Source organism: Bufo bufo, chromosome 1, assembly GCF_905171765.1.
Source record: "Bufo bufo chromosome 1, aBufBuf1.1, whole genome shotgun sequence".
Classification (NCBI taxonomy): domain Eukaryota; kingdom Metazoa; phylum Chordata; class Amphibia; order Anura; family Bufonidae; genus Bufo; species Bufo bufo.
The window spans coordinates 792,519,685-792,630,670 of record NC_053389.1 but is presented as its reverse complement, the minus strand read 5'-3'; the positions used below and the strand labels follow the sequence as shown (position 1 = coordinate 792,630,670).

Sequence of the window (110,986 nt, the reverse complement as noted above, 5' to 3'; positions counted from 1 at the left end):
TCCTAGGCAACCTGTTAGTGAATGACTCAGTGTCATACACTAACAGGCAATGCATTGTAGAGGGCATAAGACCGCCAAAAGTCCCAGAGTGGGACAGAAGTAAAGTTAAAAAAAAAAAAGTAAAAATAAGTGTTTTCAATAAAAAAAATAAAGTTTCAAGTTAAAAAGAAAAAAAAAACGCCCCTATTCCCCTGATTTTAAAAAACACATATTAGGTATCGCCGCGTCTGTAACGACCGGCTCTATAAATCTATGACATGATCCATGCAGTGCGATAGACACCATAAAAAATAAAAACTGTGTAAAAAAAAAAGGCATTTTTGTCACCTTACATCACAAAAAATGCAACACCAAGCGATCAAAAAGGCGTATGCCCCCAAAAATAGTAGCAATCTAACCGTCACCTCATCCAGCAAAAAATGAGCCCCTACATGAGACAATCGCTCAAAAAAAAAAAAAAAATATGGCTCTCAGACTATGGAGACAGTAAAACATGATTTTTTTGTTTCAAAAATGCTTTTATTGTGTTAAATGTAAAAAAAAAAAAAAAAGTATACATATTAGGCTACTTTCACACTAGCGTTCGGGTGTCCGCTCGTGCGCACCGTTTGAAGGGGCTCACGAGCGGCCCCGAACGCATCCGTCTGGCCCCAATGCATTCTCAGTGGAGGCGGATCCACTGAGAATGCATCTGCCTGCCAGCGTTTAGCCTCCGCTCCGCTCAGTGAGCGGACACCTGAACGCTGCTTGCAGCGTTCGGGTGTCCGCCTGGCCGTGCGGAGGCAAGCGGATCCGTCCACACTTACAATGTAAGTCAATGGGGACGGATCCGCTTGAAGATGACACTATATGGCTCAATCTTCAAGCGGATCCGTTCCCCATTGACTTTCAATGTAAAGTCTGAACGGATCCGCTCAGACAACTTTCACACTTAGAAAATTTTCTACGTTTTAATGCAGACGGATCCGTTCTGAACGGATGCGAACGTCTGCATTATCGGAGCGGATCCGTCTGATGAAACATCAGACGGATCCGCTCCGAACGCAAGTGTGAAAGTAGCCTTAGGTATCGCTGCGTCCGTAAAAACCTGCTCTATAAAAATACCACATGACCTAACCCCTCAGGTGAACACCGTAAAAAAAAAAAAACGGTGTCAAAATTGTATCAATTAAACCATAATCTCATCCCGCAAAAATGATATCCTACCTAAGAGAAATCGCCCAAAAAAATAAATATGGCTCTCAGACTATGGTGACACTAAAACATGATTTTTTATTTGTTTCAAAAATGATATTAGTGTATAAAAGTTAAGTAAATAAAAAAAGTAGACATATTAGGTATCGCCGTGTCCGTAACAACCTTCTCTATAAAAATATCACATGATTTAACCCTTCAGGTAAACACCGTAAAAAAAATACAATAAAAAAAACGGTGTCAAAAAGCCATTTTGTTACCTTACATCACAAAAAGTGTAATAGCAAGCGATCAAAAAGTCATATGCACCCCAAAATTGTACCAATCAAACCGTCATCTCATACTGAAAAAAATGAGCCCCTAAATAAGACATTCGCCCCAAAAATATAAAAAAAACTATGGCTTTCAGAATATGGAGACACTAAAAAATATATTTTTTTTTAAATGCTTTATTATGTAAAACTGAAACAAACAACCAAAAAAAGTCATATTTGGTATTGTAGCGTGCGTAACAACCTGCTCTATAAAAATAGCTCATGATCTAACTTGTCAGATGAACGTTGTAAATAACAAAAAATGTGCCAAAACAGCAATTTTTTTGTTACCTTGCCTCACAAAAAGTGTAATATAGAGCAACCAAAAATCATCTGTACCCTAAAATAGTATCAACAAAACTGCCACCTTATCTCATAGTTTCCAAAATGTTGTCAATTTTTTGTAGTTTCTACTGTATGGGTGCATCAGGGGGGTCTTCAAATGTGACATGGCAAGTTAAAATTATCCCAGTAAAATCTGCCCTCCAAAAACCATATGGCGTTCCTTTCCTTCTGCTCCCTGCCGTGTGGCCAAACAGCAGTTTTTGACCACATATGGGGTGTTTCTGGAAACTACAGATTCAGGGCAATAAATATTGAGTTTAGTTTAGCTGTTAATCCTGGCTTTGTTAGCGGAAAAAAATGATTAAAATGGAAAATCTGCAAAAAAAGTGAAATTCTGAAATTTCATATCCATTTTCATTTAATTCTTGTGGAACACCTAAAGGGTTAACAAACTTTGTAAAATCAGTTTTGAATACCTTGAGGGGTGTAGTTTCTAAAATGGGGTCACTTTTTTGGAGTTTCTACTCTAGGGGTGCATCAGGGTGGCTTCAAATGGGACATGGTGTCAAAAAAACAGTCAATCAAAATCTGCCTTCCAAAAACCGTATGGCGTTCCTTTCCTTCTGCGCCCTGCCGTGTGCCCGTACAGCAGTTTACGACCACATATGGGATGTTTCTGTAAACTACAGAATCAGGGCAATAAATATTGAGTTTAGTTTGGCTGTTAATCCTTGCTTTGTTAGGGTACTTTCACGCTAGCGGCAGGACGGATCCAACAGGCTGTTCACCCTGTCGGAACCGTCCTGACGCTATTTCGCCGTGCCGCCGCTCCATCCCCATTGACTATGCAATCAGTACATTGTGCAATCAGTACATTGCACGGGGTGAATATTACTTATCTTCAGGCAGGCTCGGTGCCATGTATGAGGTGCTCAACAACAAGTGACCTGTGACACAGAGATAAGAGCCCTGAAGGCGGGAAGGAGTTTTTGTTTACAACCTATCCTCATACAGTATATTTGGCCTCAACATAAAAATCATTATCAGTCTCCACCAGATTAGGTTCAGACCCCGACTCTGCTATTCCTATTTACTTACAACCAGGGCACAAGCGACAATGGGTTCACTAGTGTGAAAATCCTATCAGAGGTTGTCTTAGATGTGGGGACTGTAGCTTCTGCGACTCCATTAAACCTGGCAGAAGCTTTACTAGTACCAGTACTCAGAAGTCATATGATATACATGACTTTATTACCTGCCGCACCATGGGGGTGGTCTACTTGATTACCTGCCTTTGCGGCTTAGGGTACTTTCACACTAGCGTTGTTTGAATCCGCCGGGCAATTCCGTCGCCGGAACTGCCTGCCGGATCCGGAAAAATGTGTAAAAACGGATTACACTTGAATCCTGATCACAATGAAAAAATGCATTGGAAAAAATGGATCCGCCATTTATGGACTTTAACTTTTTTTCACATTTTTCGGGTTTAACATACAAAAGCCGGATCCGGTTTGACAGAACACACGGCGCCGGATCCGGCATTAATGCAAGTCAATGGGAAAATGGCGTTCAGTCAATGTTCAGGATTTTTGGCCGGAGGTAAAAATACAACATGGTACAGTTTTCTGAAAAGGCTGATCAGTAAAAAAGACTAAACTGAAGACATCCTGATGCATCGTGAACGGATTTCTCTCCATTCAGAATGCATTAGGATAAAAATGATCAGTTCTTTTCCAGATTTGAGCTCCTAGGACGGAACTCAGCGCTGGAAAAGAAAAACGCTAGTGTGAAAGTACCCTAAGTATGTAGGTAAGACAGGTAGAGAACTACGCCGCCGGGTAGGCGAACACCATGGGCACGTTCTGAATAACAGAGAGACCCCGGTGGCCAGACACGTTAACACTGTCCATAATGGACGTACGATGGTGCTCAAATTTACGGGGATAGAACGAGTTCGCAAACCATTACGTGGGGGTGATTGGGATAGACGTATCTTGCAACGAGAATGTTGGTGGATTTTCGAGCTTGATACGTCTAGTCCCTGTGGCCTCAATGAGCAATTTAATTTTGGCTGCTTTATCTACACTCACCTAAAGAATTATTAGGAACACCATACTAATACGGTGTTGGACCCCTTTTGCCTTCAGAACTGCCTTAATTCTACGTGGCATTGATTCCACAAGGTGCTGATAGCATTCTTTAGAAATGTTGGACCATATTGATAGGATAGCATCTTGCAGTTGATGGAGATTTGAGGGATGCACATCCAGGGCACGAAGCTCCCGTTCCACCACATCCCAAAGATGCTCTATTGGGTTGAGATCTGGTGACTGTGGGGCCATTTTAGTACAGTGAACTCATTGTCATGTTCAAGAAACCAATTTGAAATGATTCGAGCTTTGTGACATGGTGCATTATCCTGCTGGAAGTAGCCATCAGAGGATGGATACATGTTCTTATTCTGTTTACGCCAAATTCGGACTCTACCATTTGAATGTCTCAACAGAAATCGAGACTCATCAGACCAGGCAACATTTTTCCAGTCTTCAACAGTCCAATTTTGGTGAGCTCGTGCAAATTGTAGCCTCTTTTTCCTATTTGTAGTGGAGATGAGTGGTACCCGGTGGGGTCTTCTGCTGTTGTAGCCCATCCGCCTCAAGGTTGTGCGTGTTGTGACTTCACAAATGCTTTGCTGCATACCTCGGTTGTAACGAGTGGTTATTTCAGTCAACGTTGCTCTTCTATCAGCTTGAATCAGTCGGCCCATTCTCCTCTGACCTCTAGCATCCACAAGGCATTGTTGCCCACAGGACTGCCGCATACTGGATGTTTTTCCCTTTTCACACCATTCTTTGTAAACCCTAGAAATGGTTGTGCGTGAAAATCCCAGTAACTGAGCAGATTGTGAAATACTCAGACCGGCCCGTCTGGCACCAACAACCATGACACGCTCAAAATTGCTTAAATCACCTTTCTTTCCCATTCTGACATTCAGTTGGAGTTCAGGAGATTGTGTTGACCAGGACCACCCCCCTAAATGCATTGAAGCAACTGCCATGTGATTGGTTGACTAGATAATTGCATTAATGAGAAATAGAACAGGTGTTCCTAATAATTCTTTAGGTGAGTGTAGATCCCCTGCACTTCCCTCGAATTAGTCTTGTGCTTTTGTATATGACCGTAGTGAGAATCAGGCCAAAATATCCATTGGTATTCATGTTGTGTCCATTTGGACAGGATTCTATTAAGGATTCCCTATTATCTAGTCCCTTTTTAATTGGGCAATTGCTGTAGGTATGTGTGATATACCATGGTAAAAACTGTGTCATGCCCCCTTATGTCATTTTCTATTACCAGTGGTGTACTGACCTTCAAGGACCTGCGTACTGGGGGTATCTTTCAGGACCTGCCGCGTACTGGGGGTATCTTTCAGGACCTGCCAGCCCTTGTCCCCGCCCTCTGGGCGTGACCAGCGGACCCACATGACGCTCCCCATGTGTGCAATTAAGCGGCGACGCACGTGTGGTGCATGATGACGTCAGCAACTTCAGTTTAAAAGGACGTGCGCCGCGGCGCATGGTTGCTATGATGCCACATGCATTATGGGACGCCATGTGTTGAGGGAAGTGTCATATTCAAATATATATGTATATATGCCCTGACATATATGCATATATATGGGCCCGTCCATGTAGGATGTGTATGTATACATGGAGATGTATGTATGCCCCCTTGGCAGCATACAGTACAGACCAAAAGTTTGGACACACCTTCTCATTCAAAGAGTTTTCTTTATTTTCATGACTATGAAGGCATCAAAACTATGAATCAACACATGTGGAATTATATAGATAACAAACAAGTGTGAAACAACTGAAAATATGTCATATTCTAGGTTCTTCAAAGTAGCCACCTTTTGCTTTGATTACTGCTTTGCACACTCTTGGCATTCTCTTGATGAGCTTTAAGAGGTAGTCCCCTGAAATGGTTTTCACTTCACAGGTGTGCCCTGTCAGGTTTAATAAGTGGGATTTCTTGCCTTATAAATGGGGTTGGGACCATCAGTTGCGTTGAGGAGAAGTCAGGTGGATACACAGCTGATAGTCCTACTGAATAGACTGTTAGAATTTGTATTATGGCAAGAAAAAAGCAGCTAACAGTCTATTCAGTAGGACTATCAGCTGTGTATCCACCTGACTTCTCCTCAACGCAACTGATGGTCCCAACCCCATTTATAAGGCAAGAAATCCCACTTATTAAACCTGACAGGGCACACCTGTGAAGTGAAAACCATTTCAGGGGACTACCTCTTAAAGCTCATCAAGAGAATGCCAAGAGTGTGCAAAGCAGTAATCAAAGCAAAAGGTGGCTACTTTGAAGAACCTAGAATATGACATATTTTCAGTTGTTCACACTTGTTTGTTATGTATATAATTCCACATGTGTTAATTCCTAGTTTTGATGCCTTCATAGTCATGAAAATAAAGAAAACTCTTTGAATGAGAAGGTGTGTCCAAACTTTTGGTCTGTACTGTACATCTCTATGTATATAGAGTATATTATATGGGTGGGTTTCATGGGTATGGGTACATATGTCTATGGATGTGTCCCAAACATCTATGGATATATATGTACCCCTATGTATATAATATATATATATATATATATATATATATATATATAAATGTGGTATAGGTGGGCTTATTGTGCCTGCCCCTTATATGTATGTCATGTCCATTCATATATGTTTATAGATGTGCCTCAAGCATCTATAAACATATATGGCCATAATTCTTGTGCCCAATCTCCCCTGCTCCACCTCGGGAATGCGCATGCTGGGGGGGGTGGAGGAGACCGACAGCTGGACAATTATGTCCAGCGTCGGCCTCTTCAAAGGACAGAGGATCAATAAGATCCTCTGCCCTTTGTCACCATCTCCAGCAGTGCCGGAGATGGTGTGCCTAACAGGGGCATGGGAACAAAGAGTTCCCATGCCCCTGTGGGTGGCTGACCTCTGGTGCTGTAATTACAGCGCCGGAGGTGTGCATCCGCTCCACAGGCGGGAGGATCAAAGGATCCCCCCGCCTGGAAGCACGCTCCGGGATGCGCGGGCCGGCGCGGTGACGTCATATGACTGCGCTGGCCCACGTGCTCAGGCCGGCGGCGCGCATGCGCGCTGCGGCACTGGTGGGACGAGAGAGAGCGCCGCCGAGCTTAAATAGTCCGGCGACGCTACGCTCAGGAAGCAGGTAAGACCACCAGGAGCAGAAAGGATCATCCCCTGGACAATGAGCTTAATACCGGCTGAGTATCCTGGATCCCCCTATACCACCAATGATTAACCCTTATTATTAACCCTCCCTATACCACCAACGATATATTATTACCTTCCCTATACCACCAACGATATTATATTATTAACCCTTTGGTATTACCCTCCCTATACCACCAACGATATATTATTAACCCTTTGGCATTCCCCTGCCCTATACCACCAACGATCCCCTGCCATATTAACCCTTACCTTCCCCTGCATTTATACCCCTAATCCCGGATTCCCCTACATTAACCCTTACACCACCCACGTAGCCTAATTCCCCTGTGTTCCCCCAAACATTGTTCCTCATTCCCCTATAGACTCTGCTACCCTGGTTTTACCCCTGTTCTACCCTTATACCTCCCCTGGTCATCCCATCTTCTACCCCTGGTACCCCTTGATACCCCTTCACGGCTGCCCTGCATACCCCAGCAACAGCAGTGTCTGTATTAACCCTTTGTTATTCCCCGTAGGGATAGTATAGTGACAGGATTGGGTGGGCTGCTGTTAACGTGTATGAAAGTGTTAGTTATAGTTAGATTGTGGGGGTGAGTATTACAGTGGGATTGTGTCTAGTGTAGTTAATACCATATTAGTGTGTTGTTATAGTGTGTTTACTTTATTCCTGTGTGCTGCTATAAATATATATATCTATTCCATTGATATAGATATATATAATTATAAGCAAATATTAGACTGCGACGTATAGTCTGTTAATAAATACCTTTTATTTAATCACCGTGTGTAGTCTTTTGTAGCAATAGCCGAAGGTAGTTCAGTGTAGAGTAAGGTAACCAGTAGTGTTTGTTGTTTATTTAGGCATAAATAGGTGGAGTCATCACTAGACGACTCACTCCTATTTATGAATATTAATTATTGAGATTTGCATAAATATCAATAATTAATAGTCCCTCTAACACCATGTATCGCTAAAGGCCTTGATCCCATGTAACAGTACCCTCATCTTGTAAGGGGTAATATATCTGGAGGTGCGACCATACATTTTCCAGGACGGCTACATCGGGGACTAACCAACCCATATAGATGTAAGTGAGTGGTTTATTGGATGCCCTGAATGGTGATAATGGGCGATCCAATTACCCCTAATTTTAAGTGTACATATAGGTTAATAAATAAATATATATATTCTCTTTTGTTTTTGTTTTGTAGGTAGCACTAGCCCCGTGTCCCCTGATGAATCTGGGGCTATATAAATAAAAGAAACGCGTAGGGACACATATATCTATTCATCTGAGCACTTATGTTTAGGTTTCCTAGCACTCTTTAACTATCAGTGGTAGGGCTCTACCCTTCTGCCCTTTCTGCAACATTATATACACACACGGACCAGACGGTGAGAAATCGGTGTGGTCACAGATGGTGGAATACAGCAGAATCCCCACCTTTCATCTGTGGGGATGGGAACAACCTGATTGGGTGTGAGATTCAAGCAAGGTCCTACCTGTACACGTTCTCCGGCAAGAAGTGTACACCTTTATGAATGCTGGTTTATCCTTCTTAGGTATAAACACACTTTCATGGTAGGGAATTGTTTGTGGTACTGGCCCCCTAAGGGGCGGTGTCTATGAATAGAATTGTGGGCCTTTTGAATTTTAAAGGTATAACATTAAAAGTTACATTTTACTACTGCCCTTTTTATTGTTTTGGTTCTATTTACTTACTACCAGGGCACAAGCGACAATGGGTTCACTAGTGTCCTATAATATGTCTGCCCAGCCTTCCTACCAGGGTACACCATCATATTGGTTTAGGTCACTGTTAAAGGCTAAGGACAAGTTTGCATCATTTTTTTAATCAAATTGCATGTATTTCGAGCTTCCAAGATTGTTTTAAATAACTCCGTCCACCCAGCAAACCTGTTCACAGAAGTATACTGACTTGCTCTCTGGCTTCTTGGGTCTGCCGCTGTCTTCAACGCGCTTCAGTCCTACATGCAAGCTTCCAGCACAGACGGGGTCACATGCCACTTGGACACATCACTGCTGCAGCCAGTCATTGGCTTCAGCGGTGTACGTGACCGTCGTTTGTGCTCGAAGGGGAGAGAAGAGGGCAGCGGATCAAAGGAGCATCGGAGAGCGGGTTTATATGCTTGCCTTCACAGAACCCGTTGGGTGGGGGAGTTATTAAAACGCTCTTAAAAGCTAGACAACCCCTTTGATTAGAAATGTCACAGTAATTTGCACGTATAAACACTACCTAGTGGTCAGACAAGCTCTCTAACAGCTCTGCCCCGCTCTCACCTCTTATGGCCAAAACACCCTGGTCGTTAAGGGGTTAATGCAAAATACACCTAAACCAAACACTAAGAGGCTCATTTATGAACTTACGTGCGCCTGTTTTCTGGTCTAAAAAAGTCGCAGATGGCGTTTTGCAAATGCGGTCTGCAATACGGCAACGGGCAGCACACACGTGTGCAGGAGGCCTTAAGGTGTAAACCACATATATTATTATAGATAGAGTTCATAAATGTGGTGCAGGCACACAAAGCAAAGCCAGACTTAAAACTGACATAAAAACAACCGCCTAAATGTAGAAAACATTACTTTTAGTAAAGAAATTCAGACAAAATAGTGTGCTGTCCGCATCCGTTGCTCCGTTCCGTGGCCCCGAATAAATTTTAGATCATGTCCTATTCTTGTCCGTTTAGCGGACAAGAATAGGCATTTCTATAATGGGCCGTCTGTTCCGTTCCACAAATTGCGGAAGGCACACGGGCGACATCCGTGTTTTGCGGATCCGCAATTTGCGGACCACAAAACACGGCACGTTCTTGTGAAAGAGGCCTAAGGCTTCGTGGCACTGTCTATAGTTCAGTCTGCAAACCACGGATCTGCAAAATACAGATACCTTCCATGTGCGATCTACATTTCTCTCGCTCCCATCGATATAAAGGTCTATTCTTGTCCACAATAGGGACCAGAAGAAGACATACGCTATAATTTGTGGAACAGCCACATGGATCCACAAAAAATACAGATGTGTGCATGGCCCCACAGAACTGAGTGGGTCAGTGAGCTATCCGCAAAAAAAAAATGCAGGAGGCCTTAGGCTATTTTTCCACTGCCTTTTTCGTACATAAATCTGCAACATAATCTGCATGTGTCGGCACAGACTTCGCTGCAGATATTGCAAGTGATGAAATCTTCTGCACAGTTCTTTAAGGCCGGGTGTCCATCCTGCTCTTGTATTGCTTTTTAATACCACACCGATTTTGCAGGTAACACGTTAAATCACAAGGGATCTTTTATGAACATTTTTATGCCAGTTTTTGGAGTAAAAAAAAAAGTAGCAAAACCCTTTTTTGCGACTTGGCCATGTCTGGAATTCCCATAGAAATGAGTGTAGCAGCCACACGCTTGCCTGACCAGCCGCTCTGTTCATTTCAGGGGGCTGCGGGGGGTACAGGGCTCCCATTTTTGTGATCGTGGGGCTCCCAGCGGTAGCACCCCCACCGATCTATTAGTTATCCCATGGATCGGGGATAACTTAATGTAACCGGAATAATTTAAATTACCCTTTTCTGTGGATTGTTGGACGAGGTGAAAAAAGGTCTATATAGGTTGCACCATCTAGTGGCAGTGTGATGTAATTACATGGCCTTTTATTATAATTACTAGGGATGAGTGAATGGACTTCGGATAAAACATCCGAAGTCGATTCGCATAAAACTTTGTTCTAATACTGTATGCAGCAGGAGCTCCGTACAGTATTAGAATGTATTGGCTCCGATGACCCAAAGTTATTGCTTCACGAGACTTCATGCAATACCTTCATAAATGTATTTCTACTGTAAAAAAAACATTTCCCAAACTCTGTTTGGTTCCAAGGTACCACCATTAACCCTATTACTTCCGCTCTGTGGTCTCCCGCTGGCCCGCAATGCGCTCGGAATAATCACCTTTTTAGCAGGGGGCTTCCGGACACTCCATGGCACGTCCATGGTCCCACACTGCACTGACCTCCTGTTGTACGCACGCCGTGACCTGACGCGCTGTGTGACATCAGGCCCAGAGCAGCGCGGAACGATGGAGTGTCGGCGGCGCCCCTGCTGGAAACGTAAGTTGGTGACACCGAGTGGGTAGTGGCGCGATTAAGGCCGGGCGCTCGGAGTTCACAGTGTCATAGCAATAAAAGACGCTGTGCACTCCGGGTGTCAGGAGAAGGGCAGGCTGGGCTTTCACGGACCGTGCGTCTGTGGTCTAACTAAAATGTGTCCCGGCCTTAGGGGAGATATGGCACAAGGGGAGCAGAGACTATGACACAAGGGGGAGAGAGACGATGGCACAAGGGGGAGTGGAGCTGATGGCACTGGGTGGGGAGAGCTGAAGGCACTGGGTTGGGGAAGAGCTGATGGCTCTGGGGTGGGGGAGAGCTGATGGCACGGAGTGGGGAGAGCTGAAGGCACTGGGGAAGTGGAGCTGATGGCACTGGGGAAGTAGAGCTGATGGCACTGGGGAAGTGGAGCTGATGGCACTGGGGAAGTGGAGCTGATGGCACTGAGGTGCGCGAGAGCTGATGGCACTGGGCTAGGGGTGAGCTGATGGCACTGGGGTGGGAAAGAGCTGAAGGCATTGGGGGAAAAGAGCTGATGGCACGGGGGGAAAGCTAATGGCACTGGGGGATAGTGCAGCTTATGGCACTGGGGGAACGGAGCTGATGGCACTGGGGGGAACGAAGGGTGTTGGGGACTGATGGTAGGGGGTCTGATGAGTTTTTATAAAGGAAAACAGTCTATTAATTAATTTTTTCTTATTAGAGTACTCGAATTAATCGTAAAAATAATCGGTAGAATACTCGATCTCTAAAATAATCGTTAGCTGCAGCCCTAGTCGTAACCATAGAAACGAGCAGTGTATAAGGTGATGGAAAATTCAATCCAGCCAGCAAAGGAGGCAATATGGACAATCACAGTACGTTTGTGAGTGCCTTGTATTCACTTTCACTACATGATAAATGCAATTTGCTGAAGTGACACAACCCCTTTAACCCCTTAGGGACGCATGACGTACCGGTACGGCATGTTTCCCGAGTCCTTAAGGACCCATGACGTACTGGTACGTCATGGGTTTAAACCGCGATTGCGGCGTGGCGGGGGTTAATCGGAACAGGATGCCCGCTGAAATCATTCAGCGGGCATCCTGTCACAACGCCGGGAGGGTCATGTGACCCCCCCCCCCCGTATCGGCGATCGCCGCAAACCGCAGGTCAATTCAGACCTGCGGTTTGCTGCTTTTTACCTGGTGCGGCGGCTGTGGTCGGCGGTGCCATCGGGTCCCCATGCGGCTGTAGGGGGGACCCGATGGCATGGAAGGCAGCGCGATGTCTAAGGAAGAGTCCGTATCGATCGTCTCTATAAACATATCACATGTTTAAACAAACCCCTCAGATGAACACCGTAAAAAATTAAAAATAAAAACTTTGCTAAATAAACCATTTTTTGTCACCTTAAATCACAAAAAGTACAACAGCAAGCGATCAAAAAGGCGTTTGACCACCAAAATAGTACCAATCTAACCGTCACCTCATCCCGCAAAAAATGAGCCCCTACCTGAGATAATCGCCCAAAAACTGAAAGAATTATGGCTCTCAGACTATGGAAACACTAAAACATGATTTTTTTTTGCTTCAAAAATAAAATCATTGTGCAAAACTTACATAAATAAAAAAAAAGTATACATATTAGGTATCGCCGCATCCGTGACAACCTGGTCTATAAAAATATCACATGATCTAACCTGTCAGATGAATGTTGTAAATATCAAAAAATAAAAACGATGCCAAAACAGTTTTTTCTTCTTATCTTGCCTCACAAAAAGTGTAATATAGAGCAACCAAAAATCATATGTACCCGAAACTAGTACCAACAATACTGCCACCCTATCCCGTAGTTTCTAAAATGGGGCCACTTTTTTGGAGTTTCTACTCTAGGGGTGCATCAGGGGGGCTTCAAATGGGACATGGTGTCAAAAAAAACAGTCCAGCAAAACCTGCCTTCCAAAAACCGTATGGCATTCCTTTCCTTCTGCGCCCTGCCGTGTGCCCATACAGCTGTTTACAACCACATATGGGGTGTTTCTGTAAACTACTGAATCAGGGCCATAAATATTGAGTTTTGTTTGGCTGTTAACCCTTGCTTTGTTACTGGGAAAAATGGATTAAAATGGAAAATCTGCCAATAAATTGAAATTCTGAAATTTCATCTCCATTTGCCAATAACTCTTGTGGAACACCTAAAGGGTTAACGACGTTTGTAAAATCTGTTTTGAATACCTTGAGGGGTGTAGTTTCTTAGATGGGGTCACTTTTATGGAGTTTCTACTCTAGGGGTGCATCAGGGGACTTCAAATGGGACATGGCGTCAAAAAAACCTGCCTTCCAAAAACCGTATGGCATTTCTTTCCTTCTGTGCCCTGCCGTGTGCCCGTACAGCGGTTTACGACCACATATGGGGTGTTTCTGTAAACTACAGAATCAGGGCCATAAATATTGAGTTCAGTTTGGCTGTTAACCCTTGCTTTGTAACTGAAAAAAAATTATTAAAATGGAAAAAAAATGAAATTTTGAAATTGTATCTCTATTTTCCATTAATTCTTGTGGAACACCTAAAGGGTTAACAAAGTTTGTAAAATCTTTCTAAAAAGTTTCTATTATGTAAGCCTCGCAAAGTGACTTCAGACCTGAACTGGTCCCTAAAAATTGGGTTTTTTAAAATTTCTGAAAAATTTCAAGATTTGCTTCTAAACTTCTAAGCCTTGTAACATCCCCAAAAAATAAAATATCATTCCCAAAATGATCCAAACATGAAGTAGACATATGGGGAATGTAAAGTAATAACTCTTTTTGGAGGTATTACTATGTATTATAGAAGTAGAGAAATTGAAACATGGAAATTTGCAATTTTTTACAAATTTTTGGTAAATTTGGTATTTTTTTTATAAATAAAAATGAATTTTTTTTACTTCATTTTACCAGTGTCATAAAGTACAATATGTGACGAAAAAACAATCTCAGAATGGCCTGGATAAGTCAAAGCGTTTTAAAGTTATCAGCACTTAAAGTGACACTGGTCAGATTTGCAAAAAATGGCCAAGTCTTTAAGGTGAAATAGGGCTGAGTCCTTAAGGGGTTAAAGAGGACCTTTCATTACAATAAAAAATCTAAACTAAGTATACTGACATGGAGAGCGGCGCCCAAGGATCTCCCTGCACTTAATATTATCCCTGGGCGCCGCACCGTTCTCCCGGTATAGGCTCCGGTATCTTCAGATTTTCGCTCAACTGGGAGGGGCCTGCTCTTGTTCTCCTGGGCGTCTCCTTCTCCCAGGCTGGAGAAAAAAAACTCTAGTTTAGATTTTTTATCGTAATGAAAGGTCCTCTTTAAAGGCTATGTACACCTCGGAGTGAATTTTTTTATGATTGCATTTTATACTCATTTTTGGCTAAAAATAATTTTATTAATTGGCCTTTATTAAAAATATTGAGCTGTTCTGTCACAAAGGGTTAACTGTGTTTCTAGCTGTTTGACTGGTACTTTCACTTTTGTCATCTATAACCCTTATCTCTAAATTACTAAGGCCTCTTTCAGACGGGCGTTGCGGGAAAATGTGTGGGTGCGTTGCGGGAACACGCGCGATTTTTCTGCGCGAGTGCAAAACATTGTAATGCGTTTTGTACTCGCGTGAGAAAAATCGCGCATTTTTGGTACCCAAACCCGAACTTCTTCACAGAAGTTCGGGCTTGGGATTGGTGTTTCTGTAGATTGTATTATTTTCCCTTATAACATGGTTATAAGGGAAAAATAATAGCATTTCTGAATACAGAATGCATAGTAAAATAGCGCTGGAGGGTTAAAAATAATAAAAAATAATTAAACTCACCTTAGTCCACTTGATCGCGCTGCCGGCATCTCCTTCTGTCTCCTTCTTTGCTGATTGTAGGAACATGACATGTGATGACGTCACTCCGGTCATCACATGATCCATCACATGATCTTTTACCATGGTGATGGATCATGTGATGGACCATGTGATGACCGGAGTGACGTCACCACAGGTCCTGTTCCTACAATCAGCAAAGAAGGAGACAGAAGGAGATGCCGGCAGCGCGATCAAGTGGACTAAGGTGAGTTTAATTATTTTTATTTATATCCGCACTTGCTTGCTGATGCTTGCGATTTTCACGCAACCCCATTCATTTCTATGGGGCCTGCGTTACGTGAAAAACGCACAAAGAGGAGCATGCTGCGCTTTATCACGCAACGCACAAGTGATGCGTGAAAATCACAGCTCATGTGAACAGCCCCATAGAAATGAATGGGTTGGATTCAGTGCGGGTGCAATGCGTTCAACTCACGCATTGCATCCGCGCGAATACTCGCCCGTGTGAAAGGGGCCTAAGAGTTCATAAACACTTATTAAAGGGGTTCTCCAGGAATTAAGAAAATACCTAAATATTACTTTATTTAAATATATTCCCAAATACCTTTTGTAGAGGGAAGGAGAATTATGCAAATATATGTACATATGTCTTTCAATATATACACATGTACACTCACCTAAAGAATTATTAGGAACACCTGTTCTATTCTCATTAATGCAATTATCTAGTCAACCAATCACATGGCAGTTGCTCAATGCATTTAGGGGGGTGCTCCTGGTCAAGACAATCTCCTGAACTCCAAACTGAATGTCAGAATGGGAAAGAAAGGTGATTTAAGCAATTTTGAGCGTGGCATGGTTGTTGGTGCCAGACGGGCCGGTCTGAGTATTTCACAATCTGCTCAGTTACTGGGATTTTCACGCACAACCATTTCTAGGGTTTACAAAGAATTTTGTAAAAAGGGAAAAACATCCAGTATGCGGCAGTCCTGTGGGCAAAAATGCCTTGTGGATGCTAGAGGTCAGAGGAGAATGGGCCGACTGATTCAAGCTGATAGAAGAGCAACGTTGACTGAAATAACCACTTGTTACAACCGAGGTATGCAGCAAAGCATTTGTGAAGCCACAACACGCACAACCTTGAGGCGGGTGGGCTACAACAGCAGAAGACACCACCGGGTACCACTCATCTCCACTACAAATAGGAAAAAGAGGCTACAATTTGCACGAGCTCACCAAAATTGGACTGTTGAAGACTGGAAAAATGTTGCTTGGTCTGATAAATCTAGATTTCTGTTGAGACATTGAAATGGTAGAGTCCGAATTTGGCGTAAACAGAATGAGAACATGTATCCATCCTCTGATGGCTACTTCCAGCAGGATAATGCACCATGTCACAAAGCTCGAATCATTTCAAATTGGTATCTTGAACATGACAATGAGTTCACTGTACTAAAATGGCCCCCACAGTCACCAGATCTCAACCCAATAGAGCATCTTTGGGATGTGGTGGAATGGCAGCTTCGTGCCCTGGATGTGCATCCCTCAAATCTCCATCAACTGCAAGATGCTATCCTATCAATATGGGCCAACATTTCTAAAGAATGCTATCAGCACCTTGTGGAATCGATGCCACGTAGAATTAAGGCAGTTCTAAAGGCAAAAGGGGGTCCAACACCGTATTAGTATGGTGTTCCTAATAATTCTTTAGGTGAGTGTATATTGGCCCTGTATGGTCAGTATGGGCCCAGGTATGTGTAAATATATATATATATACACTGCTCAAAAAAATAAAGGGAACACTTAAACAACACAATGTAACTCCAAGTCAATCACACTTCTGTGAAATCAAACTGTCCACTTAGGAAGCAACACTGAGTGACAATCAATTCCACATGTTGTTGCGCAAATGGGATAGACAACAGGTGGAAATTATAGGCAATTTTGCAAGACCCCCCCAATAAAGGAGTGGTTCTGCAGGTGGTAACCACAGACACTTCTCAGTTCCTATGCTTCCTGGCTGATGTTTTGGTCACTTTTGAATGCTGGCGATGCTTTCACTCTAGTGGTAGCATGAGACGGAGTCTACAACCCACACAAGTGGCTCAGGTAGTGCAGCTTATCCAGGATGGCACATCAATGCGAGCTGTGGCAAGAAGGTTTGCTGTGTCTGTCAGCGTAGTGTCCAGAGCATGGAGGCGCTACCAGGAGACAGGCCAGTACATCAGAAGACGTGGAGGAGGCCGTAGGAGGGCAACAACCCAGCAGCAGGACCGCTACCTCCGCCTTTGTGCAAGGAGGAACAGGAGGAGCACTGCCAGAGCCTTGTAAAATTACCTCCAGCAGGCCACAAATGTGCATGTGTCTGCTCAAACAGACTCCATGAGGGTGATATTAGGGCCCGACGTCCACAGGTGGGGGTTGTGCTTACAGCCCAACACCGTGCAGGACGTTTGGCATTTGCCAGAGAACACCAAGATTGGAAAATTCGCGACTGGCGCCCTGTGCTCTTCACAGATGAAAGCAGGTTCACACTGAGCACATGTGACAGACGTGACAGAGTCTGGAGACGCCGTGGAGAACGTTCTGCTGCCTGCAACATCCTCCAGCATGACCGGTTTGGCATTGGGTCAGTAATGGTGTGGGGGTGGCATTTCTTTTGGAGGGGCCGCACAGCCCTCCATGTGCTTGCCAGAGGTAGCCTGACTGCCATTAGGTACCGAGATGATCCTCAGACCCCTTGTGAGACCATATGCTGGTGCGGTTGGCCCTGGGTTCCTCCTAATGCAAGACAATGCTAGACCTCATGTGGCTGGAGTGTGTCAGCAGTTCCTGCAAGATGAAGGCATTGGTGCTATGGACTGGCCCGCCCGTTCCCCAGACCTGAATCCAATTGAGCACATCTGGGACATCATGTCTCGATCTATCCACCAACGTCACGTTGCACCACAGACTGTCCAGAAGTTGGCAGATGCTTTAGTCCAGGTCTGGGAGGAGATCCCTCAGGAGACCGTCCGCCACCTCATCAGGAGCATGCACAGGCGTTGTAGGGAGGTCATACAGGCACGGGAGGCCACACACACTACTGAGCCTCATTTTGACTTGTTTAAGGACATTACATCAAAGGTGGATCAGCCTGTAGTGTGTTTTTCACTTTAATTTTGAGTGTGACTCCAAATCCAGACCTCCATGGGTTTAAAAAATTTGATTTCCATTGTTTTTTATTTTGTGATTTTGTTGTCAGCACATTCAACTATGTAAAGAACAAAGTATTTTAGAAGAATATTTAATTAATTCCGATCTAGAATGTTATTTTTGTGTTCCCTTTATTTTTTGAGCAGTGTATATATATATATATATATATATATATATATAGAGAGAGAGAGAGAGAGAGAGAGAGATGTGTGTATGCCCCTTACATTGCACACATCTGTATATAAATATATATATATGGGCTTATATTATAATTGGGGATGTCTATATATAGATGTACTGTATGTATGCCCCAGTTATTACATACATCTGTAAATATGTATCTGCTATGGCTGTCCCCAGGTATATGTTGTGTAGATGTATATATATGTATATGGATGTGCCCGATTATCTATATGCATATATATATATACTTATATAATCCTAAATGTGGCCAGTATACATCCCCCCATCATGGGTGCCCACTTCCCCAGCCAAATCTTCCTGCAGGCACATTCCAACGTGCCTGCATGGCCTGAACAATCATGTCCAGGTGCGGCCACATCAAAAGACAGGGGATCGATAAGATCCGCTGTCTTTTGTTAAACATTTCCAGCAGGGCTGGACATGTTTAGCATAACAGAGATAGGGGAAAAAAGTTCCCCTCCCTCTGTTTGTAGAATACCTCTGGTGCGGTAATTATTGTTGAAATCTCCCCCCCCCCCCCCCCGCCTCAAAGCGTGTGCCAGACGCGCGGGCTGGTGCGGTGATGTCATATTCACGCACCAGCCCACGTGGACCTGGCTGCAGGCATGCGTGCTCACGTCTGCAATGCGGGAGCTAGCGCCGCAGGGTTTAAATACCCAGACGGTGCTGCGCTAGTTAGGTTAGCCCAGCATGTCCCAGAAGAGAGCGCAACCGGTACTCCGAAGTTAACTCCTGCAGCCCCCCTGAGATGCAAGAATCATCCCCTGGATGACGAGCATCCAAGCGAGGATCATCCCTGGACAACGAGCATTTAAGTATCATTTAACCCCCGCTCTGCCACCCTATACCACCAACGATACCCCACCTGCATTAACCCTTTGTTTATTAACCCCTGCTATACCACCAACGCTTCTACCCCTGCAATCTTACCCTTGCTGCCCTGTCCCATACCCCAGCCTTGCTCCTTTGCCCTGATTTACCCCTGCATACCCAGGTCTAGCATTTAACCCTGCTGCTTGATAAACCCCTTGCTGGGCTGATCCTGATAAGTCCCTGAACCCCAGTACTCTGCCTGATTACCCCAGGAATTAACCTGTCCACCCCTGCATCAGTCAGCATTATATTGTGGTTAACCCTTTGTCTCCCATACGTATAGTGTATAGGCAGGTTGGGTGGGCTGCTGCTAAATATACGTGTGTGAGTGTAATGTTTAGGTAGTGTTTGGGGTGGAATTGTGTATTATATTGTACTGTGTAGTGTAGTGTAGTTAGGTGTAATATTATATTGCTGTGTTGTAGTGTGTTTAATATACACTCCCTGTCCCAAAAGAAAGTTGCCACCAAAAAGATTTCGTTGGACCGCCTTTAGCTTTAATTACGACACGCATTCGCTGTGGCATTGTTCCGATAAGCTTCTGCAATGTCACAAGATTTATTTCCATCCAGTGTTGCATAAATTTTTCAACAAGATCTTGCATTGATGATGGTAAAGTCTGACCGCTGCTGCGCAAAGCCATCTCTAGCACATCCCAAAGATTCTCAATGGGGTTAAGGTCTGGACACTGTGGTGGCCAATCCATGTGTGAAGATGATGTCTCATGCTCCCTGAACCACTCTTTCACAATTTGAGCCCGATGAACCCTGGCATTGTCATCTTGGAATATGCCTGTGCCATCAGGGAAGAAAAAATCCATTGATGGAATAACCTGGTCATTCAGTATGTTCAGGTAGTCAGCTGACCTCATTCTTGGAGAACATACTGTTGCTGAACCTAGACCTGACCAACTGCAGCAACCCCAGATCATAGCACTGCCCCCACAGGCTTGTACAGTAGGCACTAGGCATGATGGGTGCATCACTTCATCTGCCTCTCTTCTTACCCTGATGCGCCCATCACTCTGGAACAGGGTAAATCTGGACTCATCAGACCACATCACCTTCTTCCATTGCTCCAGAGTCCAATCTTTATACTCCCGAGCAAATTGAAGCCTTTTCTTCTGGTTTGCCTCACTGATTAGTGGTTTTCTTACGGCCACACAGCTGTTCAGTCCCGATCCCTTGAGTTCCCTTCGCATTGTGCGTGTGGAAATGCTCTTACTTTCACTATTAAACATAGCCCTCAGTTCTACTGTTGTTTTTCTTCGATTTGATTTCACCAAACGTTTAAGTGATCGCCGATCACGATCATTCAGGATTTCTTTCCCGCCACATTTCTTCCTCGAATACGATGGGTCCCCACTATCCTTCCAGTTTTTAAAAATGCGTTGGACAGTTCTTAACCCAATTTTAGTAGTTTCTGCAATCTCCTTAGATGTTTTCTCTGCTTGATGCATGCCAATGATTTGACCCTTCTCAAACAGACTTACATCTTTTCCACGACCACGAGATGTGTCTTTCGACATGGTTGTTTAAGAAATGAGAAGCAACTCATTGCACCAGTTGGGGTTAAATAACTTGTTGCCGGCTGAAAGATAATCGCCCATGCAGTAATTATCCAATAGGAGGCTCATAACTATTTGCTTAGTTAAATCCAGGTGGCGACCTTTTTTTTTTGGACAGTGTATATTACTGTGTGCGACTATAAATATATATATTTATATGTCCTTAGATATAAATATATATAATTATAGCAATAAGTAGACTGTATAGCTTGTTTTGTTTAATAAATATACTTTATTATTTATAGGACAGTGTATAGTCTTTTATAGTCGCCGCTGTAGTATAGCAGTAAGTCGCACGTAGTTCAGTGTAGAGTAAAGGCAACAGAGGTAGCTAGTTAGCTAGACAATTAGTTAATTAGCTAGTTTATTATTGATAGCATAAAAAGGCGGAGTCATCACTAGATGATTCACGTCTATTTATATATATTAATTATTGAGATTACCCAAAATATCAATAATTAACCACCTCAGCCCCCAGTGCTTAAACACCCTGAAAGACCAGGCCACTTTTTACACTTCTGACCTACACTACTTTCACCGTTTATTGCTCGGTCATGCAACTTACCACCCAAATGAATTTTACCTCCTTTTCTTCTCACTAATAGAGCTTTCATTTGGTGGTATTTCATTGCTGCTGACATTTTTACTTTTTTGTTATTAATCGAAATTTAACGATTTTTTTGCAAAAAAATGACATTTTTCACTTTCAGTTGTAAAATTTTGCAAAAAAAAACGACATCCATATAGAAATTTTGCTCTAAATTTATAGTTCTACATGTCTTTGATAAAAAAAAAATGTTTGGGTAAAAAAAAAATGGTTTGGGTAAAAGTTATAGCGTTTACAAACTATGGTACAAAAATGTGAATTTCCGCTTTTTGAAGCAGCTCTGACTTTCTGAGCACCTGTCATGTTTCCTGAGGTTCTACAATGCCCAGACAGTACAAACACCCCACAAATGACCCCATTTCTGAAAGTACACACCCTAAGGTATTCGCTGATGGGCATAGTGAGTTCATAGAACTTTTTATTTTTTGTCACAAGTTAGCGGAAAATGATGTTTTTTTTTTCCTTACAAAGTCTCATATTCCACTAACTTGTGACAAAAAATAAAAAGTTCTATGAACTCACTATGCCCATCAGCGAATACCTTGGGGTCTCTTCTTTCCAAAATGGGGTCACTTGTGGGGTAGTTATACTGCCCTGGCATTCTAGGGGCCCAAATGTGTGGTAAGGAGTTTGAAATCAAATTCTGTAAAAAATGACCTGTGAAATCCGAAAGGTGCTCTTTGGAATATGGGCCCCTTTGCCCACCTAGGCTGCAAAAAAGTGTCACACATCTGGTATCTCCGTACTCAGGAGAAGGTGGGGAATGTGTTTTGGGGTGTCATTTTATATATACCCATGCTGGGTGAGAGAAATATCTTGGCAAAAGACAACTTTTCCCATTTTTTTATACAAAGTTGTCATTTGACCAAGATATTTATCTCACCCAGCATGGGTCTATGTAAAAAGACACCCCAAAACACATTCCTCAACTTCTCCTGAGTACGGGGATACCAGATGTGTGACACTTTTTTGCAGCCTAGGTGGGCAAAGGGGCCCATATTCCAAAGAGCACCTTTCGGATTTCACTCCTCATTTTTTCCTGAATTTGATTTCAAACTCCTTACCACACATTTGGGCCCCTAGAATACCAGGGCAGTATAACTACCCCACAAGTGACCCCATTTTGGAAAGAAGACACCCAAGGTATTCCGTGAGGGGCATGGCGAGTTCCTAGAATTTTTTATTTTTTGTCACAAGTTAGTGGAAAATGATGATTTTTTTTTTTTTTTTTCATACAAAGTCTCATATTCCACAAACTTGTGACAAAAAATAAAAACTTCCATGAACTCACTATGCCCATCAGCGAATACCTTGGGGTCTCTTCTTTCCAAAATGGGGTCACTTGTGGGGTAGTTATACTGCCCTGGCATTCTAGGGGCCCAAATGTGTGGTAAGTAGGTAAATGACCTGTGAAATCCGAAAGGTGCTCTTTGGAATGTGGGCCCCTTTGCCCACCTAGGCTGCAAAAAAGTGTCACACATCTGGTATCTCTGTATTCAGGAGAAGTTGAGGAATGTGTTTTGGGGTGTCTTTTTACATATACCCATGCTGGGTGAGATAAATATCTTGGTCAAATGCCAACTTTGTATAAAAAAATGGGAAAAGTTGTCTTTTGCCAAGATATTTCTCTCACCCAGCATGGGTATATGTAAAATGACACCCCAAAACACATTCCCCAACTTCTCCCGATTACGGAGATACCAGATGTGTGACACTTTTTTGCAGCCGAGGTGGGCAAAGGGGGCCCATATTCAAAAGAGCACCTTTCGGATTTCACAGGTCATTTTTACAGAATTTGATTTCAAACTCCTTACCACACATTTGGGCCCCTAGAATGCCAGGGCAGTATAACTACCCCACAAGTGACCCCATTTTGGAAAGAAGAGACCCCAAGGTATTCGCTGATGGGCAAAGTGAGTTCATGGAAGTTTTTATTTTTTGTCACAAGTTAGTGGAATATGAGACTTTGTATGAAAAAAAAAAAAAATAAAAAAATAAGCATTTTCCACTAACTTGTGACAAAAAATAAAAAATTCTAGGAACTCGCCATGCTCCTCACGGAATACCTTGGGGTCTCTTCTTTCCAAAATGGGGTCACTTGTGGGGTAGTTATACTGCCCTGGCATTTTCCAGGGGCCCTAATGTGTGGTAAGTAGGTAAATGACCTGTGAAATCCTAAAGGTGCTCTTTGGAATATGGGCCCCTTTGCCCACCTAGGCTGCAAAAAAGTGTCACACATGTGGTATCGCCGTATTCAGGAGAAGTTGGGGAATGTGTTTTGGGGTGTCATTTTACATATACCCATGCTGGGTGAGAGAAATATCTTGGCAAAAGACAACTTTTCCCATTTTTTTATACAAAGTTGGCATTTGACCAAGATATTTCTCTCACCCAGCATGGGTATATGTAAAATGACACCCCAAAACACATTCCCCAACTTCTCCTGAGTACGGCGATACCAGATGTGTGACACTTTTTTGCAGCCTAGATGCGCAAAGGTGCCCAAATTCCTTTTAGGAAGGCATTTTTAGACATTTGGATACCAGACTTCTTCTCACGCTTTGGGGCCCCTAGAATGCCAGGGCAGTATAAATACCCCACATGTGACCCCATTTTGGAAAGAAGACACCCCAAGGTATTCAATGAGGGGCATGGCGAGTTCATAGAAATTTTTTTTTTTTGGCACAAGTTAGCGGAAATTGATATTTTTAATTTTTTTCTCACAAAGTCTCCCGTTCCGCTAACTTGGGACAAAAATTTCAATCTTTCATGGACTCAATATGCCCCTCACGGAATACCTGGGGGTGTCTTCTTTCCGAAATGGGGTCACATGTGGGTATTATACTGCCCTGGCATTCTAGGGGCCCTAAAGCGTGAGAAGAAGTCTGGAATATAAATGTCTAAAAAATTTTACGCATTTGGATTCCGTGAGGGGTATGGTGAGTTCATGTGAGATTTTATTTTTTGACACAAGTTAGTGGAATATGAGACTTTGTAAGAAAAAAAAAATAAAATTCCGCTAACTTGGGCCAAAAAAATATCTGAATGGAGCCTTACAGAGGGGTGATCAATGACAGGGGGGTGATCAATGACAGGGGGGTGATCAATGACAGGGGGGTGATCAGGGAGTCTATATGGGGTGATAACCACAGTCATTGATCACGCCCGTGTAAGGCTTCATTCAGACGTCCGGATGCGTTTTGCGGATCCGATCCATCTATCAGTGCATCCGTAAAAATCATGCGGACATCTGAATGGAGCTTTACAGGGGGGTAATCAATGACAGGGGGGTGATCAATGACAGGGGGGGTGATCAGGGAGTCTATATGGGGTGATCACCACAGTCATTGATCATGCCCCTGTAAGGCTTCATTCAGACGTCCGGATGCGTTTTGCGGATCCGATCCATCTATCAGTGCATCCGTAAAAATCATGCGGACATCTGAATGGAGCTTTACAGGGGGGTAATCAATGACAGGGGGGTGATCAATGACAGGGGGGTGATCAGGGAGTCTATATGGGGTGATCACCACAGTCATTGATCATGCCCCTGTAAGGCTTCATTCAGACGTCCGGATGCGTTTTGCGGATCCGATCCATCTATCAGTGCATCCGTAAAAATCATGCGGACATCTGAATGGAGCTTTACAGGGGGGTAATCAATGACAGGGGGGTGATCACCACAGTCATTGATCATGCCCCTGTAAGGCTTCATTCAGACGACCGGATGCGTTTTGCGGATCCGATCCATGTATCAGTGCATCCGTAAAAATCATGCGGACATCTGAATGGAGCTTTACAGGGGGGTAATCAATGACAGGGGGGTGATCAGGGAGTCTATATGGGGTGATCACCACAGTCATTGATCACGCCCCTGTAAGGCTTCATTCAGACGTCCGGATGCGTTTTGCGGATCCGATCCATCTATCAGTGGATCCGTAAAAATCATGCGGACGTCTGAATGGAGCTTTACAGGGGGTTGATCAATGACAGGGGGGTAATCAATGACAGGGGGGTGATCAGGGAGTCTATATGGGGTGATCAGGGGTGATCAGGGGTGATTAGGGGTGATCAGGGGCTAATAAGGGGTTAATAAGTGACGGGGGGGGGGGTGTAGTGTAGTGTAGTGGTGCTTGGTGCTACTTTACTGAGCTACCTGTGTCCTCTGGTGGTCGATCCAAACAAAGGGGACCACCAGAGGACCAGGTAGCAGGTATATTAGACGCTGTTATCAAAACAGCGTCTAATATACCTGTTAGGGGTTAAAAAAAACACATCTCCAGCCTGCCAGCGAACGATCGCCGCTGGCAGGCTGGAGATCAACTCTCTTACCGTCCGTTCCTGTGAGCGCGCGCGCCTGTGTGCGCGCGTTCACAGGAAGTCTCGCGTCTCGCGAGATGACGCGTATATGCGTGACTGTGCGCAGCGCTGCCACCTCCGGAACGCGATCCTGCGTTAGGCGGTCCGGAGGTGGTTAAAGGGGTTCTCCAGGCTTTTAATATTGATGACCTATCCTCAGGATAGGTCATCAATATCAGATCGGCAGGGGTCCGACACCCCCGCCGATCAGCTGTTTGAAGAGGAGGTCCGCGCCCTGCCTCCTCTTCACTGTTTAGTTTCTCGCCGTCACCTCTGAAGCGGTGAGTAGGTGTAATTACACCTAACCGTCCCATTTATTTCAATGGGACGGATCATTCCCATACACTTGTATAGGAGCGATCCATCCCATTGAAATGAATGGGACGGCTTGGATGTAATTACACCTGCTCACCGCTGCAGAGGCGACAGCGAGAAGGTAAACAGTGAAGAGGAGGCAGCGCTGGCACGGCACGCACCTCCTCTTCAAACAGCTGATCAGCGGGGGGGGGGGCCGGATCCGGAGGATAGGTCATCAATATTAAAAGCCCGGAGAACCCCTTTAACCACCTCAGCTCCCCTAGCTTAAACACCCTTAATGACCAGACCACTTTTTACACTTCTGACCTACACTACTTTCACCGTTTATTGCTCGGTCATACAACTTACCACCCAAATGAATTTTACCTCCTTTTCTTCTCACTAATAGAGCTTTCATTTGGTGGTATTTCATTGCTGCTGACATTTTTACTTTTTTTGTTATTAATCGAAATTAACCAAAATTTTTACAAAAAAAAGACATTTTTCACTTTCTGTTGTAAAATTTTTCAAACAAAACTACATTTCTATATAATTTTTTCTCTAAATTTATTGTTCTACATGTCTTTAATAAAAAAAATGCAATAAATGTATATTTATTGGTTTGCGCAAAAGTTATAGCGTTTACAAACTATGGTACAAAAATGTGAATTTCCGCTTTTTGAAGCAGCTCTGACTTTCTGAGCACCTGTCATCTGTTTCCTGAGGTTCTACAATGCCCAGACAGTACAAACACCCCACAAATGACCCCATTTCGGAAAGTACACACCCTAAGGTATTCGCTGATGGGCATAGTGAGTTCATGGAAGTTTTTATTTTTTGTCACAAGTTAGCGGAAAATGATTTATTTATTTAATTATTTATTTCTTACAAAGTCTCATATTCCACTAACTTGTGACAAAAAATAAAATTTTACATGAACTCACGGAATACATTGGGGTGTCTTCTTTCCAAAATGGGGTCACTTGTGGGGTATTCATACTGCCCTGGCCTTTTAGGGCCCTAAAGCATGAGAAGTAGTTTGGAATCCAAATGCGTAAAAAATGCCCTGTGAAATCGTAAAGATTCTCATTGGAATTTGAGCCCCTTTGCGCACCTAGGCTGCAAAAAAGTGTCACACATGTGGTATCGCCGTACTCAGGAGAAGTAGGGCAATGTGTTTTGTGGTGTCTTTTTACATATACCCATGCTGGGTGAGATAAATATCTCTGTAAAAGACAACTTTTCCCATTTTTTTATACAAAGTTGTCATTTTACAGAGATATTTCTCTCACCCAGCATGGGTATATGTAAACATACACCCCAAAACACATTGCCCTACTTCTCCTGAGTACGGCGATACCACATGTGTGACACTTTTTTGCAGCCTAGGTGCGCAAAGGGGCCCAAATTCCAATGAGAATCTTTACGATTTCACAGGTCATTTTTTACAGAATTTGATTTCAAACTCCTTACCACACATTTGGGCCCCTAGAATGCCAGGGCAGTATAACTACCCCACAAGTGACCCCATTTTGGAAAGAAGAGACCCCAAGGTATTCGCTGATGGGCATAGTGAGTTCATGGAAGTTTTTATTTTTTGTCACAAGTTAGTGGAATATGAGACTTTGTATGAAAAAAAAAAAAAAAAAAAAAATCATCATTTTCCACTAACTTGTGACAAAAAATAAAAAATTCTAGGAACTAACCATGCCCCTCACGGAATACCTTGGGGTGTCTTCTTTCCAAAATGGGGTCACTTGTGGGGTATTCATACTGCCCTGGCCTTTTAGGGCCCTAAAGCATGAGAAGTAGTTTGGAATCCAAATGCGTAAAAAATGCCCTGTGAAATCGTAAAGATTCTCATTGGAATTTGAGCCCCTTTGCGCACCTAGGCTGCAAAAAAGTGTCACACATGTGGTATCGCCGTACTCAGGAGAAGTAGGGCAATGTGTTTTGTGGTGTCTTTTTACATATACCCATGCTGGGTGAGATAAATATCTCTGTAAAATACAACTTTTCCCATTTTTTTATACAAAGTTGTCATTTTACAGAGATATTTCTCTCACCCAGCATGGGTATATGTAAACATACACCCCAAAACACATTGCCCTACTTCTCCTGAGTACGGCGATACCACATGTGTGACACTTTTTTGCAGCCTAGGTGCGCAAAGGGGCCCAAATTCCAATGAGAATCTTTACGATTTCACAGGGTATTTTTTACGCATTTGGATTCCAGACTTCTTCTCACGCTTTAGGGCCCCTAAAATGCCAGGGCAGTATAAATACCCCACAAGTGACCCCATTTTGGAAAGAAGACACCCCAAGGTATTCCGTGAGGGGCATGGCGAGTTCCTAGAGGATTTTGTGTTTTGGCACAAGTTAGCTGGAAATTATTATTATTTTTCTTTTCTTACAAAGTCTCATATTCCACTAACTTGTGACAAAAAATAAAATTCATGAACTCTCCATGCCCCTCATGGAATACCTTGGGGTGTCTTCTTTCCAAAATGGGGTCACATGTGGGGTATTTATACTGCCCTGGTATTTTAGGGGCCCTAAAGCGTGAGAAGAAGTCTGGAATATAAATGTCTAAAAAATTTTACGCATTTGGATTCCGTGAGGGGTATGGTGAGTTCATGTGAGATTTTATTTTTTGTCACAAGTTAGTGGAATATGAGACTTTGTAAGAAAAAAAAAATAATAATAATATTTCCACTAACTTGTGCAAAAAAAAAAAAAAAATCTTCTATGAACTCGCCATGCCCCTCAAAAGTGATCTTTGTAGCGCCGCAGCGATTTTACGGTGTTTTTGCAGTGATCAGAAAAGAAAATTCTGTCACTGCGGTGGGGCGGACTGAACGCAAGTGCGCGCACAAGATCAGGCCTGATCGGGCGATCACTGTGTTTTTTGTAGAGCCTATAGAACATGTCCTATTCTTTTCCGCAATTGCAGGCATTTTCTATATAGTTCTGGCAATGTGCCGATCCGCAAAATGCGGAAAGCACATTGCCGGTGTCCGTGTTTTGCGGATACGCGGTGTCCGTGTTTTGCGGATCCGCAAAACACATACGGACGTCTGAATGGAGCCTTACAGGGGGGTGATCAATGACAGGGGGGTGATCAGGGAGTCTATATGGGGTGATCACCCCCTGTCATTGATCACCCCCCTGTAAGGCTCCATTCAGACGTCCGTATGTGTTTTGCAGATCAATGACGGGGGTGATCAGAGAGTCTAATATGGGGTGATCAGGGGTTAATAAAGGGTTAATAAGTGACAGGGGGGGTGTAGTGGTGTTTGGTGCTACTTAGAGAGCTGCCTGTGTCCTCTGGTGGTCGATCCAAGCAAAAGGGACCACCAGAGGACCAGGTAGCAGGTATATTAGACGCTGTTAACAAAACAGCGTCTAATATACCTTTTTGGGGTTAAAAAAATCGGATCTACAGCCTCCCAGCAAATGATCGCCGCTGGCAGGCTGTAGATCCACTCGTTTACCTCCCGATCCTGTGAACGCACGCGCCTGTGTGCGCGCGTTCATAGGAAATCTTGCGTCTCGCGTGATGACGCACCGAAGCGTCAAGGAAGAACAAATCGACCGCCTCCGGAACGCAATCCTGCGTTAGGCGGTCCGGAGGCAGTTAATATTTCCCTTTACACCTTTCATTAGATATATTGGCTCGTTTTATCTACGGAGCAATCATTAGGAGAAATAAAATGGCTGCCGTCCTATTAGTACACAGAAAACCCATCCTAATCACACAGGAGGACAAGTTACTTCAGAGCACTGAGGTGAGGTGAAAAGACCGACGTAAAAAGCTGGTCTTTGTAAATGACCCCCCCCCACCACCACATCAGGGTCATTTATTAGGACCATCATTTTTTTTGGTGGCCTTTTTATTACTTTTTACGCTGCCGTTGCTGCCAGAAGATGCGCCTAATTAATATTGGGGCGTGCACCTCATCATACATTAGGCGGATCTTTGGTAGACCTTGTGCCTGTCAGCAAACCTTCATCAGGCACTCGCTGGCGTAGTTTTTGTCATCTTTTACGCCTTTTTCCTGCCATAAAATTATTACATTTGCCGGGGCCCACCACTCCTATGTGTTAAATGCGCCATAAAAATGCCCATGCGATAAATATTGTCTCACAGGCATTTAAAACGGGGTCATGCGACGAATCTGCTCGCAAATGACCCCCAATGTGAAAAGTGCCTTAGGTCTGGCCATGTCCTGAGGTCACCGACATGAAGGTGTAATGAAACGCTATCTCATAGAAGAAGACTCCCTCATCTACTGCACATCCGCCATTTTATACCGCTATCAGTTGAGTTATAGGTGCTCATCCTGACAGGAACAGCAGGGAGTTGAAGTTCCACAGCTCTAGTCACGATGAAGTGACACGTACCAGACGCCGCCTCCTCCTCCTTCCCTCAGACTATAAGCCAACCACCAGCGGCCATTTACAGAGCGTGTCGTCGTGTGACGCGCACAAAATGGCGGCTGCCGCGGTTCCCGCCATAACATGTCGCGGACGCTGCTTCGGGTGTTCAGGGAGCTGAGTGGCTCCCAGCAGCCCGGTGAGGTGGGGGCCGCAGAGTGTGGTCCGCATGGACCTCCAGTGCTGATCCTTGGGCCCCCTGACTGCCGGATGAGCGGGCTTATGTTTATGGTGGCGGCTCTTGCGGCAGAGGAGGAAGGAACGGTGCTGTATCTATGCCCGGAGCCGCTGCAGACTGTGCCCAAAGCGGGCAGAGCGGCCCGGGACCCACTTATACTTAAGGTGCCCGTGAAGGGACGGGGTGGGGTGGGTCTCTGAGTAAGAAACATGATGGCACGGTATCAGCAAATGTTTTGCCCATAGCAACCAATTAGCGTGCAGCTTTCATTTTTCCTATGCGGAGGTGGAGATGAAAGCTGAATTCTGATTGGTTGCTATGGATTACTAAAACATTCTAGTCAGATCATCATATGAGGTGGTCCGTTGTAGTTACAGACTTAAAGGGGTAGTCCATTTCAGACAAAACCTTCTACATAGGCATGGTAGCAGAACCTACATACGCTTATGTAGTGCACACGTTTTATAGAAAATAAAGCATCAAGGTCCATCTACATGGTATGCTTTGACATGGGTTCCAAAACAAGGAAGAGTCCTCAGTAGTGTTGAGCGAACTTCTGTTTAAGTTCGGCGTCTAAAGTTCGGCTTCCGGTTAGCGGAGAATCCCGATATGGATTCCGAATTCCGTTGTGGTCCGTGGTAGCGGAATCAATAATTGGCCATTATTGATTCCGCTACCACGGACCACAACAGAATCCGGAATCCAAATCGGGATTCTCCGCTAACCGGAAGCCGAACTTTAGACGCCGAACTTAAAACAGAAGTTCGCTCAACACTAGTCCTCCGGGCTTACGTACACTGTGTGGTCAAGTCTCCGTTTGTTACCATGAAATTGTGGCCAAAATGAACAAGATTTGACTGTACCGTTTGGACAGAGCCTAATTTACATGAGTCCGTCATGGATGTAGTTAATAAAGGAGTGGTTCTCACATGGACGATCCCCCATTATAAGACTTGAGGACATGAGGTGTCCACCCAGCACCGTATATATCAAATAACGGAACGGCGTTGTCCATAGCGTGGCTACAAGATACCCTGTGAGGCTTATCTTAGGAGGAATGGATTTGAACATCCTCTCATTTACCTCAAGGGTCCTGGAAATGTCTTGTCTCTGGATCTTCTAGCACTATAGTGCTAAGATTTGTATTGCTGGGGACTTTTTTCGTCGGCATGGCCTTCAGCGAAGTTGTGTGTAGATGTGTCTATCTACGTTTGGTATACTGAAGGAATTGTAGAAACAAATAATGTACCCTCCAAAAATATTTTTAAAAAAATCTCCTTGAATGCCCCCTTTCCACAGCTCACTCTTCCCCTCTCTTAGTAGGAACTCACAGCACTATCAATATACTCAGGGAATCCAAACATTGATCTTTTTTTTTCTCTCTTTGCAGAAAATCCGCTTTGTGTACCCCCCTTCCTTGAAGGATCTTCTTCAGTTCTTCTCCTCACTTCATCTAACATCTCCTGCTCCTTCCCTCATCCTGGTGGATAGACTGGAGCGATACCTCCCACCCACATGTAGCCTCCACGATGGAGCTCTTATCTCTACCCTGATGTTGGACTCTGTATCCCACTCCCGCTGTGGCCTCCTAGTGTCTGCGGCCCCAAACTCCATTGGTACTGACGAGGCGTTTGTGGCCGTTGAACGGTACTTCCCAAACCAGTGCCTTGTGTATCATGAGCTCTCATCCGGGGTTAAGGAGCAAGTGTTTAAAATTAGCTTCATGTCTCCGAGACCACAGTGGAACCTGCGTGTCGAGGAAGATGGGAGTATACAAGTCAGTTCTTGTGTCGCCATAGGGGAGCAGTGCCCTACAACACAGGACTAACGTAACCCAAGTGATTGTTTTATTTTATTTTAGGTTTTGTTTTGTTTTTTACATTTTTGTATATAATAAAAATAAATTCTGGAAACACTAGACATCGAGGTGTCCTCTGGTGTGCAGTGATAATCTATTGAAGTGACCTTGATCGAAGAGATGATTGACTTCAAGAGGTAGAAATTACTAATAGCAGCCATTACAAGCGGGGGGGAAATGGGCAAACCTAAGGATCCAGGTGGCTTTGAGAAGGGCCAAATTGTGATTGCTGATGATTGGGTCAGAGCATCCTCAAAATGGCAGGGGTTGTTGGGTGTTCCAGGTGTGCAGTGGTCAGTACCTTCCAAAAATGATCTAAGGAGGAACAACTGGTGAATTGGCGGCAGCATCATGGTCGGCCAAGGTGGGAGCAAAGCCTATCTCGTGTGGTCAGATCCTGCAGAATAGTTACTGTAGCCCATATTGCTGAAAAAATAATACTGGACACCTTCAAAGACCATGACTCGAGACAAGGGAGACTTACACAATATTAGGCAGAAAGTTTTAAAGGGATTTTCTGAGACTTTTATACAGTATCTGATCAGTGGGGGACCGACATCCGGGACCCCCGCTGATCAGCTGTTTGCAGCCTTCTCACAGCTTACCAAGCACAGTGCTGTACATTGTATAGTGTCTGTGCTTGGTATCGCAGCTCAGCCACATTTATTTCAATGGGGCTGAGCTGCTTCTACGTCATATGAACGGGACATCACTGGCCCAGGAAAAGCTGAGACAAGGCCACCACGCTACTTCAAGCATTGGTGCCTTCTCAAACAGCTGAACGGCAGGGGGTCCCGGCTGTCAGACCCCCACCGATCAGATACAGATGACCTATCCTGAGGATAGGTCATCAGTGTAAAAGTTTTGGAAAACCCCTTCAATGTTATGGCTGGGCTGTTCTGTGGCATATCGTTGGGGGGGGGTATAATCCCATGAGCTCCCTCTACTGTTGGCTGCAGGTATCTAGAATTATCATTCCCCTCCATGTCTATGCAGGGGTTATCAAAGAAATAACTCAGCACATGAGAATAACTGGTGGACATTCACTTTGTTATGTTTACATCTGAATGGTTGCCATGGTAATTTATCTGTATTCATGACCCCATAGTGTTATTTTGATTAAATGCTGACATCACAATGTTATTCCTTGTGACATCATTATATAAAGCCATCCTAGGAGTCTAGCACCCTATCATGGTAACTCAGAAAATGAAGCTACTCCTAGTCATCGTTTCTCTGCACTTTCTTCATCTGTGCGGCCTCCTAGGTAAGTGTGCTTTATAATAGGGTTGAAGCTATACATATGGCGTCATTAAGGGGGCGTTAGTAGTAGTGAGGAGAGTAGGGATTATATTCCAGTGTATGGGGTTTAGTACTATGGATTACAAGTATACTGTGGGGGTTATAGTACTGCATATGGGTTTTAATTACTGAAAGTGATAAATGTAGTGTTATAGTTTAGGGCAGGGATCTCAAAGGCTTCCAGAACAGACCCCAGAATTAATACAGATCTCCAGACTAGATCCCAGGATTAATACAGATCTCCAGACTAGATCCCAGGATTAATACAGATCTCCAGACTAGACCCCAGGATTAATACAAATCCCCAGACCAGACCCCAGGATTAATACAAATCCCCAGACCAGACCCCAGAATTAATACAGATCCCCAGACCCCAGGATTAATATAGATCCCAGACCCTAGAATTAATACAGTTCCCCAGACCCCAGGATTAATACAGATCCCCAGACCCCAGGATTAATACAGATCCCCAGACCCCAGAATTAATACAGATCCCCAGACCCCAGAATTAATACAGATCCCCAGACCCCAGGATTAATACAGATCCCCAGACCAGACCCCAGAATTAATACAGATCTCCAGACTAGATCCCAGGATTAATACAGATCTCCAGACTAGATCCCAGGATTAATACAGATCTCCAGACTAGACCCCAGGATTAATACAAATCCCCAGACCAGACCCCAGGATTAATACAAATCCCCAGACCAGACCCCAGAATTAATACAGATCCCCAGACCCCAGGATTAATATAGATCCCAGACCCTAGAATTAATACAGTTCCCCAGACCCCAGGATTAATACAGATCCCCAGACCCCAGGATTAATACAGTTCCCCAGACCCCAGGATTAATACAGATCCCCAGACCCCAGGATTAATACAGATCCCCAGACCCCAGAATTAATACAGATCCCCAGACCCCAGAATTAATACAGATCCCCAGACCCCAGAATTAATACAGATCCCCAGACCCCAGGATTAATACAGATCCCCAGACCAGACCTCAGAACTAATACAGATCCCCAGACCAGACCTCAGAACTAATACAGATCCCCAGACCAGACCCTAAAATCAATATAGAACCCATAAATCATACATACATCGAGACTAGACCTTCAAATTAATACAGACCCCAGAATTCATATACACCTCCAAACAGACCTACAAATGAATACAGACAGACTCCAGACCCCAGAATAAATGCAGACTGCAGTGCAGCACTGTCCCGGCACCAGTGCTGCACAGTGTCAGACCATGGTGTGCGCCTACGCACTACTTCCTGAAGCTGTACACTGCCAGGACATAGGGCGGCACTGGTACCCACTGAAAAGGACCAGGGAGCGTTTAGTAATGCCAGCACATGCTATATTCCTGCTCCTTGGGCACCTTGCCTCCTGGGCGGCCCATGGGCTGCGTGCTTGAGAGCTCTGGTCTAGGAAATGGGGTTCAGTATTGTGTATTGTGGGGGTTATAGTCTATGGAGTTTAGTACTGGCTATCATAGTTTTATGTCCTGTCTCTGCAGGTGACACCCTGGATTCATCCAATGATACCGTCGAGTTTCGTAGACCTGATCTGGGATTCAAGCTTCCATGGTGGTTTGGATTAGGTAGGCACAGGATTTTTTTCTACTTTCTCTGCTACCTCCACTGCTTCCCTGTATCACCCCAGATAAGGTGTAATTCATGTGTCTCTTCCTTGCAGTTCTGGGGCTGCTCGTCCTCCCCGTCATCATCTATCTGCTCTACAAGTGCTTCCATCCCCGATCCGTCATGGATCAGTTCCTGTAAGTGTCCATAAAGGAGCAGTAGATGGAGACTTACCTGACACCACCCATGTATAAATGACATGAGAGTGGCAGATGTCTCTGTATCAGGGACTATGGGTGACAGCTGGCTATGTATCAGGGACTATGGGTGACAGCTGGCTATGTATCAGGGACTATGGATGACAGCTGGCTATGTATCAGGGACTATGGGTGACAGCTGGCTATGTATCAGGGACTATGGGTGACAGCTGGCTATGTATCAGGGACTATGGGTGACAGCTGGCTATGTATCAGGGACTATGGGTGACAGCTGGCTATGTATCAGGGACTATGGGTGACAGCTGGCTATGTATCAGGGACTATGGGTGACAGCTGGCTATGTATCAGGGACTATGGGTGACAGCTGGCTATGTATCAGGGACTATGAGTGACAGCTGGCTATGTATCAGGGACTATGGGTGACAGCTGGCTATGTATCAGGGACTATGGGTGACAGCTGGCTATGTATCAGGGACTATGGGTGACAGCTGGCTATGTAGCAGGGACTATGGGTGACAGCTGGCTATGTATCAGGGACTATGGATGACAGCTGGCTATGTATCAGGGACTATGGGTGACAGCTGGCTATGTATCAGGGACTATGGGTGACAGCTGGCTATGTATCAGGGACTATGGGTGACAGCTGGCTATGTAGCAGGGACTATGGGTGACAGCTGGCTATGTATCAGGGACTATGGATGACAGCTGGCTATGTATCAGGGACTATGGGTGACAGCTGGCTATGTATCAGGGACTATGGGTGACAGCTGGCTATGTATCAGGGACTATGGGTGACAGCTGGCTATGTAGCAGGGACTATGGGTGACAGCTGGCTATGTATCAGGGACTATGGGTGACAGCTGGCTATGTAGCAGGGACTATGGGTGACAGCTGGCTATGTATCAGGGACTATGGATGACAGCTGGCTATGTATCAGGGACTATGGGTGACAGCTGGCTATGTATCAGGGACTATGGGTGACAGCTGGCTATGTAGCAGGGACTATGGGTGACAGCTGGCTATGTATCACTGACTATGGGTGACAGCTGGCTATGTATCAGGGACTATGGGTGACAGCTGGCTATGTATCAGGGACTATGGGTGACAGCTGGCTATGTATCAGGGACTATGGGTGACAGCTGGCTATGTATCAGGGACTATGGGTGACAGCTGGCTATGTATCAGGGACTATGGGTGACAGCTGGCTATGTAGCAGGGACTATGGGTGACAGCTGGCTATGTATCAGGGACTATGGGTGACAGCTGGCTATGTAGCAGGGACTATGGGTGACAGCTGGCTATGTATCAGGGACTATGGATGACAGCTGGCTATGTATCGTATGTATCAAGGACTGTGATTGAAAAATGGCTATGTATCAAGGACTATGGTTCACTGCGATCTATGTTTCAGGATCTATGAGTGACAGCTGGCTATGTATCTGGGAGTATGTGTGACTGCTGGCTACGTAACAGGGACTATAAATGAGAGCTGTCTACCATATGTATCAGGTACTGTGGGTGACAGCTGTCTATGTATCAGGGACTATGATCATTTATGTATACAGGACTGTGAGTAACAGCCGTCTACCATTATTTAATTCAGGGACTATACTGTTATGGTATCGGTTGGAGAGTGCACACTTTCAGGAGTGTTCCGTGCTATATTGGTCAGAACAGCCATACGGATCCACAAATACACACGTCTTCTCCTGTGATGTCTCACATCATGTTCCTGGCTCTGTTCAGTGATCAGCAAACTGTGGCTCTCAACGTGTTGCAAAGCGTTGTAGCAGGAGACAGCAGGAGTATTTCCTTGCATTTGTCAAGAAAAAAAACAGCAAAACAAATAATGGGATGTAAAATCATGATATATACATATGACAATGATATATACAGACATAAAACATATGATATAGACATAGCCCTGACACAACCTTATGAAAAGTGATCAGGACATCGTTAGATGTTCTTGCATCTTCTCGGCATATTTGTTCTGTGCACCTTCTGTCAGTCTTTGAGGTCTGTGGCTGACCAATAAAGACATTTGTCATTAGCTTCAGAAATTACTGTAATTATAATCAGACATTGTAATCTCTTTTATAGGAAGTCTCAAGGCTTTCACTTAAATGGTGAGCACATACTATTGTACATTTGTGAGGCTTGACTGGGTATAATGGGAAATGGAGCAGTGCAGTACAGGTGTTATACACACAACCATATGGAGAGGTTCAGGGATGAGGAGAAGGAGAAGTTTAGTAATATGGGATGGGGAGAAAGAGAAGTTCCGTAATGAGGGATGAGGAAAAGGAGAGAGTAAGTAATGAGGGATGAGGAGAAGGAGAGGTTTAGTAATGATGGATGAGGAGAAGAATAGGTTAAGTAACGAAGAATGAGGAGAATGAGAGTTTTAGTAATGAGGAAAAGAAGAGGTTTAGTAATGAGGGAGAAGGAGAAGGAGAGGTTTAGTATTGAAGTATAAGGAGAAGGATTATATTAGTAATGAGGGATGAGGGGAAGGAAGGGTTTCGTATTGAGTGATGAGGAGAAAAAGAAGTTTAGTAATGAAGGATGAGGAGGAGAGGTTCAGTAATGAGGGATGAGGAGAAGGAGAGGTTTAGTGATGAGGTATGAGGATAAGGAGAGGTTTAGTTAGGAGGGATGAGGAGAATGAGAGGTTTAGTTTTAAGGTATGAGGAGGAGAGGTTTAATAAGGAGGGATGAGAAGAAGGAGGTATTTAGTATTGAGGAATGAAGAGAAGAAGATGTTTAGTAATGAGGAATGAGGAGAATGAGAGGTTTCGTAAGGAGGGATGAGGAGAAGGAGGTATTTAGTATTTAAGGGATGAGGAGAAGAAGATGTTTAGTAATGAGGGATGAGGAGAAGGAGAGGTTTAGTAAAGAGGAATGAGAATGAGAAAAAGAGGTTTAGTAACAAAGGAGAAGTTTAGTAATGAGGGATGAACAGAAGAAAGGGTTTAGTAATGAGGGATGATGAGGAGAAGAAGAGGTTTAGTAATGAGGGAGGAGGAGAACAAAATGTTTAGCAATGAGGAAGAGGTTTAGTATTGAAGTATGAGGAGAAGGAGAGATTTAATGAGGGAACAAAAGGTTTAGTAATGAGGGATGAGGAGAAGGAGAGGTTTAGAACAGAGGAAAGAGGAGAAGGAGAGGGTTAGAAATGAGGGATGGGAGAAGAAGAGGTTTAGTAATGAGGGATTAGGAGAAGGAGAGGTTTAGAACAGAGGAGAAGGAGAGGGTTAGTAACGAGGGATGAGGAGAAATAGAGGTTTAGTAATGAAGGATGAGGAGAAGGAGAGGCGCAGTAATGTGGGATGAGAATAACAAAAGGTTTAGGAATGAGGATAAGAAGAGGTTTAGTAATGAAGGATGAGGATAAGGAGAGATTTAGTAATGAGGGATGAGAAGAAGAGGTTTAGGGATGATTAGGAGAGGTTTAGTAAGGAGGAATGAGGAGAAGTAGAGGTTTATCAATGAAGGATGAGGAGAAGGAGAGGTGCAGTAATGGGGGATGAGGAGAGCAAGAGCTTTAGTAATGAAGAAGAGGTTTGGTATTGAAGTATGGGGAGAAGGAGAGGTTTAGAATGAAAAGAAGATGTTTAGAATTGAAGTATGAGGAGAAGGAGAGATTTAGTAACAAACAATGAGGTGAAGAAGAGGTTTAGTATTGAAGTATGAGGAGCAGAGGTGTATTAATGAGAGATGAGGAGAAAAAGAGGTTTAGTAATGAGGGAGGAGGAAAAGAAGAGTTTTAGTAATGAGGGATGCGGGGAAGGAGAGGTTTAGTGGCAATCATTTGACGACATAACGATTCCTCTTTTATCTCATTGCAGGCTGATTATATGCCTAGTTTCTACAAGTGTCCTGTTTGTATCAACATCAAGAATACAACGTTGGATCACAGAGAAAAAGTCAAGTTATTAAATTTTCTTTTCAGCCATTAAATAGTTTTATCTGTTTCTGGGAAAGCTGAAAAATCAATATTCTGGCTCCACAAAACCACATTTAGAGTGGGCACGGGGCTTACTGCATCCTGTGTGACTGCAACATAGAATGAATATGCAGTTAGCACCTATGCTCCCTCTAGTCAGGAAACCAAATCCAACACTCTGGGGACTTCAAATAAAACTTCCTCTTTATTGTAGAAAAATTAAAAACAGTCTGAACCGCAATCCAGTAGCAGCATAACTTAGCGTATTCGTTTCAGGTATACAAACCGCTGCCGATCAGCTGTATGAGGAGATAGCGCACGCAGTGCATACGTGCTGTCTCCCTTTTCTCTTCCTGTTTACCGCTGCTTTGCCATAGACAAAAGGGCATCTGTCAGCAGGTTTGTACCTATGACACTGGCCCGACCTGTTACATGTGCACTTGGCAGCTGAAGGCATCTGTGTTGGCCCCATGTTCAAATGTGCCCGCATTGCTGAGAAAAATTAAGTTTTAATATATGCAAATGAGCCTCTAGGAGCAACGGGGGCGTTACCATTACACCTAGAGGCTCTGCTCTCTCTGCAACTGTCGCGTCCTCTGCATTTTGAATGACAGGGCCCAACATTAGGATCTTTTCACTGCCTGGTACTGTCAATCAAAGTGCAGAGGACGCAGAAGTTGCAGGGAGAGCAGAGCCTCTAGGACTAATGGCAGCGTGCCCCTTGCTCCTACAGGCTTATTTGCATATATTAAAACATTTTTTTTCAGCAATGCAGACACATATGAACAGGGGTGGCATCTAATATAAGGGTCTGAGCAGCTGATATGGGGAGTCTAAGCATCCCATATGGGGGGGTCTTAGCAACTGATATGGGGGTCTGTCTGAGCATATAGGGGACCTAGCTTCTCATATAGGGGCCTAAATGACTATCTGATATTGGGGGGCCTAAGCATCTAATATGGGGGGGGGGGGGGGGCTGATCATCTGATATGGGGGGTCTGAGCATCTAATGGCACAAAACAAAGGTCTAAGATGTCCCATGAAAAATATCAAACACATGTAGGTTGGCTCAGAAATAGATTAGTTATTTGCAGTTAGATAGGCCCATCTAAAAAATTGGCCTGATAAGGAAGGGGGATAAACACTCTGGTAATGAAGCGGTTAACATTGACAGCCAATTTTGCATGGGAAAGTATTTCTTTCCTGGACAGAGAACTTAGTGATTGCAATAATAGGGTCCAGGTTGAACCATGTAGGAAGGAAACATCAGAGAACCCAGTTCTTTTGGTGAGCTCATCCCAACCTAGGCATGTTACCGACAACGCTCCTTATGGTGAATGGGTTCTTCTAAGAAGGAACTCTTCCTGTAAGGAAGTTTTTTTTCCAGGGAGTCCTCTGCTTTATATTTAACAGGTCACCAGCCTGAGGTTATTCTTGTAAAATTTTAAATGCTGCATCTCGCAGGCAGGCTCTCCGGACAGGGAGGATTTAATCAAGGATATCTTTCTAGATGTGTCCAACCATTTCTTTCTTATAGTTACAAATGTGGCCACAAAAAATGCGAAACCTGTAAATCATTACAATATTTGTACCATGAGATTGTTCTTTCATTAGTGTGGTGTGTATGGGGTTAAACTGCCACGTGTATTCAACCCACCAGTTCCTTGGGGGGAAACTACAAATGGTATTTTAGGGGGGAACAGTCATTCATTAACATGCTATGACTAAGGATTTGTATATCCAAAACGCGTCAAGCTAACTTGATTAACTATTGGATTCGTGTTTAGACTGTTTTTAAATTTTATACAATAAAGAGGAAGTTTTACTTGAAGTCCCCGGATGGATTTGGTTTCCTGAATTTTCTGCTGATCTTCTGATGTCCATGCACTTGTGCAACCGCGCTTCATCATGGTGAGCTGGTTCACCGCCTTTGTTAAGCCCCCTCAAGTGGTGGCTCTAGGTAACCAACAGGTCATTGTTACAGGCAGTGGTTATGGATCCATTACGCCAACCAACCGGTTTCACTTTGGGCTACACCTAAGGGCATTGTCCTGGCAATCCCCTGGTATTCACCTTTTAAAGACTCACCGTACTTTCACACAATTTCATTTCATTTAATAGAGAATGGTGTAACTAGCAGGCTCGGACTGGCCCACAGGGGTACAGGGGAATCCCCCGGTGGGCCCCTGAGCAAGGTGGGCCCCTAGTCTCCCACCCCCTGCACAAGTGGCACATAACACAGTAGACTTACTGCACTACATACATATATTCAATGTATAGCACATTAACCAGCCTATGTTCATTTAAAAAACGTGTTTATTTATTATATTTAAATGTATCCATACGGTTGGCCCCCAAAATTAATTTTACTGGTGGGCCCTAGGTACCCCAGTCCGACGCTGGTAACTAGCACATTCCTAAATCACTTAATTTAAAAAAATATGTCTACATCCACCTGAAAAAAACCTGTAAAGTCATGGCCGCTAGGGGAGTCATTTCTACCTAAGTTGCAGTCCACTGCCTGCTGTCAGGCAATATCAGTCCCTGGTAACATAGACTCAGAAGAAGATTGAAAGGAAGTTGGGGCATATCAGAACTATCTGAGCTTCTGAGCCTGATACAAGAACTGCTTCTACATTGCTTCTGAACATCACAGGAGCCAGGGAAGTAAAGGAAAAGGGTTTCACACCAGTACTGTGCTGGCAGAAAGGAGACGTCTCCTGCTTCTGAGTGAAATGCATCTAGCTGTGCAGCTTAAACAGAGACTAATATGGTTGAAAAAAACATTAGGGAAGCCCAAACATAACTGTTCCTTCACAGTTCTGATTGTACAAAAAAGCACAGCCATTACTGCAAACTTTTTTTTTAAACTCAAGGTACGCTTTAACCCCTATACAGGTATCTGGACTTTGCTACAGTGAAGCGCAGATTTTCATGCAGTTTTCACTGTATTGCCGCGCCAAAATCAACATGTGGTACTTGCATTGCAAAAATTGAAATGCTGCAAATTTTCAAATCCGCACCGCAGTTCGATTTCTACGTAGAAAATTTCCATGCCATGTACATCAGATTTTGAAAATCTCATGTACTTAGCTGGTACTGTACTGCACACTTATATCACAGAAAACCACTGATCATTTACTATGGGTGACAACTTAGCATTATCCTGCGAGATTTATTGCAGCACAGTAAACCAGTAGAACCACTACGCCGCGTGAGGTGGTGATTCATTCATGTGTGTGACCTATATACAGTACATGGGATGATTCTGCGCCCTATAATTACTCTCAATAATATGGGAGTTATTGCTGAGAGGGGAGTATCAGATGAACGATATATCACAGACATTCTGCACTACACTACTTTCACGGTTTATTGCTCGGTCATACAACTTACCACCCAAATGAATTTTACCTCCTTTTCTTCTCACTAATAGAGCTTTAATTTGGTGGTATTTCATTGCTGCTGACTTTTTTACTTTTTTTCATATTAATCAAAATTTACCCAAATTTTTGCAAAAAAACGAAATTTTTCACTTTCTGTTGTAAAATTTTTCAAATAAAACTACATTTCTATATAAATTTTTCTCTAAATTTATTGTTCTACATGTCTTTGATAAAAAAAAATGCAATAAGTGTATATTTATTGGTTTGCGCAAAAGTTATAGCGTTTACAAACTATGGTACAAAAATGTGAATTTTTCCGCATTTTGAAGCAGCTCTGACTTTCTGAGCACCTGTCATGTTTCCTGAGGTTCTACAGGAACAGTAGAAACACCCCACAAATGACCCCATTTCAGAAAGTAGACACCCTAAGGCAGTGATGGCGAACCTTTTAGAGACCGAGTGCCCAAACCGCAACCCCAAAACCCCCTTACTTATCGCAAAGTGCCAACGCGGCAAGTTAACCAGAATCCTACAGTCCAATATAGTATATCTTTCATGTACTTTATCATGTAGTAGCTATAATAGCCTGCCTACATTCAGTGCGCTGCCTGTTCATGGTGCGTCCTGCGCTGATGAATGGCAGGAAAGGTCTAAGGCATATTGGTACAGTCAGACTTTTTCCAGGCTGTGGGTGCCCACAGAGAGGGCTCCGAGTGCCGCCTCTGGCACCAGTGCCATAGGTTCGCCACCACTGCCCTAAGGTATTCGCTGATGGGCATAGTGAGTTCATGGAAGTTTTTTTTTTTTGTCACAAGTTAGCGGAAAATGATTATTATTATTTTTTCTTACAAAGTCTCATATTCCACTAACTTGTGACAAAAAATGAAATTTTACATGAACTCGCCATGCCCCTCATGAAATACCTTGGGGTGTCTTCTTTCCAAAATGGGGTCACTTGTGGGGTATTTATACTGCCCTGGCATTTTAGTAAAGCGTGAGAAGTAGTTTGGAATCCAAATGCGTAAAAAATGCCCTGTGAAATCGTAAAGATACTCATTGGAATTTGGGCCCCTTTGCGCACCTAGGCTGCAAAAAAGTGTCACACATATGGTATCGCCGTACTCAGGAGAAGTAGGGCAATGTGTTTTGGGGTGTATTTTTACATATACCCATGCTGGGTGAGAGAAATATCTCTGTAAAAGACAACTTTTCCCATTTTTTTTTATACAAAGTTGTCATTTTACAGAAATATTTCTCACATACAGTATGAGTATATGTAAAAATACACCCCAAAACATATTGCCCTGCTTCTCCTGAGTACGGCGATACCACATGTGTGACACTTTGTTGCAGCCAAGATGTGCAAAGGGGCCCAAATTCCAATGAGTACCTTTTAGGAGGGCATTTTTAGGCATTTGGATTCCAGACCTCTTCTCAAGCTTTAGGGCCCCTAAAATGCCAGGGCAGTATAAATACCCCACATGTGACCCCATTTTGGAAAGAAGACACCGCAAAGTATTCCGTAAGAGGCATGGCGAGTTCATAGTATTTATTTATTTTTTTTGGCACAAGTTAGCGGAAATTGTTTTTTTTTAGTTTTTTCTCACAAAGTCTCCCTTTCCGCTAACTTGTGACAAAAAGTTCAATCTTTCATGGACTCAATATGCCCCTCAGCGAATACCTTGGGGTGTCTACTTTCCGAAATGGGGTCATTTGTGGGGTGTGTTTACTTTTCTGGCATTTTGGGCGGGGCTAAATTGTGAGCAACCCTGTAAAACCTAAAGGTACTCGTTGGACCTTCGGCCCCTTTACGCACCTAGGCTGCAAAAAAGTGTCACACATCTGGTATCGCCGTACTCAGGAGAAGTAGGGCAATGTGTTTTGGGGTGCATTTTTACATATACCCATGCTGGGTGAGAGAAATATCTCTGTAAATTGACAACTTTGTATAAAAAAAATTAAAAAAGTTGTCCTTTATTTCTCACACACAGTATGGGTATATGTAAAAATACACCCCAAAACACATTGCCCTACTTCTCCTGAGTACGGCGATACCACATGTGTGACACTTTTTTGCAGCCTAGGTGCGCAAAGAGGCCCAAATTCCAATGAGTATTTTTAGGATTTCACAGGGCATTTTTTACGCATTTGGATTCCAAACTACTTCTCACGCTTTAGGGCCCCTAAAATACCAGGGCAGTATAAATACCCCACAAGTGACCCCATTTTGGAAAGAAGACACCCCAAGGTATTCTGTGAGGGGCATGGCGAGTTCCTAGAATATTTTTTTTTGGGCACAAGTTAGCAGAAAATTATGTTTTTGTTTTTTTTCTCTAAGGCTACTTTCACACTTGCGGCAGGACGGATCCGACAGGCTGTTCACCATGTCGGACCCGTCCTTCCGCTATTTAGCCGGACCGCCGCTCCGTCCCCATTGACTATAATGGGGACGGGGCGGAGCTCCGGCGCAGCACGGCGGTGCACGGCAAAAGCTGCCGGACTAAAAAGTCCTGCATGTCCAACTTTTTAGTCCGGCGGCTTTCGCCGTGCACCGCCGTGCTGCGCCGGAGCTCCGCCCCGCTCCATTATAGTCAATGGGGACGGAGCGGCGGTCCGGCGGCATGGCGAAATAGCGGAAGGACGGATCCGACATAGTGAACAGCCTGTCGGATCCGTCCTGCCGCAAGTGTGAAAGTACCCTTACAAAGTCTCATATTCCACTAACTTGTGACAAAAAAATTTACATGAACTCGCCATGCCCCTCACGAAATACCTTGGGGTGTCTTCTTTCCAAAATGGGGTCACATGTGGGGTATTTATACTGCCCTGGCATTTTAGGGGCCCTAAAGCGTGAGAAGAAGTCTGGAATATAAATGTCTAAAAAATTTTACGCATTTGGATTCCGTGAGGGGTATGGTGAGTTCATGTGAGATTTTATTTTTTGTCACAAGTTAGTGGAATATGAGACTTTGTAAGAAAAAACAAAAAAACAAAAAAAAATATATATATATAAATTTCCGCTAACTTGTGGCAAAAAAAAAAATCTTCTATGAACTCGCCATGCCCCTCAAAAGTGATCTTTATAGCGCCGCAGCGATTTTACTGTGTTTTTGCAGTGATCAGAAAAAAATAATATTCTGTCACTGTGGTGGGGTGGACTGAACGCAAGTGTGCGCACAAGATCAGGCCTGATCGGGCAAACACTGCGTTTTTTGTAGAGCCTATAGAACATGTCCTATTCTTGTCCGCAATTGCTTTACAGTGGGGTGATCAATGACAGGGGGGTGATCAGGGAGTCTATATGGGGTGATCAGGGGTTAATAAGGGGTTAATAAGTGACAGGGGGGGGGGGTGTAGTGTAGTGTGGTGCTTGGTGCTACTTACAGAGCTGCCTGTGTCCTCTGGTGGTCAATCCAAGCAAATGGGACCACCAGAGGACCAGATAGCAGGTATATCAGACGCTGCTAACAAAACAGCGTCTGCTATACCTTTCAGGGGTTAAAAAAATCGCATCTACAGCCTGCCAGCGAATGATCGCCGCTGGCAGGCTGGAGATCAACTCGTTTACCTTCCGATCCTGTGAACGCGCGCTCCTGTGTGCGCGCGTTCACAGGAAATATCGCGTCTCGCGAGATGACGTGCCGATGTGTCCAGGAGGAATAACCCGGCCGCCCGCAGGACCCATCCCTGCGTTAGGCGGTCGGGAGGTGGTTAAAAAAGCTGATCATGTGGGAGCCGGGTGCTGGATCCCCCACCGATCTGGTACTGATGACCTTTTTTTCTTAGTTGTGGAAATCGATTTGCCGCATGTCAGTTGTTTCTGCACACAAATTTGCACAGTGTGCAGCCACCCTTAAAGGGGTTGTCCGGGTTCAGAGCTGAACCCGGACATATCCCCATCTTCATCCCTCTGGCCCCCCTGATATGAGCATAGGAGTATTTCATGCTTCAATGCTCTCCTTTGTCCTGTGCTGCATCGCGCAGGGCAATGGCTTTTTGTTTATATTATTACACTGATGGGCGGGCTTTAGCGCTGCCCTAGCTGTTTTAAAGCCGGCCCATTAGTACCAGTGACGTCACCGGGTTCACTTTTAGGCGGAAGCCTCCACCCAGCAGTCACCATGGAAAGCGCAGTATGTCACCAGATCTCCAGAAAATGCCTTTACTCTGCACGATGCTCATATCAGGGAGGCCGGAGGGGTGACGATGGGGATATGTCTGGGTTCAGCTCTGACCCCGGACAACACCTTTAAGGCTAGGGTCTAAAATTGCAGTGTCACCGTGCAGTCATATCGTTTCTCTGTGGGAAATTAGGTCCAGGTGACCTTCCAGCCATTGTAAAAAAAAATCCAGTCAGCTTAGACTGTGTACCTCTAGTAAGAAACATAGCTGTCATCCCAAATCCAAACCACCATCAGTACCATGCTCCTCCAAATTCACACCCCACCTCAAAAATATCATGTGCACATGGCAACGTCTCCAGTATAAGAAATCTCTTGATATACCTATACCATACCAATATAATGGTCTCCATACTGACCCACTACAGAAATTTAGAGCCAGCCCCCCCGCATTAATTTTATCTTATAGCTCGAGCAGAGAGCGGCTACAAAAAGTTTCTCACACTCTGGAGGACTCCTACAAGGGTGGCACATTTCACCAGTGGGAGTGCTGAAGGGAAATTGAACACTAGCTGCCATGTTTCTCCTCAGACCACAGCTGATTGCTGAGAGTTCCAGCAGCAGGATCTTTGGGGGTCGCTTCTAACAAAAAGAGATTGTCAGACAATCTTTTAATAACTACAAAAAAAAACTTCTCTCTACCCACCACCAGACGATTTATGGACCATTCCTTCTAGGCTTAGGTGGCCATTCTCTCTGTTTGTAAAGATCTAATCCAAGACGTGAAGACATTAGCTTCATGAAGGACCCATTGTCCAACCACTTTCATTAGCCCAGCTTTCTTTACGACAGTGCCCCTCATCCTACAACTACTAAAGCACATTGGTCTTGCACTATCCCACCAGTGACATTCACCTTCACCCAGGACAATTTTTACCATTGTCCCACCCACATAAATGACACAGTATCTTGTATTAAAGTGCTTTTTATTGTAGTTTATGGTCACATTACTTTGGATGTCCATCTTAATGGTCAGTTGGTTAATGACTGCATTATTAGTGCTCATTTATGGTTAATAATCTTCTGGGGGGAAAAAATAATTACCCCTTTGGTCATTACAAAAAGTTTGATATGGAACTTTAGAAAAAACAAGTAGTTAACGCAGGGGTAGGCAACCTCCGGCACTCCAGTTGTTGTCAAACTACAACTCCCATCATGCATAATTGCTCTGTCTTCTCAGAACTCCCATAGAAATGAATGGAGCATGCTGGGAATTGTAGATTCACAACAGCTGGGGTGTCGAAGGTTGCTGACCCCTGAGCTAAAGGGTTTTGTAGTCCATCCACCAGGTAATGGCCTACACTTGGCCACATATTGTACATACAGTATTTTGTAATATGAGACAATGTCTTCATGTACTGGAATGTTCAAAGAAAGTTTTGTGGCTTTTTTGTGATCTAATTTTTTACTTTTTTTATTTAAACAAATTGCACCAACTCTACCTATGAATTTTTCTGCTCTTGCTCTTTCGACATTGTTGTAGACTTTTTCTTACTCTGTGAATAAAAAAAGATTGTCTCATGGAGAGCCAATCTATTGTATAGCAGATAGAACATCCTGTGGCCACTAACATGTACTTGAATGATGGTCACCCAAACTGGAAGTCAGGTGTGAGATAGCCATACATGTGCTTAAATGGTGGTCACCTAAACAGGAAGTCAGGTGTGAGATAGGCAACCTGAACTTCTATACATGTACTTAAATGGTGGTCACCTAAACAGGAAGTCAGGTGTGAGATAGGCAACCTGAACTTCTATACATGTACTTAAATGGTAGTCACCTAAACAGGAAGTCAGGTGTGAGATAGGCAACCTGAACTTCTATACATGTACTTAAATGGTAGTCACCTAAACTGGTAGTCAGGTGTGAGATAGGCAACCTGAACTTCTATACATGTACTTAAATGGTAGTCACCTAAACAGGAAGTCAGGTGTGAGATAGGCAACCTGAACTTCTATACATGTACTTAAATGGTAGTCACCTAAACAGGAAGTCAGGTGTGAAATAGGCAACCTGAACTTCTATACATGTACTTAAATGGTGGTCACCCAAACTGGTAGTCAGGTGTGAGATAGCCAAGCTGAATTTCTATACATGTATTTAAATGGTGGTCAACCAAACAGGAAGTCAGGTGTGAACTAGACAAACCTGAATTTCCAAACCCTGCAAAATAAACTAAAGAAGAACTAATTAGGAAAATAAAGATAGACTCAGCAATTGTGTGCCATACTTTTTTTTACCAGGCATGTTCAGCTCTTACCGTGGACTAGGCCTTTAAGACATCTCGATATGTGGCCAGTTACTCTGAGCACCTTATTAGCTCAGAAAAAGGTTATATTTACATATTAAATAACATCTACTTCACTACTTGGCTTCTGTCATTTTAGAACAACCCAAAATGCACTTTTTTTTCTCAGACCGCACCACGGTCGGTCTTGAAATGTCATAAGCAATTAAAGAAATAACTTCCTTACTGCCTCCAAATCTCCTGACCTGGAATGCGGATGAGAAATCGGTGCTGTCCTCTCAAGGTTACCTTTTGTCTGCCTATGCATTAATTTTCTATTACAGTTTTGGGCCTAAATGACTAATCTCAGGGATTTGTAGAGAGGTTTTGTAAAACTTAAAAGCTATTTCTATTAAATGGGTTCTCCGGGCTACAGAGATATGGTTGACCTATCCTCAGGATAGGTTATCAACATCAGATCGGTGGGGATCTGAAACAGGGCACCCCTACCAATCAGATGTTTTGGGCTGCTGAGGCATCAGAAGCTAACACCAGAAGCAGAAGGCTCCATACACTGTAGCTTCCAGTGCCACTTGAATGGGAGTTGAGCTGCAGTACCCCAGAATGGCCACCACACGGTGTATGGAGCCTTCTGCTACCAGCTTCATACACTTTATAGTACACAGCTGTTGACACCCGGCACCTCCACCAATCTGATATTTAAGACCTATCTGAAGGATAAATCATCAATATCTGTAGCCCGGAGAACCCCTTTAAGTATCACTATGATTAAAATTTTACATTTAAAGGGTAATTCCAGTCAAAATTTACATAATCAGAGACACCCTACAAATTAGTAAATTCAATGATGAAGAAAATGTTAGATTTTTTTTATTTTTATGAACTTGATTCTAAATGTCTCTCCCATTATGCCTCAGAAATTAGCACAAATGTTATATTTCATCATCTAAGCAGAGTTTTCTTGTATTGCCCCTGCTCATTCAACTATCCTGAGAGAATTTCTGGCTTAGAGAAGTAGTTGTCAGGCTTGTTTGGCTATTTATATTGGCCCCCTAAGGACAAGCTAATAAATAGTATAATACTGCCCCCTATGCACAAGAATATAACTACACTATGTGTGGGTTTACAAGGGATCAGTCCTGTCCAGCTATTGTGTGAGGAGGTAAGTTCTAGACAGGATTGGAGACGTTGGATGCCATAGATCTTCCTTTTTCCAAATCAGTTGATGCTGTGCCACATAAAAGATTTGTACAGAAAAGGCTTAACTGTAGCAGCCAGTGTCAGGCAGCTGCTGCCAAAGCTAATACGATCCTGGGTTGCCTCATAGGAGGTATAGATGCCCATGATGAGAACATAGTTCTGCCACTTTGCAAATCACTAGTCAGACCACACATGGAGGACTGTGTACAGTTCTGGGCTCCTGTGAACAAGGCAGACATAGCGGAGCTGGAGAGGGTCCAGAGGAGGGCAACTAAAGTAATAACTGGAATGGGGCAACTACAGTACCCTGAAAGATTATCAAAATTAGGGTTATTCACTTTAGAAAAAAGACGACTGAGGAGAGATCTAATTACTATGTATATTACAGGCTATAGCTACTAGAGAGGGGTCGTTGATCCAGGGAGTTATTCTGATGCCTGATTGGAGTCGGGAAGGAATCTTTATTCCCTAAAATGATGAAAATTGGTTTCTACCTCATGAGTTTTTTTTTGCCTTCCTCTGAATCCACTTTACAGGATAACAGGCTGAACTGGATGGACGGATAACTTTTCTCGGCCTTACAAATTATGCTGCTATAATACTGCTGCCTGAGGATGAGGATATAACTTCTATAATACTGCTTATTATGGAGAAGAATAAAGCTATTGTATTATTGCCCTATAGGATCCAGAATATAGTCATTAACATACTGCCCCCTATGGACACAACTATACATACTATAATACTGTCCCCTATGGACTAGAATATAACTACTATAATACTGCCACCTATGGACTGCAATATTACTACCTATGTACTAGACTGTTACTACTATAATACTGCCAACTATGGACAAAATTATGAACCCACACAGATTGAGACATTTTAATACATGACTGGAATTGCCCTTTAAATAATTAATTATAAGCCAAATGCCTAAGAATTTAAACCAGGAAAAGTGGCACACCCGATCCACTTATCATGTCACGTCCCTAGTACAAATTACCGCTAACCTTTCAGTTATGTCATCCAAAAATTGGGATCCTCCCTTACAATCATGACCATAAATAGGTGTGCATACACAAAAATAAGGGGTATTTTTCTAAATGTCCAGGTGTTTTTATATTAATGATCTCAGAAGAATAGGCATGTTGAATATTAGAGTGCACATTAGTATACACAATTTAGTGGTGACGACCAGAAGCCTTCCTAATGAAGACTGGGCTAAGAAAATCTGGAGGAACACAGGTTCAGAAGATGAACTTTCCAGTTGTTATAGGCTACACCGTCTTCATAAATACGCATGTTGGAGATGGTTCTTCAGAAAGTTCCTTGCGGCAGTCCCGAGGTAATGGGCTTTGGCAGGTCTGAAGGTCAGCTGATTTTGACTCTCCTTCGTAAGACAAAGTCAAAGTTGGCAGAAGTGTTCATGGCATAATATACGTTGGCAGTGTCCGGGATGGTCAACTCTGTAAAGGATTAGAGAGGAAGGATAATATGGCGGAGATCCAACATATTGCTCTGAGCAGAGATAATAGCAAACACTGGTTCAGTCCACACAATCACTACCTCAGTACACCAGAACAAGGAGTTCTGGAAGCGATGCTGTGGCCTCTACAGAGCCCTAATCTCAACATCAACTAGTCTGTCTGGGATTACATTAAGAAACAGAAGGATCTGCACAAGCCTACATCCACAGAAAATCTGTGGTTAGTTCTCCAAGATGTTTGGAACAACCTCCCTGCTAAGTTCCTGTGTGCAAGTGTAGAAGATGCTGATGATGTTCTGGAGGCAGAGAGTGGGCACACCAAATATTGATTGGATTTAGATTTATCCTTTGTTTATTCACTTTGTATTTTGTTAGCTGATAAAAATAAACTATTAACACTTCTATTTTTGAAAGCCTTCTTACATGGCAGCATTTTTCCACACCTGCCTAAAACTTTACTGTACCATCACAGTACAACATCCCAGTATACCACCTCAGTCCACCACCTCAGTAAACAACCTCAGTCCAGCACCTCAGTACAACACCGCAGTAGACCACCTCGGTCCAGCACCTCAGTACAACACCTCAGTAGACAACCTCGGTCCAGCACCTCAGTAAACAACCTCAGTTCACCAGGTCTCGTTGGTCCAGTATGTTTACTAGGACACAAGGATGTAACATCTGATGTGACCATGTCATCCAGTCTATTGAGGCCACAGTGACACAGAGGGTGTAAGGGTATGGCCATATGGTGGTAATTTTCCGCAGCAGAATTTCTAGCATGGATTTTGCCGCAATTCTGTGGATTTTACCCTATGTATGGCACAGGGTGAAATCCACAGCATAAATTGTTATCATTTAAAAACTGCAACACAGGTCATCTACTTTGCTGGACTTGCTAGTGTTCAGATGAAGGATTTTGTCAGTGAGAAAATCCAGCACGTGTCCCACTGCAGAAACTGCTGTGCTGTCCATTCTGGTTCTGTCATGGGTTTTCATACAGACCCGATCTAGGTTTTGCTCCACTGAATGGAGCAAAACTATGAGTAAGCTCACTATGCAGCTTTGCGGAGGGTCCACATGGTAACTGCACCAAGAATAGACCTTTAAATTTTAGGTGCGGTCTCGAAAAACCGGGCTGCAAAAACTCTCGACCACATAAACTGCACAATGCATTTTCAGCACAGATTCGGACAGTTTTTCAGCACCAAATCCTGAGGGTATGTTCACATGGAGTATTTTCTGTGCTTAAAAACCTGATGCCAATTCCACATCAGGTTTTTTTTTGTATGCGTTTTTTTCCTGACGCTTTTTATAATGCAGTTATAGATGTGGATTTGGCGTGGCTATTCATTCCTGCCCATGCTTGATGATGGATCAGGTTCATAAGAATTATGTTGAAGGGGTGGGGGGAGGGTGAATGGAGAATGGCGTTAGATTAGGGGATGTGGTAGGCCAACCTAAAAAGATGTGTTTTTAGGGAGCACCTAAAACTGTGGATGTTGTGAATTAAACTAATTGCTTGGGGTAGACCATTCCAGAGATCTGGTGCAGCTCGGGAGAAGTCTTGGAGACGGGAGTGAGAGGTTCGGATTATGGTGGACATTTGTATTCATTGGCAGAGCGTAGAATATGAAAGGACGGTAGACAGATATGGAGGGAGAGATGTAGGGGGGGTGCAGCACTGTGGAGAGCAACATAAACTGAATCCTGCACTGTATGGGCAGCCAGTGCAATGACTGGCACAGGGCGGAGGAATCAGAGTAGTGACTGGCACAGGGTGAAGGCATCCGAGTAATGACTGGCACAGGGTGGAGGCACCGGAGTAGTGACTGGCACAGGGTGAAGGCATCCGAGTAATGACTGGCACAGGGTGGAGGCACCGGAGTAGCAGTTAGACAGATGAGCTTGGCTGCTGCATTCAGGATAGACTGGAGAGGGTAGAGTCTGGTGACAGGGACACCAATTAATAATGAGTCACAGTAATCGAGACCGGAATGGATCAGGGCAACAATGAGAGTTTTTGTTGTTTCCACAGTGAGAAAGGGGCGGATTCTAGAGATGTTTTTGAGATGCAGGTTTTTCTGGGATTTAAAGTCCAGGAGGCGCTCCTATGAGTGATTGACAACTGTCCCTCTACGACTGTGTATACAGAGAAAGCTGGACCAGAAAAAGCAGAGATGTAAATGTATGAATGATAAGTTATACTGAATCTTTTCCCATAGAACTGTATATCAATCTGCTCACCTCCTCCTGCTCTATAACATGCTGCCTGCAGCTTAAATACCATGTTCAATCTGACAGGTTCCCTTTAAGGCCAGTAGATTGGCGCATGCTGAATACGAAATGGTGGTCTGCAGTGTCAAATGCTGCAGAGAGATCCAGAAGAATGAGCAGAGAGTAGTTACCGTTGCATTTAGCTGTCAGGAGGTCATTTGTCACTTTGTCACCAGATGCTCCAGGAATTTAGAGATGAAGGGGAGATTAGAGACAGGTAGGTAGTTAGTTGCACAGAAAGGGTCAAGAGAATTTTTTTTTTTTAGTAATGGGGTTATGAAAGAGGAAGGGAAGATACCAGAAGACAGAGGTTGAAGATTTTAGTTAGTTAGAATTTTTAACATGCAGATTCCACATTGAAATGTATGGGGAAGATCTGCAGAGTGCACAAAAAAAAAACCTTAATGTGAACATGCCCTAATACTGTGTGGATTTTCTGCCCCCAATGTAGTGTGTCCACTATGTCCAAACTTATCCTTAAAGTGACCACAGCACTGAGCCAAAAAAGTCACTTCCCTTAGGCAAGTCTCAGACTAGCGCTAGAGATCCGGCAGGCTGATCCCTACTGGAACAGCCCGCTGAATCTCTGGTGCTAGTCTGAAACTAGACTTACCCCACCTGGAGAACTAAGTGGGTGTAGTACTCCTTGCTTGGTCAGTGCTAAGGGGAAGTCTGAAATCAGCACCACTTCTAAAAACATTATGATCTAAAATTTCTGAACCAGAAAACAAGACAATAAAAATAAAATAATGAGATGAAAAAAAAATATATAAAATAAGACAAAAAAAATCAAAAAATTAAAGAAATAAAAAATAAAATAAAAAACATAAAAAAATATGGTGACATGCATAAAACCATAAAATAAAATGAAATTTAACTACAATACATATAATAAATTAGACAAAAAATAACACAAAACCTGTCTAAAACATAAAATACAATAAAATAAATACAAAGTAATAAAAATGATATTGAAAAATACTAAATAAATTATAAAAACTAATTAAAAAAATGCATATCCATGCTCACCTTTTCCCTCGGATAGTAGCTGTACCAGCTGGAAATCGTCCGGTTTACACATTTCAATGTTGTGTTTATGTAGAGCTCTCTGGATTACAACACGGGATTTATCCTGGCTGGTGAGCTGAAAAAGAGGCAAAATATTAGAAAATCACATTACATTTTTTTTTGGAAATCAGTAGGGTGAGGGCAAACAAGCGTGCAGGGCATCTTACCAGTATACTCTTGTACAGGTTTCCATGAGTGTTCTCCATGCTGACACGGATAATACAGAGATCGGCAATCTGCTGGTTGTATACAGGGAGGGACGGAGAGATGGGGGAGCGAGGTGACGAAATAGATCGAGGACCGTCTTCTCTTCCCGGAGTGCCGGGGGGAGTGTGAGGTTCCATCAGACCTCCATGGTCCTGCAGGAGCCAAAAATCATGCAGATGTATACTGGTAGTATATGAGATTATAAGGAGATATACTGGGTATACAGGGATGTATGAGGTTATATGGCGGTATACTGGTTATATGGAGATGTATGAGGTTATATGGAGATATACTGGTAATATGGAGATGTATGAGGTTATATGGAGATGTATGAGGTTATATAGAGGTATACTGGTTATATGGGGATGTATGAGGTTATATAGAGGTATACTGGTTATATGGGAATGTATGAGGTTATATGGAGATGTATGAGGTTATATAGAGGTATACTGGTTATATGGGAATGTATGAGGTTATATAGAGGTATACTGGTTATATGCCGATGTATGACGTAATATGGAGGTATACTGGTTATATGGGGATGTATGAGGTTATATGGAGATGTATGAGGTTATATAGAGGTATACTGGTTATATGGGAATGTATGAGGTTATATAGAGGTATACTAGTTATATGCCGATGTATGACGTAATATGGAGGTGTACTGGTTATATGGGGATGTATGAGGTTATATAGAGGTATACTGGTTATATGGGGATGTATGACGTAATATGGAGGTATACTGGTTATATGGGGATGTATGAGGTTATATGGAGGTATACTGGTTATATGGGGATGTATGAGGTTATATGGAGGTATACTGGTTATATGGGGATGTATTCGATTATATTGCGGTATACTGGTTATATGGGGATGTATGAGGTTATATAGAGGTATACTGATTATATGGGGATATATGAGGTTATATAGAGTGTGAGACAGTGACAGGTCTCACGCTGGTTGGAGGCAAGGAAGGGGTGGATAGTGCGGTCCACACCCCTGTTCCACCACAGGTGAGACAAGCTGGAGGTAATCGGGCTGGCATAAGGCACCTCCCAGAGTGTCAGAAAGGGGGGAGTGTGTTACCTGTAGACAGAGGCCTGGAGGCTCTGTCTGTGTGGTCTCAGCTGGGCTAGGCTGAGGGACCACGAGGCTTAGTGACAGCCTGGAATTTGGGGGACGCAGTGACGCCTGCGGTACAAGGGCCACAAGGTCAGAGTCGGGAGGACTGCTGGACCACAATCCCCCAAAGGGACTTGCATTTGCTACAGCCTGGAGGCTGCTGGGCTAGCTGAGAAAGCTGCATGTTATAACCGTGTCTGAACAGCACTCTATAGGTGAGTCAGGGATTCTGCACTATGTTTAGTTAGAGCCCAGCCGGGCAGGTATTTGTTTTGTATTATGTTTGTTTTGCTAAGGTGCCAAATAAAAGCAAAGTTTGGACCTTAAACTTGGTGTCTGGCATAGATATTTGTGTGAATGACCCCCGGAGAAGAGCTAACCCCCTACAATTGGTGTCGGATGCGGGCAGGTGTCCCTTCTGATAAGTAAAAGTGCTGGAAGCCTGCTAGTTTGCAGGGGCTGCTGGAAAACTGCTGGTGTTAATCTGGACATTTTTATTTTATTTTTTCTGTGGTGCAAACAGTGCAGGATTTAAAGGGCCAGAAGCCCAGTACAAGAGACTGATCAGTGGAAATGGCTGCAAAATGGTATAGCCCGTGGGAGAAATCCTGCGAGTTAGTGATCAGGGGAATCCCGCTGGGGGTCAGTCTAGACTCCCGCCAGCAAGTGTCTCGGGTCCTGCCTGAAATTCTGGACTTTGTAACAAGGGGGCCAGAGACAAAAACTACGGTGTCACTGACCTTTGTGACGGACTATGGTTCTGTGCAATGGGAGCTGTTAAAATGTGAGACACTGGAAGTGGAATTTGTACTGGGCAAGGACTTTCCATTGTTTGGGCAGTTGTGGAGCGGAGTTCCTGATAAAAAGCAAAGATATGCTGTTGCCAAGGGCAACCGTCGGGAAGACAAAGAGGTGGAGAGCGGTGCAGTTCTCAGAAGTACATATCTTCTCTGCGACTGTGCACAAGATTCTAAAGGGTGCGGCTGGAATGACCGTCCAGAAAAAGTCTGGATTCAAGGCCAGGGCTTTTTTCAGTAGCAACGGTTGCATCACGGAGTCTGCAGGTGATCGTGGTACCAGGAACCAGGGGCAGTCTTCCAAAGTCCGGAAGAAGGATGAGGATCTCGGTAGAGATGTCCCTGGAATGTCCTCGGCTCCCAAGACTGCCAAACCCGTGGCATCAGGGGGTAAGAACGTTTTTGTTGATTGTGTGGCAGACCCCATTACAGTGAGTCGGCGGCAGTTGCTACCTGCTGGGCCGGTATGGGGTAAGACACCCAGTCAAGAAACTGCTACAAAAATATGTGACAATGTGAAAAAAGCAGTGTCTGAACAGGCGGATAAGCCTGCTGTGATTGCTCCCTCGCAGAAATCTACAGAGGAGAAGGTTTCTGTGTTACCTCAGTTGCCCATGACCAAAGCTAGTTTTGGGATGACAAGGATCCGGGATCCCATGCTAGCCCGGGTAAGAGGTAGCACAATATTGAAACCTGAGACTGGTAAAATATTAAAGGTGCTGGACAGTCGTGCGGATAAGGACTATCCGCTGATTTTCACTGAGCGTGAGACTCCAATGAGAACAGGGACTTATGAATTTGATGTTACAGATACGCTCATGCATGATGGAGTATTGGGCCGTGATATCGGTTTGTTGCTGTGGGGTAAGGTAGACACTTCTGCAGATAGTGACGAAACTCCTGCAGAACCTGTACCTGTCCCTTTAAGTGAGGATCTAAGGGAGCTGCACTTTGACCTGCATGGGGAAAGAATATTGACCATTGGAAACAATGGTGCTGGTCAAGTGCAAAGTGATGGTGACAAAAGTGCGGAAATGCATGATGTCATATGAAATATGTGGTGACCGTGATCTATCTTTTCTGTTGCAGGTTGTGGTCAGGGGAGAAGCGCCCCCTGGTGGTAAAAATGTAAATGATGATGAAACTTTATTTTTTGCATCTGCTGTGTTTCATGAAGCACTATATGACTTAATCAAAAGGTTTGAAGACATGCCTATAAGTAGTGTGGAGCAAAGCCCAGCTCCAGCTCAGTGTTTGAAGGTGCAGGAAAATATGATAGGGTTAGAGGGTGTACCGCACGTACCAGAGGTGGAAATGCAGTCTCCACAATGTTGGTTGGTTACTAAGGAAGTGTCCCAGGTGGGGATTAGCTCATCGGTGCCCCTAGAGGTCAGAATTAATAATGGCACGAGCGGTATAGGTGACGTATGTGCTGTGACCGATAGCAACCCAGAGAGTGAAGCTACCATGTCAAGGTCCTGCGAAACAAAGGTGGTTACTAGTAGCGACCAGACAGTTATATCTGACGAGATGAGAATTAAGTCGGGTGACGTCAGCCTAGGGTCTGAAGCCCATATCCAGACAGTTGTAGGTGACCTGACACGAGAGTACAGCTGCAAACAGGAGGATGATCTCTCTCTCTCTCCTCACGCTCCCTAGAAACGTTAGAGACGGGACTAGCTGTCTTCACAGAGCAACTGAAGAAAGTTTCAGAAAGGGCAAAGAAGGAGAGCCAGAAAGAGAATGGTGATACTCCTGCAGCAGAGCCGAGCAAGGAGCAGCTGGAACCGGAGGCCCAAAAGCAGGGCACTTCCCACAAGCTTGTGCAAAAAGCTGAAAAGAAACTGCTGAAAAACATGGAGTTGGTGGTTCAGCGCCTGGAGAAACAGGGTGTGACATACAAAAAGGTGGAGCAAACCAAGAAAAAACTTCAGCGAGAATTGGATGATCTGATGGTGGACCTGGACCACCAGAAGCAAGTTATGTCTAATCCAGCGAAGAAACAGGAGAAGTGTGACTGGCTCCTAGCTGAAGAGAAATACATCTCGGCTCGATATGGTGAAAAACGTGACCAAACAGAGACTGATGCTTGGGAAAAGGAGACCAAGGCCCTCTCCTTGGCTAGAGCCCTGGAAGAAGCGCTCGAGGAGCATGCTGAATTGGAGAGGCTGAACAAGCAACTCAGCGCAGAGACGGAAAATCTCATGAGCTTAAAAGATGAGTTGGAGAAATCTAAGTGTGCTCTCGAGCAGCAGGTGGAAGGTGAGAAACCTGAAGAGGGGAGTTCTCTGGAAGACGTCAAGAAGCCAGAGCCTGTTAAAAATGGGACTGGAGATGGTGGCACTGTGGTGCTGGCTGTGGCAGAGAAGATGGAAGATGCTTCTGCTAAACCAGTTGATGGGGCTGATGTGGATGCCGAAGACCACAGACCCGTGGTAGCGTGTAGCCTAGGCCTGGAAGACGTCCCCTCTGCATACAAGGCCTTCCAAATAGCCAGCAGGCTGCTGGGGAAGAAGTACGAGGAGGTGAACGATCAGTTTTCGGATCCGGGCTATTACGATGGGCTGTATCTCCTGACTCCTCCACAAAAGGAGAACAGTGTCCTGGGTGAGCCTCTGGAGAAAATGACAGAAGACGAGGAGTCTGCTGAAGACCCTGGTGCCTCCTGCCTCAATGAGAAAGAGGGGGAGGGGTTAACAGGGCAAGTGTATGGTGCCATGTCCGAGAAGGATGAGAAGGCGGTCAAAGAGACTGGAGACTTCAAGAAGACAAAGACTGAAAAAGTTAAGGCCGATGTGTTGGTTGACGTGAAGTCCCCAGGTGCTACAGAGACCAAAGTTAAGCCAAAGGGAGTCGCGGCCGAAGTGGAAAAAGCAGCTAAAGAAGCAGAGGTCTCTAAAACTGCCATAGTAGCTGGGGTAACTACTGCTCGAAAGAAGGAAGAAGTGACCCAGATGCATGTAAAAGAAGCGAGTAGGGGGCAAGCATTCTCTGCTGAAGGAGCCCTGCAAAGCAAAGGAGAAAGTGTCGGGATATGACCATGACTCGGAACAGTTCAGGCAAGAGCTGCAGCAGTCCAAGAAAGGACGTGAGGCGCATGTGCAGGAGCCAGAGGATCTAAAAAGAGAGAGAGATCAAAATATACGACAGCGCATCATTATCACTCGGGAAAGAGTAGGAAAAGAGTATCTGGCCATGAGATGGGCACATGAGGCCTTTAGGCAGTTTCGGTTAGGCAAGATGTTGGTTTTGGTGATAAACCAAGCTCTGCTGGCGTGGGTCTGGCAGAACAAAGGGAAGGTACGTGTCACTGAGGTTCCTGGCCTCGGTGAAATAAGAACCGGTCATTTTCTGTGTCAGCGGCAGCTAATGCTCGCTGACACTGGGCTACTTAGTGTGGCTGTAAAGCCAATCTGGGCCGGTTCTTATTGGGAGCAGCCAAAGAGCAGGTGGGTGGCTGTTCCCCACGTCCAGGCCAGGTCGATACCCTCTCACCAGCCTCCCGTGGTTGTGCAGGTGTTCACCCTCACGGGCTTGAACAAAGGGGGGGGATATGTGAGACAGTGACAGGTCTCACTCAGGTTGGAGGCAAGGAAGGGGTGGATAGTGCGGTCCACACCCCTGTTCCACCACAGGTGAGACAAGCTGGAGGTAATCGGGCTGGCATAAGGCACCTCCCAGAGTGTCAGAAAGGGGGGAGTGTGTTACCTGTAGACAGAGGCCTGTAGGCTCTGTCTGTGTGATCTCAGCTGGGCTAGGCTGAGGGACCACGAGGCCAAGTGACAGCCTGGAATCTGGGGGACGCAGTGACTCCTGCGGTACAAGGGCCACAAGGTCAGAGTCGGGAGGACTGCTGGACCACAATCCCCCAAAGGGACTTGCATTTTCTACAGCCTGGAGGCTGCTGGGCTAGCTGAGAAAGCTGCATGTTATAACCGTGTCTGAACAGCACTCTATAGGTGAGTCAGGGATTCTGCACTTTGTTTAGAGCCCAGCCGGGCAGGTATTTGTTTTGTATTATGTTTGTTTTGCTAAGGTGCCAAATAAAAGCAAAGTTTGGACCTTAAACTTGGTGTCTGGCAAAGATATTTGTGTGAATGACCCCCGGAGAAGAGCCAACCCCCTACAAGAGGTATACTGATTATATGGGGATGTATGAGGTTATATAGAGGTATACTGGTTATATGGAGATGTATTAGATTATATGGGGGTATACTGGGTATATAGTGATGTATGGGGTTATATGGAGGTATACTGGGTATATGGTGATGTATGAGGTTATATGGAGGTATACTGGTTATATGGGGATGTATGGGGTTATATAGAGGTATACTGGTTATATGGTGATGTATGGGGTTATATAGAGGTATACTGATTATATGGGGATGTATGAGGTTATATGGAGGTATACTGGTTATATGGGGATGTATGAGGTTATATAGAGGTATACTGGTTATATAGGAATGTATGAGGGGTTATATGGAGGTATACTGGTTATATAGGAATGTATGAGGGGTTATATAGAGGTATACTGGTTATATAGGAATGTATGAGGGGTTATATGGGGGTATACTGGGTATATGGTGATGTATGGGGTTATATGGAGGTATACTGGTTTTATGGTGATGTATGAGGTTATATGGGGGTATACTGGGTATATGGTGATGTATGGGGTTATATGGAGGTATACTGGGTATATGGTGATGTATGAGGTTATATGGAGGTATACTGGGTATATGGGGATGTATGAGATTATATGGCGGTATACTGGTTATATAGGAATGTATGAGGGGTTATATGGAGGTATACTGGTTATATGGGGATGTATGAGGTTATAGGGCGGTATACTGGGTATATGGTGGTTTGTGAGGTTATATGGGAGTCAGTTATTATTTTGGGGGTGATGTGAGGGATGTAATGTAATTGCGTTCTGGTAATAATACATTATATATAGGTATGTACAGTATATAACACTACATTATACCTTCGCTGTGACGGGCTCTGCAGGACACAGTGCAGCGATGAGGCCTTCATCAATCTCACAGCTGCTGCAGGAACCTGACGGAGATACCCGGTCTCCATTCATCTTTGGACTGAACACTTCAGAGCCTAGTAGTAACCTGTGATACAGATGACAATATAATGAGATCATTAGTAAAGTAAAGGGGTGTGGCTAGTAGAAGGGGTGTGGCTAGTAGAATGGGAGGGGCTAGTAGAAGGGGAGGGGCCTGGCACCCCAGACACAATGATGGTGTCACACCATGCACACAGGGCACTTACGAGCTGAACCTCTTGGTCAGTTTCCGGCGTATACGTGGAGAATTTGGGCAAGAATCCGCCGGGGGCTCAATGGTTCGGGATATCCTGTAACTGTAACACCACAATCAGTCATTTACCCATATACACCGAATCTCACATTCTACACCCATATTACATCATTTATACAAAATCAATGCAGGTGCCCACCAAGCGGGGTCAAGATGGACATTGGACTCTGGAATGACAGGTCTATCCTTAGCTCCCACAAAGCAGAACTCAAGGAAAGTTGTGTGACAACCCTTTCTGGAACAGTACGGAAGTCATAGGGTTGTCACCCACTTTTTCCAGTACAGATATAACTAATAAATGGCTGAATAGAGCTTTTAACACCTTGATAGAAGAAGAAGACGACAAAGTCAGCATCCATAGTATGACGCAGTATATGCACCACACTAGAACTAGAAGGGTATGTACACTTCTGCAACCATTTTGTCATTTGATCCAGTGCCTAAGAATGAAGCAAGACACTGTACCATTAAAAGTGATGATGGTGATGCACTGCTTTATTGAATATTGCATGGGGCATCGTGATCGGCCAGGGGTGAGCGGACACTGCACCTCTCTAAAGGGAGGAGATGACTCATATAGGGCCATTTTGGCCCCCAAGGGTCAGAAGTTGGGCTGGTGCCCATGAGAAGTGCACACCCCTACAGGAAGGTATAGGTTGGATTGCGGCAATTGCAGTGTGTGAACTCTAGAGGCGCTAGCGAGAGTTTGCAAAAGGTATACTAAGGCTGTAAGTGCAATTGCTGTGCAGAGACTAAGTGAGGAGTCAGGCCAGAGCTAAATAAAGGTGGTTTGCCGAGCAGGGCGTAAGCTGCTGATAGATGAACAGGGCGAGAATATCAGATAATTATGTACCCAGCCGGCGGCCGTGAGGAGTTCAGGCCGCCCCCCGGGCATCAGCCCACCAGGAAATTTACCTGTAGGGTCTATGGCCTATGTGGGCATACCCTATAAGTCTTCTGGGTCCTATTAGTAGGGAGGGGCGACCTAAAACACTTGCCCCAATATCCATCTGGAAGGGCTCCGAAGACTCCCCACCCAATCATGTTTTCGTTTACTCTGTCCCTGGAAAGGGTAAACCAAAGATAAATAAAAATTAGAGCGCCTCACCTCTGGTCCTCCGTCAGCTGGCGATGAGTATAAAAAGCTTGTAGGATTTCGGGCTTTGGCGTCAGGACATAATGACGACATGTAAGCTGCAGTTTCTGGATCTTGGCCAAGACTTCATACTCCTAGAAACAATACAGTGTGAGCTCTCGGGACAACATACCGATGATAGTATTTGTCAATGTGCTAGAAGACTTACCTTTCTCCTCTTCTCAAAGTTTATCAACCCACCCTATGAAGGAGAAAGAAGTAAATGGAAGAGGGTCTGAAGGACGAGTATGTGCTACCAGGGCAAATATAAGTGGTCTCACCTCTACTAAGTCAGGAAGAGCTGTGTCCAGCATAACAAGGTCTGTCAAAAATGTCCCCAGATAAGGCACCGTCCCTTGGGCTGGTCTCTGAAATAAGAATGAAGGAGATGGTATCCCTTTGTGTCTATTACATGAACTATTCCTGCCCGCGGCCTCCACTAGAGGGGGCTCCAGAGCTCACGTGTGTTCACATTGGTTCTGTACATATACAAAAGTAATGCTATATCATAGACTCCCTCTCTATAGTACAAAGCCTTGTTTTACCACCATGGCCTGTGAAGGTCTGCCACTCTTCAAGTATTTCTTTACTGGTACAATGTGGCTGCCGCTGGTATTAGGGGTCTTATGGCCGTCACTGTTTTTAAGGGGTCTTATGGCTGCCACTTTTATTAGGGATAATATGACTGTCACTGTGATGAGTATTTGCAGCTGTTACTATCATCATGGGGGTCCTGAGGATGTCACTGATATTGGGGGTCATTAGTAAGAGGGTATTGTGGCTGTCATTGTGTCACTGTTATGACATCATTCTGGTGGTACTGCTATGGGGTAACTTTGATGGTATCATTAGATAAAAAGAGATGTCCAGTTTAAAATAAACATGTTTCATGCACCCGGTTAGAGCATTAACAGAGGGGAGTCTTCTTTTCAGGATTATCATCTCTTGACCACAGTGGAGAGGGGTTATGAAGAGCCTTGCTCTCTCTGGAGGACCTGTCCTGTCCTGCATTATACAGCCGAATTATTGATTTTAATGGACATTATGTAATGTTTAATTTCCCCTGTGGTGGCACTGCAGGGTAATTGAGCACTTGCCCCACAAATCACAGCTGATCACTGGAGGTCCAACAGGAGGAAACTTTGTGATCAACTTATAGCAAAGGGAGCCTTCTAACAAGTAGGGATTGTCCAGATCAAAGAACTTCTTTAAGATGTACATGATAAGGATCATCATATCTTGGCCACAGTGAAGAGGGGTTATGAAGAGCTTTGCTCTCTCTGGAGGAGCTGTCCTGCCCCACAAATCACAGCTGATGGCTGGAGGTCCAGCAGGAGGACACTTTGTGATCAACTTATAGTAAAAGGAGCCTTCTAACAAGTAGAGATTGTCCAGAGCAAGGAACCTCTTTAAGATCTACATGATGAGGGGGCTCTCATCAATTACAAGGCTGTTTCACCAGTTTTCAAATGTGCGGTGTTGTTGGCCAGAAAAAAACTAGAGGAACCCCACAAGTCCTGAATCAGTGGCAGTCCATACTCGCAGGACCCCACCAATTGTATATTTTCAGATGATACTTCCCCTTTAAGGATTTGTCTTGAAGAAAGATGTATTGACATAAGGGACCTGTTATGATTTATGTGTACTTTGTACAAAAATGCTCCAGAAGTTTTGCATACAGTACAAGGAGCTCTCTGTAAATATACAGCTTGTAACACAAGGAGGAACAGGTTAAGTACACAGGTGTGACGTAAGGAGGAGACATTTTTTTAAGATGTTAAGAATGATAAGATTAATGGCTGATTTTATTTAGGAACAAGCAATTGGTCTGAAATGAGTCCAGGAGCTACATGTTTGGGTGCCTAATATTCTACCGTTTAGTGTCTACAGCCCTAATGCAGTCCTATATGTCTTCATGGTAACAGACTATTAACAAACAGTATGCAGTCTGATCCTGCAGTCATAGGTGATTACATAGGTCCCCTACTTTTTAAAACACTGATAGAAAGAATCACAGGACAGATGGAAGAGAGTGTGACTGCAGGATCTGACTACACAGGTTTGTTTGTGGTCTGTTACCATGGAGACATTTAGCCATGCTTAGGAGCAAAAAGGTCAGAAATAGAGATGAGCGAATCGACTTCGGATGAAACATCCCAACTCGATTCGCTTAAAACTTCGTTCTAATACTGTACGGAGCAGAATCTCCGTACAGTATTAGAATGTATTGGCTCCGATGAGCCGAAGTTATTGCTTCGCGAAGTCTCGGGTTCGGTTCCAAGTAGTATCTTGGAACCAAACCCGACTGTTTTTTTACAGTACAAATTAATTTATGAAGTTATTGCCCAAAGTCTCGCGAGACTTTGTAAAGCAATAACTTCGGCTCATCGGAGCCAATACATTCTAATACTGTACGGAGCTATGTTTCCTTCATAAAAATTCAGCTGTTTCCTAGTATGGCCACTAGAGATGAGCGAATTTTTCAAATATTCGATTCGGCTAGTTTGACAAATTTTCAGAAATAAATTTGGTTCGATACAAATTTATTCCTCGCGAATCGCGTTAAAAAAAACGTCTATTTCCTGGCTGCAGAGAGCCTGTATAGTGGTGTAGAAGACTGTGCCTTGCAGTAACACGCATAGGGAGTCTGCTGTGGTAGTGAAACAATACTGTGAGTCAGTATGACATGCAGATGACAGGCGTCGCTCTTAGAATCACTGCACACTTCACTTATTTGGGCAGTTAAGGGGCCAAAACTGAACAAATAACTCAAGTGTGAACTCAGCCTTACAGGTGAATGTTACCGGCAGGTATAAAGAACCTTGCAGAGGCCCAAGATCCTACTATAGCGTGCAAAAGCGCACTCCCTTTACACCAATTCACTGATTCCACATAGATATCTACAGAACCTGTTCTATCAAACACATATGCAAGTAGAGCCCCCCAACAGAGTGGAGTGGGTGTCAGCAGTAAGTTTGTGTTGACGTCACTGATTATTTTGCCCTTCATCTGATCCATCAGAACAATAACCCCCAAAAAACGGATCCTGTCTGTGGTGCATCCGCCTTCACTCGGTCAGCATTTGTTCAGTAATCCATCAGTATTGCTAAAGCCAAAAAAAACAGGAGTGGATCCAAAACAGAGATGACACGTGAATGGAATATTTGCATGTCTTCTGTGTTCTGTACCCACTCCTGCTTTTGGCTACCAAATCATAAGCCAATTCTGATGCAAAATAGGGACCATGTCATGCAGGCCTTACAGCTGCTACATAGACAGGATCCGTTGTGCTTCTCATTTTTCCTTCCTTCTGACAGATCAGAAGAAGGGTCAAATAAATAATGATGTCAGCCAGGCCGAAAGGCAAAATAATGGCCCAGTCATGAAGTGGGGAGGGTGGAAACAGCATGAGAAGTCCACAAAGTGGCCACATGACATAGTGGTGAGGTGGAAGCAGCATGAGGAGACCACAGAGTGGCCCAATGAAAGAGACTGGAGGTGGCAGCAGCATCATCAGGAGGAGACCACAGAGTGGCACAATGACAGTGTGGAGGTGGCAGCAGCAGCATCAGGAGACCACAGAGTGGCACAATGACAGTGTGGAGGTAGCGGCAGCAGCATCAGGAGACCTGAGTGATGAGGTGGCAGCAGCATCAGGAGACCACAAAGTGACCTGTTGACAGAGTGGGGAGGTGGTTGGCAATACCAGTACCAGCTGAAGATGGTGGGTGAAAGAAGGAGCACTTGGCATCAGATGTGTGGCATCAGGCAGGTGGCAGCATCAGAATAGTAGCTGAGGCAGGTAGCTAGAAGAAACCAGTCTCTTTTGTCAAAGTGTGTGGCACCATGGATGATCTAGTCTGACGCATCAGGCATTGGTGGGTGAAAATCCTGGTTGATCCACACCTGATTCATCTTGACAAAGGTCAGTCTCTCCACATTATGGGTGGACAAGCGAGTTCTTCTTGGGGTAACTATGGCACCCGCCCCACTAAACACCCGCTCTGATGCCACACTACTGGCCGGGCAGGACAGCTTTTTCAGGGCAAAGTCTGGCAGTTGCGGCCACAAATCCAGTTTGGCTGTCCAGTAGTCCAGCGGATCTTCAATGTGGGGTGGCAGAGTGCTGTCCAAGTATGCCACCACCTGCTGGTTCAGGTCCTGCTCCAGGTCTGGCTGCTGCTGCTGCTGGTAAGTAGTTTCTTCACTAGGCGGGTGAAAAAAGCTGCTCATCAGCGTCAGCAACTCTAGACTCAAGTTGCTGCTGATGGAGCTGGAACTGCTCCTACCCCCCCACCCTGCTACAGAAGCCATGGCAGAGGGACGTGAGCACAGAGGCCCACCCCCCCCCCCCGGTCAGACCTGCGAGAGGATGGCTGATGGCGCAGATAGCTAGCGGCCAACTGACTACATAGGATGTCTCTATAGTAGTTCAGTTTGTCCTCCCTCTCAGTGGATGTAAAAAAGGCCCCCATTTTGGACCGGTAGCAAGGGTCCAACAAGGTGGAGAGCCAGAAGTCATCCCTCTGCCGAATGCTAACAATTTGGCTGTCACTACGCAAGCAAGTGAGCATGCATCGGGTCATTGGTGCAAGTAACTGTCATGGACGACATTTGCAGATAGCTGGAACTTATAAATAAACGAGCGGCTGGCTTGATCCCAAACTAAGGAGCATATAGGTGAGCCCTATAAAACCCTAAGAGCTCTCCCTGACTGCTATGCACATACAAGGGTCTCGATGGTAGACGATTGCATGCCCACGTACCTAAGCTTGTGTGACACCTGAAAACCCTATAATAGTGAGGGGACACGACCACCGGCTCCCTGCACCTAATATGGAGGGAGTCAGGGTCACTTAGAATCAAGACAGCAAGCAAACTCAATAAAGTAAAGGACTTATCTGAGCAAACAGCAGACGCAGCCTCCAGCAGTGAACACTTCATCCAGGAAGTAGTATAAACTGTAAAGTGAGGCAGTATGGGAGGGAATATAAAGGAAGACGATTATGTCTAAATAAGTGACACCTGGCAGAAGGAAAGGAGATGAGAAAGTGAAACCAAAACAAAGAACATCATACAAGAGGTAGAGAAGAACGTCTGCCAGACCTTCTAACAGAAGTCGCGGTGACAGTACCCCTCCCTCTACGGGTGGACTCCGGACACTCAGAGCCCACCTTCTCAGGATGAGACCTATGGAAAGCCCTGATGAGACGAGTGGCCTTAATGTCTGCCACTGGGACCCACATGCTCTCCTCAGGACCATAACCCTCCCAATGAATGAGGTACTGGAGAGAACCGCGGATAATGCGAGAATCCACAATCCTAGAGACCTGAAATTCAAGATTACCATCAACAATAATCGGAGGAGGAGGCAAAGAGGAGGGTACAGTGGGTTGGACATAAGGTTTTAATAGGGACTTGTGAAAAACATTATGGATCTTCCAAGTCTGAGGAAGATCAAGACGGAAGGCAATGGGATTGATGACGGACAAGATCTTGTAAGGCCCAATAAACTTAGGACCCAACTTCCAGGAGGGAACCTTCAGTTTGATATTCTTTGTGGACAACCACACCAGATCACCCACATTCAGGTCCGGACCAGGCACACATCTCTTATCCGCCACACGCTTATATCTCTCACTCATCCTCTTCAGATTACCCTGAATCGTTTGCCAAATAAATGACAAAGACGAGGAAAATCTCTCCTCATCAGGTAAACCAGAAGACCCCTCTCCAGAGAATGTCCCAAACTGCGGATGAAACCCATATGCACCAAAAAATGGTGACTTATCAGAGGACTCCTGGCGACTGTTATTTAAAGCAAACTCAGCAAGGGACAAAAAAGAATACCAATCCTCCTGATTCTCCGCCACAAAACAGCGCAGATATGTCTCCAGATTCTGATTGACACGTTCGGTCTGGCCATTCGACTGCGGGTGAAAAGCAGAAGAGAACGACAACGGAACCCCCAAGCGAGAACAGAAGGCCTTCCAGAATCTGGAAACATATTGCGTGCCCCTATCAGAAACGATGTCTGAAGGGATGCCATGCAATTTAACAATATGATCAACAAACACTTGCGCCAGCATCTTAGCATTGGGTAACCATAATCACAGTCTTCCCCGAGGAACAAGGCAGGTCCGTAATTAAGTCTATGGACAGATGTGTCCAAGGACGGGAAGGAATGGGTGACGGGAGGAGAGAACCCGATGGCTGTGAATGAGGGACCTTGGCACAAGCGCAGGTCTCGCAGGCTGCCACAAAACCCTCAACCGTCTTACGAAGACCCGGCCACCAGAATCTCTGAGCAATGAGATCCACTGTGGCTCTACTCCCCGGGTGCCCAGCAAGGACAGTATCGTGGTGCTCCTTAAAAACCTTGTGTCGTAAAGCGAGAGGCACAAACAACCTCCCAGGAGGACAAAGATCAGAAGCCTCTGCCTGGGCTGCCTGAACCTCTGCCTCCAAAACAGGATAAAGAGCAGAGACGACCACCCCTTCAGCCAAAATGGGACCCGGGTCTTCAAAGTTCCCCCCTCCCGGAAAATAACGTGACAGGGCATCCGCCTTCACATTTTTAACCCCAGGGCGGAATGTAACCACAAAATTAAACCTAGAAAAGAACAAAGACCATCTGGCCTGTCTCGGGTTCAGACGCTTGGCCGATTCCAAGTAGGCCAGATTCTTATGGTCGGTAAACACGGTAATAGGGTGTCTGGCTCCCTCTAACCAATGGCGCCATTCCTCAAAAGCTAATTTGATGGCCAACAACTCCCTATCTCCCACATCGTAATTTCTCTCTGCAGAGGAGAGTTTCCTTGAGAAAAAGGCACACGGTCGCCATTTGGCAGGAGAGGGACCCTGAGACAAGACCGCACCCACACCCATCTCAGAAGCATACACCTCAACAATAAAAGTTAGAGAGACATCAGTTTGTACCAAAATGGGAGCAGAAGCAAAACTCTCTTTAATAGTAGAAAAGGCTTTAAGCGCATCTACCGGCCACGAGGAAAAATCCACCCCCTTTTTAGTCATACCAGTGAGTGGCTTAACAACAGAGGAATAATTCAAAATGAACTTTCTGTAATAATTGGCAAAACCCAAAAACCGCATCAGCGCCTTCTGATTCTCAGGAAGCTCCCAATCAAGCACAGTGCAGACCTTCTCAGGGTCCATCCGAAAACCAGAAGTGGAGAGAAGAAAACCAAGAAATTGAATCTCTGGAACCACAAACACACATTTTTCCAGTTTAGCATACAATTTATTCTCCCGCAGAATCAGCAAGACCTGACATAGGTGGTCCCGATGAGTCTTGAAATCAGGGGAAAAAAATCTAAATGTCATCTTGATACACCAGTACAGATTTCCCCATTAAATGATAAAAAAATGCTGTTCACAAAATGTTGGAAGACGGCCGGAGCATTCATCAAACCAAAGGGCATAACCAAATTTTCGAAATGACCCTCAGGGGTAATGAAGGCCGTCTTCCATTCGTCCCCTTCCCTGACCCTGACTAGGTTGTATGCCCCTCTTAAATCCAACTTCGAAAAAACTTTAGCCCCAACAATCTGGTTAAACAGGTCCGGGATCAGAGGAAGCGGATATGGGTCACGAATCGTGATACGTTTCAGCTCCCTGAAATCCAGACAAGGTCTTAAATAAGCATCTTTTTTCTTAACAAAAAAAACCCAGCGGCAACAGGTGACTTTGAGGGTCGGATGTGTCCCTTTCTCAGGCTCTCAGAGATATATAAGTACGCATAGCGACCCTTTCAGGTTGGGAGAGATTGTATAGACGTGATTTTGGCAGCTTGGCGCCTGAGATGAGATTAATAGGGCAGTCGTACTCCCGGTGAGGGGGCAACTCCTGGACACCACTCTCGGAAAACACAACCGAAAATTCAGAGAGAAAAGATGGCACAGTCTTGGTAGAAACCTCTGAAAGTGATGTCGTGAGGCAATTCTCTCTGCAAAACTCACTCCAACCATTTATTTGCCTTGCTTGCCAATCAATGGTGGGATTATGTTTAGTGAGCCAGGGTAGCCCCAACACCAGAGGAGTAGGTAATCCGTATTAAGACCAAACATGACATATCCTCAACATCAGCGTCACCCACAGTCAAACGGATATTGTGAACTATGCCCTTTAACGATCTTTGAGAAAGTGGAGGGGAATCGATAGCAAAAACAGGTATATCCTTTTCCAAAGTGCATACCTGGAAACCATGCGTTGTTGCAAATTGATTATCAATGAGATTGACAGCTGCTCCACTATCTACAAAAATCTCACAAACAATGTTCTTGCTGTCTAGCGCCACCCTGGCAGGTAGGAGAAAACGGGAACTACAAGCAAACGGCAAACCTTCAATTTCCGCATCAACCTTGCCAATAGTAGCAAATGGAAAGTTTTTAGAGTTTTTATTTTGTTTTTATTACCCTCAGAAAACTTCATGAATCTCCTAGAGGGACAAACATTAGCTAAATGATTTATACGAACAGCAGAAACAAACCCTCCTCTGAGAGCTGAATCCTCTACTATCAGAGGCAAGCAAACCCAGCTGCATGGCCTCCTACTCAGATGGGATTGAGACAGACTGCGCACTGAATGAGACAGCCCCACTGTCCTTGGGCTGAATATGACAGGAAAGAGTTGTCTCCTCTCTCTCTCTAAGACGCCTGTCAATACGAACAGCTAGAGACATATCTGACGCTAAGGACGCTGGTCTCGCATGAAAAGCGAATGCATCTTTCAATCTTTCCGAAAGACCATGGCAAAATTGACTTTGGAGTGCAGCATCATTTCAACCAGTATCAGCTGCCCATCTCCGAAATTCAGAACAATATATCTCTGCGGACTGTTTACCCTGGCATAAAAAACGCAGTTTAGATTCAGCCAGAGCAATACGATCCGGGTCATCATATATCTGCCCCAGGGCTACAAAAAATTCATCCACCGATTGGAGGGGCCGTGCCCCCACCGGCAGTGAAAAGGCCCAAGACTGAGCATTATCTTTGAGCAGCAAGATGATGATCCCCACCCTCTGCTCCTCATCACCAGAGGAATGGGGAAGTAGGCAAAAATGGAGTTTGCAAGCCTCTCTAAAGCAAACAAAATTCTCACTACCCCCGGAGAACGTATCCGGAAGCGAGATCTTAGGCTCGGAACAAACTCCATGAACGCCAGCAGAACCGGTCACCTGAAACTGAGACACAGTTTTACGGAGATCTGCTACCTCCAGCGAAAGACCTTGTATGCGGTCAATCAAGGCTGAAACCGGATCCATGCTTAAGACGGTTATGGCGGTTTATAATGTCATGGATGAGATTTGCAGATAGCTGGAACTTATAAATAAACGAGCGGCTGGCTTGATCCCAAACTAAGGAGCATATAGGTGAGCCCTATAAAACCCTAAGAACTCTCCCTGACTGCTATGCACATACAAGGGTCTCGATGGTAGATGATTGCATGCCTACGTACCTAAGACTGTGTGACACCTGAAAACCCTATAATAGTGAGGGGACACGACCACTGGCTCCCTGCACTTAATACGGAGGGAGTCAGGGTCACCTAGAATCAAGCCAGCAAGCAAACACAATAAAGTAAAGGACTTATCTGAGCAAACAGCAGACGCACCTCCAGCAGTTAACACCTCATCCAGGAAGTAGTATAAACCGCAAAGTGAGGCAGTATGGGAGGGAATATAAAGGAAGACGATTATGATATAAAGGAAGACGATTATGTCTAAATAAGTGACACCTGGCAGAAGGAAAGGAGATGAGAAAGTGAAACCAAAACTAAGAACATCATACAAGAGGTAGAGAAGAACGTCTGCCAGACCTTCTCACAGAAGTGGCGGTGACAGTAACTTGGAGGGACTCCCTGCCTCCATCTCCACTGCATACTGCCCCGGTCCTCTGTCTCATCTTCCTCATCGCCCTGTAGCTCCTCTGGCTGCTCCTGCTCCTCCTCTCCTGTCACCTGTGTATAAAAACCACCCATTTCGCTACACATTGCTTGTGCTCAAATGTCCTCCTCCTTCTCCAGTTCAGCCCCCTCAGGGCTCATGTGGCCATGAGATCTAGGTGCCACGTCTCCAGTCCCCTGACCAGCCAGATTTACCAGCATCTGTTCCAGGACATGAAGCAGTGGAATGACGTTGTTCATCCCGTAGTCCTGGCGACTGACAAATAACGTGGCCTCCTCAAAGGGCTTGAGCAAACAGCAGGTGTCATGCATGAGCTGCCACTGGCTGACATCGAAGTTACACAGGGGAGTACCGTACTCCTGTCAACTTGGATCATCAAGAAATTGTTTATGGCCTTTCTCTGTTCGTAAGTTGGTCAAACATATTGAGGGTGGAATTCCAACAGGTGGAAACGTTGCATATCAGCCTAAGATGGGGGATTCCGTTCTGCCTCTGCAGCTCAAGGAGGGTGTGCTTTGCGGTGTACGAGTGGCTGAAGTGCATGCAAAGTTTCCTGGCCATTTTTAGGATGTCTTGCAGATGGGTGGAAGATTTCAGGAACCGCTTGACAACCAGTTTGAACACATGTGCCATACAGGGCGCTCCATGATGCATCGCCAGCACTATGTTCTTCCCATTGTCGGTCACCATGGTTCCGATTTTGAGTTGTTGCGGACAAAGCCAGAATTCCATTTCTTGATGAAGGACACGGAGCAGTTCCTCCCCTGTGTGACTCAGTTCGCCCAGGCAAATGAGGTGCAGAACAGCGTGACACCACAGTGCCCTGCACATGTGGTATGCTGCAGGGGCACTGTGAATTTTCCCTTCGGTGAAGGCTGAGGACACGGTGGAGGATGAGGAGGCAGAGGCGGACATTGTCGCAGGACCAACGGTGTGAGATTGTGGAGGCGGAAGCGGCGTCACCTGGCCAAGATGCCGGTGTGGCTGTGCAGGAACCACATTCACCCAGTGGGCCGTAAAGGACATGTATTGTCCCTGAAAGTAGTTACAGCTCCACACGTCAGCGCTGCCGTGCACTTTGGTACACACCAACAGGCTCAAGGACTGGCCCACCTTCTGTTCTACATGTGTGTGCAGGGCTGGTACAGCCTTTTTGGCAAATAAATGACGGCTTGGGACTCTCTACCTTGGCTCTGCACAAGCCATCAGTTCTCTGAAAGGTGCAGAGTCCACCACTTGGAAAGGAAGGGACTGCAGCACCAGCAACTTGGCCAGGAGCACGTTCAGCTTCTGCGCTGTTAGATGAGTGCACTCATACTGTTGTCTCTTGGCAATCGCTTCAATGATCAATTGCTGATGGAATGACTGACGAGAAGTAGGAGGAGGAGCAGGAGCATCAGGACCAGCAGATGATGGGAAGGACAGACAGCTCCCTTCAGCTGAGGTGGTGGAGCCTTGACTGCCTGAAATCGGGTGCGTGCCACTGGGTAATGCAGCGGTTGCTGCAGCAGGCTGGACCTGTACATTGGAGCCATGGTTCTCCCAGGCCACTTTATGGTGACGCTGCATATGTTGACGCAGTGCTGTGGTGCTTCACCTTCTGCTCACAGATTCTACAAATGGCCATGTTCACCTTCATCCGCCGGCTTAACAAAAAACTGCCACACCGCTGAGTAGGTGATTTTACCCCCAACACCCCACACTGACTGACTTCTACCGCCGCTGCTTCCGTGAACCCCTGCACCATTACTTTCCGGGCAGGTAGGCTTCTGAGAAGCGGGTGGTCTACCCAGGGCACGTTTGGCTTTCGACCTCCCACTGCTGCCACCCTGCTGACTCCCGGCCACGCTAGTGAATTGCTGGCTCCGCCGCTGCCTCACGGACAAACTGCCACCCTCTTCTCTCGATGATGATGAAGCCCCTAATTCACCCGGCTCCCAAGTGCGATCAGCTACATCATCGTCATCGAGTACTGTCTGCACGTCACTGATGTCCTCCTCAACCATCTCTAGGTCAGGAGCCTGACCGCTCGCAACATCAGCTCCCATGTCACACTCCTCATCACTACTTGCCCGCCTACCGGAGGAAGCGGCGGATGTCTCCTCCACATCTTGGCTGGCCAGTAGCTGCTGACTGTCCTCTAGTAGCTCGTCCTCGCTGTACAGTGCAGCTGAGCCCACAGCATATAATACTTCTCTGGCTGAGGGAACAGAAAAGGACAGAGGCAGGTTGATGACAGATGAAGGCACAGGGCCTGCTCCCGGGTAATGCCAACTAAGGGTTGTGTCTGACGAACCCACCGACTCATGGCTGGGGGTGCCTGATGTCACTTAGGACGAAGTGGATGACCGAGTCAACCATTCAAGAACCGCTGGGTTGCTGGTCAAGACACGACCACTAGATGACACCGGGAGCTCAGGCCTCTCGCTGCGACTCCTGCTGCCACGCCCCCTTACTTTGCTGCGACCTGTGCCTGCGCCAGAAACATTTAGGCCTCTGCCACTCCCGCAATGCACGAACACCGACCGTAGGGCAGCCGCAGCAGATCGTGGACCCATTCACTTTAATGGGTCCGCAATCCGGCCGTTCCGCAAAAAGATAGTACATGTTCTATCTTTTTGCGGAACGGAAGTACGGGACGAAACCCCACGGAAGCACTCCGTAGTGCTTCCATAGTGTTCCGTTCCGTGCTTCCGTTCCGCACCATTCCGCATCTCCGGATTTGCGGACCCGTTGAAGTGAATGGGTCCGCATCCGTGATGCGGAATGCACACGGAACGGTGCCCGTGTATTGTGGATCTGCGGTCCGAAATACGGCAACGGGCAGCACACGTTTGTGTGCAGGAGGCCTTACCCAGGCTGTAACCTCCCCTACTGAACCCTGTTCTGCTTCAATACTGTGGAAATGATTCTCCCCCATCCTTTCCCTGAACTTCTATTCAGCAAAATAAAAGTTTTAAAGTCTTTCCTAGCACTGTCCCTAGCGCCTGCTGACATCTCTCCCTATACTAAGTACACTGGAAAATGGCAGAATCCAAGATGGCTGAGGCTATTTAAAGGGCTGTGACATCACAGGGCTGGCTGCCTGCTGATTGGCTGCATGCATGGCATTGTGGGTGATCCCTCGTTCCCAGAGTTCCTTGCTCCATGTCCTAACACGTGCAGCAGCCATTTTAGGAAAAAATGCCACCATTAGAGCTACCTCAGGCACCGTTACTCAGTTTTTCCATACTACTGCCCTTGTACTGCTACATATCTGTCAGGGTCATATTGTTGTTTGACCGTGTCACGGTTGCCGTGCAGACTGGTTGCCGGTGGCAACGTGCATTTCCCCTTTTACGTGTGTCCTGAATCAGTGGAAGTCCATACTCACAGGACCCAACCAATGGTATCTTTTGAGATCAGAGTTCCTCTTTAAGGATCTGTCTTGAAGGAACATCTATTGACATAAGGAACCTGTCATGATTTCTGTGTAGGAGCTATGGGGAGAAGTGCCCGGGCAATCAGTATCAGATCAGCAGGTGTCCGACACCCTGAACCCCCGCTGATCAGCTGTCACCTTGAAGCTCCTCCCCTGGAAGTAAGAGCCAGAACTACACAGCGCCATCCATTGTGTAGTGGACGGAGCTGGTAACTGCAGCACTGCTCCCACTGTAGAACAGCGCTGCGTGTTAACAGCTGATCAGCGGGGGTGCTGGCAGTCGGACCCCCGCCGATCTGATATTGATAGCCTATCCTGAGGATAAGCCATCAATATCAAAATCCTGGACAACCCCTTGAGACAAATAAGTCCATGTGAGAAAGGGGTAATAAGAGTGTAAGCTCCTGGGCTCAGCGTTATGTGAGATTTCTCTTACTCTTCCAGAACTGTCGTACAGGAACTCAGGAGATCCTGGGGGTCTTGGACCACTGGAATCACTGACACAGCTATACGCTGTACTGTGCAGCTGCCCCATGTGGACCTCACTGGGTTAATATTATACTGCAGGTCTAGTTACTCATTTCCATGTCACACCAGCTTTGAACAGCAGCCAACCGTGTAAGAGCCGTGTTGTTTCTCTGACCTACCGTGGAGCGGACCTGTGACGCTGACCTCTGAAGTGGGCGGGGCTCGTTACGCGCACTGTTCGTCCTACGGAGCGGGATCTCGTCCTGTTGTAAGAAGTGAAGAAAACATGAGAATGATCATATAAATATATACTGTGTCATATCTACGTCAGCCCGATCCCCTCCAGTCTCCTCCACTGCTGATCTATGACTGTAGAGGTAGGTACATGCAGGGCCGCCATCAGGGGGGTAAAGCCGATACCCCAGTAAGGGGCCCGGCGCTCGGGGGGGCCCGGCCGGTCCCGAGCCATATATATATTTTTTTGTGTCAGTGTGTTAACTTTAAAATCAGTGCTCATCTCTTTACTATCTAAGGCCTCATGCACACGACAGTGTTTTTTCACTGTCAGTGATTTGGCTTCAGTGGTCCGTGTCCGATTTTGCTTCAGTTGTGTTTCCTTGTGTCTTCCTTTTTTTTTGTCTCACAGGGGAAAAAAAAGGAAGGTTAATGAAAAGTGCAATTTTATTGCACCAAGGTCTTGTAGAAAAAAACGGACACGGATGACATACCAGTTGTGCATCCGTTTTTTTTGACGGACCCATTGACTTGAATGGGTCCGTCCTCCGTTTTCCACTAACAAGAATAGGACAGGTTATATTTTTTTTGACGGACTGGAATCACGGACGCGGAGAAAAAACGGAGGACTATCAGTTTTTTTTCACAGCTCCATAGAAATAAATGGGACCTCTGCTAAACTGTGAAAAATGACGGAACGGACGCGGATGCACACAACAGTCGTGTGCATGAGGCCTTACACTGACTCCGGTAACAGGCAGTGCGGAGCGGCGCTCTCTCACTGACGTCACGCGCCTGCTCCTCCCACTAGGCGGCGCAGGCGCGTGACGTCAGTGAGTGAGCGCTGCCTCCCGCACTGCCTGTTACTGGAGGGAGCTGAATGTAAGGTAGACTAGCGTCTAGTTTTCTACCAGTATTGATAGGTGCATCATTTATGTGGTTTTTGCCACTGTCCGGTTGTTGTATATTTCAGCCCTACAGTAAGTCCTGGGGTATCTGAGTAACACGAGCCACAATTAGGACTTGGGAAAGGAGACCGCTATAAGCGAAGTCCAGTTCTGCAGTGTTGGGCACAGCAAGTGTCATTAGAGATTAGAGGCAATGGGCTTGGTAAGCATATCGTCTCTATTCACGGCAAAAGACTCAATCGCGTAACTAGACTGTCTATCTGGCACTGAGCATCTGATGTTGCATCCAAACCCCACTAGTAAAGAGATGACAGCTGATTTAAAGTTACTGTCTGCAGGATACCGATTACAGTTTATAAATGTATACTACTGTGAGCGGCGGGGAGGGGGATCTATGGATAATGGCACTGTTATAGGGAGGGGGATCCGTGGGTGACACTGTTATTGGGGGGGGGGGGGTCTGTGGATGACACTTATGGGGGGGATCTGTGGATGACACTGTTATGGAGGGGGATCTGTGGATGACACTGTTATGGAGGGGGATCTGTGGATGACACATAGCATAAGATGCTATATACGGTATGTGTCATCCACAGATCCCCCTCCCATAACAGTGCCATCCACAGATTCCCCCATAACAGTGCCATCCACAGATCCCCTCCATAACAGTGCCATTCACAGATCCCCTCCATAACAGTGCCATCCACAGATACCCTCCATAAGTGTCATCCACAGATCTCCCCCATAAGTGTCATCCACAGATCTCCCCCATAAGTGTCATCCACAGATCTCCCCCATAAGTGTCATCCACAGATCTCCCCCATAAGTGTCATACACAGATCTCCCCCATAAGTGTCATACACAGATCTCCCCCATAAGTGTCATACACAGATCTCCCCCATAATAGTGTCATCCACAGATCCCCCCATAATAATGTCATCCACAGATCCCCTATAATAGTGTCATCCACAGAACACTGTTATGGAGGGGGATCTGTGGATGACATTGTCATGGGGTGGATCTGTGGATGACACATATAGCATAAGATGCTATATACGGTATGTATCATCCACAGATCCCCCATAACAGTGCCATCCACAGATCCCCCTCCATAACGGTGCCATCCACAGATCCCCCTCCATAACGGTGCCATCCACAGATCCCCCTCCATAACGGTGCCATCCACAGATCCCCCTCCATAATGGTGCCATCCACAGACCCCCCTCCATAACGGTGCCATCCACAGATCCCCCTCCATAACGGTGCCATCCACAGATCCCCCTCCATAACGGTGCCATCCACAGATCCCCCTCCATAACAGTGCAATCCACAGATCCCCCATAACAGTGTGTCATCCACAGATCCCCCATAACAGTGTGTCATCCAAAGATCCCCCATAACAGTGTGTCATCCACAGATCCCCCATAACAGTGTGTCATCCACAGGTCCCCCATAACAGTGTGTCATCCACAGGTCCTCCATAACAGTGTGTCATCCACAGATCCCCCATAACAGTGTCATCCACAGATCCCCCAAAGCAGTGTGTCATCCACAGATCCCCCATAACAGTGTCATCCACAGATCCCCCCCATAACAGTGCCATCCACAGATCCCCCCATAACAGTGACTGGAGCAGACCTGCTGATAAACACACCTAGGCCACCACCAGTCAAGGTAAAAACTTACAGTTGTCAATAATGTAATGTAGTGTAGGGGGTCATGTAATGTTTTGAGGCCAAAATGGCACAGATGACCACCAAGAATATCTAAAATTAGCAGGTCAAGTAAAATGTTGCATGAAACAATCATTAAATAGGTGGCCGACAAAAAGGGGCGGGTTAAAGGGTGTGGTCAATGGGCTGAGTTAAGGGGGGCGGCAAAATTAGCTTTCGCCTAGGAAGGGGGGGGGGGCCCTGGGTACATGCAACTGGTTGCTGATTGGTTGATGGCATGTAACTTCCTGTTAGGGCCCCAACTGACCCCCTAGTGCAGCTACATATAAGAGAGATGAGAGGCCACCTCTGATGTTGATGGAGGCCTGAAAATATATGTCCATCCTAAAATCTGTCCCTGATTAGGTTGGTTTTGTAGGCAAGGCCAAGGTTATAATAGGCAGGGCCTGGGTGGGGCAACCGAACGATATTGTGGCTGTCACAAGGCTGGTTATTAGCCAAATTATAAGAAAATCAAATCAGGGGTGGAGCGTTCTTCTTCCTGTCTTCCTCTGGACTTTTCTTCTCCTGAATCCCAGCCTGCTGATGGTTTCCCTTTAGCACCACACCTGATGACTTTAATACTGACCCCTATTAATCCAAGATGGGAAGTTTAGACAAAGCCTCAACCTTCAGTACGTGTAGATTTACCTTTGTTAGGATTTCCCGGCTCATCTCGTGGTTATTTTCATCTGAGAAGATGGCTGATAACTTGTGGAAGATGTTCAGATTGTCTCTGAGGAAGAGAAGGAATAGATTACAGATGTCCACCTTAAAGGCAGTCTGTCTTAAAGGAATACTCCAGACTACAGTCCCCGTCTGCAGATTGTAAAGGCTTTGTGCTCCATTAAATGGCTGTTACAGTATGGTTTCTACCATGTAACAGCTCGTGGATCTCCTTGACACCGGCATTCCCTTATAAGGAATGTGTCAGACTCCACCCACTTACGGTACCTCCCCTTTTATGCACACTGGTAAATGCATCCCTGAGACCCCAGAGTGGAGAGAACTGAGTAGGTGCAACCTGGGAAATAACGGCCTCATGCTGCCCAGAGGAACAGCCAGAGGGTTGGAGGAATCCGCAGCTACACCAAGTGTACTTGTAGTTCTCAATAGAACGAGTCCGAGGAATATTCTTACTGCTTCTTTAAGGAAAAAGGCTGAAGTTTCTATGATTATTTCTTCCAGCCCCTGCTCTAGCAGCTCTGAGCTGGTTAGAGTTCTCTTTTAATTCAGTCAATTTGGAGGATGAGTGCATACAGTTATTACCTGCTCACTGCCGCCCAGGTTCTCTTCAACCGGTAGATAGAATTTGACTGAAGGGCCGACAATATGGCTCTAAGTGAGGAGAAGTTACGTAGAAATCTGCAGTACTGGAGGAAGAAAAGACTCCATGTCACATAGCTCCTCCCTCCTGTGTCACCTGGTGGGGGGAGGAGCAGACTGCATGTCACATAGCTCCTCCCTTCTGTCACCCTGTGGTGGGAGGAGCAGACTGCATGTCACATAGCTCCTCCCTCCTGTGTCACCCTGTGGTGGGAGGAGCAGACTGCATGTCACATAGCTCCTCCCTCCTGTGTCACCCTGTGATGGGAGGAGCAGACTCCATGTCACATAGCTCCTCTCTCCTGTGTCACCCTGTGGTGGGAGGAGCAGACTGCATGTCACATAGCTCCTCCCTCCTGTGTCACCCTGTGGTGGGAGGAGCAGACTGCATGTCACATAGCTCCTCCCTCCTGTGTCACCCTGTGGTGGGAGGAGCAGACTGCATGTCACATAGCTCCTCCCTTCTGTGTCACCCTGTGGTGGGAGGAGCAGACTGCATGTCACATAGCTCCTCCCTCCTGTGTCACTCTGTGATGGGAGGAGCAGACTGCATGTCACATAGCTCCTCCCTCCTGTCTGTGTCACCCTGTGGTAGGAGGGGCAGACTCCATGACACGTAACTCCTCCCTCACACATACTGACCAACATATAAAAAAATTAGGACATTTAAACCACACCCCATGGATCATGTGAGAATGCCCTCAAAGTAGGCCAGAACACCCACATAACGTCCACCTTGTGGCAGGGCTTACATGTGCCCCTCCATTTTCATGGCCTGATTTGTGGGACTGTCCCGAAAAAAAACTGTTTGCAACTATGCTCCTGTCTGAGTCACCCTGTGGTGGGAGGGGCAGACTCCAGGTCACATAGCTCCTCCCTCCTGTCTATCTCACCCTGTGGTAGGAGGAGGACTCCATGTCACATAGCTCCTCCCTCCTGTGTGTGTCACCCTGTGGTGGGAGGAGCAGACTCTATGTCACGTAGCTCCTCCCTCCTGTCACCCTGTGGTGGGAGGAGCAGACTTGTCCCATAGCTCCTCCCTACTGTCTGTTTCACCCTATAGTAGGTGGGAAACACTGCATGTCATATAGTTCATGTACAGTATATCACCCCATGGCAGTGGGAGCAGTCTCCGTGTCATATTTCCTCCCTCTGGTGTGTATCGCCCTATGGTTGAAGGGGTCTACTCCATGTCAGGTCCTTCCTGTCTGTGCCATGCGGTGCCTTGCATATTGCACACACCTGTGCAATAGAGATCCATTTCTCCAGTACTTTGGCCCTCATCTGTGGCTTCATCTGGATGTCGCTCAGGACGGACGCGGTCACACAAGCTGTTACTGCATTGAACTGGGCTACGGTGGCTCGGACACTCGGAGCAATATGCCTGTTTTCCTTCTTGTCCCGCTGAGACCAAATACTCCCAAGACAGTGACAAGACTGCAACTTCTGGAAGAGATCCTGGAGCAAGACAGGAGAGGAGATATTAATCAGTGGGGAGTCCCATATGCTTCCCAAACAACACATTTTATGGCCACTGTTGTCTAGCCATGGTTGGGTGTGGTCGTCCATGGGTATCCTGTAAGTAAATAACCAACCCTGTCCTACCTAGTATGACCTACATTGTGAGTACTTACCACATCTATCAATGTAAGTTGTTCTGCCACATCCTGGGGAGGGTACGATAATAAAGATGTGGTATCTGCGGAGATCTCACAGTCACCCTCTGCTGGTCGAGTTACAGATCTCCAATCTGATTGAGAAGAAAAGGTCAGTACAATGAAAGAAATTCAGAGACACATGCATTTTGAGTGAGGAGGCTGGTCTTACCTTTTGGTGAAGAATCTTGGTCTTCCTCTTCTTCCAAGCTCTTTACAAGACGGAGGAGCTGGCTGGGGTTCTCCCGACTGTCTTGACTTAGGTAGGAAGAGATGCACTGCAAACATTGTGGAGAATCTCGGAAGTCTTGAGGGTGTCTTTCTAACCAAGTCTGGAGGACACCACGTACCACTCTAAGATACAGGGAACATGGCATGGTCTTATTTGATTTTGGGTTCTTTTTGTCATACCAATTGTACCTTTAGCCAAAAAATCTACTTGACTGCGCTCCAGACGAATTATAGGGTGGGCACATCAGGAACCACTGCCTCGTGAACCTGAGGAAGCTCTACCACCCATCCTCCCCAATGGCTGTTTGATGATGCAGCCAAAAAGTCACTAGCTTAGCCAGCTCCATAATTACCATATTCTTTTCCTATAAGCGATTTCTGCCCCCCACCAATTTATTTTCCCATTGGTTTAACTTTTCACCAACTTCAATTTAGAGCTAACCTGAAGGAGTTATGCCTAAAGGGTTTTCAATATGGTAGACTCCTATGGTTTGCATTGGCACTTGTCACTATGACATGTTAGGAGATAATTTGAGGGGGGTTCTCCCTTTAAGAAAACTGACATTTCCAGTAGGGGAAGGTTACTGAAGGTATCGTGGTATGCATATACATGATCTATGTGGCACCGACCTCTGCACAGATGCAGTGTCTGGAACAGGGCTGCCAGGCATTACAGGCTCTTTATCACCAACCTTTTCGAGACGCCTGGAGAAGAAATGGGAGACCTTTCAGAGTTCGGATTACATTGTTAGATACATGGACTCTGGGCTACAAGAGAATATTTGTAAAACAGTTTTTATACATGAACCTCAATTTATCAATCTGACAAGTAGGGGCTAGTGATGGACACCCAGTTACCCCAATTTGGTCAATCTGCCAGCCATTCATTCACTGTGAATCAAAGCCAACTACCAACAAGACCACTGGTTCTGCCCAATTGTATTTATACAAATGGATAGTGTATTGCGCCATCCATTTGACTGATTTGACTTGAATTGTGTGGCTGGATCATGTCAAAGGGAAAAACTTGCTACAAAAACACTAGAAGTAAAATTTGTGGTTTGGACCAGTTGTAGCTAGATTTTTCTCTTCACTTGTGGCAAATACTCAATTTAGTGTCCTGGTTCTTGAAATACCCTTGCCAAGGAAGAGTGGTCTGTTGACCTCTCCCACCATTAGGCTCACAACTTCTCCCCTTGCTAAGCCCATGGTTTCAACAAAAACATATCATGACCTAGAAACCACAAGATGCAGGGTCGGACTGGTCCACCAGGGGCCTAGACAGAATAATGGTCCAGCAGAAAATAGTCTTGTTGGAGGTGACTTTGAAGCCAACCCTTGCCATTTGGGTTGATTCACAAATAAGACCTTATTGATCTTATGTATAGATGGAGGTGGTGGGTTGAGGTTAATTCTGGTGAGCTAAATGAACCCGATTCCCATACTAAGCATGGTGGAGAAGAGGTTGAAGTCATCCATATTTTAGCATCCTAGCTGATGCTTCTGGCTGTGAATTCCCATGGTTATCCTCAGGATGTCACTTAGACATTTACCCAACCTATCCGATGACAGGAAGGATGCAAGAAGTTAAAGTCAGAAGAAAAAAATGGTAGAGGTGAGAGGACTTGAGAGGACATCTCAGGTAAGATAAGAAGGACAAAGAAAATGTCCCAACAAAAAGCATTGTCTTTGTTGTCCCCACCTGTCTAGTAGAAGCTCCAGGACCTTTTCAGGTGAGGTAAAGGCACGGTAGGTGCTCAAGAAGGTGGGCACATACCCAGTATCACTTCCCTGATACTCCACCAGGAGGTTCTCCACCAGCTTCTCCAGAGTCCCAGCACGGAGGCTGCGGACCTTACACGTCTTATAATGGACATAACCAGGAGATGATGCGACGGCCTGAGGGCAATGGGAGTAGGTTAAACGAAGTAGGAGGTGAGCCAAGAGGTCAAGGATAAGAGGGAAAATAGAAAAGCCAGAAAAGAGGCTGAGGTCTTCATATTTTGCATGGTTTCTCTTCAATAATGCTTGCTCATGACCCTCAAGACCCTAACTAGCATTTGTGGGTTCTCTGACATGTAATACATTTTTTGTCTGTAAGGTTCTAGTTGTAAAGAAGGGGGCAAAAACTTATTATGAAAAACGTTAGAGAGACCTAAGTCTTCCAGCCCTCTAAGAAACTGTAAGCAAGTAGATCAGCTTCATAGGACATTGCTCAGATGATGTAATCAGAAGGTGGCAGGTCTTTATCATAGGTCCCAGGTACTTGCTGACACCTTGATTTAAATGGAGCCCGTCCTGTATATAGTGAACATTCAGCAAGGGAAAGGGATGCACGGACGCTTTACAGATTTTAGACTCTGTGCTCATTGTCGCCCCCTGCTGAGCAATCTACTTTGTCAAGTGGATTAGGGAAAAGGCTGGGACAACTGTTTTTGATTTTAGTACGTCCAAAGAGGGGATAGACTGAAACAGTGCCACACCTGTCTATGGATAGTTTCTGGTATTGCAGCTCAGCTCCACTGAAGTGAATTGTGCTGAGCTGCAATACCACACACAACCTGTGGGCAGGTGTGGCACTGTTTTTGGAAAAAAGAAGCCATGTTTTTTTCTAATCCTCTAAAAAGTATGATTCTCTAGCCCAACAAGTGAGTTTTCCATATTCTTCTATGACCATCTGATAATAAAGAATATCTGATAATCTGGTCCCTTTCAGGTCACACTAATGCCAGATTTGAATGTACCATGTACCAGTATATAATTTTAATTGTAGGTGGAGAGCCCTAATAAATGACCCAAATATTCCCGTAATTGCCAGTTCTCTATGACGTCTGGGTCATGTAAGAGTCAGGGGGCTCCCCCAGATCTGGCACATTTGGTTTACACGTCAGGCCAAACAGCTGGATCTCCACCAGAGGCCGCAGGTCGCTGCCATCCATCACAGGATGTTTTTTTAAAGTAGAGATAAAAATCACGAGCGCTGAGGACAGATGTGATGACAGGATAATGAAAGGTGAGGGGCGCCATCACACCTGGGAGTCTGACATCATATTACAGTCTTCTGTGTGTGGTGTGCAGATTCAGAGTAGAAAAGGAAACAGTCAGCAGGATAACAGCAAGTCAGAAAAGTGTACAGGCAGGATATACATAAAGCCATGGGTACAGAAAGGATATACATGAAATGTATACAGAGACAGGCAGGACGTACATGAATCATAATGGAGACAGGTCGCTATATACGGATTATAAAGGGGTATAGGCCAATATACGGTATAAAAAAAATATACAGGGGTACAGGCCAAAAATATTCTGGGGTACAAGATGATATGTATTAAATATAAAGGAGTACAAGCCACATATACATGAATTACAAAGGGGTACAGGACGAAATATCTGAATTATAAAGGGGTACAGACGAATATACACTATATAAAATATAAAGGGGTACAGGCCAATATCCATGAATTATATTGGGGTACAGGCTGATATATGTGAATTATAAAGGGCTGCAGATCACATATACATGAACTATATAGGGGTACAGGCCGATATACATAAACTATATAGGGGTACAGGCCGATATACATGAACTATATAGGGGTACAGGCCGATATACATAAACTATATAGGGGTACAGGCCGATATACATGTATTATATAGGGGTACAGGCCGATATACATTAACTCTATAGGGGTACAGGCCGATATACATGAACTCTATAGGGGTACAGGCCGATATACATTAACTCTATAGGGGTACAGGCCGATATACATTAACTATATAAAGAGGTACAGGCCGATATACATGTATTATATTGGGGTACAGGCTGATGTATGTGAATTATAAAGGGGTACAGGTGAATATACACTATATAAAATATAAAGGGGTACAGGCCAATATCCATGAATTATATAGGGGTACAGGCTGATGTATGTGAATTATAAAGGGGCACAGGCAGTATACATTATGCATGATATTTTGGGGTGCAGACCAGATCCATGTGAAAAATAAAAGGGATACAATAGAACATAATCCGAATAGGTATAATAGGTACATGTGTATTATAAAGGGGCACATGTATGATGCCCATGAGCGAAAGGCAGAGTATACAGGAACTATAGAGGGGTGCAAGCGGGCTACAACTCGATACACAATAAAGGGTGGATTATTATAGGGTCCATGCAGGATATACATGAACATTAAAGGGGTACATAGAGCAGAAACAAAAAGAAGCGTTGGGAGCAGGGGAAACGGCAGAGAGTGGGTGACGTGACCACCTCCCCCCTTATTACCAGGAAGTCTCCGGAGGGGCTCTCCGTCCTCACTCTCCTCAGGGTCACTCCATAGATTGCTCCGTCTTCCACCTCCTCCCCCCATTCCTGCAGAGGATTCTGAGAAGAGAAGAGAACAAGTTCAGGGTGAACCTACTAACTGTACGCCCCGTTACTGTAAGGGCCTTGCTCTCGCCTGGCGATGAAACGGTTAATTCTCCTCATCTTTCCAAATCTAAAGTCACTTGTCCGGTTTGGCCAGGTCCCCTTCCTCCGCCCTATTAACTCACCAGACCCAGATACATGAACCAAATTACATATTAGAGCAGCCAGCCCTGGCCTGTTCCAGCCTCTACGCCCCATATACTCTCATGTTTTCACCTGTCAATATGGCCCCAAGTCCCTCGTTCCTCCACTAACTCCATAGGCCTTATGGAAGTGGCCTGTGAGGAGGAATGGGGGAGTCTGGACCCCCCTAAAAAAGTCATTGGTGTGGATGGGTGATAAGAAATGATGTTTGTGGCAGAAGCCTCGTCAGATTTCCATCTCTGTAAATTGTCACCTATAACACAATGGCTTCTGCCATGTAATACTTCATTTGCCCTGTGGTGGCGCTGAAGGGAAATTGAACACTTGCTTCCTCCGGGTTCCTTCAGAGGTTACAGCTGACTGTCGGGAGTCTCGGCAGCAGGACACCCTGTGCATTGTCCAGAGTGGGTAACCGCGTGCCTCATACCTCAGAGATTTCACTAGCTATATTCTCATATCTACAAACCGATGAGGATACATCATGACAATAACATCGCCGATCGTAGGGAATCACTTATAGATCATGTATTGTATGACAGGGTCACTTACATAACACCCCTAAGGTATTAAAGCAGATGTCTATGTCCAACCCCAATTATGGTGGGCAGCATGGTGGCTCGGTGGTTAGCACTGGCACCTTGCAGCTCCAATCCAAGGACAACGTACGTTCTCCCCGTGTTTTGGGGGGTTTCCTCCCACACAATACACACTGATAGAGAACTTTAGGCTACTTTCACACTAGCGTTCGGAGCGGGTCCGTCTGATGTTTCATCAGACGGATCCGCTCCGATAATGCAGACGTTTGCATCCGTTCAGAACGGATCCGTCTGCATTATAACTTAGAAAAATTTCTAAGTGTGAAAGTAGCCTGAACGGATCCGTCCAGACTTTACATTGTAAGTCAATAGGGGACGGATCATCTTGAAGATTGAGCCATATTGTGTCATCTTCAAACGGATCCGTCCCCATTGACTTACATTGTAAGTCTGGACGGATCCGCTCGCCTCCGCACGGCCAGGCGGACACCCGAACGCTGCAAGCAGCGTTCAGGTGTCCGCTCACTGAGCGGAGCGGAGGCTGAACGCTGGCAGGCGGATGCATTCTGAGCGGATCCGCCTCCACTGAGAATGCATTGGGGCTGGACGGCTGCGTTCGGGGCCGCTCGTGAGCCCCTTCAAACGGAGCTCACGAGCGGACACCTGAACGCAGGTGTGAAAGTGTGAGCTCCACTGGAGACATTAATGTCTGTAAAGCGCTGCGGAATATGTCAGCGCTATATACGTGATTAAAATAAATACATCTAAATAATGGAGTCCATTACATTACTTATCCTGTACTGATCCTGAGTTACATCCTGTATTATACTCCAGAGCTGCACTCACTATTCTGCTGGTGGAGTCACTGTGTACATACATTACTTATCCTGTACTGATCCTGAGTTCCATCCTGTATTATACTCCAGAGCTGCACTCACTATTCTGCTGGTGGAGTCACTGTGTACATCACATTACTTATCCTGTACTGATCCTGAGTTACATCCTGTATTATACTCCAGAGCTGCACTCACTATTCTGCTGGTGCAGTCACTGTGTACATACATTACACTACTTATCCTGTACTGATCCTGAGTTACATCCTGTATTATACTCCAGAGCTGCACTCACTATTCTGCTGGTGCAGTCACTGTGTACATACATTATTTATCCTGTACTGATCCTGAGTGCCATCCTGTATTATACTCCAGAGCTGCAGTCATTATTCTGCTGATTGGAGTCAATGTGTACATACATTACTTATCCTGTACTGATCCTGAGTTACATCCTGTATTATACTCTAGAGCTGCACTCACTATTCTGCTGGTGCAGTCACTGTGTACATACATTACTTATCCTGTACTGATCCTGAGTTACATCCTGTATTATACTCCAGAGCTGCACTCATTATTCTGCTGGTGGAGTCACTGTGTACATACATTACTTATCCTGTACTGATCCTGAGTTACATCCTGTATTATACTCCAGAGCTGCACTCACCATTCTGCTGGTGAAGTCACTGTGTACATACATTACTTATCCTGTACTGATCCTGAGTTACATCCTGTATTATACTCCAGAGCTGCATTCGCTATTCTGCTGGGAGTCACTGTATACATACATTACATTACCTATCCTGTACTGATCCTGAGTTAAATCCTGTATTATACTCCAGAGCTGCACTCACTATTCTGCTGGTGCAGTCACTGTGTACATACATTATTTATCCTGTACTGATCCTGAGCTACATCCTGTATTATACTCCAGAGCTGCAGTCATTATTCTGCTGATTGGAGTCAATGTGTACATACATTACTTATCCTGTACTGATCCTGAGTTACATCCTGTATTATACTCTAGAGCTGCACTCACTATTCTGCTGGTGCAGTCACTGTGTACATACATTACTTATCCTGTACTGATCCTGAGTTACATCCTGTATTATACTCCAGAGCTGCACTCATTATTCTGCTGGTGGAGTCACTGTGTACATACATTACCTATCCTGTACTGATCCTGAGTTACATCCTGTATTATACTCCAGAGCTGCACTCACCATTCTGCTGGTGAAGTCACTGTGTACATACATTACATTACTTATCCTGTACAGATCCTGAGTTACATCCTGTATTATACTCCAGAGCTGCACTCACTATTCTGCTGGTACAGTCACTGTATACATACATTACATTACTTATCCTGTACTGATCCTGAGTTACATCCTGTATTATACTCCAGAGCTGCACTCACTATTCTGCTGGTGCAGTCACTGTGTACATACATTATTTATCCTGTACTGATCCTGAGCTACATCCTGTATTATACTCCAGAGCTGCAGTCATTATTCTGCTGATTGGAGTCAATGTGTACATACATTACTTATCCTGTACTGATCCTGAGTTACATCCTGTATTATACTCTAGAGCTGCACTCACTATTCTGCTGGTGCAGTCACTGTGTACATACATTACTTATCCTGTACTGATCCTGAGTTACATCCTGTATTATACTCCAGAGCTGCACTCATTATTCTGCTGGTGGAGTCACTGTGTACATACATTACCTATGCTGTACTGATCCTGAGTTACATCCTGTATTATACTCCAGAGCTGCACTCACCATTCTGCTGGTGAAGTCACTGTGTACATACATTACTTATCCTGTACTGATCCTGAGTTACATCCTGTATTATACTCCAGAGCTGCATTCGCTATTCTGCTGGGAGTCACTGTATACATACATTACATTACTTATCCTGTACTGATCCTGAGTTAAATCCTGTATTATACTCCAGAGCTGCACTCACTATTCTGCTGGTGCAGTCACTGTGTACATACATTATTTATCCTGTACTGATCCTGAGCTACATCCTGTCTTATACTCCAGAGCTGCACTCACTATTCTGCTGGTGCAGTCACTGTGTACATACATTACTTATCCTGTACTGATCCTGAGTTACATCCTGTCTTATACTCCAGAGCTGCACTCACCATTCTGCTGGTGAAGTCACTGTGTACATACATTACTTATCCTGTACTGATCCTGAGTTACATCCTGTATTATACTCCAGAGCTGCATTCGCTATTCTGCTGGGAGTCACTGTATACATACATTACTTATCCTGTACTGATCCTGAGTTACATCCTGTATTATACTCCAGAGCTGCACTCACCATTCTGCTGGTGAAGTCACTGTGTACATACATTACTTATCCTGTACTGATCCTGAGTTACATCCTGTATTATACTCCAGAACTGCATTCGCTATTCTGCTGGGAGTCACTGTATACATACATTACATTACTTATCCTGTACTGATCCTGAGTTAAATCCTGTATTATACTCCAGAGCTGCACTCACCATTCTGCTGGTGCAGTCACTGTGTACATACATTACTTATCCTGTACTGATCCTGAGTTACATCCTGTATTATACTCCAGAGCTGCACTCACTATTCTGCTGGTGCAGTCACTATGTACACACATTACATTACTTATCCTGTACTGATCCTGAGTTACATCCTGTCTTATACTCCAGAGCTGCACTCACCATTCTGCTGGTGAAGTCACTGTGTACATACATTACTTATCCTGTACTGATCCTGAGTTACATCCTGTATTATACTCCAGAGCTGCATTCGCTATTCTGCTGGGAGTCACTGTATACATACATTACATTACTTATCCTGTACTGATCCTGAGTTAAATCCTGTATTATACTCCAGAGCTGCACTCACCATTCTGCTGGTGCAGTCACTGTGTACATACATTACTTATCCTGTACTGATCCTGAGTTACATCCTGTATTATACTCCAGAGCTGCACTCATTATTCTGCTGGTGGAGTCACTGTGTACATACATTACCTATCCTGTACTGATCCTGAGTTACATCCTGTATTATACTCCAGAGCTGCACTCACCATTCTGCTGGTGCAGTCACTGTGTACATACATTACTTATCCTGTACTGATCCTGAGTTACATCCTGTATTATACTTCAGAGCTGCACTCACTATTCTGTTGATGGAATGATCCTACACACACATTACATTACTTACACTGAGTCTGCATTAAACTCCATTAGGCTGCGTTCACACGGGCGAGATTTCCGCGCGGGTGCAATGCGGTAGGTGAACGCATTGCACCCGCACTGAATCTGGACCTATTCATTTCAATGGAGCTGTTCAGATGAGCGATGATTTTCACGCATCACTTATGCGTTGCGTGAAAATCGCAGCATGCTCTATATTCTGCGTTTTTCACGCAACGCAGGCCCCATAGAAGTGAATGGGGTTGCGTGAAAATCGCATGCATCCGCAAGCAAGTGCGGATGCGGTGCGATTTTCACGCACGGTTGCTAGGTGACTGTCTATACACTGTATTATTTTCCCTTATAACATGGTTATAAGGGAAAATAATAGCATTCTGAATACAGAATGCTTAGTAGAAGGTCAATTGAGGGTTAAAAAATAAAAAAAATTAACTCACCTTGTCCTCTTGTTCGCGTAGTTCTCCCGGTCTTTAGTTCTTTAAAAAGATGAACTATGGGCTAAAGGACCATGTGATTGGAGCATGTGATCTTACGTCATCAAAGGTCCTTTAGCCCATAGTTCATCTTTTGAGAAGTAAAGAAGAGACCGGGACTTACGCGAACAAACGGAGAAGGTGAGTTAATTTTTTTTATTTTTTTTAACCCTCAACTGATCACTTACTATGCATTCTGTTTTCAGAATGCTATTATTTTCCCTTATAACCATGTTATAAGGGAAAATAATAACATCTACACAACACCGAACCCAAACCTGAACTTCTGTGAAGAAGTTCGGGTCTGGGTACCACAGTCGGTTTTTTATCACGCGCGTGCAAAACACATTGCACACGCACGATAAAAACTGAACAACGGAACGCAATCGCAGTCAAAACTGACTGCAATTGCATTCCTACTCGCGCGGGTTTGCCGCAACACACCGGGACGCATCCGGAACTAATCCGGACACGCTCGTGTGAACCCAGCCTTATAGTCCAATTCTGCAAATTTGTTGCCAGACTCACCCCCTTTAGGCCTCTTTCACACGAGCGTGACGGATTGGCTCCGGATGCGTTCAGGGTGCGTTCAGTGAAACTCGCACCATTTTGCAAGCAAGTTCAGTCAGTTTTGTCTGCAATTGCGTTCAGTTGTTCAGTTTTTCACAGGCGGGTTCAATGCGCTTTGATGCGTTTTTCACGCGCGTGATAAAAAACTGAAGGTTTACAAACAACATCTCCTAGCAACCATCAGTGAAAAATGCATTGCATCTGCACTTGCTTCCGGATGCAATGAGTTTTTCACTGAAGCCCATTCACTTCTATGGGGCCAGAAAAACCCAGAATATAGAACATGCTGCGTTTTTCACGCAACGCAGAAGTGATGCATGAAAAAAAGCGCTCATGTACACAGACCCATTGAAATGAATGGGTCAGGATTCAGTGCGGGTGCTATGCGTTAACGTCATGCATTGCACCCGTGCGGAAAACTCACTCGTGTGAAAGGGGCCTAAGGCCTCTTTCACACGGGCATTGCGGGAAAATGTGCGGGTGCGTTGCGGGAACACGCACGATTTCTCTGCGCGAGTGCAAAACATTGTAATGCGTTTTGCACTCGCGTGAGAAAAATTGGCATGTTCGGTACCCAAACCCGAACTTCTTCACAGAGGTTCGGGCTTGGGATCGGTGTTCTGTAGATTGTATTATTTTCCCTTATAACATGGTTATAAGGGAAAATAATAGCATTCTGAATACAGAATGCATAGTAAAACATCGCTGGAGGGGTTAAAAAAATAAATACAAATTCTCGTCTGTCTCCTTCTTTGCTGAACAGGACCTGTGGTGAGCATTCATTGCAGGAACAGGACCTGTGGTGACGTCACATCGGTCATCACATGATCCTTCACCATGGTAAAAGATCATGTGATGGACCATGTGATGACTGGAGTGACGTCACCACAGGTCCTGTTCCTGCAATGAATGCTCACCACAGGTCCTGTTCAGCAAAGAAGGAGACAGACGAGAAGCCGGCAGCGCGATCAAGTGGACTAAGGTGAGTTAAATTTTTTTTATTTTTTTTTTAACCCCTCCAGCGATGTTTTACTAAGCATTCTGTATTCAGAATGCTATTATTTTCCCTTATAACCATGCTTGCTTGCGGATGCTTGCGATTTTCACGCAACCCTATTCACTTCTATGGGGTCTGCGTCGCGTGAAAAACGCAGATTATAGAGCATGCTGCGATTTTCACGCAACGCACAAGTGATGCGTGAAAATCACCGCTCATGTGAACAGCCCCATAGAAATTAATGGGTCGGTATTCAGTGCGGGTGCAATGCGTTCAACTCACGCATCGCATTCGCGCGGAATACTCACCCGTGTGAAAGGGGCCTTACAGTTTAGCTGAGCTTTTATAAAGCAGAGGCACATTTTTTTTTTTCTACATCAGATCATAGTCTAATGTAAGCGAATGATTGGAGATTTCAGCTCTGCAGAATTGTGGACTATAGTACCAACTATAAGGCCCCTTTCATACGGGCGAGAATTCAGCGCGGGTGCAATGCGTTAGGTGAACGCATTGCACCCGCACTGAATCCGGACCCATTCACTTCTATGGGGCTGTGCACATGAGCAGTGATTTTCACACATCACTTGTGCGTTGAGTGAAAATCGCAGCATGCTCTATATTGTGCGTTTTTCACGCAACACAGGCCCCATACAAGTGAATGGGGCTGAGTGAAAATCGCAAGCACCCGCAAGCAAGTGCGGATGCGGTGCGATTTTCACCCATGGTTGCTAGGTGACGATCGGGATGGGGACCCGATCTTTATTATTTTCCGTTATAACATGGTTATAAGGGAAAATAATAGCATTCTGAATACAGAATGCATAGTACAATAGGGCTGGAGGGGTTAAAAAAATAATAATTTAACTCACCTCATCCACTTGTTCGCGAAGCCGGCATCTCTTCTGTCTTCTTCTTTGATGATCTGTGAGGAAAAGGACCTGTGGTGACGTCACTGCGCTCATCACATGGTGATGGACCATGTGATGAGCGCAGTGATGTCACCAAAGGTCCTTTTCTCCCAGGTCCTCAAAGAAGAAGAAAGAAGACAAGCCGGCCTGCGCGAACAAGTGGATGAGGTGAGTTTAATTTTACATTTTTAACCCCTCCAGCCCTATTGTACTATGCATTCTCTATTAAGAATGCTGTTATTTTCCCTTATAACCATATTATAAGGGAAAATAATAAAATCTACACAACACCGATCCCAAACACAAACCCGAACTTCTGTGAAGAAATCCGGGTTCGGGTCTGGGTACAAAACATGCCGATTTTTCTCACGCGCGTGCAAAACGCATTAAAACCCGCACCCGCATCCTATCCGGCCCTCACACGCGACGCCCGTGTGAAAGAGGCCTAAGTCTGGATCAGGCTATGCATACATAGCTGATAGCCGAACAGGTAGCTTAGCTTGATCAACTGACAACTATGTCTCCAGACCCCTCAGTACACATGCAGTCAGCGTCCCCCCGTGGTCACCTGGATTCTGGTGCCTGGGGGACCCTTGGTCACACGACATTAGCATGATAAGATTTTGCACTGGGGCACAGGAGCTTCAAGTTACAGCACTGCTGGCATGACTTTCCACATGAAGGTGGGTGAAGTTTAAAGCAGCCCAAAACTGCAAGTGGCTGCCTGTTTAACCCTTTAGGCGTATTATATCAGTGCTCTTATGTTAAGGGGCACTTTAAAGGGATTGTCCCCATTAAGACAACATATGCCCTATCCACAGGAGAGAGGATAAGTGTCTCATCACTGGGGCCCCCACCGATCACAAGAATGGGGGCCTGTGTTCCCCTGTTTGAATGGCGCGGCAGTCACGCCTGTGCTCTGCTGCTTCATTCAGCTCTATGGGGCTCCTAGAGATAGCAGAGCACTTCTACTATCATAAGCAACCTCCTTACAAGGATCCAGTAGACCCCAGGTCTGTGGGGGTTGGCTCCTTGGCTCCACTAAGGCCATACAAGGTAGTGGAAGGGTCTTACTTGGTCAGTTTTGTGGACCTAAGTGGGTTCCTCCACTGTACAGTCACCAAAAAGGGGGTTACACCAATATTTTTTACTCCATGTGGGGACACAGGGTCTCCCCTGTCCCATGATGGGATGTTATGGCCTGAAGGAGCATCAGAATGTGGCCCCATATAGATTATGGCTGTGGAGCCCACTCTCTTCCATGTATGCCCCAAACTAGAGTAATGAAGAAAAGGTCTATACGTGGCTCTGTTATCGACAACTTTCCAGGACGAGATTCAAAAATTTCCTTGGCCGGGCAATCATTCATCTGACCTCACCTTAGGTCTGCACCATGTTTAGAGAGCTAGCTCTAAGGACCACTGTCTATTCATACACAACATCAGAGTAATAAAACGGGAGACTGTACCATAGTGATCTCTTTGCCAATGGCACGGGTGGGCTTCAACCCGGGGGATTGTTCTTCGTCCGACATTTGGGTCCTCGATGTCTTCTTTTTGGACACTAAGTCACAACAAGACCTTTAACGTGTAGGAATATGGGGTCACCTGCTGCGCTGGAGCCATCCTGGCAGTACAAGGAAGGGGTAGGAGGAGGAGATATGTGACCAGAAGAGACCGGTCAAAAGAGCTGACAGGTCAAAAGCAAAACCACACCAACTAGATAGTGTTTCCACTGTTCCTCTGTATTCCAAAAAGGAATCCCATGGGAATTTTTCACTGATCCCACACAACGTTATATTCCACTATTGACTCTTCTTACCGGAGATGTCACCAATCCTAAATCCAGAAGAAGGTACCTAGGAGAAGACACAAACGATCCCAGCATCTCCATATTTAACCCGTGTTTATAGCCTTAGACTTGTGTCACCTTTGATACTTTGTGGTTTTCTTCAAGTCTATTTTCTCCTTAGTGTCACTTGCTTCTTATCTTCTCTACTCCGTCGCGTTGACTTTTTGTGCTCTCGTTTGTTCTTTTTCTGTCTTCTGACTTCTCTCCAGTTATCCAGATAGCACTAGCCTTCCAACCTTGGCAATGCCTCCAGCAGGAACTTTCTATAGAACATTTTCCTGCCCCGCTGCCCTTGACGTCCCCTCTCTCCTTCGCCTTGTTAGTCAGCCTTGTTGTGGAAAGTTTCTTTTGAAATCCTCAGACTGATATCATCGAGGGATTAAATCCCAGCCCTCCAGAGAAAGAGCGAAGGGAGGAGAGTTGGGAGGAGAGACCTGGGAAGTTGGGAGGAGGGAGCAGAGGAGAACATAGGGGTAGTAGATAAGGAACAGAGGAAAAGACAGGGTGTAGACAATGCTGGGGGAAGAGAGGAGCTGGATGTGGACAGGAGAACTTGGGGTATTACAGGAGGGTATAGGAGGAGGACAGAGGAGACCAGGAAGGAGCAGAGGAGGACACTGCTGCACTCAGATGACAAAGTTCACTGCAAGGTTACAGAGTTCTTGTCGAATAGTTAACTCTGACGGCTAAAGAGATTTAATACGGGGGAGGGTGCGGGCACTCTCATAATAATAATAACCTATTATGTACGTGTAAAGAAATCCCACATATCTATATACAAGACATTCCTGTAATCTGGAATCCAGAAATCCTATACAGGGAGTGCAGAATTATTAGGCAAATTGTATTTTTGAGGATTAATTTTATTATTGAACAACAACCATGTTCTCAATGAACCCAAAAAACTCATTAATATCAAAGCTGAATATTTTTGGAAGTAGTTTTTAGTTTGTTTTTAGTTTTAGCTATTTTAGGGGGATATCTGTGTGTGCAGGTGACTATTACTGTGCATAATTATTAGGCAACTTAACAAAAAACAAATATATACCCATTTCAATTGTTTATTTTTACCAGTGAAACCAATATAACATCTCAACATTCACAAATATACATTTCTGACATTCAAAAACAAAACAAAAACAAATCAGTGACCAATATAGCCACCTTTCTTTGCAAGGACACTCAAAAGCCTGCCATCCATGGATTCTGTCAGTGTTTTGATCTGTTCACCATCAACATTGCGTGCAGCAGCAACCACAGCCTCCCAGACACTGTTCAGAGAGGTGTACTGTTTTCCCTCCTTGTAAATCTCACATTTGATGATGGACAACAGGTTCTCAATGGGGTTCAGATCAGGTGAACAAGGAGGCCATGTCATTAGATTTTCTTCTTTTATACCCTTTCTTGCCAGCCACGCTGTGGAGTACTTGGACGCGTGTGATGGAGCATTGTCCTGCATGAAAGTCATGTTTTTCTTGAAGGATGCAGACTTCTTCCTGTACCACTGCTTGAAGAAGGTGTCTTCCAGAAACTGGCAGTAGGACTGGGAGTTGAGCTTGACTCCATCCTCAACCCGAAAAGGCCCCACAAGCTCATCTTTGATGATACCAGCCCAAACCAGTACTCCACCTCCACCTTGCTGGCGTCTGAGTCGGACTGGAGCTCTCTGCCCTTTACCAATCCAGCCACGGGCCCATCCATCTGGCCCATCAATACTCACTCTCATTTCATCAGTCCATAAAACCTTAGAAAAATCAGTCTTGAGATATTTCTTGGCCCAGTCTTGACGTTTCAGCTTGTGTGTCTTGTTCAGTGGTGGTCGTCTTTCAGCCTTTTTTACCTTGGCCATGTCTCTGAGTATTGCACACCTTGTGCTTTTGGGCACTCCAGTGATGTTGCAGTTCTGAAATATGGCCAAACTGGTGGCAAGTGGCATCTTGGCAGCTGCACGCTTGACTTTTCTCAGTTCATGGGCAGTTATTTTGCGCCTTGGTTTTTCCACACGCTTCTTGCGACCCTGTTGACTATTTTGAATGAAACGCTTGATTGTTCGATGATCACGCTTCAGAAGCTTTGCAATTTTAAGAGTGCTGCATCCCTCTGCAAGATATCTCACTATTTTTGACTTTTCTGAGCCTGTCAAGTCCTTCTTTTGACCCATTTTGCCAAAGGAAAGGAAGTTGCCTAATAATTATGTACACCTGATATAGGGTGTTGATGTCATTAGACCACATCCCTTCTCATTACAGAGATGCACATCACCTAATATGCTTAATTGGTAGTAGGCTTTCGAGCCTATACAGCTTGGAGTAAGACAACATGCATAAAGAGGATGATGTGGTCAAAATACTCATTTGCCTAATAATTCTGCACGCAGTGTATATATATATTGTATATACAGTAAAAAGTCTGCCTAGTATAGTCTAGAAAGTCTCTATATTATATCTGAGTATATAGAAATCCCACATATATATTTACAGTGAAATTCCTTTAATCTGGCATCCAGTAGTTCAGAAAGTCTATGTATTATATATGCCTGTATAGAAATCCCACATATGTACACACAGTAAAATTCCTTTAATCCAGGATCCAACGATCCAGAAAATCTGTATATTATATATGTCTGTATAGAAATGTGACACATGTATACACTGCAAAAATCCCTTTAATCTGGGAACCAACAGGCCAGAAAGTCTACATATTATCTATGTTATTATAAAAAATACCGCATATGTGTATGATGAAATTTCTTTAATCCAGGAACTAACAGTCCAGAAACTCTGTATATTATATATATGCAGTAAAACATTTCAGAAAGTCTGCATCTCACAGCTCAGTCTATAGAAATCCTATCTATCACAGTAAAATTCCTTCAGTCAGGCATCCAATATTCCAGAAAGTCTTTATATTATATCTGAGTGTATAGAAATCCTCTATATTAGAGATGCTCAACCTGCGGGGCCCCCAGCTATAGAAAAACTACAACTCCCAGCATACCTGGACAGCCTACAGCTATTAGGGCATGCTGGGAGTTGTCGTTTTGCAACAGCTGGGGGCCCGCAGGTTGATCATACCTGCTATCTATCTATCTATCTTTACAGTGAAATTCCTTCAGTCAGGCATCCAGTAGTCCAGAAAAGTTTAAGTATATTATGTATGTTTTCATGTCTGAAAGAACATATATACCGGTACATATACTGAAATTCCTGGCATGTAATAACCCAGAAAGTCTGTATATCTGAGTATATAGAATTTCCACATAGGTATATATATACAGTTAAAATCCTTTAATCTGGCAACTAATAATCCAGAAATCATGAGCTTCCCATGTTATGTTATGATATGGGCTAAATCCACCAGAGGGGGCGCTGCTCTCAAGTTCTGGCTTCTGCTCAGTGTAAAAACCCTAAAAGAGGACGCGCCGCTTCTTCGTGCCGACTGTAACATGATTGATGAGGTCTGAATTTTGCCTTATTTCATGTACACACAAAAGCCTCGTCTCCCTTGTTGTTGCCAAAACACAAAAAATCTAAGCAAAACCAAAGTCATGCTGTGAGGAAATGTACTGTACAGGGAATGACTGGAGGCCAATATCTGCAGCGTTGGGGGTAAGAGGAGGCTCGTGTAAGGAGCAGAGGCGTACATAGAGCTCCCGACACTTAGTAGGGGCCCCCCTGCTCCACACAGTTTCCCCGTATGCGTCCGCCAAACAGCAATGCAGACCACAAAGAATGACTCCATGGATCTCTGACAAATTTAAAAAAAAAAAAAATTTTATTAAGAGGATTTTTTTTTTATTTTTATAAGCCCTCCACTTTCATGTTAGGCCCAGTTCACACATTCTGGTTTGGACAAGGATTTTGGCTGAACTCCTCATCAAAACGTTGTGCATCGAATGCATGTGAATGGGATTTTTGGACCCAAGGACTTCTCCTAGGCTAGGACACTAGATGGGCCTGACAGAAGGTATACAACTGCAGAGAAACTTGAGACTCACCTTGTATCTGGAATCGTCGTCATCGTTTGTGAGGCAGCGATACGCTTGTAAGACAATCCCCCAGCTCATGTCAAGGTCCAAAGACAGACTGCTGCGTGAGCCGGGGTCACCAAACATCTTGGTCTTCTAGAAAGGAGAAAGAGAGAATGACTGCTCATAACTAGAGTCTTTGACTAGGACTCAAGGAAGGCTACTTGGGCATCTAGTGATGGCAACCTTTACCCTCATCCTTCATAATGGTCATCTCCACGCTAGTTTAATAAATCACAGTACATGAGCTCAGTCTTACATCAGGTACCCTCAGATCACTTTTGACTCCTGGTGTCCATATAAATACTAATTTCTGAATCGTGGCCCTCCAGTTTTCCCTATCACAGTCCATGGGCCACCTCTGTTTTCCTCTGTCACCCTCATCTCAAGGACCAATGGCATAAAAATGTTGCATGTTGCGCTTGCGTCCTGTGCCCGCTGCTGTCCCTCAGCCCCGGGTCAGGACTGTCGGCAGTGTCACTTACTCTGCCTCGTCTGTGGATATGCTGGCAGTCTGGACCCGCATGCCCTCCTCTGCCCACCAGTGAAGGCAGCTGCTGCGGTCCAGCATTGCTAGTCCTGCAGCAGACCACAGCCTACGTTTTTTTTGTTAGGCCTCAATGTATTGACTTGAGGGTGTGCACATACCCCAGGCTCCTATAGGGCCAGCTTGACTTTGCTGGGCATTTTAGGCACCTTCCCCTAGGGGAGGCTGCCTGAGCTTTAGGTTCCTAGCTTGCTTGTTACTAGTTTAGGAGGGCTATTTTGTTTGTTTACCGACTGTGCCTGACCTGACCAACGCCAGTTTACCGGATGTGCACAGACTTTGCCTGCCTTGACCTTGGCTAGTGTCCTGACTATGAGTGTTGACTGATCCCGCGCTGCTTTGCACCAGTGTCTTTGATCCCCAGTAGGTCCGCTGCCAATCACATCAGGACTATTTAAAGAGGTAGTGGCCTGGTAGCTCCCCTGCAGCAAAAAACAGATCCCTGTATAGCGGTTAAAGGGTGAATACCAGGGGACTGCCAGGATAACGCCTTAAGGTCTGACCCTAAGTCAAACAGTTGGTGGGCGTTGTGGTTCCACAAGCACTTGTTGGTGCTCGTTGGGTCATCTAATAATATACTTCACATTCAACTTTAGCCTAGAAGGTTCTTCTTTATTTGGTCAAGGATCCACTTGTTTGCTCAAAGGAGTCAACACATTTGTTACCCCATTTTTAGTATGGTCCAGCTTTCTCGTTCATGAACTATAACAGAACGCCTCTGATAAATGCATCCCTCATTCCTACATGTATACAATGAGCAGGCATTGAAAATCACCTGTCTAAAACAGCTTTGATCCTTTGAGGCATGGACTCCAAAAACAGAAGTCCTGTGGTATCTGGAACCAAGATGTTAGCGGCACATCCTGTAAGTTGCTCGGTACAACCTCTAAGGATCGGATGTGTTTGTACACCCCAACACCTTGCTCTCGGACAATATGGAATAGTGATGAGCGGCAGGAGCAATATTTGAATTCACGATATTTGTGCGAATATTCATCATATATTTGCAAATTCGAGATTATTTTCTTGATTGCGAAAATCGTCAATGTAATATGCGCGTATTGCCGGCGTGGGTCACTGTTGCTACATTTTTCAAGCTGCTAGAAGTTTCCTGAGACTGGAGAAAATGGTTGGCACGGCAGAACATAACAATAGCTTTATATGCAGATAGAGTGCTCCGATATATTCGTGACTGCGCAAATCGGCAATTAATGATGCGCATATTTTGGCGCAATACGTGCAACTTCACATTTTAGCAGGTCTGACTACATATTACTGATTGGTGCACTAAGTATTGTTGTGAACTTGTGACATGTCTGTAGCATGTATGTATGGACAGCTACACTATATCACCATCTAACCTACACTATCTCCCACTAACTATCTGTATTATATTTATAAACTAACTAACTAACTAATGTAATTAAACAGTAAAGCACAGAGCACAGCAATGACACTGCTCTCTCTCTCAGAACTCCATAAAACTGTAGAAAATGGCTGCTGGGGAGGTTCTTATATAGTAAGGGGGTAGGCAACTTTCCTATTGGTTGCTAGGGATGTTGCTAAGCTCAGACAAAGACATTGCAGCTTTCCCATTGGCCCACAAGCAAGAAGCAGGGAGGGATCATGGGTTCAGATTAAAAAAAATCTAGAATATTCGAGAATACGAATATATAGCACTATATTCTAAATCTTCGCGAAGTCTCGAAGTGGCGATATTCGCAATTAAAATTCACAATTCGAATATTCGCGCCCAACACTATTATGGAATAACGCTGCCATGAAAGGATGTACTTGTGCAATGGTTAGGTAGGTGGTATATCTCACATCTACGTGATATTAGGACCCAAGGAGAACATAGCCCAGAGCATCACACTGTCTCCACCAGCTTATCTTCTTTCTATACCGTTGTCTTCTCTTCCTGACTCACATGCACCCGGCTGTACGCATGATGTTAATGGGATTGATCAGGCCAGGAGTAGTGTTGAGCGAACTTCTGTTTTAAGTTCGGCGTCTAAAGTTCGGCTTCCGGTTAGCGGAAAATCCCGATATGGATTCCGAATTCCGTTGTGGTCCGTGGTAGCGGAATCAATAATTGGCCGATTATTGATTCCGCTACCACGGACCACAACGGAATTCGGAATCCATATCGGGATTCTCCGCTAACCGGAAGCCGAACTTTAGACGCCGAACTTAAAACAGAAGTTCGCTCAACACTAGCCAGGAGGCCTCCTTCCATTGCTCCATGGTCCAGTTCTGGTGCTCAGGTCCTTTTGGACACTCTGACGGGTCATTACGCTTGCCATTCTCTCTGCTACCATTTTGTAGCACACAATGCCACTTTGCTACACATAATGCTATACTATATGTCCATGTGTATTGCACAAAATGTAATGTTGCGACACACAAAACGGTTTTAATTTTACCGAGCTAGTACTCAAGAAAAAAAATAAATTGAAAGCAGGTTTCCAGTGCTCATGATATGGACTGAGTTTGCTTCACTGATTTCCCAGACGGAAGTATTTCCTGCCTCAGTAGGGCACTCATTATAGAAGCGCCTCATCCTGGACGCTTCCTTTGCCTCTTTCTTGTACAGAAAATAACGACCGCACGACCAATAGAAGATGAATCAGTTTACATAAAGCAGAAAACAAATCTTTGCTTCCCCTCTAAGCAAGACAGAGTTTGTAAAAACACCATATCACACAGAGTATCCTTCAAAAAAAAAAGTTTTTTGTTTTGTAGCAGATGATATTTTGCGACTGTTTTACGTCATTTTACATTTACATTGAATTTTGTACTAAGATATTGCAGTTTTGTGATATTTACATTTTTGTACGTCGCAACAGTAATTTTGTCCTGATTTATGATATTTAGTTTTGTGATTTATATTTTTTCTACTTCACAAAATGAATTTTGTACTAATATATCATATTCTAGCTTTATTATCTTTACATTTCTGTACTTCACAAGATAAAATTTTGTACTAAAAGATTATAGTGTTGTGATATTCATATTTTTGTACATCACAAAATGCATTTTGTACTACACTATTGTATTCACTTTTGTGATATTTACATTTCTGTACTTCACAAAATGAATTTTATGCTAAAACATTGTCCTAAAGCTCCTTCACTTTTCATCGATGGCACACCAATAGGATAATTTATGGGGGTTTGAACTTGCGCTGATGCCATGACCAAAGTGGGTCCAAGTACTAAATAAAGCGACGCGTCCCTAGTGGCATTCGCTCGACATAGCACCACTCCCAAACTGGTGATATCTAGGAAATGTAAAAATACCCGAACATATGCTTTGTTCCAGTCATTGCTGGGATCCCAGTGGTATTCAAAATGTCATAATTGCCTGTGTCCCGGAAGGTTATTTTCCATCGTCGTGCATCAGACAGAACAACATTTTGCACCTTCAGGTGCCATAAAAAGGCTTTTAAGTAAAAAAAAGTGCAAAATCAGGGTGCCGAAGGAAGCTTAAATAAGGTACTAGATACAGATATGGATCTCAACAGACTCACACAGGACACTAAAACCCCAAAACACAATAAAGCATATATATATATATATTTATACTACAGCTAATACATGCAAGATGCCGAAAGGGACAAACACCCTACCACATACCCATTTCCTCACCTCATCGCCTCACTTCCCATCACCCGCCAGAATTAGAACAGTCTGCAAAGAAGTTACTATACGTGTCCATGCCAAACGTAGAAGTTGGCAATGTCCCCCCCCCCCCCCCCACTCTTACGCCCCACAGAGATGCAGCTGTGTGAGCCGGTGTATGGAAGGAAATGTAGTTGATGTCCCCGTTACCTTTGATCCCTGTTTTTTTTACTTGTCTCACTTTTCTTTCTCCTTTCCTCCCTCTATCCTACTACGCTGGAAGCCTTCCTCTGACATCCTGCGCTCCCCCCTTGTATGGATTTTGCAGACTCAGGAGAGGGTGGTGTGCAGGGGTGGAATGTCACTTCCTCTGACCCCTCTCATGCTTTTTCCCAGACCACAAAAACAATGGCTGATTTCTGTTGTTTCCAAAAGCGCATATATTATCATAAACTCCACCGAGATCCTATCATTGTGCAGAAAAGAAACTATGAGAATGGTAAATTGCTGATATTCAGCATCTAATTTACTGTAATAGATTGCGATGGGGTAATTAAAGGTTTAGGAGCCGGGTTACTGTAATAAGATGTTACAGGGTAATAAGAGGATCAGGAGCCGGGTTACTGTAATAAGATGTTACAGGGTAATAAGAGGATCAGGAGCCGGGTTATTGTAATAAGATGTTACAGGGTAATAAGAGGATCAGGAGCTGGGTTACTGTAATAAGATGTTACAGGGTAATAAGAGGATCAGGAGCCGGGTTACTGTAATAAGATGTTACAGGGTAATAAGAGGATCAGGAGCCGGGTTACTGTAATAAGATGTTACAGGGGTAATAAGAGGATCAGGGGCCGGGTTACTGTAATAAGATGTTACAGGGGTAATAAGAGGATCAGGAGCCGGGTTACTGTAATAAGATGTTACAGGGGTAATAAGGGGATCAGGAGTCGGGTTACTGTAATAAGATATTACAGGGTAATAAGAGGATCAGGAGCCGGGTCTCTGTAATAAGATGTTACAGGGGTAATAAGAGGATCAGGAGCCGGGTTACTGTAATAAGATGTTACAGGGTAATAAGAGGATCAGGAGCCGGGTTACTGTAATAAGATGTTACAGGGTAATAAGAGGATCAGGAGCCGGGTTACTGTAATAAGATGTTACAGGGTAATAAGAGGATCAGGAGTCGGGTTACTGTAATAAGATATTACAGGGTAATAAGAGGATCAGGAGCCGGGTTACTGTAATAAGATGTTACTGGGTAATAAGAGGATCAGGAGCCGGGTTACTGTAATAAGATGTTACTGGGTAATAAGAGGATCAGGAGCCGGGTTACTGTAATAAGATGTTACAGGGTAATAAGAGGATCAGGAGCCGGGTTACTGTAATAAGATGTTACAGGGTAATAAGAGGATCAGGAGCCGGGTTACTGTAATAAGATGTTACAGGGTAATAAGAGGATCAGGAGTCGGGTTACTGTAATAAGATATTACAGGGTAATAAGAGGATCAGGAGCCGGGTTACTGTAATAAGATGTTACTGGGTAATAAGAGGATCAGGAGCCGGGTTACTGTAATAAGATGTTACAGGGTAATAAGAGGATCAGGAGCCGGGTTACTGTAATAAGATGTTACAGGGTAATAAGAGGATCAGGAGCCGGGTTACTGTAATAAGATGTTACAGGAGTAATAAGAGGATCAGGAGCCGGGTTACTGTAATAAGATGTTACAGGGTAATAAGATGATCAGGAGCCGGGTTACTGTAATAAGATGTTACAGGAGTAATAAGAGGATCAGGAGCCGGGCTACTGTAATAAGATGTTACAGGGTATTAAAAGGATCAGGAGCCGGGTTACCCTAATAAGATGTTACAGGGTAATAAGAGGATCAGGAGCCGGGTTACTGTAATAAGATGTTACAGGGTAATAAGAGGATCAGGAGCCGTGTTACTGTAATAAGATGTTACAGGGGTAATAAGCGGATCAGGAGCCAGGTTACTGTAATAAGATATTACTGGGGTAATAAGAGGATCAGGATCCAGGTTACTGTATTAAATGTTACAGGGGTAATAAGAGGATCAGGAGCCGGGTTACTGTATTAAATGTTACATGGGTAATAAGAGGATCAGGAGCCAGGTTACTGTAATAAGATGTCACAGGGGTAATAAGAGGATCAGGATCCGGGTTACTGTATTAAATGTTACAGGGGTAATAAGAGGATCAGGGGCCGGGTTACTGTAATAAGATGTTACAGGGGTAATAAGAGGATCAGGGGCCGGGTTACTGTAATAAGATGTTATAGGGGTAATAAGAGGATCAGGAGCCGGGTTACTGTATTAAATGTTACAGGGGTAATAAGAGGATCAGGGGCCGGGTTACTGTAATAAGATGTCACAGGGGTAATAAGAGGATCAGGATCCGGGTTACTGTATTAAATGTTACAGGGGTAATAAGAGGATCAGGAGCCTGGTTACTGTAATAAGATGTTACAGGGGTAATAAGAGGATCAGGAGCCAGGTTACTGTAATAAGATGTTACAGGGTAATAAGAGGATCAGGATCCGGGTTACTGTATTAAATGTTACAGGGGTAATAAGAGGATCAGGGGCCGGGTTACTGTAATAAGATGTTACAGGGGTAATAAGAGGATCAGGAGCCGGGTTACTGTAATAAGATGTTACAGGGGTAATAAGAGGATCAGGAGCCAGGTTACTGTAATAAGATGTTACAGGGGTAATAAGAGGATCAGGAGCCGGGTTACTGTAATAAGATGTTACAGGGGTAATAAGAGGATCAGGAGCCGGGTTACTGTAATAAGATGTTACAGGGGTAATAAGAGGATCAGGGGCCGGGTTACTGTAATAAGATGTTACAGGGTAATAAGAGGATCAGGAACCGGGTTACTGTAATAAGATGTTACAGGGGTAATAAGAGGGTCAGGAGCCGTGTTACTGTAATAAGATGTTACAGGGTAATAAGAGGATCAGGATCCAGGTTACTGTAATAAGATGTTACAGGGGTAATAGGAGGATCAGGAGCCGGGTTACTGTAATAAGATGTTACAGGGGTAATAGGAGGATCAGGATTTTACTTTTATGTTGAAAAAAATTGACCAGGTGCTTCATAAATATGGCGCTCTTTCTGAACACCATATTGCTTAATGTATTTACATCAGACAACCGGCTTAAATACATTGATAAATCTCCCCCATACAGACCTGTAGCTCCCGCTATCCTTCGTTACATGATTAAACCACTTCTGGGACTCGCTCCTGTCTGCAGAAGGGAGTCCTTGAAGTGAAGGAGAGCACACTGTGCATGCGCAGCATGCTCTCCACTCACAGCTATGGGAGTTCCAAAAATAGCTGAGTGAGCATGCTCGACTATTATCAGAAGTCCTATGGTGGTTGAAGGAGAGCACACTGCGCATGCACAACCACCTGTCCATTCACCACTATGGGACTTGAAATAGCCAAGGTAGTGAACTCCCATAGTGGTGAATGGAAAGTGGCTGCTGTCTTGACAACCCCTTTAACAGACATGGAGAACAGAGAGGAAAAGATTTGTGCAGGGATGTGTTTAAAGGTGTTGTCCCATGAAAAATATTCTACAGTTTTGAAACCAGCTCCTTGATCTGAATTCTTTTATAATTGCATGTAATTACAAATTTAGCATAGCCACTAAGCTATTTAATAAAATGTATCTGTATAGCGCCACCTGCTGTTTTTTCTTATTTCTTTGTCCCGCTCACTGAGATGGCCGCACATGCTCAATTTCATCTTTTAACTGCCTCCTGAGCTGTGATAGAGAGCATGGACACGCCCCCTGAGCTGAGATAGGAAGAGCATGGACACGCCCTCTGAGCTGTGATAGGAAGAGCATGGACACGCCCCGTGAGCTGATAGGAAGATCATGGACACGCCCCATGAGCTGTAATAGGGAGAGCATGGACACGTTCCCTGAGCTGTGATAGGGAGAGCATGGACACACCCCCTTCTTTGCAGCAGGAAAGACACGCCCCTTGAGCCATTAGCTTGATATAAATCTAGCAGAGCAATGAATGGGGAGATCTCTGGATCCATGTGAGGTACAGGGCTGGTTCTAGCTTTGTTAGATAGAGCTTGTCATGTACTATATGAGGTCTGATTTTCATTTTTTACATTAGTCATGGGATAACCCTTTTAACTACTTGCAAGCTGACTGACCTGATGACCAAAGTCAGCGCTCCATAATTTCCAAAATGGCTGACTTTGGTTTCAACTTCCTCTTCCCAGTTACAGAACAGAGTGCATCTCTGAAGCAAAAACCGCTGCTTTACCAAGTGCAATACTGGGCAGGTTATAAGAAGAGGAATATTCAGAATAAAGAAGAGGCTAGGTATGCTAAGATAATATCAAGCCATCATATGCAACAACCACCCCCACTGCCATCGGAGCCATCCCGTGGGTCTTTGATCTCTGGCGTACTCTCTGTTGCTATGTTGACAGGTCTCTGTACAGATTGTTTATAGTCTCCAGAGGCCGGTGACGGCTATGCCACGTATATTACCGTAAATGACCTGTTCTTCTTCCCTCTGACTGCCATTGTAATAAATGTGTTATAGGAGGAGAATATGTCAAGCAATCCAACCGAAAAGTCCAAGACGTAGGGACACGCGATCACCAGATCTCTGTGGCCATTAATGCAGGGAGGAAGACAAGTTTTAACGAGAGTTTTTATTTATTTGTTATAGGGAAAACATAAGAGGTCACATTTCAGCATCGCTCCCGTCTCTGGATAACGTCAGAAAGCAGCTGTTCCCACAACACTTCTGATCTTGGCAGCGTCATGAGAAGTTAGAGCCTGATCCTGTGCCCCCTGTCTATGCCCACTTAGA

At 44.9% G+C, this 110,986-nt stretch overlaps 2 protein-coding genes and 1 long non-coding RNA gene across 6 annotated transcripts; 2 read left to right on the top strand and 1 right to left on the bottom strand.

Annotated features, from left to right (window-relative positions):
* Nucleotides 1-30,597: 30,597 nt before the first annotated feature.
* SWSAP1 (SWIM-type zinc finger 7 associated protein 1) lies at nt 30,598-32,638 on the top strand. Its single transcript, XM_040415024.1, has 2 exons — nt 30,598-30,890; nt 32,117-32,638. The coding sequence occupies exons 1-2, from the start codon at nt 30,633-30,635 to the stop codon at nt 32,552-32,554; spliced, it is 696 nt and encodes a 231-aa protein (XP_040270958.1). The 5' UTR covers nt 30,598-30,632; the 3' UTR covers nt 32,555-32,638.
* A 2,754-nt stretch (nt 32,639-35,392) lies between these two features.
* On the top strand, nt 35,393-40,081 carry LOC120986448. The gene is made up of 4 exons (XR_005775686.1): nt 35,393-35,495; nt 35,591-35,672; nt 37,797-37,822; nt 39,545-40,081. It is a non-coding gene; the product is annotated as an uncharacterized LOC120986448 (long non-coding RNA).
* An 11,094-nt stretch (nt 40,082-51,175) lies between these two features.
* RGL3 (ral guanine nucleotide dissociation stimulator like 3) lies at nt 51,176-106,419 on the bottom strand. 4 transcript variants are annotated; one of them, XM_040415001.1, is made up of 19 exons: nt 106,328-106,419; nt 101,918-102,043; nt 88,252-88,350; nt 85,662-85,858; nt 84,590-84,664; nt 83,901-84,082; nt 83,708-83,823; nt 83,316-83,531; nt 82,017-82,120; nt 81,399-81,483; nt 78,073-78,156; nt 64,361-64,447; nt 64,249-64,281; nt 64,053-64,174; nt 62,898-62,987; nt 62,602-62,737; nt 55,659-55,850; nt 55,453-55,567; nt 51,176-52,126 (listed from the first exon to the last, which is right to left on the bottom strand). In XM_040415001.1, the coding sequence occupies exons 2-19, from the start codon at nt 102,032-102,034 to the stop codon at nt 52,032-52,034; spliced, it is 2,145 nt and encodes a 714-aa protein (XP_040270935.1). In that variant the 5' UTR covers nt 102,035-102,043; nt 106,328-106,419; the 3' UTR covers nt 51,176-52,031. The 4 variants fall into 4 exon arrangements, with proteins under 4 accessions (XP_040270935.1, XP_040270934.1, XP_040270937.1 ...); XM_040415000.1 differs by lacking the exon at nt 106,328-106,419 and adding an exon at nt 106,145-106,317; XM_040415003.1 differs by lacking the exons at nt 84,590-84,664; nt 106,328-106,419 and adding an exon at nt 106,145-106,317.
* Between the last annotated feature and the right edge of the window lie 4,567 nt (nt 106,420-110,986).

Excerpts from the sequence above, each read along its gene's own strand:
- SWSAP1 (XM_040415024.1), top strand. The coding sequence starts at position 30,633 with ATGTCGCGGACGCTGCTTCGGGTGTTCAGGGAGCTGAGTGGCTCCCAG. Across the intron at positions 30,891-32,116 it reads GGGACCCACTTATACTTAAG|AAAATCCGCTTTGTGTACCC; the intron begins GTGCCCGTGAAG and ends CTCTCTTTGCAG.
- RGL3 (XM_040415001.1), bottom strand. The coding sequence starts at position 102,034 with ATGTTTGGTGACCCCGGCTCACGCAGCAGTCTGTCTTTGGACCTTGAC. Across the intron at positions 64,282-64,360 it reads CTCTTCCTGACTTAGTAGAG|GGTGGGTTGATAAACTTTGA; the intron begins GTGAGACCACTT and ends TCTCCTTCATAG. Across the intron at positions 64,175-64,248 it reads ACTTTGAGAAGAGGAGAAAG|GAGTATGAAGTCTTGGCCAA; the intron begins GTAAGTCTTCTA and ends TATTGTTTCTAG.